The sequence below is a fragment of the Anomaloglossus baeobatrachus genome, chromosome 1 (genome assembly GCF_048569485.1).
Source record: "Anomaloglossus baeobatrachus isolate aAnoBae1 chromosome 1, aAnoBae1.hap1, whole genome shotgun sequence".
Classification (NCBI taxonomy): Eukaryota; Metazoa; Chordata; class Amphibia; order Anura; family Aromobatidae; genus Anomaloglossus; species Anomaloglossus baeobatrachus.
The window spans coordinates 595,128,031-595,272,209 of NC_134353.1; positions in this window are offsets into that span (position 1 = coordinate 595,128,031).

Here is a 144,179-nt window from a genome sequence, read left to right on the forward strand (position 1 = left end):
CCATGCTGGAGTTCCCTGTAAATATTTCAAAAGACTGACCTGCACATCCTACAAGTGTGTATAGGTGCCAGCTGAAAAAACCTAGCAAATACAAAATGGATACAGCCGCACACTAAATGCCATCAATGTATAAGGAAACTCTGGTACTGCATTACTGCTATATGAAAAAATGAGATGCAGTACCAGAGTTCCCTTATACATTGATGGCATTTAGTGTGCGGCTGTATCCATTTTGTATTTGCTAGGTTTTTTCAGCTGGCACCTATACACACTTGTAGGATGTGCAGGTCAGTCTTTTGAAATATTTGCAGTGAGTTTTTTTCTGACTGAGCACTCCGCCCTATAAACCAGGCTGTGTTCACAATCCTTATACCAGGAGTCCTAGCTGCCCAGACATGGAGGTTAGTCCAGATAGTGGCATTTCAAGTTAGATTTTTAGTCTAGCTGCCCAGGCATGGATGTATTTAACCTAGATAGTGGCATTTTAGTTAGGGACCCGGAATATTGAGATTTACCTTGCCGTTTGGTTTCCGGGCTTACATGCATTGGCCAATTCATAAACTAAAAATCTCATTTTTTCATATAGCAGTAATGCAGTACCAGAGTTGCCTTATACATTGATGGCATTTAGTGTGCGGCTGTATCCATTTTGTATTTGCTAGGTTTTTTCAGCTGGCACCTATACACACTTGTAGGATGTGCAGGTCAGTCTTTTGAAATATTTGCAGTGAGTTTTTTTCTGACTGAGCACTCCGCCCTATAAACCAGGCTGTATTCACAATCATTATACCAGGAGTCCTAGCTGCCCAGACATGGAGGTTAGTCCAGATAGTGGCATTTCAAGTTAGATTTTTAGTCTAGCTGCCCAGGCATGGATGTTTTTAACCTAGATAGTGGCATTTTAGTTAGTGACCCGGAATATTGAGATTTACCTTGCCGTTTGGTTTCTGGGCTTACATGCATTGGCCAATTCATAAACTAAAAATCTCATTTTTTCATATAGCAGTAATGCAGTACCAGAGTTCCCTTATACATTGATGGCATTTAGTGTGCGGCTGTATCCATTTTGTATATGCTGGAGTTCCCGGCCCACATGTTTTGCAGCTTTCTTTCAGCCACAAAGCATGCAAGGATTGCCTGCCAATCAGGGTAATGCCATAGCCATGTTGGCTACTGTCATTACTGTGATTGGCCAGCAGCATAGCGTCATTGGGTCCATATAAGGCCCGGTGACATCATGCTTGCCCACTGTACCTGAAAATAGTGTAGGGAGAGGCTCTGCTGGGGAAGGGACAGTGTATTATAGCGTGACAATGTATAACAGTAAACAAATGTATAACAGTAATCCAACAGTTGTTTTCAGGGCCAATTGACAGCTATTCTATTCTATACTAATACCGCTCTTAACCTTCAATTAGTGTAGGTTGAGCTTATTGAGTAGGGATAGTGTATTAGAGGACTGTCAGGGACTCTAGCCATACAGACCTTGATGCTGATGCTGTTGCTATGTAAATAATTTATTCTTTAATACTACTGCTTTAGCTGCATTAACTGTAAGGCAAGCTTTTGGAGTAGGGGTAGTGTATTAGAGACCTGTAGGCAGGGATTCTAGCATTACAGACTTTGACAATAAAGGTGCTGTTACACAAAAAAAAATCTATTCTCTAATAATACCACTCTTAAGGGGGCTTTAAACGCTGCGACATCGCTAACGATATATCGTCAGGGTCACGGTGTTTGTGACGCACATCCGGCTTTGTTAGCAACATCGCAGTGTGTGAAAGCTAGGAGCGACGATCAACGATCGCAAGAACGTCACAAATCGTTGATCGTTGACACGTTCCTTTTCATAATATCGTTGCTGCTGCAGGTACGATGTTGTTCGTCGTTCCTGTGGCACCACACATTGCTACGTGTGACACCGCAGGAACGACGAACATCTCCTACCTGCGTCCACCGGAAAAGAAGGACGGAAGGAGGTGGGCAGGATCTTCCGCCCGCTCATCTCCGCCCCTCCACTTCTATTGGATGACTGCCGTGTGACGTTGCTGTGACTCCGCATGAATTACCCCCTTAGAAAGGAGCCGGTTCTCCGGCCAGAGCGACGTCGCAGGGAAGGTAAGTCCGTGTAACGGGTGTAAGCAATGTTGTGCGCCACGGGCAGCGATTTGCCCATGTCAAATAACCGACAGGGGCGGGTACGCTCGCTAGCGATCTCCCTACCGAGATCACAGTGTGTAAAGTGCCCTTTAGAGTAGGGCAAGCTGCTATAGTAGAGAAAGTGTATTAGAGGCCTATATGCATCGATTCTAGCCTTACAAACCTTGCTGCTGCTAAGTAAAAAAATCTATTCTGTAATAATACTGTTCTTAGCTGCATGTAGTGTAGGACAAGCTGCTGGGGAAGGAATAGTGTATTAGAGGCATGTAGGATGGGATTCTAGCCTTACACACCATGCTGCTGCAACCTAAAATCAAAAGTCCTTTTTAGGACTACATTTGTGTTATTCCATATTAATACAGCTAATAGCTGAATTCAGTGTAGGAATAGCTGCTGGAGCAGGGGTAGTTTTGGATAAATATACTGCTGCTGCAAAATTGCTGCGTTGACTACTTGCAGGTGTAAGGTGGTGATGGCACAATGGCAAATATATTGGTGGCTGGGGACTGAGGACTGCAGGATGGCCACCACCATCAGTTTGCGAAAAGTGTCAGAGTTACAAGCCTAAAAGACAACATTTCCAGGACAAGCAGTCAGGAGATGCAAACATGTAGCACCCTATGTACTTTCTCCATCTCCACATGGTCCAAATGCAAAGCAGCGAGCATTTGAGTAAACACAGAAGTGGGACAGATATGCTGATTATGGCATCACCGATGCCCACAATCTTGGTTGATTCCTCAAAGTTTTGTCAGTTGAGTGAGGGCTGCCTGATAGCCCTCTAAAATGTATACATTTGCCGCATGATGACCCTGTTTATGTGGTAGAGGTGGGGAGAACAAGAAAAATAATTGACCATGAACCGTATATCCTTTTTTTTGGAAGGGACTGGGTGCATGGGAAAACAAAGGTAATAAAGGAACACCTAACCCTTGCCCTGGGAACTTGCCATGTGTAGTTGCTGTGGGGAACAGTTGTCCACCTTCTCTTTGTCATGCGTCTGGATTTGGACCCTTAAGTCTGTACTCTATAGTTGGCTTTTCTGTCTCTATTTTCTTTAGTTGTTTAATTTCTGTTATACATGCTTTGTTTTTATTAGGGTAACAGGTGTATTAATTTATTTGTTTGCCTGCCCAATCATCTTTTTGTTTCAGATTTAAGTATGTTCCTCCTGCTGGTATTCCTGCTGATCATATTCTCATTTTAAAGTCCAGCCATATTGCTGTTAGTTTCTGCCAATCAGTAGAATACCAGCTAGGAAATTTCTCTCTGCTACTTTTGCTCTCCACTCTGCACCTATCTTTTTTTTATAAACTGTTTATTTATTAGTAAGACTTTTCCATTTAAACATAAAACTGCAAAGTTGTACAGACAATACTTGTGGGCTTTGGGGAGACAAAGGGAAAAAAGGGGAAGTGCCATGAATATCATCAGGGATGATGCGGTTCCTGGGAGTGTTTCTGGGCTCCCTCTGGCGGCTAGTGCTGGTAGTGAGTCTAATTCTACATCTGTCGCTCAGACAGGTGTGGAAGATGATTGCTGTTCCAGGAAAGCCAATGAAGTCCAGCCTGGGGGAATATAGGAAGGGAGTTTCTGTCTAACCTTTACCGGTGATAATTGTTTCTGCTCCAAGAAAAGATGTTTTGAAGTTTGTACTCCTGCCTTTAGGCTTTTTTGCCTTTCCATGTAGGATGGGTTTTTGCTTTTTTCTGCTCCTTTTTTGCATTCTCCAGGAATGATTTCTACAGCAGTTTTTTTCGTTCCTTTGCATCTGTTTTGTTCCTATGTTATCCAGAGTCTGCAGCTATGCCTGATAAGTATTTTGTTTTTTCTTCCTGAGATTAATTTATTCTCATTCATTTTTCTGTCTTTTTGTTTGCAATTAATGGGAATTGTGTAATCTCAGTGATTTTTTTTTCCTTGTGAGGGTTTGTTCTCTTAGTCTGTTCTTGGTTTAGGCTGAATTGTACTTATGGGTATTTCTGCTTAACCTACGAAGTCTATTCCTAATTCAATGTTTGAGAAAATTCTCTTTTGTTTCTTGCATGGGAATAAGCGTTCTTTCTGCACTTCTTTTTGAGGACGATTTATTCTCATATATATCTAGCCAATGGGTTGATCTAAATTATCAAGAAAAACAGCAAATTTGAAGTGCCAGATTCTCCAAATACAAAATTAAAATTTAACCTTTACTAAATTCATTAAAATTGGTCCTCAACCAATAAAAACAAACAAACAAAACATATAAGGTTTGGCCCCTCCTAAAAAGGAGATTTGTGCAGGCCAACAGATTTAGCTAATACCGCTATGATGATTGGGAATTATCTCACCAAATAACTAAGTGCCACTTACATCAAAGTCCACAAATAAATAATTGGATTTATCTCACCAAATACTTTTAAATTCAAAGTGGTTCAGACCATCTCATGGCGGAACCTTATAGACAGAAAGATATGCCTCCCAACGCGTTTTGTTCTGAAAAAACTCTTCAGGGGAGCTTATGAATCCATTCCGGGTCTCATAACATCATGAGCCCATTATATCCAACAGACATGCAATAGACATAGACTCATCGCAGAGTCATATAAGCGGTGAATCCAAATCAGGTCACATACACCATGGACCCATGGTGTATGGGACCTGATTTGGATTCACCGCTTATATGACTCTGCGATGAGTCTATGTCTATTGCATGTCTGTTGCATATAACGGGCTCATGATGTTATGAGACCCGGAATGGATTCATAAGTAGAGTTGAGCGCGGTTCGTGGTTCGTGGTTCTCCAGTTCGCGGCTCGAGTGATTTTGGGGCATGTTCTAGATCGAACTAGAACTCGAGCTTTTTGCAAAAGCTCGGTAGTTCTAGAAACGTTCGAGAACGGTTCTAGCAGCCAAAAAACAGCTAAATCATAGCTTGGTTTCTGCTGTAATAGTGTAAGTCACTCTGTGAATCAAACTATTATCACATTTCAGTGTATAGTGTGCGTGAACAGCGCCTTCAGATCACTGCTGTTTCTATAATGGCGATCGCCATTTTTTTTTTTTTTTTTTCTTGTCTTCCTTCCCTAAGCGCGCGCGTCTTGTGGGGCGGGCCAGCATGTCAGCCAATCCCAGACACACACACAGCTAAGTGGACTTTGAGCCAGAGAAGCAACGGCATGTGTGATAGGATCTGCATGTCACATGTCCCTGCATTATAAAACCGGACATTTTCTTCACGGACGCCATTATCTGCCTTCTGCGTCTTTGGTGTCAGACATCACTGTCGCAGCTCCGTCTTCCTGAGTCCTATAGCCGATACAGCTGTATGCGCTGCATACACAGCGTTAGACAGCTTAGGGAGAGCACTTTATAGCAGTCCTTTTAAGGGCTCCAACCGGCAGGGTCAGAGAGCCATAGGTGACAGGTCCTGCAAACAGCAACAGCGTCTGTGTAGCCCAGGTCAGGGATTTCCTACCTGCATTTCACCATTAGGAGGGAATAGAAAGGCAGGCTTCCATTCCTCTACCCAGAGCACCACAATCCTGCCACTGTACCCTCTTGTCCTCTGCACACTCCAACTGATAACTAAGCCATTATACTAGCAAACACTCAGTGTACCTAGTGGCATCCTATACGTGGCTATTGGACTTTGCTATAGTCCCACTAGTGCAAAGACATTTGCAGAGCGCGTCTGCCTGCATTGCACACTACAACTCATTCTAACCAAGCCATTATACTAGCAAACACTCAGTGTACCTAGTGGCATCCTATACGTGGCTATTGGACTTTGCTATAGTCCCACTAGTGCAAAGACATTTGCAGAGCGCGTCTGCCTGCATTGCACACTACAACTCATTCTAACCAAGCCATTATACTAGCAAACACTCAGTGTACCTAGTGGCATCCTATACGTGGCTATTGGACTTTGCTATAGTCCCACTAGTGCAAAGACATTTGCAGAGCGCGTCTGCCTGCATTGCACACTCCAACTCATTAAAACCAAGCCATTATACTAGCAAACACTCAGTGTACCTAGTGGCATCCTATACGTGGCTATTGGACTTTGCTATAGTCCCACTAGTGCAAAGACATTTGCATAGCGCGTCTGCCGGCATTGCACACTCAAACTCATTTTAACTAAGCCATTATACTAGCAAACACTCAGTGTACCTAGTGGCATCCTATACGTGGCTATTGGACTTTGCTATAGTCCCACTAGTGCAAAGACATTAGCAGAGCACATCTGCCTGCATTGCACACTACAACTCATTCTAACCAAGCCATTATACTAGCAAACACTCAGTGTACCTAGTGGCATCCTATACGTGGCTATTGGACTTTGCTATAGTCCCACTAGTGCAAAGACATTTGCATAGCGCGTCTGCCTGCATTGCACACTCAAACTCATTTTAACTAAGCCATTATACTAGCAAACACTCAGTGTACCTAGTGGCATCCTATACGTGGCTATTGGACTTTGCTATAGTCCCACTAGTGCAAAGACATTAGCAGAGCACATCTGCCTGCATTGCACACTACAACTCATTCTAACCAAGCCATTATACTAGCAAACACTCAGTGTACCTAGTGGCATCCTATACGTGGCTATTGGACTTTGCTATAGTCCCACTAGTGCAAAGACATTTGCAGAGCGCGTCTGCCTGCATTGCACACTCCAACTCATTAAAACCAAGCCATTATACTAGCAAACACTCAGTGTACCTAGTGGCATCCTATACGTGGCTATTGGACTTTGCTATAGTCCCACTAGTGCAAAGACATTTGCATAGCGCGTCTGCCTGCATTGCACACTCAAACTCATTTTAACTAAGCCATTATACTAGCAAACACTCAGTGTACCTAGTGGCATCCTATACGTGGCTATTGGACTTTGCTATAGTCCCACTAGTGCAAAGATATTAGCAGAGCACATCTGCCTGCATTGCACACTCCAACTTTTTTAAACTAAGCAATTTTACTAGCAAACACTCAGTGTACCTAGTGGCATCCTAAACGTGGCTATTGGACTTTGCTATAGTCCCACTAGTGCAAAGACATTTGCAGAGCACGTCTGCCTGCATTGCACACTACAACTCATTGTTACTAAGCCATTATACTAGCAAACACTCAGTGTACCTAGTTGTATCCTAAACGTGGCTATTGTACTTTTGTCTATTCACAGTATTGGAACGATATTTGCAGCACGTCTGCCTGCATTGCACACTCTAACTTTTTTAAACTCAGCCATTTATAGTAGCAAACACTCAGTGTACCTAGTTGTATCCTAAACGTGGCTATTGTACTTTTGTCTATTCACAGTATTGGAACGATATTTGCAGCACGTCTGCCTGCATTGCACACTCTAACTTTTTTAAACTCAGCCATTATACTAGCAAACACTCAGTGTACCTAGTTGTATCCTAAACGTGGCTATTGTACTTTTGTCAATTCACAGTATTGGAACGTTATTTGCAGCACGTCTGCCTGCATTGCACACTCAAACTTTTTTAAACTCAGCCATTTATAGTAGCAAACACTCAGTGTACCTAGTTGTATCCTAAACGTGGCTATTGTACTTTTGTCAATTCACAGTATTGGAACGTTATTTGCAGCACGTCTGCCTGCATTGCACACTCAAACTTTTTTAAACTCAGCCATTTATAGTAGCAAACACTCAGTGTACCTAGTTGTATCCTAAACGTGGCTATTGTACTTTTGTCTATTCACAGTATTGGAACGTTATTTGCAGCACGTCTGCCTGCATTGCACACTCTAACTTTTTTAAACTCAGCCATTATACTAGCAAACACTCAGTGTACCTAGTTGTATCCTAAACGTGGCTATTTTACTTTTGTCTATTCACAGTATTGGAACGATATTTGCAGCACGTCTGCCTGCATTGCACACTCTAACTTTTTTAAACTCAGCCATTATACTAGCAAACACTCACTGTACCTAGTTGTATCCTAAACGTGGCTATTGTACTTTTGTCAATTCACAGTATTGGAACGTTATTTGCAGCACGTCTGCCTGCATTGCACACTCAAACTTTTTTAAACTCAGCCATTTATAGTAGCAAACACTCAGTGTACCTAGTTGTATCCTAAACGTGGCTATTGTACTTTTGTCAATTCACAGTATTGGAACGTTATTTGCAGCACGTCTGCCTGCATTGCACACTCAAACTTTTTTAAACTCAGCCATTATACTAGCAAACACTCACTGTACCTAGTTGTATCCTAAACGTGGCTATTGTACTTTTGTCTATTCACACTACTGCAAATCTATGTGCAGCACCTCTGCATGACAACCTCGTGCTCTGTTTTTAATAAGCTATAATGATAGCACAAAATACTGCCATTTTGTGGCATCATAGAACTGGCTGTTGTATTCCATTAGTGCCCCACTGGTGACAAGCTATTTCTAGCACCTCTACATCACACCCTCATGCACATTTAGCTACGCTAATGTTATAGCAAACTCATGGAATTCATTGCTGCATTTCATAATTCGGAGGGATAGAAAGTCAGGCTTCCTTTAGCTTTTCCTTCTGTTCATAGACAGCATCTCCAAGACAAATTTCCCCTCCACGTCTAAGTGTGGAGAGGCAGCTAGTGCGCATGCGTGTGCCGATGTACCCCAGCTGCAGCATAATTACAGTGTTTCGCCTAGTGAGTATGCTCAGCCTGACTGTGCCATTCCTGACGCTAAGTCTTCATTTCGGGATACAGCGCATGCTCCCACACTAAGTGTGAAAAGCCTCTTTGCACAGGTGCTTGCATTCTGTGCCGGGTCTAAGTCCTGTTTTGTGCCTAGACACCATGCTAAAGCTGATAGTCTTTTTTCAGAGACTGTATTTCATGCTACTGAGCATGCTCAGGCACTTCCTGCATCAGAGACTAGGTCCGGTAATGAACTCTTTGGCCCTGGCCCTGATGTGGGGGTCCCATATAGACCACAGGGCATCAGGTGTCCTCCCAAATGGCTTGCAGAGGCCCACACCTATGACTTGTCACCGCATTATTGATGGTCAGACGATGACTGGTGAGGTGTTTGGGTCATGGCAGCCATGAGGTCATCATTGAAGTTGCGTTTCCAAATAGGACGCTAGTTATGCCACTCATGACGTGTCACTCTGCTTTTGTCTCCAGGAGGTGCATTGTGGTTCACCCTGGTTTGGGGCGGACCCAGGTTATAAAAGGGGCTGGAGCCAACAAGGAGGTGCGCAGTCTTCTATTATGCTCCGAAAGAGCACACCTCCATGTGTTGAACCCATTGCGGCTTTAGGCCAGAGGTAGGCAGGGATAGGGTGGTGGATGCAGGCCACCACCACAGTTGGTAACGCAGAACGGTTAAGACCAGCTCCTGTCCTAACAGTCCTGCTTGTGCAGCCCAGTGGCATTAACAGGCCTGCTGCTGCTGATGCGCCTGCTGTCCACAGGTGTGGCCCCTACGCACACGGTCAGCGTACTCAATGGCCCCTGTGTTGTTAACAGGGAGTTCCTGGGCTGGGTGGGCATGTGGACCCTGTGACGCTAACAGGGCTCACAGTCTCCAGATCCGAATGGCGTCTAACTCGGTTCAGGCTACTATTAGTTTCATAGACACACAGCTCTGTATCCTCCACCAAACCTTCAAGTTGCCAACCTCTCCTTTTCCAACTGGGAGCACGGTGGACACTGACTGCTGAAGGTGATATATACCTTTCTCTTTCTTTTCTTATTAATTTTTGTTATATAGCGGTCACAGATTATATACCACTTTATCCAAATCTGCCAGTCCCACTGTAACAGATGTTGTTTCTTCAGCAAATGTTACAGTTGTTTAACCACCAAATCCACGGACCAAAATTTTTTTCCCCTTTCCAACACACCTGTTCCCCTTTCCAACAGCATCTGTCCTTTTTCAACTCATTTTGGGATATGACCAAAAGTGCAACTGTGCAGGGACACCGTACTCAACGCCATCTCAGCACAGCAGCCATCCCTCGGTCCCTCCGATGTGGACAAGTAAAAGACCATTTCCTCCTATCCATGACAAAGTGTTGAGATTCACTCTGTGCAGCACTGGTGTTTAGTGGAAAAGTAGATCTAAGATTGCGTACCACATTCTGCAGATACTCCTGTATACGTGCGTCTATTTCTATGGCAGGAATTAGTTCGCCAAATTTTGTCTTGTACCGGGGATCTAACAGTGTGGCAACCCAGTATTCAGGATTACTTCAAATTCATACAATCCGAGGGTCATGTAGGTAGTGCAGCAAGAAGGCGCTCATGTGTCTTGTGCATCCAGGAGGACCAAGTCCTTGGTGTGTTGGTGGCAGAGAGGTGAGAATCGTGCATCCTTCCTCTGCCCTCTACCCACAACCTCGCACAACCGAAATGTGAGCAAGCTCTCACTCATCTGCTGAGTCTTCCATGCCCATCGCCAGTTCGTCCTCCATTTCTTCATGGGCTCCTGCACTTTCATCAACACTTTTTGCTGATACTATGCGCCCTTGTTAATCCCTCTCCCTCACCATGACTGCCGCATAGGTGCCGCTGACCATCTGGACCTCGTAGATCTTGTTATCCCTTCCGCATATGACTCCTCCTGTACTTCCTCCCCTTCCTCTTGTCCCAACACCTGACTCCGAATAATAATTACAGTGTGCTCCATCATGTAGATGACCAGAATTGTCACGCTGAGAATGACATTGCCAGTGCTAAACATCTTCGTCGACATTTCAAAACTGTGTAGCAGGGTGCATAGGTCCTTGATCTGACACCACTCCAGCAGCGTGATCTGCACCACCTCTGGATCAACTTATCCCAGGCTATATGTCTTACCGTATTTCAGCAGGGCTCTGCGGTGCTGCCACACACGCTGCAACATGTGCAGATTCCAATTCCTGCGTGTCGGAACATCGCATTTCCGGCGTTTAACTGCCAGACCCTAAGACTTCCGGAGTGATGAAAGTTGTTGAGCTGCTGTGTGCGCACGATGGAAGTGAGCACATAGCGAGCGTGCCCGCTGCACAAGGCCATGTAGGCCGTGATGGTGTTTTAAAAATTGCTGGAGAATTCGGATCAACACGTGAGCCATAAAAGGCACGTGTGTCACATTGCCCTGAGGATGGCCCGCAGCCAGGTTTGCATCATTGCCGCACACGGCTGTTAAGTCACCAACGGAGTCCGCTCCGTCAATTTGTACTCCGGTCGCCAGGTGACAACGTGTTCCTTTCATGAATAGTGCTGATGATGGGAGAGTAGTCGATGCCAGCGGCGCAGGTGGACGCAGGTTATGCTCACCCACTGGGCTGCATTACCTTGACAGATGCAGAATCTCTGGCTGAATGTAGCTGGTGGGTATCTCACAGATGAAATACCATCATTCAGCTACAACCAATGGGAAGACACCACACCCTTTTTTATGCCCATCCTGTCTGCAGACCACTGCCAGACATAGCTATGAACCTCTGGTTAATTTTACCCCCAGTTCAGTTTTATGATTTTGTGTGCTTGTTACCTGACTACTTTTCCTGCTTGCTGTTTATGTACCTTGTTGGCCGATACGCATTTCACCTCTGCTTGTTTTCTGATTAAGTCCTGGCCGTCCCATTCTGTTCCTGTTCCTCAATTAATGTTTTGACCCTGCCTGACTACTATTCTCTGTAATAGCGGTGTGACTCACATTTCCCATACATTTCAAAGTAAAACTTTGACCGCCTGATGGCATTGAGCTCTGCTGCCAGCATAGTAAGGAGGTGTGTGGTAGTCCTTGTGCGCAGTTGCAAGGAAGGGTGGCCTGACCACACAGGGTTTGCGCAAAGGTAGAGGACCCACACGAGGTTGAAGAGGCAGAAGCAGTGTATTAACTTCTACATACAGAACAAGGATTGAAACAACTCGTGGGGACGGCAAGACTTGTACAGCAGACCCTTCTCCATCTCTCACCATAGTTTGCCAGTGCCCAGTCAGTGACATGTAATGACCCTGTCTATGCTTACTGGTCCAAGTATCTGTGTTGAAATGCACCCTGTCGCACACAGATTTTCTCAAGGAAGTGGTGATGTTGTGTGCGACATGCCGGTGTAGCGCGGGCATGCTTTTCTTGGAGAAGCAGTGGTGATTGGGCATCTGGTACTGGGGCACAGCGACAGACATAAGGTCTGTAAAATCCTGTGTGTCCACTACGCGTAAAGGCAGCATTTCGGTAGCCAACAGCTTACAGAGGGATAGAGTCAACCACTTAGCTTTGTCATGGGTCGCAGTAAGTGGCCTTTTATTTGACCACATCTGAGGGACAGAGATCTGGCTGCTGTCTGTAGACGGTGTTGAGTAGGGTGTCCCTGGAAAAATGCAGGTTTGTGAGAAAAGTGCAGGCGGAGACATGATGTTGGCTTCATCTTGCCTTCAGATCTGTTCATCTTGTATCATTTTTAAAAAACACAGCAAGCAAGGGTTACTCCAAGCGGAGTCTCCCTTTTTTTCCAAAAATTGGGCCCCACACAGACACCTTATCAGTGGCAGCACTTGTGCCCTAGTTGCAAACAGGATGTTTTGATTTGCATCAAGCACATTCCAAATCCACAAGCATTTACTCTCCCCAGGATGACACAGGGGTAGTAAATTCCTTCTGGATCCATGACTTGTTCATTTTGATGAACGTCAGTCTGTCCACATTGTCACTGGACAGACGCGTGCGCTTATCTGTCAGCACACACCCAGCAGCACTGAAGACACGTTCAGAGACAACGCTGGCAGCTGGACACGACAAAATCTTCGAGGCGTAACTGGAGAGCTCTTGACATTTTTCTAGATTTGAAGCACAAAAGGAGCAAGGCTCCATTTGCAAAGTCATTGCATCGATGTTCATTTGGAGATACTCCTGTATCATCCTCTCCATCCGTTGACTATGTGTCAGACTTGTTGTCTCTGGTGGCCTTGCAAAGGAGGGTCTAAAAAAATTATGAAAAGATTCCATAAAATTGCTGTTACCAGCACCAGATACGGTCCTACTGGTACGGGTAGACTGTTGAAGATGACGAGGCCGTCCCATGTTTGTCAAGTTACAACTGGGAGAATCACTCCCTTCACCTGCACGGTTGTTTGGTGGAAAAGCCGAGCTAAGATCGAGTAACAGCTTCTGCTGATACTCCTGCATACGTGCGTCCCTTTCTATGGGTGGAATTATGTCACAAAATTTGGACTTGTCCCGGGGATCTAATAGTGTGGCAAGCCAGTAGTCATCATCACTTCTAATTTTGACAATACGAGGGTCATGTTGGAGGTAGTGCAACAAGAAGGCACTCATGTGTCTTGCGCAGCCATGCGCACCAAGTCCACGCTGTGTTTGTGGCATAGAGGTGCTAACCGTTCTTTCTTCCTCTGTCATCTCCCCCCAACCTCTTTCAACTGAAATTTGACCAAGGTCCCCCTCATCTGCTGAGTCTTCCATGTCCATGGACAGTTCGTCCTCCATATCTTCATGTCCTCCTGCACCTTCCTCAACATCTCACCTGCTACCATGCGCCCTTGTTGATCCCTGTCCCCCATGGTCCCATGCCTGCCGCGTTGGTGATGATGAACGTCTGGACCTTGGTGATGTTGTTGTGTCTTGCGCATATGAATCCTCCTGTAGTTCCTCCCCTTCCTGTTGTCCCACCCCCTGACTACGAATAGTGTTTAGCGTGTGCTCCAGCATGTAAATGACTGTAATCGTCATGCTGATAATGGCATTGTCAGCGCTAAACATATTCGTCGCCATGTCGAAACTGTGCAGAAGGGTGCATAGGTCCTTGATCTGAGATCACTCCATCAGGGTGATCTGCCCCACTTCTGCATCTCGTTGGCCCAGGCTATACATCATGACGTATTGCACCAGGGCTCGCCGGTGCTGCCACAGTCGCTGTAACATGTGGAGAGTTGAATTCCAGCGTGTCGCCACATCGCATTTCAGGCGATGAACCGGCAGGCCGAAAGACTTCTGGAGCGATGCAAGTCGCTCAGGTGCGGCGGTTGAACGGCGGAAGTGAGCACTGCAGACAGTTTCCGTGCCCTGGTCAGAAGGCCATCTAGGCCGGGATAGTGTGTTAAAAATTGCTGGACAACAAGGTTAAACACGTGAGCCATACAAGGCACGTGTGTCACCTTGCCCAGGCGAAGGGCCGCACCCAGGTTTGCAGCATTGTCGCACACGGCCTTACCAGGCTGCAGGTTGAGTGGAGACAACCATTTATCAAAATCAGTCTCCAGAGCTGCCCACAACTCAGTCGCTGTGTGACTCCTATTTCAAAGACATGTCAAGCTAAAGACCGCCTGATGCCGTTGCGCTCTGCTACCAGCATAGTAATGAGGGGTGCGTGATTCCTTCTGCGCAGTGAGAACGCTGGTGGCCTGACCAGGCAGGCTTGGGGCGGAGGTGGAGGACCCAGATGAGGTGGAGGATGCAGAAGCAGTGGCGGAACTTGGACAGACAGAGGATTGACACACAAGTCGTGGGGACGGCAAGACTTGTGCAGCAGACCCTTCACCATCTATCACCATAGTTACCCAGTGGCCAGTCAGCGACATGTAACGTCCCTGTCCATGCTTACTGGTCCAAGTATCGGTGGTGAAATGCACCCGTTCACACACAGAGTTTCTCAAGGAAGCGGTGATGTTGTGTGCGACATGCTGGTGTAGCGCGGGCACACCTTTCTTAGAGAAGTAGTGGCGACTAGGCATCTGGTACTGGGGCACAGCGACAGACATAAGGTCTCTAAAATCCTGTGTGTCCACTAGGCGGAAAGGCAGCATTTCTGTAGTCAACAGCTTACAGAGGGATAGAGTCAACCTCTTCGCTTTGTCATGGGTCGCAGGAAGTGGCCTTTTATTTGACCACATCTGAGGGACAGAGATCTGGCTGCTGTGTGTAGACGGTGTTGAGTCGGGTGTCCCTGGAAAAATGCAGCTTTGTGAGGAAAGTGCAGGCGGAGACATGATGTTGCCTTCATCCAAAGTTGGTGCTATCGATGTCTGAGAGAGCTGTACACACTCACTTGTTTCCCCTTCCAAACCAACTGACGACCTACCAAGCAAACTGCCTGTTGCGGTTACAGTGGTGGAAGTTGTGGGTGGAAAAACAGGTGTGACAGCTGTCCCCACAGTCCTAGAAGATGACGAGCGCGCGGATGCACTGGAAGGGGCAGGCGGTGGATGGTTCGCTCCGCTAGGCCGCATTGCAGCACGGTGAGCTTCCCATCGGGCCATATGATATTTATTCATGTGACGATTCATGGAAGAAGTTGTCAAACTGCTGAGGTTTTGACCTCTACTAAGAGAACCATGACAAATTTTACAGATCACATAATTTGGGCGATCTTTTTCTATGTCAAAAAAGGACCTGGCTAGGCAAGGCTTAGAGGCCATGCGACCTGTTGATCCACCCCGAATAATGCTCAGAGGCAGAGTGGTGGCTGAGGATGCAGTTGTAGACGTGCTACCAGTGCTCCGACTGTGTCCAGGAAGGCGCCAGGTTACTTCGACGTCGGTTGCATCCTCCTCCACCGCCTCTGTTGACCTCCTCGAGTGTCTGACTGTGGGTTGACAGTAGGTGTGATCTAGAACTTAATCATCAATTGTTGTGTTTGCACTCCCCTACCCCTCAGACCGAGTTTCTTCTTGCCCTGACCGAATATTTAAGTTGTCATCCCAATCGGGTATCTGCGTCTCATCTTCATCAGTATGTTCCTCATTGCCTATAACCACAGTTGTTGGAAAGGCAGCATTTTGGTAGCCAACAGTTTGCATATGATGAAAGTCAACCTCCAAGCCATTTCATGCCCTTCTAAAAGCATGTAAAACACAGCGAGGGGACTCCAACCACAGTCTCCCTCGTTGCCACTAACTGGGCCACACACACCCCACTTGACTGGCATCGGTTGACCCCCCCTTTTGACAAAGAAAAAGATGCTTTGCATGAAGCACTCTCAAAAATACGCGTGCCTTTCCCGTCCCCTGGCTGACCCAGGGGAAGAAAAGTCCTCTGAGAGCCATGACTTGTTCATCTTGGTTCTTTTAGAGACACAGCGAGGGGACTCCAACCACAGTCTCCCTCGTTGCCACTAACTGGGCCACACACACCCCACTTGACTGGCATCGGTTGACCCCCCCTTTTGACAAAGAAAAAGATGCTTTTCATGAAGCACTCTCAAAAATACGCGTGCCTTTCCCGTCCCCTGGCTGACCCAGGGGAAGAAAAGTCCTCTGAGAGCCATGACTTGTTCATCTTGGTTCTTTTAGAGACACAGCGAGGGGACTCCAACCACAGTCTCCCTCGTTGCCACTAACTGGGCCACACACACCCCACTTGACTGGCATCGGTTGAGCCCCCTTTTGAAAAAGAAAAAGATGCTTTGCATGAAGCACTCTCAAAAATACGCGTGCCTTTCCCGTCCCCTGGCTGACCCAGGGGAAGAAAAGTCCTCTGAGAGCCATGACTTGTTCATCTTGGTTCTTTTAGAGACACAGCGAGGGGACTCCAACCACAGTCTCCCTCGTTGCCACTAACTGGGCCACACACACCCCACTTGACTGGCATCGGTTGAGCCCCCTTTTGAAAAAGAAAAAGATGCTTTGCATGAAGCACTCTCAAAAATACGCGTGCCTTTCCCGTCCCCTGGCTGACCCAGGGGAAGAAAAGTCCTCTGAGAGCCATGACTTGTTCATCTTGGTTCTTTTAGAGACACAGCGAGGGGACTCCAACCACAGTCTCCCTCGTTGCCACTAACTGGGCCACACACACCCCACTTGACTGGCATCGGTTGAGCCCCCCTTTTGACAAAGAAAAAGATGCTTTGCATGAAGCACTCTCAAAAATACGCGTGCCTTTCGCCTCCCCTGGCTGACCCAGGGGAAGAAAAGTCCTCTGAGAGCCAGGTCCACATTGTCAGTGGACAGACACGTGTGCTTATCTGCCAGCAGACCCCCAGCAGCACTGAAGACAGGTTCCGAGAGAACGCTGGCTGCAGGACACGACAAGATCCTCAAGGCGTACGTGGCGAGCTCAGGCAATTTATCCAGATTGGAAGCCTAAAATGAGCAGGGCTCAAGTTGCACAATAATGGAATCGATGTTTCTTTGCATATACTCATATATCTGTGTGTCTCCCTCTTTTTCCTTGTCCAGCTGTTTTGTTTTCACATGAGTATATGTCCTTGTCACTTTCCCATGTGTTTGTGTTATGTTGTGAGTTGTTTGTCACCTTTTGGACACCTTTCAGGGTGTTTTCTAGGTGTTTTACTGTGTTTGTGATTGCCTGCCATTGTTTCCTATGGGCTCGAGTTCGGTTCGTCGAACGTTCGACGAGCCGAACTCGAGCCAGACCCCCCGTTCGGCGAACCGCCTCGAGCCGAACCGGGACCGGTTCGCTCATCTCTATTCATAAGCTCCCCTGAAGAGTTTTTTCAGAACAAAACGCGTTGGGAGGCATATCTTTCTGTCTATAAGGTTCCGCCATGAGATGGTCTGAACCACTTTGAATCTAAAAGTATTTGGTGAGATAAATCCAATTATTTATTTGTGGACTTTGATGTAAGTGGCACTTAGTTATTTGGTGAGATAAGTCCCAATCATCATAGCGGTATTAGCTGAATCTGTTGGCCTGCACATATCTCCTTGTTAGGAAGGGCCAAACCTTATATGTATTGTTTGTTTGGTTTTATTGGTTGAGGACCAATTTTAATGAATTTAGTAAAGGTTACATTTTAATTTTGTATTTGGAGAATCTGGCACTTCAAATTTTCTGTTTTTCTCGATTTATTCCCAGCAAGAAAGGTGTTTTTACTCCCAGTCTGATTAGGAGTTTGTATTTGCACAAGAGGTCCTGATATAGTGGGAGGAAGATCGTGTGATCTTTAAGGCATTTTTGATTATCAGGTGTTGGTATTTTTGCAGGGTTTTCACTGGCTGCAACCAGTAATCTTTTCTATCCTTTTTGTATCAAGCTAGCAGGGCCTCACTTTGCTTAACCCAATATTACCATCTGTGTGCTGTCTTATTCCTTACATTACCGTTTTTATATGTTGGGGGCTTTACTATCCTTTTTAGGCTGCTCTGAGGCAAGTCAGGATTCCTCATTCCATCTTTGAAGCTAGTTAGTGCTCCAGCGCTGAAAAGGCGTCTAGGTTGGTTAGGAACACTCTACCGCTATTTCTAGTTGTGTTGTGCAGTTAGTGGATTGCAGCCAGCTAAGCTTCCAACTACTCTTGAGCATTATTTTCTACCTCTTATGGGATTTTTGCAAGATCATTTGCAGTGGTCTCCTGACCATAACAGGGAAGGGAAGAGCAGGAGAGGATAACTAACATGTGATACATGCAAAACACCTGTGCGGAGCATTCAAAAGCGTGGATATTTTTTGTTCTAACAGCTAGTTACGACTGTCCATAAAAACATCCCCGGACGACCATGTTCATTGACATTTTTCCAGCTGATTGTTAATGCAGGTAGTAAGGTATTCCATCCATTTTGTTTCTTGTATCCTCAACTCCAAGTCCTGGAGAGTGGGAGGGAAGGATTTTTTCCAAAATGAGTCTATCAAACATTTCGCCGAAGTCAATATGTGGAGGAGCAGCCTGACTGAATCTTTTGAGGTCCCCAAAGGCAGAACATTGAGAAGGTAGTTAAACGGGTCCAAGGCGACCCCATACCCCAAAACTCCATGGATCAATCTCTCCACCTATCTCCAAAAGGGAACCAGGAGCTCGCAGTCCCAGAAGATATGAGTGGGAGATCCCTTATCCTTTCACATCTCCAACATTGGTCCGATGTGTTAGGAAAAAGCCTAATGAGGACCTTCAGGGTATGGTACCAATGCATTAAAATTTCATACTGATTTTCCTTTCATGTAGTGGATATAGAAGTCTTTGCAGCTCAATCCCAGATGATCTGCCACATTGATTTCAGTATCACGCTTCCCAGATATGTCTCCCACTTTGTCATATACGAATGTAGTATTTCTATGTGTGACGTAAGTATGTCATATAAACGAGAGATTAGCCCCTTTGTCAAAGCGCCCTGCTCCACTCTGTACCTATCTTATGTTTGTTGTCAGTAAGTAGGCATAGCAATCTTTAGCAATATTCACCTTCTCTATTATTTTGTATTTGTTGTTTGTCTAATCAGTCAAGGCTCACTTCCTACTTCAGCATACCTTCCTTTTTGTAGGTAATTTGCACTCTGCTCTGCCCTCCCATTCCCTAGAAGGAATGTGAAGTGCTGAATGGTCAATCAGGTAGCCGAGGCCCAAGTTGCCATCATTTATTCTGGGGTCAGGGCTATTCTAATTCCAGCAGGAACCACTAGGGACTGCAGGGTTGGGATCTCTAGTCTGTAAGGGAACCAGCAGGGTCATTTGAAGTTTATAGTGTGCTACCTTTACTCCCTTTGTGAGTTGTTGTAAGAACATAAGAATCCTTTTACCTACCCCACTGCCTCTTCCTGCCAGTTATGGTACTACTGATCCCGCCACCTCTACATTGATGTCCTCACTCAGCATGGCAGCTTGCCAGGTTGAGTAAGTGGCTTCATCGTCCACCACCTCGTCCTCCACTTCATACTCTAGTCCTCCTCCTGACTTGTTGACTTAAAACATCACTTGTTGACAACTGTGTTTCATTAACATCAACCGCTTGAGACACCAATTGCGGTTCTCTTCTTATCGTAGCTACTGAATTTTTTGGGCATTACTACTCACAATCTCCTCATGTCCCTCTTGAAGCATGTAGGGTAAGAGGCTGGAATCAATCAATAGCAATGTAAATACTTGCTCCTCGGAGTGTCCGAGTGTTTGATCACTTGTCTCCTGGGACTGGGCCATGGTAGGAGGAAGAAGGATCAGGTTGAGGATCATGTGGTCCAGGCTCTTGGCTAGTGATAACAAGAAATCCATGAAAGAAAAACAACATGGATTTCAGGAGGATCCTAAATAATAAAAGATCACTCAGGACATAAGGGCAACTCAAAAGACATGAGAAAAACTGTAGAAGAGAGAGTTCTACTGCTCAAAAACATATATTTTATTTATTGTAACACAAACAGATAATAAATACGTGAATATAAATAAAAAAAATAAGAAGGAAAGGGCACAAATGAGGGGTACATAGATGGAAAGGCAGTAATATAGCCTCAAGATGTGAAGAACAGGTCCTGTTGCATCAATGATATAATAACCAGCATAAAAATATATTTATAAAACTTTTTCAATTGATGAAACTGACACATATGAAAATACTGCTCCATTGAAGTTCAAAGGGTTAAAGTGCTATGTGCCAACATCAACAGCTTTAACTCATATTGCTATGCATAGATCAATGCTGAGACTGGACCGTGTGGAAACAGGATTGTGCTGGGAAACAGATTGGAACCATTATCTGCTATCCAATCAACCACCTGTTCGCACTGTTCTTGCTTCAAGAGTGTTGTCCCTGCCTTCCTGAGAAGTGGGACAAGAAGCTAGGTCTCATGGATGACAATGTTAGGTGAGCTCCTGCCTGCAACTGTATGGTTTTGTTTTTGAAAATGAAATATGTAGCCCTGAAATCACTGAAAAATTATCAATGAGGGCATTATGTGTGATAATAATAATAATAATAATAATAATAATAATAATTAATAATAATAATGCTGCATGATGACTCTGTGGCTATGATGGAGAAGGAGGAGGACAAGAAAAATGAAAAAAAATGAACCGAATACTCTTTTTGCGGTAGGAAGAGGTGCATGGGAATACACCAAAAAAATAAGAACATTTGAACAGAGTTGGATGCCTGAAGGTCTTTGCTGTGCCACTTGTACTTTGAATTGTTGCCTCTGGGACTCCTTGTTGTTGACCAAAGAAGTCCCTCTCTTTTAAATGTAAATTTTTTCTGAGGTCCTACTCTTCGTGTCTTCCAGGGTGTATTGAAGTTCCTCCTTATAATTTTTGGCGGCTCTTGCACATAGTGCATACGCTTTATCACTCGAGGAGTCCCCCTCCTTCCAAATGGGGTAAAAATGTTTTCTGAGGCCCTACTCTATGTGTATTCAAGTTGTATTTCCATCCCTCCTTTCAGTTTTTGAAAGGCCTTTCACTTAGTGCATAGGCTTCACCAGTCTAGGAGTCCCACTGCTTACAAATGAGAAACAAATTTGAGGAATCTCATGCACATGGTTCCTTTTTTCTCTGACTGAAATAGAAAAATGCTGCATTTTTGAAAGAAGGGGTACTGTATGTCAATGGTTTCAGCATTTCTGTAGCATTTTTTCACCATTGAAAGCAATGAGAGTGCAAAAACACAGCAAAAACGCTACGTGTGAACATAAGCTAATGGGAGGCGGGTTTTTTTCTCTAGTTTAATTTGCCTTATATACAAGTCATTATCCAGGAAATAATGTTTACTTAACAATTTTTCCTGTTAAATCCATGTTATCTTTGGTTTGAAATGTTTTGTCATGTCATAAAAGTGGCCTAATACTCTAAAACTATTGGTCCATGCAGTGACCTGGGAGTCAGAGATGTGTCCAAGCATCTCCCCCATACTGTTCTTATTGCCAGAAACACGTCGATTTTAACTCACTGTGGATATGACCATTTTAAATGAACTGAAATAAATTTGGATTTCATATTCACCGGATGGCTGTGCTGCACTCCTCCTCTCCCTTTCATGCTGTTCATATTCCATTGAAGCTGTGTTTCCATCCATTTCAGTGATTTTCAGGCTTCCTCAGACCTCCCATGAGGGTCTGCCAAAAAAATGCACACATTTCCCATTGACTTCCATTATACTCGTTACTGGAGATGAGGACTTGAGCATTACAAATTGCTCGACTCGAGTACCGAGAACCTGAGCTTTTTAGTGCTGGCACATCACTACTTGTAATAAGCTAGAAAGAGTAAATATATGAGATGCATGCCCCCATAAAAGCCATACAGATATTAATAAATACTGATCCTTGCTCATGATGGAACTTTCCTTAGCTAGCTCCTGTGCAACACAAATTGGAGTGTGGGGCGGTGACAATGTCTTCATCATGAACCCAGGTCAGTATTTTTTTTAGATTATGTTATTGTGCTATTTAAATTTTTTGCTTGTAAACACTTTAACAACAAAAATATGTTTTGGCACTAATATAGCCTGCTTTTCTGGGGTTGCTTTTACTACACTTCTTTTTCATGTTCTCTATTAAAGGGATTCTGTCAGCAAGTTTCTGCAATGTAATCTGAAGACAGCATGTTGCAGGAGTTAAAACAGAGAATTCAGCCTTGCCTGTCTTATCCCAGTCTGCTTTTGTTTATCTGCTATGTTAGCTTAAGCCTCTTATCTTAATCATTAGTGGGTCTCAGCAGTGCATGAGCCCTAGTCCAACTCTGCCCCTTCTGTGATTAGCAGCTTCTCTGTATGGAATTGTACACTAAAAGCCTGGTGTGGGTGGGGACAGCTTTCCCAGCACTGCTACATACAAAATTGAAAATCTTTCACTGTGTCAGAACAGCTGCACAAAGTAATCTATGTGATACACCATTGGATTCAGGGCCTCTTTGCCTACATCATGTTGCTCTTAGATGAGGTAGTAAAAACCTGTTGATAACCTTTAACGGGAACATGTCATCTGATTAATGCTGATCAAACCATGGGCAACCTAAATCAGAGTCAAGCTGAACAATTGCAGTGAGGTATGTCCAGTCTGCTTGGATGACGTGTCCTATGTCATCCACACAGAGGTCACCATTACACTCCTGCACATGCGCACTTTGATCTACTCTGCTGAAGGCAGCGCAAAGTACTTTAATGCGCAGGCGCAAGAAAACATCAAAGACCACCAAAGCATGCACACTACAATACTTTAATCTGCTCTCAGCCGGACAGATAAAAGTGCGCATGCCAGGAGCGCAATGGGGACTGAGAGAGAGGACGGCGATCGTACAAGATGGAGACGGCACCAGACCGATGCCCATCGGACTGAACCGCCCCGTAGGTGAGTATAACAAAGTCTTTTTTATGTTCTACAGAGTGTCCAGGGCACTTATATACAGTATTTTAGAATTCTGTATATAAGAGTTTACTGGTGGTGGCCGCAGCCTCCTGATGACAGGTTCCCTTTAATGACAGGTCACTGCTTTTTCCTCTGTTTGAAATCTTTTCAAACAAAGCATGTGTGTTACTGAAAAAGTAGTGACTGTAATTTAAAAATCGGAGGCTAGCCCAGGGGTCAGAGAATCACAACCAGGGGAAGAAGAGTCAGTGTACAGTCCAACCCCTGTACAACAGAGAGTAAATAGCAGAACACTTTAAATGGGGATTAGAGAGGTTGTCCACTACTCGGACAACCCCTTCTCAATCACCATATTTCCCTCTTATAAAATAATAACACCTATACACACCTCTGGCGTAGGTGTTGGGGCCGACTCTCCTCTTGTTTGCGTGACATAACAATGTCACTGTATCGTTGCAGCCAATTAGTGGACGTTTTGCTCTCCCTTAATTTGGATGAATCAAATATCCAACTGGATACAGAGATCGTGTGAGATAACAATGTAATGGAAGAATCGGCAGATCACTGGAGTGGCACCTGCTGTGGAGATTAGTATAGTGATAATAAATGGGAAAAAGGAAAGTGAAGATTCAGCTCACCGGATCCTGTTACTCGAGTGTTGGGCATTGAGGCATCACTTTGAGATGCCCAGATCAGGTAGAAAAAACAGGTGATTCCTCCAGTGATGAAAATTTAAAACTTCACATTTATTGTACAAAATGAGATTGAAAGACCATGATAGACCACAAGATATCGCACTGTATCTAGATGCCTTATTCATGGAGATGAGTATAGGTGTTGTTATATTATAAGGGTGTAACATGGTTATTGAGAATGGGGTGTCTGAGAAGTGGACAACCCTTTTAAAGAACAAAAATAAAGCAGGTTCCTTCACCAAAGGAATTAATTGAATCAACAGCGCCAATACAGCAATATATTTACTGTACATTAGAAAACCTAGTCTAAAGAACATTAAAAGTATTGTCACCTTTGTAACCATCTATTGTTATTGCTCCACAGCTTCTAAAAAAGTTATGCAATTTTGCAACTAGTGTTTAATAAAATTGATCTATCACAGTTTTCAGTTTCTATGCAGGATTATGTATCTATGATTACAGACTGCAAACAGTTCCCAAATTGTTTAAAGGGGTTGTTCACTACTAGGACAATCCCTTCCGATTCCACTTCTTTCCCCTGGTTAAAATAAAAGGCCTTGTACTAACCTCCTGTTCTAGTGCTATTCCAGCTCTATCAGTAATCTCACTTCGGGGCTATCATGACATTGTGATGTTATGCAAGCCCCCCCATCCAATTACCACCTTCTCTCATCACGCCTTCGGAACAAATAAGCAATCAACAGGAAGTCAGTGGCAGCCACAGCGCCACTTTCTGTTGCATAAAAAAGTTGTCTGACCATAAACTCCGTCATTTTTTTTTAAGTTAATCTGTGCTATATTGTCATCTAAAACACCAATACATTTTTTGTGTTTATAACTTTTGTTCCTCTTGAATTATCACTTTATTTATCTGAAGCTCAAACAAACTTGACATCTTCCTGTGCTTGATTGCCGAACTTCACAGACAGAGCTGGCACCGCTCGACCTCACTGTCCAGCCCCGCCCTCTGCACGCTCATTGGCTGTCAGTATTCTGCCCAGCACTGACCTTTCTTCACTCCAGCATTGGAAATAACAGAGCATCTCATCTGTGACAGCGCAATCATCTCACAACACATCCACAATGGTGACAGATTGAGTTATTACATGTTCCTCAGCCCTTATAGACAAATGAATACTGTGTAATGAAGACTATATATAGCAGCTAATGTGAGTCTATAGTAGATATACAATATGTGTGTATGGTGTGTATATAGATGTATATGTATGTGTGTGTGTGTATATATATATATATATATATATATATATATATTCATACATACATACATAAATACATACACACCCAAGAAAAGCCGGGTTTTGCAGCCCATTTTGTATGCTGAAAATGTTTCTCCTAGGCTTATACTCGAGTGAGGGTCCCACAAAAAATTATTCTCAGCTGCCCTCCATTCCCACCGTGTCCTCCTACCTGCTTCTTGTGGACCGCAGGCACAAAGACACCTCAGTGATCACGGCTGGTGCAGGGGCCGCCGCTGTTGTCATCAGCACTTAACTACAGTTGAATGATTTGTGGCGCCGCAAAGTATTAAACTGAAGTAAAGCGCTGATGACAGCATGAAGGGTCTATTTGCCTGCCATCCACAAGAAGAAGCTAAGAGGAGACCGCGGTAACAGAGGACAGGTGAGAATAATTTTTGTGTGTGTGAACAACAGCATAATCGGGGACAAGAAGGGGCCTGGAATGAGGACAATACTAAAGGATGGGCACATTACTACAGGAGACAATATGAGCACATTACTACAGGGAACAATATGGACACATTACTACAGGGGTCAATAGGGGCACATTACTACAGGGCACAATATGGGCACATTACTACAGAACACATTACTACAAAGAACAATATGGGCACATTACTAAAGGTGACAAGATGGACACATTACAAAAGAGGACAATATGGGCACATTACTAAAGGGGACAATATGGGAACATTACTAAAGGGGGGCAAGATGGGCACATTACTACAGAGGACAATATGGGAACATTACTACAAAGGCCAATATGGGCACATTACTACAGAGGACAATATGGGCACATATAATGTAGTAATGTTCCCATCCTTCTCCCTATCCTATAGTAATGTACCCACCCTTGTGCCCATCCTGTAATAATGTGCCAATCCTGTAGTATTGTGCCCATCTTTCTGCTCATTCTATAGCAATATCCCTTATCTGGTCTCCTGGTAGCAATGCTACTTCCTATAGAATTGTCCCCTATTATGCCATTCTTCACACACACAAAAAAAAACAATTCTTCTCACCTGTCCTCCATTCCCTCAGTGTCCTGTTTTCTGCTTCTTGCAGCCCCCTTAATGAATGCTGGTGGTGCAGGGGGCTACCCGTGACAGAGTTTTAGATCAGATGACTCGCTATACAGCTACTCAAATGATCAGCTGCTGGCCTCTGATTGGCCGGCGGCTGATCATTGGAGTAGCTGTATAGAGAGCTTGCATCTGTGCAGTGCCCAGAAATCTGTCATTTAAAATAAAGCACTGACTGTGTGGGCCCCCAACACAAGCAGTAATCATCAAGGGGCTGCAGGCCTGCACACCTCAAGAAGCATCAGGGACTGCATGACGCCTGTAAGCCGCGTTTTTGAGACCACTGCACTACGGAATGTGTGGGAGGGGGCAGGGGAAGAGGAGGGCAAGGACTCTGATGCACTGTACCTGCCCCATTAAACAGCAAGGCGGCAACATGATGTCGGCTGTGATGCCTGTCAACAAATGCGGGCATAAGCTCCTGCCCCTGTCGACGTGACATCACAGGAAGTAGAAAAATCCTGACAGGAGTTGTTACATGACCGCTTTGAGCCTGGGGAGAGGGGCTGGCAGCAGGGCAGGTAGGTAGTTGCTATCTACCTACATGCCCCTATGTAGTCCAATAGTGAAATAAAAAATAAGCAAAATAAGCCAGATAACCCCTTTATCTCATTTCACCTGAAGGAAGAGAGAGAGAATCCAGCAGTGATTAGACGTGGGGCTCGCGTGACGTTACAATACAAAACCGGAGGTGACTACAGGGCCTTTTATTTTAACTTGGGGAACAAGTGGAATCCCTTTATTCCTGCAGTCACTATGCCTCTGGGTTTATAGCTAACATATACTGTATTTGTGGGATAAATAATCTTCCTGTTTATATAAGAATTTATTTTAAATAGGAAAAACCTCATGGTGAACACATCTTATAATGTATAGAAAGATATACCAGCCTCCAAAAGAATGAAATAGATGTCTTTTATATTCATCTGAAAATTAACATAATTTTAAAGCTAAAAATTAAAATTTCCAAAAACAAGACAACTGGCAGGATGATACACCTCCAAGCCTGAATATGTAGATTACATCAGGGTTGGTAAGAAAGGGATACAATACACATAATGTCTTAATGTTTCTTGGAAATAGATGAGTATATTATATGAAGATACAAAAGGGAAATGTTTTCAGCTAACTGGAAGGAAATCAACAGCTCATGTCCAACGTGACATCAACTCCATTCTACTGCTGCACACAATTCTAAAACAAGCCGAGTCATAAGACAGCAGGCAGATGTCGAAACAGCTGTCTAAGTAGAAATCAAATTGCCAGATGGCAGAAACATCATCACAATGCACACAGCTCTGCACGTGTCGGGGCTAAAGTAAACCAATGGAGACACAGAAATGGAATCCGGCCAGAGGGCTTCATTGGCCTATGAATTGTTGACCTAACAACAGAAATACATATGTGGGAAGTGCTATAAAGTCACTATATTTCTTTCAAGACTATATATGATGCTATAAATCACATAATTCCTTAAAAAAACATATATTTCACTACTTGAATGTGTATTACAGATGTCCCGACAGTTTTCATTAAAAATATAGCATTTCCCATAATATTAAAATGATGGCCATGCCGTTCCTCTGAAATTCCTATTGAAAATGTATGGAACAAAATGTAAACCTGCGTTTTACCTGTTGGGAGTATGTCTCTGCTTAACATTGTGCAAACAGTGCTGCCGCTGTACGGATACCTCCTTTGACAAGGCAAATGGTAAACGCCCAATTTCAATTTATTCATAAATTTCTATGAGAAATAACAGTGGGACAGCATATCATAAGATGTTCTGTAATGGTTATTTCGTAGGGAATACAATTATCTTCTAAATCAGACACGAGGTAGAAATGACTGTTCCTTTTTAAAGGGAACCTGTCAGGTCCAATATGCACCCAGAATCATGAGCAGTTCTGGGTGTATATTGCTAATCCCTGCCTAACCGTCCCTGTATACACTAGCATACATAAAGAGTTCTTTAGAAAAGTATTTCTAAAGATCTTTTACCATATGCTAATGAGCAAGGGCACTGGTCCCATGAGCATTAATTCCCTGGACAGTTGCCCCCATTAGCATGTTAGTACACCCCTGTGGGCATGCTATCATGCTAATGAATACACAGTGTCACAGGATGATGTCACTCACCTCTCCGTCACATTCGCATCTGACGGGGTATTTCGGCTCAGTGCGCATGACCCCGGAGTTTGGGTCATGCGCACTACTTCAGTTTGAAGCCAGGAACAGTACACCCGGCTTCATAGTGTGCATGACCCAAACTCCAGGCTCATGTGCACTTAGCCAAAATTCCCCCATCAGACTCGATGGCGGCGGAGAGGTGAATGACATCATCCTGTGACGCTGCATATTAATTAGCATGTTAGCACGCCCACGGAGGCGTACTAAAATGCTAATGGGGACTACTGTCTAGAACTAACGCCCAGGGGACTAGTCCCCTTGCTCATTACCATATAGGAAAAGATCTTTAGAAATACTTTCCTAAAAATCGCTTTATCTATGATAGTGTATAGAGAGACGGTTAGGCAGGGATTAGCAATATGCACCCAGAACTGCTCGTGGTTTTGGGTGCATATTGCACCTGACAGGTTCACTTTAACTTCTCCTTCTCTATACCATGCTGTTCACAGATCGGATCTGTTCATATACTTGATGTTCCTAGCAATGTTGTTCATTGTTACATGGTTAAACATTTGACTTTGGGACATATGACAGTGCTGAGACATTGGCTAGATTGGGCCTTATATTATATATCACAAAGTAATGCTTTAAAGTAATATTTAAGGCCTTATAGTGTGCTATATATGAGGTTGGAACCCTGCTCATACACGCGTTCTAGGGTGTAAATGCAAGTAGTCAATAACAATAAAATACAATTGTACTGGAAAAAAATAAATAGCATACAACATGTGAATTATGCAGTCTTCATGTTAAAAAATTGTCAAAATGATAAATCCCGTTATTCTACCTAAGAAGCAGGCTTGTCGTGCTTTCTGAATTAAATCAAATCTGCTAAAAATATCTGTGAAATTCTGCTTGTAATAAAGGGCTTTAGTTTAAATAAAGAAACCAACGTAACAGGATTGTAACGCAGCAAATGGAAATAGCAGACACGGCTGACTGAGTGTTTATTGAATTCTAGCCCAGTTTTCTGTTGTTATTTCCAAATCTCATAAAATGTGTTTAGTTATAAATTGAACAGTGAATTTCCTGAAAATGTTTTTTTGTTCAATACTAATATTTACAATAATTATGTTGGGTTTTTTTATTAATCTTTTTAGATTTTTACACATTCTCCCTGCAAGTATCATTGTACGTGATGTTGTGGTGTGTGACTGTGTTCATGTGAAAACCATCACAGCATGACTCCATTTAATGGCCGGGCTAGTTCATTTTTACCTCCTCTACCGCAAACCACAATTGTTCTACAATAGCTGTTTAAAGGGATGACTGTGGTATCTTTTACATCATGAAAAATGTACTTTTATTACAATCGGGTATTTGCATTTTTCATAGCTATTGTACCTGTCTTTGTGGAGAGCTCGGCGTTCCTATAAGTCACTTACTAATGAAGATACAGATTGTTTCAGCAAAGTCATCTAAATAGGAGGCGATGATGTTTCCTCTTATTCTGGATGCGGGCCGTTATGCCAAATATGTACCGTCATCAAAAAAGTAGGAGAAAGGAACAGAAGAAAAATCTAAATTGTGCAGCTTAGAGAAAGCACTCAGATGGAATTCAGTCAAAACAAGCCCTTATGTAAACACCCATATTATAGACAGAGAAATCAACAGTTCCATAGTAAATCTCTCTATATATGAGGAAAATGAATTTCAATATTATTGACGAATTACCTTGAGGCATTGCTTCTATTAGAGAACCTAGCTCCATGGTACAGAACCTTGTGGTGCCACATGTCACCATACAAATGAAGGATGGTATGGACACCGGGTCGTGGGGACTCCGCCCACTTTCACCAGAGAGGGTCCGTTTGTAAGCCTTCTCACTAGGCCCGTTTCTCTAACTAACCCACTGGACATGTTATTTCTTCCCTATCTTATCTTACCATTGTTCCTTCCCAACCGCTAGGTGGTGCCGGCCGCTACACAGTCCTGGCTTTTCAACATTGGAGACCTGACTTAACTAGCAGCAGTGTTATTGTACCAAATACTTTTAACAGCCTACTCGGTACCTACAATGCACACAAATGACAAATAGCATAAAACAGTAGGGGATGTGGGGATGCGACCACCTTCTACATGCATCCCCACTTACATGTGGTCATCCCCAATCACAGCCACCTTATAAGACATTAAATCAGATAAAATGGCAATAAATATTTTCAAAGTTCGCATTTCTTATGGCCCAGAGTCCACTTCACTCATCCGGGTAATGGTAAAACTTTTAAAACAAGTTGCCCACAGGCAAAAGTCCTTTTCCCTGCCATCAACAGTATCATCCATGCGCCTGCCCTTTCTTAGCAGGGTGCATGACAGTCCCAGACCCATTTCTCAGCATTCAATAGTTCCTTCCTTTTCCAACCCTCTCTGCGGATGCAAAATTCCTGATGTACAACACTTCCCCGGAGAACCAGATGCAGGTAGAGTTCCATGGGGCATAATCCTTTGGAGCAAGGGCATAGTCTTTGGAACAAAGCAGCAATACCATTGGGTCAAGGGTGAAGTCCATGGGACCAGGGCACTGTCAATGGTGCAGGTGTGAGCGGGTTTGTCACCTGCCCAAAAATTCACCATTCCAGCAGAGAGGAGCACAATATGTGTGGCCCCCTGAGGCTTCAGTCGCCACAGGGTATTGCATCTCATTTAAGGTGCGGTACTCATCCTGGGTGAGGAAGAGGTTAATCACTGGTGTTCACTTACACAACACACACACAGCTCAGGTGCTTTTCCACTGGAACTGGGCTAGAGGTGGTCGCCATAGCAACGAGACTTCCCCAGCACTAGTGAGTTATCAGGAAGGTGGGGGCAGCATGAGGGAAGTGAAAGAACACACAGACTTTTACCTCAGAATAGTCTGGGACACAGAAGAACACAGCCACTGAGGAGAGTGCTTCAGAGCTTTCTCAGTTAGGACCGGCCCAACTGGAAGAAGCAGGGGATGACTGGTGGAGCTGGTGATACAAAGGAGCAACACGGTAGCTTAGTGGTGAGCCTAACAGCCCCTTCGGGACTGGCACAATCAGGGTGCACAGCTTTAGGGTGGCGTAAACTCCACATTGAAACAGAATCTGCAGGGAAGAGGGATTTCATGTCCCATTGCCCACCACAGAGGTCCTGGGGCACAGCAGCATATAGAGTCAGGAGTAAAGACCACTGCTGGGCCCACATTTGATTTGCGCTGCCTGCGGACGGGACGGGAACTAAACCCAGGGACACTGGGGCTCCCAAGCAGCTTCACGCCACAGGGATCCACACTACAGAGCACAAGTAAGTAAGGTATCACAGCTTCACAACACCAATGAAAGCCTCTGAATCATCCGGGATCAGCTGGGGCCCATCACGGCAGAAACTGGAACTCCATGGGTTGCGACTTAGCAGTGAGTAAAAGACCTTGAACCTCATCCACTGTGTCAGCCCGCGCTCCGGTGCCACCGGCCACTACCACCCCCCCATCATCCTCCCTGGGGGCCTAGCTCTACCTGTGGGGAGCTGAACCATCCGAGCTGCGTTACCATCCCACCCAGAGGACAGCACCCGCAGAGGCGGCTAAACCGTGGCCGCACACCATAGGTGGTGTCATGAGACAATTACTCCCAACATCCTCAACCTCTTCATCCTCATCATCCCACCATCCTTTATCCCTAAGTGGACACCTCGGGGTCACAAAACCGGGCATGACCACCCATGACATCCCCTAACCCTCACCGATCTGGTGACGAGTATTCCCAAGACCCCGTGGGGTGCTTCACATGCACAAAACAGGGAGGGGGAAAACATACTCTAAACTTTGGCTGCTCTGGGTCAACTACAGAGACTGGGTCTCCTGACCCGCTGCCTCATGGAAAACAGAACAGTCCCTTGTATTTCTCATGCAACTGGCATAACTGAGGGAGTATTTAGGATGGCAATTAACTATATCAAGTAACTAACAGCTGACCTCAGACCCAGACCTTCGACTCAGCCACATTCACATAAACAGCTGAGTCTGCCCTCTGTCAACGATCACCGATGACAGAGAAGCCATCTGGGGTTGCAAGGCTGCTCCAGGGAAACTGGCCCTGGTCTTTCCATTAGGGTAAGCAATGCTGGAAGGCCATCACTGGATCACATGTCCTCAGGCTGCAGCACCTCCAAAAGGCTCCCACCGCCAGCACGTGAACATGGCCACTGCATACCACTCCTAGGGTCTGTTCTCCTTCACGAAATGGATACAGTCTCCCCAGATGGTCATCTGCTGTCAAGAAGAACAAGCAGGAACAAAAGAGTTGAGTGTGTGTTTCCACAAAGGAAAAGTTTAGAAGAGAAACCTGGTCAGGTGACAGTTGTGTAGCAGTTACCTGACAAAGAAGGGGACTAGTGGGTGCCTAGACCTGTAAGAAGGCAGTAGTGTGAGCAGGCTTACAGCTGATCCATGACCTGAGCTGAAAAGAAAAGATCCCATGACACCAGAACAAGGAGAAGACTGGGATGAAGACTGAATAACCCAACAAGAAGATCTGAGTGAGCTGAGCCGTTGCTTTCTGTCCAGGCGTAGAGTACTAAGGTTGGACTGGGGCTACCCTTCACTGAACATAGGCAGTTGGAGTGCTATTTGAGGAAAGTCACCCAGTAAAATTGGACTTGTGGCCTAGCAGGTTGTGCCATAACCCCATACATGTATAAGTGACAAAATGTAAGCAATATTGCATTAATAACTTGTATATCTAGTTTGCCACATTTGTTATCATGAAGTAATCTGTTTCAGTAATTATTACCTGTGCCATTTCCTGATTGCATACTCCAGACACCATTTCTCTGTTGATTTAAAATAAATACCTGTTGTTTAAGTTACCACTGATTCATCCTTTTCTGCGCTGTTGCATCATCAATAAACTGTTGACAGCACTTCAAGGAGAATTGAAAACTTAGTTAAGACATTGATGCAAACACATAAGGATAAATGTACAGTATACATATCAAAATTGATATTTATTTCACCTGTAAATTTACATAGGTAAAATCCACAGTTTCTTATAGTACCATGCATTTGCTTGACTAATTTTAGCATGTAAAAAAACAATATAGCACCTGCCTTATCTCTAGGGTTTCCCCCGTTTGGACATATTGTGAAGGCTGCAGCTGATCAGTAGCTACTAACTAGTTGCAGCAATCTCATGATACTGCCTTGCCTGATGTCAATGCAAGAACACCATAGGGGTCACAGTACCAAGTGAGGAATGGTGACGGTCTGGTAGGTGAGTATACTATTCACTTTTAAAGAAGGGGACAATCCCTTTAAGGATACCAAAGATATACAAACACATTTGCTTGGAATTTATTTTAGCTTACTTTGATACCAAAAGTGAAATTTTATGAAGATTTGAAAATATTTATTGACAAAGCACAACCACAAGGAACATTGATCAATGCAATCAATAAAAGTTAGCAGCTTTTCATTATTACTTGGCTTGCTGAAATAATTATATTGCTAGTGAAATTGATTAAAAAAATGAAGTATCAGTTGTGGCTGGAGGGCTGTAATTCCATCAAGCTGAAGTGTAGACAATTATATGTTTAGCAGTATAAAGTCCTTGATTGACGGCCTTATCACATCTGTGTAGTTTGTTTTTTTGGCCCTGCTCTGACAGTTTACTGATAAAACCATGATAATTTATAGGTCATTGATGTTTTCTTCAGTTTAGGGACTAGTTAAAAAAATTCAGTTAGCACAAACAACAAAACTGTCTTAGTAAAATTAATGAAAATATATCTGAAGATTTTTTTAGAGAATATTATTTTACCATCAATATTTTCAGTATCAGTACAGCGACAGTTGTATGTCCAGAGAGCGTTTATATGTGGCCAGTCATCTACATTATGAACGCTAATAACAAAATGTTTTGAGGCCCCATAAAAAAATCTGTGGAGATTTGTATAAGAAAATATTGAAATAGCAGAACTTCTGTAAGTATTGTAAAAAATTAATAACAGGCAGGTCCGTGATACTGTTATGAAGACGTTTAAAGCCATATTTGGTTACAAAAAGAATTCCAAAACTTTAAACATATCAAAGAGCACTGTGCAAGCGATCATATTGAAATGGAAGGAATATCATACCACTACAAATCTACCAAGACCCGGCCGTCCCTCAAAACTTTCTTCTCAAACAAGGAGAAGACTGTTCAGAGATGCAGCAAGGAGGCCCATGATCACTCTGGATGAGCTGCAGAGATCTACAGCTGAGGTGGGAGAGTCTGTCCATAGGACAACAATCAGTCATACACTGCACAAATCTGGCCTTTATGCTGCAAACGCAGCAAAAGGTGGCGCTACAAAGTATTAACTTAAAGGGGATGAATAATATTGCACACCCCACTTTTCAGTTTTTTATTTTTTTAAAAAGTTTAAAATAAGAAATAAATTTTGTTCAACTTCACAATTGTGTCCCACTTGTTGTAGATTCTTCACCATAACATTAACATTTTTATCTTTATGTTTGAAGCCTCAAATGTGGGAAAAGGTTGAAAAATTCAAGGTGGCCGAATACTTTCGCAAGGCACTGTAAACCAGAGGAATGGAAGCTCTTCTTTGATTTGTCCAAAATAAGCCTAAAAGCCATTTTGCTGCATAATGGCAATGCGCTACCTTCAATTTCAGTTGGTTATGTAGTCCACATGAAAGAAACCTATGACAACATGAAACAACTGTTGAGATGTTTGAACTATGACCAACATTTGTGGCCTCTCTGTGGTGCCCGAATGTTATTGCCCTCTTACTTGGCCTACACTTTTTATACACAAAGTACTGCTGGTTTCTGTGTGAATGGGTTATTCATGCAAGAGAATATCACTACAATAAAAGAGACTGGCCTCACCGACATTCACTTCAGCCAGGGAATAAAAATGTCCTGCAACCAGCACTTGTTAGCCCACATAAGGATTTGTTAGAACCATTGCATATCAAGTTGGGCCTAATGAAGAGCAATCTCCTCAATGTATATAAGGATCTTTGCTGTAACACGTCCTCAAAGATTCATTTCTTACATTTGCTTCTCTTTTTTCACCAAACTTTACAGCAATGAGCAATGAGCATGGTGAGAGATTTCACTGAGATATTGTGGCCATGGAGAAAAGATATCAAGAAAAAGAGAATCCGTCAATGCTTGTAGATTACTCAGACAATTGTGTGTGTGTGTGTGTGTGTGTGTGTGTGTGTGTGTGTGTGTGTGTGTATATATATATATATATATATAGCTGAGTGGAGGATACCGGGCACCGCTGATCCCTGTATGGCTGACAAAGCTGTGCTTTCAGGCAGGTGGAGACCTGGGTGCGTGTCCCAAAGCAAAGGCGATACAAGATCCACAATGAAGAGATGAAAGGTCGCACTCCAAAGGTCGAATAAAATATTTTTCTTTTTATTCCACGATCACATCAGGGGTACAGGTAGTGAGGGAGGATGAGGGTGTGCCACGTCGGACGACGGCAGCCGTTTCGCAAGTAACCTTGCTTCTACGGGTCCAGTGCATGCAAAGGTGCTGCATCCACCCTTAAATAACAGGTGAATTGGGTGCAGCATCCTTGCGTGAATGAAGTGCAAATTAAAAACATATACCAGCTGCACATATATCAAATTCACATAGAAACTTATTACATATCAATTCCAAAATGGATTATAAATAATCGTAACATACATGGGTATAGTTAGAGTAAAAAATTAAATATAGTGTTCATTATAGTTTAACCAAAGACATCTCAAAAAACACTATAAAAAACAGGCTTATAGGAAAAAAACAGCATTATAGGAACACTGACAAATCATTTTTGTCGTTCAGGCCAAGGGGACCGAGAGCATTTAAGTCTATAATCAATCTTGATTCCTTTCTAAGTAAAGAACGGTGCATATCACCTCCAGTGGGACAGGGATTAATTTTTATTACGCCTGCAAATTTTAAAAGGCGTGGATTACCACTATCCCGGAGGTTATAGACTTAAAATGCTCCCTAAATCGAACATATAAAGGCCGAATTGTTTTACCTATATAATATTTTTGACAAAAAATAACATATACCAGATAATTAGACTTACATGTGATAAGATCTTTTATTTTGAATAGCTCAGTACCAATTTTTAAAGTGTCTCCTGTACAATGATATTCACAAAAGGGGCAGCCGCCGCACATATGGTTTCCTTTGATTTTATTTCGGTCTAACCACGTACCTAGTTTGGGTGTAGTAATACGATTATTTATCAGAACATCTCCTATGTTTTTGCATCGCCTATATGAAATCAAAGGACCCTCGTTTGTCATTTCACAGAGATCCTTGTCTTTATTAATTAAATGCCAGTGTTTTTTGATGCTTGATTTTATTGCATCATACATAGAATTAAATTTAAAATTAAAAACGCATCTATTTGAACTTTCGATTTTTGTTTTTTTCGAAATGGCATTTACATTTTTATTCTTATTTCCACTTTTATTTTTGTATTCTTTATTCTTATTTTTATCATTTGGATCATAATTTAAGGATTTTTCGAAGGCAGAATTGATAACTGATATGGGATATCCTCGTTCTAATAGACGTTTTTTCAAGTCTGATGCTTGATGCAGAAAGGTTTCAGAATTATTGTGTACTCTTTTTAGCCGCAAAAATTGTCCATATGGAAGGGCTCTCTTTGTATGGGAGGGGTGCGCACTATTAAAATGCAGCAGAGTGTTCACTGCAGTTGGTTTTCTATATACTTGTCTGTCAATAATACCATCCGATATACTGAGTGTGACATCTAAAAAATCCAATTTTTGGTCCCCAAAAATATGTGTAAAGTACATGTTGTAGGAATTATCATTATTTAGATATGACACAAAATTTTCAAAATCCTGCGCAGAACCGTCCCATACAAAGAAGCCATCATCCATGTATCTGGCATATTTTTTTATATGTTTCAGATATGGATTTTTAGGACTGTAGATAAAGTCTTCCTCAAATGCTGCCAAAAAGAGATTTGCAAAAGTACATGCGGCGGGGGTACCCATCGCGGTACCCCCGCATTGCAAGTACCACTGATCGTCAAATTTAAATGCATTATGATGCAAAATAAAGCTTAAGGCTTCTGTGATGAAGTCTACTAAGATTGGATTCTGGTCAAAATTCAGCAAGACTCTCTTAATGGTCTGTACACCCTGATCCTGTGGGATACGGGTGTACAGACTCTCAATATCCAAAGCGGCAAGAGAGAAACCTTTCTGCCATTGAAAATTATCAAGCATTTTAATTAGATCTCCCGTATCTTTTAAGAATGAGGGGATGCGGGTCAATAGTGGTTTAAGTAGCCATTCTAGGTAGTGAGATAAGGGCTCTGTCACTGAACCTATTCCTGCCACAATAGGGCGGCCAGGGGGGGAGACACTGTTCTTATGAATCTTTGGCAGATAATACCAATGAGGTTTTTTCGGAAAAAGAGGGAGTAATTTTTCAGCAGTTTTTTTAGAAATAGTACCTAAACTGACATATTTATGTAAAAGGATTCTAAGTTTTTTAACAAAAGACCCAGTGGGATCATTAGATAATTTCTGATATACTCTTATATCCTGAAGTTGCCTATTGGCTTCTTGCAAATAGGCTTCTTTTGTTAATAGAACAGTGGCGCCCCCCTTGTCCGCTCTGCGGATAATAATATCTTTTTGTGACTGCAGGATTTTTAGTGCCGCGGTTTCCCCCCGAGTGAGGTTCTGAGGAGGAGAGGGGTATTTTAGAGCTTGTATATCTTTTATTACCAGTTCCTGAAATAAGTCTATGCTGTTCCCAGGGGTTAGTGGGGGGCAAAAGGTAGATTATATCCCTTTATTAAAAAATGAAGAACTAGATGTAGGATTTATTTGGGTACTTACAATACCTGAAGAACCGGGTTCAATGTGACTGGGGTCCGCTATACTTAAAAGAACAGACGCATCTTTTTCAATAGCAGTATATTCATTATTTGTACCAAAAAAGCCAAGTGGACCTATTTCACATTGTAAATCGGTTACTTCAGAAGTGGGCAAGCTTTTCTTATGACTATAAAAAATTTTTAAATGCAGTTTTCTACAGCCCTTAAATAAATCAATATGAAAATCAGTCAAGTCAAATGATTCTGGTATACAATAGTTTAAGCCCTTTTCCAACACAGATAGCATATCAGGTGTTAAAACCAACGAAGTAAGATTATATACTTTACGCAAACAAGGCATGATGTTATTCGCTGAACAGGAAAGATTATTTTTTTCTGTACTTATTACAGGGAATGTCTCTGACACTACAATCTCACGTTCAAGGCATGGAGATGTTAATCCCTCCAGGAGACGCTCTTGCGCTTCCCTGGTGTCGGTTTTATTCCTGTGTCTCCTTCTGCCTCCTCTCCTTGTAGATCTTCTAAAGGGAGATTATCAGATGTAGAAGCTCGTGAGGTCGCAGGTGTTTTTAATTTCTTTGCGGGTGCTAAATCCTCAGCCCCGCTCGAGTCAGAGTCTGTAGTCCAGGCATTTTTCTTGGCGGTTTTAGGTGTATGTTTTTTCTGGTATCTCTGAAAAAACCTTTTATTCCCAGGTGTAGAATACCTCTTCCAGGAAAAAATCTGGTTGTTTTCGTAGTCTAACTTATCTCTGATAAATTTTTCTTTTTTATTTTCTTTAATCAAAGTTTGGTATGGTAAAAGTTTTTTGTCTAATCTTGATAAGAAAGTGTTCCATGCTTCTTTTGAGATGCGACTTTCCATTTCTTGTCTCAGTTTTAATAATTCATTAGTAATTTTTAGATGTTCCTCTTGGTTTTTTTTGAGTACAATGTCTAGAAAGCGCAATGAGCATTCTTGCTGTATATTGTCCCATTCTTTTTTAAAAGATAAATCATCTTGGTAAAAAGATATATTTTTTGAGATGGTATCCTCCACTCAGCTTTATGGAATCTGGACTTCTTCTAACACCATGAGTGCACGCTTTTTCTACTCCCATTTTTGGCTTTTGTTAAAAAATGGCAGACACATCTATGGATACAATGGAAAATGGTATACTTGCAGGGAGGGAGGACGCTGCCACGTTTTTTACCAGCTGTAATGATAAAGTGAACATAGAAATCATGGGCACTAAGAATTTAGAGCTTAAAATTTTCAATCTGGCCGAAAAGGAGACCAGCTTGTTTTGGACAATACAGTCACTTAAATCTTATCAAGAAAGTGGACGAGTCCCTAGAGGTCTACTCATCTCAAAAAATATATCTTTTTACCAAGATGATTTATCTTTTAAAAAAGAATGGGACAATATACAGCAAGAATGCTCATTGCGCTTTCTGGACATTGTACTCAAAAAAAACCAAGAGGAACATCTAAAAATTACTAATGAATTATTAAAACTGAGACAAGAAATGGAAAGTCGCATCTCAAAAGAAGCATGGAACACTTTCTTATCAAGATTAGACAAAAAACTTTTACCATACCAAACTTTGATTAAAGAAAATAAAAAAGAAAAATTTATCAGAGATAAGTTAGACTACGAAAACAACCAGATTTTTTCCTGGAAGAGGTATTCTACACCTGGGAATAAAAGGTTTTTTCAGAGATACCAGAAAAAACATACACCTAAAACCGCCAAGAAAAATGCCTGGACTACAGACTCTGACTCGAGCGGGGCTGAGGATTTAGCACCCGCAAAGAAATTAAAAACACCTGCGACCTCACGAGCTTCTACATCTGATAATCTCCCTTTAGAAGATCTACAAGGAGAGGAGGCAGAAGGAGACACAGGAATAAAACCGACACCAGGGAAGCGCAAGAGCGTCTCCTGGAGGGATTAACATCTCCATGCCTTGAACGTGAGATTGTAGTGTCAGAGACATTCCCTGTAATAAGTACAGAAAAAAATAATCTTTCCTGTTCAGCGAATAACATCATGCCTTGTTTGCGTAAAGTATATAATCTTACTTCGTTGGTTTTAACACCTGATATGCTATCTGTGTTGGAAAAGGGCTTAGGGTACCTTCACACTTAGCGATGCAGCAGCGATCCGACCAGCGATCTGACCTGGTCAGGATCGCTGCTGCATCGCTACATGGTCGCTGGTGAGCTGTCAAACAGGCAGATCTCACCAGCGACCAGTGAACAGCCCCCAGCCAGCAGCGACGTGCAAGCGACGCTGCGCTTGCACGGAGCCGCCGTCTGGAAGCTGCGGAGACTGGTAACTAAGGTAAACATCGGGAATGGTTACCCGATGTTTACATTAGTTACCAGTGTGAGCAGGGAGCAGGGAGCCGCGCACACTGAGCGCTGGCTCCTTGCTCTCCTAGCTACAGTACACATCGGGTTAATTAACCCGATGTGTAATGCAGCTACATGTGCAGAGAGCAGGGAGCCGCGCACACTGCTTAGCGCTGGCTCCTTGCTCTCCTAGCTGCTGTACACATCGTGTTAATTAACCCGATGTGTACAGCAGCTACATGTGCAGAGAGCCGGAGCCGGCAGCACAGGCAGCGTGAGAGCTGCAGAGGCTGGTAACTAAGGTAAATATCGGGTAACCACCTTGGTTACCCGATGTTTATCTTGGATACAGCTTACCTCAGCTGTCAGACGCCGGCTCCTGCTCCCTGCTTGCTTCATTTGTCGCTCTCTTGCTGTCACACACAGCGATCTGTGTGTCACAGCAGGAGAGCGGCTTTGAAGAAAACGAACCAGGGCTGTGTGTAACGAGCAGCGATCTCGCAGCAGGGGCCAGATCGCTGCTCAGTGTCACACACAGCGAGATCGCTAATGAGGTCACTGCTGCGTCACAAAAAGCGTGACTCAGCAGCGATCTCGGCAGCGAGCTCGCTGTGTGTGAAGCACCCCTTAAACTATTGTATACCAGAATCATTTGACTTGACTGATTTTCATATTGATTTATTTAAGGGCTGTAGAAAACTGCATTTAAAAAAATTTTATAGTCATAAGAAAAGCTTGCCCACTTCTGAAGTAACCGATTTACAATGTGAAATAGGTCCACTTGGCTTTTTTGGTACAAATAATGAATATACTGCTATTGAAAAAGATGCGTCTGTTCTTTTAAGTATAGCGGACCCCAGTCACATTGAACCCGGTTCTTCAGGTATTGTAAGTACCCAAATAAATCCTACATCTAGTTCTTCATTTTTTAATAAAGGGATAAAATCTACCTTTTGCCCCCCACTAACCCCTGGGAACAGCATAGACTTATTTCAGGAACTGGTAATAAAAGATATACAAGCTCTAAAATACCCCTCTCCTCCTCAGAACCTCACTCGGGGGGAAACCGCGGCACTAAAAATCCTGCAGTCACAAAAAGATATTATTATCCGCAGAGCGGACAAGGGGGGCGCCACTGTTCTATTAACAAAAGAAGCCTATTTGCAAGAAGCCAATAGGCAACTTCAGGATATAAGAGTATATCAGAAATTATGTAATGATCCCACTGGGTCTTTTGTTAAAAAACTTAGAAGCCTTTTACATAAATATGTCAGTTTAGGTACTATTTCTAAAAAAACTGCTGAAAAATTACTCCCTCTTTTTCCGAAAAAACCTCATTGGTATTATCTGCCAAAGATTCATAAGAACAGTGTCTCCCCCCCTGGCCGCCCTATTGTGGCAGGAATAGGTTCAGTGACAGAGCCCTTATCTCACTACCTAGAATGGCTACTTAAACCACTATTGACCCGCATCCCCTCATTCTTAAAAGATACGGGAGATCTAATTAAAATGCTTGATAATTTTCAATGGCAGAAAGGTTTCTCTCTTGCCGCTTTGGATATTGAGAGTCTGTACACCCGTATCCCACAGGATCAGGGTGTACAGACCATTAAGAGAGTCTTGCTGAATTTTGACCAGAATCCAATCTTAGTAGACTTCATCACAGAAGCCTTAAGCTTTATTTTGCATCATAATGCATTTAAATTTGACGATCAGTGGTACTTGCAATGCGGGGGTACCGCGATGGGTACCCCCGCCGCATGTACTTTTGCAAATCTCTTTTTGGCAGCATTTGAGGAAGACTTTATCTACAGTCCTAAAAATCCATATCTGAAACATATAAAAAAATATGCCAGATACATGGATGATGGCTTCTTTGTATGGGACGGTTCTGCGCAGGATTTTGAAAATTTTGTGTCATATCTAAATAATGATAATTCCTACAACATGTACTTTACACATATTTTTGGGGACCAAAAATTGGATTTTTTAGATGTCACACTCAGTATATCGGATGGTATTATTGACAGACAAGTATATAGAAAACCAACTGCAGTGAACACTCTGCTGCATTTTAATAGTGCGCACCCCTCCCATACAAAGAGAGCCCTTCCATATGGACAATTTTTGCGGCTAAAAAGAGTACACAATAATTCTGAAACCTTTCTGCATCAAGCATCAGACTTGAAAAAACGTCTATTAGAACGAGGATATCCCATATCAGTTATCAATTCTGCCTTCGAAAAATCCTTAAATTATGATCCAAATGATAAAAATAAGAATAAAGAATACAAAAATAAAAGTGGAAATAAGAATAAAAATGTAAATGCCATTTCGAAAAAAACAAAAATCGAAAGTTCAAATAGATGCGTTTTTAATTTTAAATTTAATTCTATGTATGATGCAATAAAATCAAGCATCAAAAAACACTGGCATTTAATTAATAAAGACAAGGATCTCTGTGAAATGACAAACGAGGGTCCTTTGATTTCATATAGGCGATGCAAAAACATAGGAGATGTTCTGATAAATAATCGTATTACTACACCCAAACTAGGTACGTGGTTAGACCGAAATAAAATCAAAGGAAACCATAGGTGCGGCGGCTGCCCCTTTTGTGAATATCATTGTACAGGAGACACTTTAAAAATTGGTACTGAGCTATTCAAAATAAAAGATCTTATCACATGTAAGTCTAATTATCTGGTATATGTTATTTTTTGTCAAAAATATTATATAGGTAAAACAATTCGGCCTTTATATGTTCGATTTAGGGAGCATTTTAAGTCTATAACCTCCGGGATAGTGGTAATCCACGCCTTTTAAAATTTGCAGGCGTAATAAAAATTAATCCCTGTCCCACTGGAGGTGATATGCACCGTTCTTTACTTAGAAAGGAATCAAGATTGATTATAGACTTAAATGCTCTCGGTCCCCTTGGCCTGAACGACAAAAATGATTTGTCAGTGTTCCTATAATGCTGTTTTTTTCCTATAAGCCTGTTTTTTATAGTGTTTTTTGAGATGTCTTTGGTTAAACTATAATGAACACTATATTTAATTTTTTACTCTAACTATACCCATGTATGTTACGATTATTTATAATCCATTTTGGAATTGATATGTAATAAGTTTCTATGTGAATTTGATATATGTGCAGCTGGTATATGTTTTTAATTTGCACTTCATTCACGCAAGGATGCTGCACCCAATTCACCTGTTATTTAAGGGTGGATGCAGCACCTTTGCATGCACTGGACCCGTAGAAGCAAGGTTACTTGCGAAACGGCTGCCGTCGTCCGACGTGGCACACCCTCATCCTCCCTCACTACCTGTACCCCGATGTGATCGTGGAATAAAAAGAAAAATATTTTATTCGACCTTTGGAGTGCGACCTTTCATCTCTTCATTGTGGATATATATATATATATATATATATATATATATATATATTGTATTGTCTTATATTGTCTGTAAATGTCCCCTCTTAATTGTAAAGAGCTGCGGAATATGCTGGCGCTGAAGAAATAAAAATAATAATTATTATTATTATATTATTATATCATTCTCTTGCCGAAATGTCCACTCTCTTTTCATCTTCATCATCTTGGTAGATGGCAGCCGATTTTTATCCAGACTGTCTCAGTATATTTGACTGTTCATGTTTCCTTCAATTATATGAAATTTGCAGATGCCAAATGCTGAAAAACATACCATAATGTTCCCATCTCAAAACTTCACTGTTGGTATGGTGATAACGGACTCCAAACATGGTGCGTATTATGGCATCCAAAGAGTTTAATTTTTAACTCATTTGACCAGACCATATTCTCCCAGTGTTTCACAGGCTTGTCTAAATGTTGTTGAGCAGACTTTAAACATGGTTGAACATGCTTTTTGTTCAGCTAGAGAGTCTTGCACGGTGAGTGTACATACAGGCCATAAAGAATGAGTGCATTAACATTACTTATTGTTTCTTTGAAACAATTGTACCTGCTGATTCCAGATCTTTCTATAACTCTACACAGGTTGTCTTTGGCTCTTGGATAACTTTTCTGATAATTCTTTTCACCACTCTGAAATCTTAAGGGGAGCATCTTGTCATGAACAAATTATGGCCCATCAGTGCTCACTGGAACCTTCAGTAGTTTAGAATTTCTTCTGTAACCATTGCTATCAGTATGTTTTGCAACAATAGGGCTGCAAAGAGATGGAGACAGTTCACTGGTATTACCTATCACAAGATGTTTCTTGTGTGACACCTTGGTAATAAGACAATTTTTTATAGGCCATCAATTGAACCAACTGATATCTCGTATCTTTCACTAAGTGGCAGATATGTTTTCTAATTACTGATAGATGTGAGTTGGTGTCATGACTTTTTATTGTTTTTTGCACCTCTGCATATGTTCAATACTTTTTCCCTGTACCAATTCTCGTTAAACAAGTCTTAATTTATGGACATGTATGGTTTGATTCCTTTGCCTATGTAAATTGTATGCATTGTTACCGACATCGAGTGAAAATTTAAAGTCAATAACACCTTTAGAAATATATTTACTCAGAAAATCGTGTACGTGTTCAATACTTATTTCACTCGCTACTGTATATACTGTGTATGTATATATATATATATATATATATATATATATATATATATATATGAGAAATGTCAATATTTGGCTTAATATGAAATGTACTTTTGGGAAAAAAGTTGTTACAGTTTATATGAACAGTAATTAGATTCATTACATGTCAATTTGGCAAAATCCACACCACACTGGATATTACTTGTAAAAAAAAAATAAAAAAAAATATTTTATTCAATATGAAAACAGTAACAAAGATCTGGAAAATCATTACCAACTATTCCTCTGTACTTCAAAGCCCATTAATTATTATTTTTTAATAAATAAACTGTGCAAAAATCATTATCTGATCTTTAACCTAAAGTATATTATGATATGCTGTAGGGGACAGTCCTAGCTATTGATCAGTTAGGAAGCCCTACATATAATTTGTCTCGATCCCTTTTTCCAGCGGTACATGGTGCAAGGCTAATGTATATTGTTCTGTCTTAGAATCATTACATTTAGATACTGTAGACATAAAGGTCCCACAGTGGCGACATATGGAAAGCCTATGGTTTTGTAATACAGATCTGTAGACCCTCTCTGGAAAATCTTGTGGTGTCTATATGCATGGCAAATGTGTATATAGGCCCTTAGATAAGTAGCATTCAATTAAATATTAGCTCATATTAAGGCCGGGGGCCACACGGGGCACTAGTGCGATCCTTGCATGACACTCGGCTCACGCTGGCAGCACAGCAGGAGCCGAGTGTCATGCGAGTGTCCTTGCAACTCAGGTCTGACTGTGCGAGCGCACCACAGCTGCGGGGGGGCGGGCCGGCTCTGAGGAGGGGAAGGAGGCATTTCTCTCCCTCTCTCCTCCGTAGCCGGCTATTGCGATTCTCGCCCTGCACTCGTGGTACACCGGTGTACCGCTAGTGCAGTGCGATTTTTCTCTCGCCCCATAGACTTGAATGGGTGCGAGAGAAAGAGTCTCGCAGTACAGTCGCAGCATGCTGCGATTGTTTTCTCGGTACGATTAGGGCTGAGAAAATAATTGCTCATGTGCGCTGACACACAGGCTAGAATTGGTCCGAGTGGAATTCGATGTTTTATCGCACTCCACTCACACCGTTTTTCTCGCCGTGTGGCTTAGGTCTAATAGCATGCCACATTGTCACAAACATCGTCTCACAAGAGACTTGTCATGTCCCACAACTTGGAAATTATACAGTATTTTAATGCCATTATATTGTTGTCATTGTGTTGCTAAATAAGGTTTGCACTTTTTAGAAGTTTGTCCCCCTTCTCTCCCTGTAGCTGCTCTGATGTCAGTAACCCTTTCCTTCTTCCTCATTCTGTGCATGTCTGCCATTTTAGAAATTCATGTCTTTGTATCCGTGGTTTAGAATAATCCTTTTTACCGACCATACTGTGCATAAATCCAAGAATTCAGCTGGAAAATAAACTACTTTTTCTGGAATCTTCATACATGCCTCTGCAGTCGAGTCAAGCTATCTGACAAAGTCTCTATTTCAGAGTAGTGGTATAAGAGACAGCCTTAGAAACGGTGTCTCAAGCACCCTACCCTTGCAGCTTAGTTATGGAGTCAGAATAGGGGCCATTTAAAAAGTTTGTCTTGAAAGACATATACGGCATATATAACACAAGGATATAAAATATTCATTCAGCCTTCAAGGTTAAAGTTTGTCAAACAGATGTTTAAAATCTCAATAGACTTCGTCCAAACATGAATTACTAGATAATTGGCTTAGGGCCTTCCAAACCAATTCTATGCAATAAATGAACTGAAAAATGCATTTACATTGTTTATGTAATGTGATTGTATGTATGTATGACACAATATAATAAGGTGAAGTAGAAGATAGATTAAACATCTTCAGCATCTTACACTATCCATTAAAGATTGTATTCCTAACATTCAAGATAGCCATAAGTTCTTGATTTTCCTATTTTCCATTGTGTTTAATCATACTTGCCTATTATTCAGGGTGATTATCTGGGAGGATGGGAGTAGTAGTGTAGCGCCCCTGAACCCATCAGTGCACAACTAGGTACTGCATCCTGACAAAGATGCAGGGCCTACCCCCCAGGGACCTGGAAGACCAGTGCCAGTAACACCAAAACACATAAAAATCCCCAGTTTCCCTCTCCCAATCATGGGTGACTGACTAGTTTGGGACCCAATGGATGGCCACCTAAGGGTGGAGCTGATCCAGTCCACTAGCCGACAACCAGGGGGGAAGAGCAAGACAGTAGGAGAGTCTGTAGTGACAGTTGAAGGAGACGGACATGTGTTGAGATAGGTTGTGTAGCAGTGACCTAGTTGGTGAAGGAGAGTGGTTGCCAGGGAGGGTACGAAAAGGTACCAGTGGAACCATAGCACCGACGGGGTACAGGGCTCTAGGTCAGGCGAACGCTTCACGCTGCCTGACAAATATCTGCACGGTGAGGGGACCATCCAGGACCTCACTGTCCCAAGAATCCGGGGGCACCAGCGTAACGAGAGAGCCAGGGACCGGAACGTAACACCGACCCTACAGGGTTCACACCGTCCGCCGTACGGACCAGAGACTGACAACAAACAGTAAGGGACCTTCCAGATGCTTCAAGCTACGGTGTTCCACCAAACTAGTGAGAGGTGGAAGGGAAAGAAGCCACCAGGTTACCACACCGGCACAGGGACTAAAGGGACCAGGGGTCGAAACCAGCAGTCTTCAGTGAACCAACATTACAACGGCTGTAAGTAAACACCAGTTGCACTGCATCCCCATCGTGTGGTCTCCCTTCTTTCCACGCCGAACACCTTCATCAACCCCCTGGGGCCCCGGCCCTACTTGCGGAGGGTCCAACATCCAAGCTGCCATCACCACCAGCCCCAGTGGCAATAAACTGTGCAGCGGCAGTTCCAAAACTATAACCACAACCCGCAAGTGGCATCACGACATAAACTCTATAATCTCCCCTATATATAACCCCTTTTAAAGTGACCCCCCAGGGTCACGGAACCGGGCAACGGCCATCACACACCCGTGACACAGCATCCCCGTACATATACGGCCCAAAACCGAGTACCCTATAGCCCTGGGGCAAGTCAGTAGCACACAGGTTTGCTGCCCCATTCCAGGGGAGCCATTTTTGGCCAACAGCCCTAACAAGCCACCTCATGCCTCTAACACCTATAATGAGCATTCACACAGTGAGGTCTTCCACACTCTTGTAGACATTCAGAGAGGCATATCCACATTTCATTATTGAGGTTTTAACAAGAAGAATTGAAATTGTAAATACGTGTATTTTTTTCAGATATCTGAGACAGATTAAGAACAACATGTTCAAAACGCGTCCTCTTTGTGGGCTAGTGTTGACCCTGTATGGACTTTTTAACAGAGATTTACAAATAAAGTTTGTATTTTTATATTAAGCATTTTTTTGTACTGGATTGCTGGAATTTCCTTGGACTCTCAGCCTTCAAGCCTTGCCGGCTTTTTCTTCCGTGCACGGTCCAAAACCTAATGGTCTCCGTGGAGCAGGTGAGCTGGATAAACCTTTTTTCCTTGTTTAGTGTATTTTTTTCTATATTTCTGTGACATTGGAATTTCAAAGTCTTTAGCAACAATACAAATGAGAATGTATGAAATAGTTTCAAAAACAAATCTTCTCAACTTTTAATTACAATAAGGTAATTAGTTAATCAGGTTAGGTAACGAGAACTGGGAGTCAATAGCATGACGGCAGATCGGAAGACCTTCTTCTTGACATGACGTACCACATGACTGCTTTGAGCTGGGAGAGATCACCACAGAGCAGAACACGTAGGTAGTATGCAAGTGCTTAGCCCCATACGAAAAAAAAAAAGTCCTATATAACCCCAATTTTCATTTTTACCTCCTCTTCTTTAAAGAGCCATCTATATATTTTTTCAGTGTCATAAGCATTATTTTTGCACAATAAGTTAAAGTTTGGAATGACACCATCTATTTTTACCATGCAATACATTAAAATAGGAAACAAATTTTCCAAGCAGGTTGAAATGCTAAAAAAAATATAATTTCGCAATTTATTTATTTTTTTGCTGTTTGATAGTAAAAATAATGATTCATTAAGTCAGCATGATTACAGCAATACCGAACTTGCTTTTCTATATATATATACTAGCTAAAAAAAAAAAAACCAAGGAGAAAAATTGTAGGAAAAATACCCTGACTATAAATAAATAAGTTGCAAGTGCTTAATAACAGGGTACTTAGTATATACATTTTTGCAAAAAGGTAAGAAGCTGTCTCACCTCGTCACGGTGTACCCATCTGAGACAGTCCCTAACCTACTAAAGTTAAAAACATATTCTGTACCTGACTTATGTCATGTCCAAACTTCAATATGAATGGTAAAGTGGTCAGCTGGGTCCAAGATTAAATACACAGCAAAAAGTGAGACGCAGGTAATTGTTCAGCCTCAGTATCAGGAGGGCTGCACCCCCAACTTGCATAAAAGCAAGATAACAGACAAAAAACACAAAAAAACTGAGCTGTAACAAATGTTCAATAAACATGCAACATTACAAGCATGTGAATTGCAGCCTCAAGACTAGAAAAAAACCAAGGAGAAAAATTGTAGGAAAAATACCCTGACTATAAATAAATAAGTTGCAAGTGCTTAATAACAGGGTACTTAGTATATACATTTTTGCAAAAAGGTAAGAAGCTGTCTCACCTCGTCACGGTGTACCCATCTGAGACAGTCCCTAACCTACTAAAGTTAAAAACATATTCTGTACCTGACTTGTGTCATGTCCAAACTTCAATATGAATGGTAAAGTGGTCAGCTGGGTCCCAGATTAAATACACAGCAAAAAGTGAGACGCAGGTAATTGTTCAGCCTCAGTATCAGGAGGGCTGCACCCCCAACTTGCATAAAAGCAAGATAACAGACAAAAAACACAAAAAAACTGAGCTGTAACAAATGTTCAATAAACATGCAACATTACAAGCATGTGAATTGCAGCCTCAAGACTAGAAAAAAACCAAGGAGAAAAATTGTAGGAAAAATACCCTGACTATAAATAAATAAGTTGCAAGTGCTTAATAACAGGGTACTTAGTATATACATTTTTGCAAAAAGGTAAGAAGCTGTCTCACCTCGTCACGGTGTACCCATCTGAGACAGTCCCTAACCTACTAAAGTTAAAAACATATTCTGTACCTGACTTGTGTCATGTCCAAACTTCAATATGAATGGTAAAGTGGTCAGCTGGGTCCCAGATTAAATACACAGCAAAAAGTGAGACGCAGGTAATTGTTCGGCCTCAGTATCAGGAGGGCTGCACCCCCAACTTGCATAAAAGCAAGATAACAGACAAAAAACACAAAAAAACTGAGCTGTAACAAATGTTCAATAAACATGCAACATTACAAGCATGTGAATTGCAGCCTCAAGACTAGAAAAAAACCAAGGAGAAAAATTGTAGGAAAAATACCCTGACTATAAATAAATAAGTTGCAAGTGCTTAATAACAGGGTACTTAGTATATACATTTTTGCAAAAAGGTAAGAAGCTGTCTCACCTCGTCAAGGTGTACCCATCTGAGACAGTCCCTAACCTACTGAAGTTAAAAACATTATCAATACCTGACTTGTGTCATGTCAAACTCCAATATGAATGGTGGCAAGTGGTCAGCTGTGTCCCAGATTAAATACACAGTTTTTTTGTGTTTTTTGTCTGTTATCTTGCTTTTATGCAAGTTGGGGGTGCAGCCCTCCTGATACTGAGGCTGAACAATTACCTGCGTCTCACTTTTTGCTGTGTATTTAATCTGGGACCCAGCTGACCACTTTACCATTCATATTGAAGTTTGGACATGACACAAGTCAGGTACAGAATATGTTTTTAACTTTAGTAGGTTAGGGACTGTCTCAGATGGGTACACCGTGACGAGGTGAGACAGCTTCTTACCTTTTTGCAAAAATGTATATACTAAGTACCCTGTTATTAAGCACTTGCAACTTATTTATTTATAGTCAGGGTATTTTTCCTACAATTTTTCTCCTTGGTTTTTTTCTAGTCTTGAGGCTGCAATTCACATGCTTGTAATGTTGCATGTTTATTGAACATTTGTTACAGCTCAGTTTTTTTGTGTTTTTTGTCTGTTATCTTGCTTTTATGCAAGTTGGGGGTGCAGCCCTCCTGATACTGAGGCTGAACAATTACCTGCGTCTCACTTTTTGCTGTGTATTTAATCTGGGACCCAGCTGACCACTTTACCATTCATATTGAAGTTTGGACATGACACAAGTCAGGTACAGAATATGTTTTTAACTTTAGTAGGTTAGGGACTGTCTCAGATGGGTACACCGTGACGAGGTGAGACAGCTTCTTACCTTTTTGCAAAAATGTATATACTAAGTACCCTGTTATTAAGCACTTGCAACTTATTTATTTATAGTCAGGGTATTTTTCCTACAATTTTTCTCCTTGGTTTTTTTCTAGTCTTGAGGCTGCAATTCACATGCTTGTAATGTTGCATGTTTATTGAACATTTGTTACAGCTCAGTTTTTTTGTGTTTTTTGTCTGTTATCTTGCTTTTATGCAAGTTGGGGGTGCAGCCCTCCTGATACTGAGGCTGAACAATTACCTGCGTCTCACTTTTTGCTGTGTATTTAATCTGGGACCCAGCTGACCACTTTACCATTCATATTGAAGTTTGGACATGACACAGGTCAGGTACAGAATATGTTTTTAACTTTAGTAGGTTAGGGACTGTCTCAGATGGGTACACCGTGACGAGGTGAGACAGCTTCTTACCTTTTTGCAAAAATGTATATACTAAGTACCCTGTTATTAAGCACTTGCAACTTATTTATTTATAGTCAGGGTATTTTTCCTACAATTTTTCTCCTTGGTTTTTTTCTAGTCTTGAGGCGGCAATTCACATGCTTGTAATGTTGCATGTTTATTGAACATTTGTTACAGCTCAGTTTTTTTGTGTTTTTTGTCTGTTATCTTGCTTTTATGCAAGTTGGGGGTGCAGCCCTCCTGATACTGAGGCTGAACAATTACCTGCGTCTCACTTTTTGCTGTGTATTTAATCTGGGACCCAGCTGACCACTTTACCATTCATATTGAAGTTTGGACATGACACAAGTCAGGTACAGAATATGTTTTTAACTTTAGTAGGTTAGGGACTGTCTCAGATGGGTACACCGTGACGAGGTGAGACAGCTTCTTACCTTTTTGCAAAAATGTATATACTAAGTACCCTGTTATTAAGCACTTGCAACTTATTTATTTATAGTCAGGGTATTTTTCCTACAATTTTTCTCCTTGGTTTTTTTCTAGTCTTGAGGCTGCAATTCACATGCTTGTAATGTTGCATGTTTATTGAACATTTGTTATAACCGACAGTGCTGTGTGTGCCGAGGAAATTATCCAGCCCTTTTTAATAGGGCTAGATTATTTATATATCTGTTTAAAAAATATTTTTAGTTTTCGCTTTATTTTTTTATTCCCCTCACAGGCTTAAATGTGTGATCAATTGATTAGTCATACAAAAGTATTCTGGTATATAGTGAAAATCACAGTCTTCTAGGATGTTCAACCTGTGGATGAACCTCACATGGGTACCAAAATTGCAGTGATTGGGGCTTGATGCAATAGTTACATGATCCCACCAAGGACAACATCTGCAAGGAGTTTGTATGTTCTCCCCGTGTTTGCATGGGTTTCCTCCGGGTACTCCAGTTTCCTCCCACACTCCAAAGACATACAGATAGGGACTCTAGATTGTGAGCCTCAATGGGGACAGCGTTCCTGATGTATTTGAAGTGCTGCGGAATATGTTAGCGCTATATAAAAATAAAGATTTATTTTATTTATCACATAACCGGGCGGAGGGTGGATGGGAGTGTGACGCCCTGGGCAAGCCAGGGGTCACAGGTCACAGCACCACCACACCCTACACCTCAGTTAGGAACACCAAGGCTAACCAAAATCCTTGTTGCCTTCCTCCAGGGGCTGATGTTCACACCAGGGGGTGGGCCAGGCGGTTGGCTCCACCCACCGAGGAGTTCACAGCCCTGGAGGCGGGAAGAACCAGAGAAATAGAGTTTGGAGGAGGAAGTGGAAGGAAGTTGAAGTCTAGCTGAGGGCTAGAGTGCAGTGGAGTTAAGAAAAGTGAGTGAAGTAGAAGGAAGTGGTAGAGGAGCTAAAGAGAAAAGCTGAAGTGACAGAAAAGTGAGAGTAGTAAAGCCTGAAGTTGGTCCGGGTGTGTGCCCCGGACAGTGACAGCAAGGTCAGCAGACGGCGGTGATAGTCTGCAGGGGGACTGCTTGGAGGTTGCTGGAAGGACCGCGGATGGGTAGTGACCCGGCGGTCTGGAGCAGTATACGAAGAACAGTCAGCACCAGGGCAGGGGCCTTTCGGATCCTGGCAAGGCTAGGAGTCGCCATAATTTGCCAAATCCGTCAGTGAAGGGGACGTCTGTCTCCTAACAACCAAGTCCCGATTGAAGGCAACAGTCCAACCGTAACGGAGAGACACCGCCACCGCCAAGGCACCAGTTTCTCAGGGCCAGTGTCTGCGGGCAAAGTAGGGCTCCTCCGGCCCATATCCAAGCCGGGGAGTGGGTTACCAGTGGGAACCCATCGCAACCATTATCAACATAGGTGCAGGACAGAGGGACCGTCACCGTCACCTACTGGGGAAAGCAAGTGCAGCCGTCCGTGGGAACCGTCTTTCCAGCCGCGTGTTTTACCGAGAACTGTGTCATCGTCTCAGGCTGAGTGAGTACCACAGTGCCGCAAGGCACAGAGCTGCCCCCGCGTCCCTGTACCCCACCAAGCCCTGCATCACCCACCTCATCACTGGGCCCCGGGACAACCAACCCCCTACCCACGGAGGGGAGGATTAACATCTGGCTGCTCCATACCACCACTCCCGGGATTCCCATACAGAGCAGCGGTGGTGTCAACGAATCACCACAACCGTGGGTGGCGTCACGGACAATAACCAATCCCCACACCCAAAAACCCCCCTTTCACTCACGGGCGAGGAGCGCCGCTCGAGTCCCCGGGATCCGGCCCATCGCTCGAGCCACCGAGCAGCAGCAGGCCGCAGCAGCCGCGGCAGCCGGACCCGAGCAGCAGTGGGAGAGCGCGGCGTTCCCTCCTCCGCCCGCGACAACTTGGCGTCACAAACAGGATCTTACCGCTCTGCCGTTGGGTAGAGGTTCGCCTTGTGACCGCCGGAGGTATCCGGCTGAAAAATTCCAGAAGTCGCCATCTTTGGCGCGAAAAGTTCCCGCTCGAGCGTCTTCTCGAGTAGCAGAGGCCCGAAGGCCAAAACCCCGCCCCAATAGAGGAGGGGCCGGAAAGAAGCTAAAGGGGACGCGATGGCGACTGGATGTATGTAGCGCGCGGCTGTACGAGCCAGGACGCTGGGACCTTGTGATTTGCCGGGCCTTGCAAAGAAATGTCTGTTCCGCCCAGCTACGCGAAGGCTACTGAGCCGGTGCCCGGGACAGCGGCATGGCTGAGGGCCCAAACAGCAGGGATCTGCCGACACTACCAGAGCCAGATCTGCAGGCTGATGGAGCAGTGGACCGCGGAGGTGGAGAATGTAGCTGCGGTTGCACGAGTATATGGAATGGAGGCCATGATGGAGGAGCTGGTGAGTGACCCACGCCCCTGTGTCCCCGAGAGACCGGCCGCTGCGGCTGAGGGACTCGGTCTGCCCCTGGCTCCCACGCCACCTCCGTCCTCCTTACCCGTACACTGTACTGCGCCTGGCCCGTCGGGCGTACACCCCTCCGTGACTGTGGCCAAGAGAGTAGCCAGCCTAGAGGCTACGGCAGCTGGTAGCCACCCGTCTGGTGCAGAGGCCGACGATAGTGATTCCGGGCCTGACACCGAGCCCGTGTCGGAGGAGGATGAAGGAGTCGTCGCTCTGCATGGCACGGAAGCCACGTATGTTCCCCGGAGTGGAAATAATGGGTATCGGGCGGCCCTTCCTCGCCGTGCTTGCTATGCCTTGGAGGGGCTGGAGCCCGTGTTCTTCCACCCAGAGTCGGGTGAGGAGGACGAAAGTGCACAGTAAAGGCAGCGGAGCACCGTTGTCCAGTCCCCGTTGGGACCACCACTGTGTGTGTTTGTTTGAAAGTTGAAAATGAAAATGATAAGCAAAAATAGAACCGAAGCTTCATCTGATTAACCGTGATTGAGAAAACCGGCCGTTGCCGGCACCGTTGTCCCCGTAGGGACCGTTTAAAAAGTTGCATGGAGGACTTTCCATGGACAAACCCGTGAACTTGCAGGGCAACCACAAACGTTAGTGGCTTGTAAATAAGTTGTTTTACCATTACCGTTTCCGCATTGCCGCCTCCGGAGAGGCAGGTTGGAGGGAGGGCCCTCAGCAGAGCAGGCTGGGGCCCAGCCACCACAGGAACCGGTGGCTACCCTCTGGAGGGGAAGGACAGATCCCGCTCGGGTAGCTTGTGCTGGACTTGGGTCAAGGGGTGCTGCCTGGGTTTTAGGGGCAGCATCAGGGCCAGGTTGCTTGGGTGGGAGAGAGCGGAGACCGTAACCGTAAACCATTTGCAACGTTTAAGAACTGAACCTCCCGATGTGGGATGATGTCATAAGTTGTATGTGTGTTATTCTCTTTTATATATTTTTCAGAAAATAAAACCGGTGTTGGACGGGCAGCCCGCGGACGGTCTGCATTTTGCTAAGGGGGACTGTGACGCCCTGGGCAAGCCAGGGGTCACAGGTCACAGCACCACCACACCCTACACCCCAGTTAGGAACACCAAGGCTAACCAAAATCCTTGTTGCCTTCCTCCAGGGGCTGATGTTCACACCAGGGGGTGGGCCAGGTGGTTGGCTCCGCCCACCGAGGAGTTCACAGCCCTGGAGGCGGGAAGAACCAGAGAGTTTGGAGGAGGAAGTGGAAGGAAGTTGAAGTCTAGCTGAGGGCTAGAGTGCAGTGGAGTTAAGAAAAGTGAGTGAAGTAGAAGGAAGTGGTAGAGGAGCTAAAGAGAAAAGCTGAAGTGACAGAAAAGTGAGAGTAGTAAAGCCTGAAGTTGGTCCGGGTGTGTGCCCCGGACAGTGACAGCAAGGTCAGCAGACAGCGGTGATAGTCTGCAGGGGGACTGCTCAGAGGTTGCTGGAAGGACCGCGGATGGGTAGTGACCCGGCTGTCTGGAGCAGTATACGAAGAACAGTCAGCACCAGGGCAGGGGCCTTTCGGATCCCGGCAAGGCTAGGAGTCGCCATAATTTGCCAAATCCGTCAGTGAAGGGGACGTCTGTCTCCTAACAACCAAGTCCCGATTGAAGGCAACAGTCCAACTGCAACGGAGAGACACCGCCACCGCCAAGGCACCAGTTTCTCAGGGCCAGTGTCTGCGGGCAAAGTAGGGCTCCTCCGGCCCATATCCAAGCCGGGGAGTGGGTTACCGGTGGGAACCCATCGCAACCATTATCAACATAGGTGCAGGACAGAGAGACCGTCACCGTCACCTACTGGGGAAAGCAAGTGCAGCCGTCCATGGGAACCGTCTTTCCAGCCGCATGTTTTACCGAGAACTGTGTCATCGTCTCAGGCTGAGTGAGTACCACAGTGCCGCAAGGCACAGAGCTGCCCCCGCGTCCCTGTACCCCACCAAGCCCTGCATCACCCACCTCATCACTGGGCCCCGGGACAACCAACCCCCTACCCACGGAGGGGAGGATTAACATCTGGCTGCTCCATACCACCACTCCCGGGATTCCCATACAGAGCAGCGGTGGTGTCAACGAATCACCACAACCGTGGGTGGCGTCACGGACAATAACCAATCCCCACACCCAAAAAACCCCCTTTCACTCACGGGCGAGGAGCGCCGCTCGAGTCCCCGGGATCCGGCCCATCGCTCGAGCCACCGAGCAGCGGCAGGCCACAGCAGCCGCGGCAGCCGGACCCGAGCAGCAGTGAGAGAGCGTGGCGTCCCCTCCTCCGCCCGCGACAGGAGCAGGTGTGTGCTCCAGGTAAATGCCGTCAATCACCACTGGAGAAGATGGAGGTAAGCAAAACTAGTGGGCAGAACAATGTATTAAGCCTGTTGGCCACTCCAAGGGGCACCAAGCCCCTTAATTAGCATATTTGACTTCAGTTTCTGCAGAACAGTGGCAGTAATTAGATTACTAAAATTGCATTTTTTATAGCGGCTATATCCCCATACAAGGTTTTATACTTAGTATGTATTGTCAGTTAAGGCTGACAAACTCCCTTTAAGCATGGGACAACAGGCAAATAGCCACAAAAACATTCTAGTAGAATATGGAATAAGCAAAAAAAGATGTTGCGAGGAATTGGCAAGGTATAATTAATCATATATTATTAGAGCCTTTTGCATGTTTTTTTGTTTTGTTTTGTTTTTTACAAAATTAATGGGTTAAATGACTTTACCAAATGAAACAAATGTTAGTGCTCAGAAATTATGATAAAGTTGAACTCAAATGTATTCTGAGAAAAGTTATGCAACTCCTATAAACCACAGAGCCATGTGCTTAGATTTGGGAGCACAATTTCAACATTATGCTCCTTTATAACATATATGGCAGCTTCATCACTTATATGCAATCACTGGTGAAACAAAATCTGTTGGATAATATAGAGAGGGATGTTCACAATGTTCAAGTTTACACGTCAGCATAATGATAAAATCTATGATGTTCTCAGATATTTTATTCCTGACATAATTATGAAGAAATCTAAGGGTTAAGTCAGTGTTCTCTTTCAAGGTACTAACAAATATATAATGACTGTAGGTTATACCCTCAAACTAGTTCTGTATGTGGATGAAGAGATCTCCAGACCCCAAAGCAAAATAAGGAGAGGGAAGGAGGTAAAATAATAAAATACATTAAATATACATGTTATAGGTCCTCCAAGGCCTCTGGGTCCGTTTTTAATTCGTCTAGTACTTCCTAGCAGCAATGATTGGCAAACTACCATTACATGAGTGTGGGAATACACTTTATTGATGCAAATGATTAGCATCTCCCTCACATAATCTCATGAAGCCAGTCACTAACATTAATATCAGAAGGGTGTGCCAGAAATTCTGAAGAACAGCGAGGTGGATAAGGGAGCTGTGGTAGTGGCGTCACAAAACGGCACATGATGGTGTGTACATGATGTATGTTCATATTTTTTACACTGTCCTTCCCCTATGTATATTGTGTTTTGGAGTCTGGAGAGATCTCAAAGCATAATAAATGTCTTTTTATAGCATTAAAGCCTTTTTGATTCAGAGCAAATTGAATCTTCCAGAAAATTGGGTCAATCTGAAATTAATCTTGAGGTACTTGCTTATCTCTATCAATGACTTATGGCTACTAATTAAGAGGTTATTTCATATACCACACCATTGTGTGACACACTTCCATTGGTCACTAATAGTGATGGGATGATACCTGGGATCGCGGGTCCAACTGGGTTAAAATAAAATCCGGTACCGGATATCTGGCCAGACACCCATCCTCATAAAAGTCTATGGGCACCTGAATCAGTAGATTAAAAATGGTGGTAGAAGGGATAGGGGGATTAGAGCAGGCATTTTTAACTTACCAGTCACTGCATGGCTTTAACCCTACTTCAGGGGCCGCTCATTAACCTCATACATATGCACTGCTTCTGCCGCGCACTGGCAGTCCCCGCGTCTTTGATTGGCTGCAGTCAGACACGACTCCACCCTGTGTGATAGCGTGTCTGACTGCTTTCAATCAGAGACTCTGTCTGTGTGTCTATATTGCTGCAAAAATAAATAAAGTTAATTAAATAAATAAATCAATAAATTGGTATAGGGTCCCCCCATATTATGATATCCAGCACAGATAACAAATACAGCTACAAGCTGCAGCTCCCAGCCGTGCACTTATCTTGGCTGTGTATCAATATAAGAGCAGCGCTTTTTTTTTTTTTTAATTATTTAAATAAATAATTTAAAAAAATGGCAAGCAGCCTAAAAATAACAGCCTGTAGCCGCCCAGGATTGCGACAAGACTGGAACTTTACCTGGTTCATCCCAATTGCCCTGGTGCTGTGGCAATCAGAGTAATAAAAGGTTAATAGCTCACTGAAATTTTTTTTATTTGAAATGAAACACAAAAAACACATTTCATACCTTTATTAACCCTCAAAACACCCAGTTGCGACGTAATCCACACAAGGTCCCACAACGATTCCGGCTCTACTACATTACAAAAGTCACAGCGTGTGAGCATAGAACATGACTGCCTGTGAGCTTCAGGCAGAGACTTAGCTGCAGTGATGAGTAGTGATATTATTTGCTGTTACAGCTGGAGACTCCCATGGTCGTCCACCTGTGACCGCAGGTAACCTGACCTCAAGTGACCTCATTGAACTGAGTGACCAACCGCACCAAAATGGCATCAAAACCGTTTTTGTGCATTTTTTGGCCAGAGATTCAGATTTGGCGGTGAAATTCTTAAACCTTATACCAGCACCCAATCTACACCTAATAGCAAAAATTCCCATCACTATTGCATAAAAATCGCATGGTGTTTTGACGCATTTTTTTCCAGAAGGTGTAGACTTGGTGCAGAAATATGGTGTAAAATTTCAGCACCAAAAACAAATCTGCATCTCTTGGCAAAAAAACGTGCTTTTCTGTCAAAAATTGAAGAGAAAAAATACTTTAATAGAAATAAATACACAGACACTTAGAGACTCCATGTTTATTACTCCCTCTCATCCCTCCACGATCCTGGTCTTCTGTCTTTTTTCTCCTTCAACTCATGCAGCTCTGCTACATCAGACAGCACTGTATGGGTGGAAGACACTGCTGCTCCCCGTGCAGTCTAATCACTCAGTGAAAGTAAGAAGAGGCTGCTGGCTGTAATCGGTGACATCACCGCTGCCACCGTTGCTAAAGTAATCAAACAGGCGGTTACTATAGCAACGGTGCTCCGATCATGTGATTCCCGGTGCCGCAATTCACCGGCTGTGGCAGCCACTCCTTGCATGTGGGCTGACTCTGTAAAGAGCGCCCACATGCAGGAACGGGGAAGCCGACCATGTGCCAGAGCATCTCCCCGGTACACAGAGATGCACAAACGAGCACCGCGTACCGGAGAGCTGCACTGACAGGATCTAGCATGACATCTAGCCATGTGACCACATGGCTTGCGCACCGGCGTACGCAAATTTATTCCTGGGGCTGTGGGAGAGGGAGCTGTTCTCGGACGAGTCCATGTTATCAATGGAGCGGGTTATATTTTGGACCCGCTTCATTGATGACATTTTTTTCATTTGGATGGGCTCGTCCGAGGATTTGGAAGCATTTTTTTGTTCAATTAACAGCAACCAATTGAATATCCACCTGACCTTTCACTATGACCCTGTTACAGTTGATTTCCTGGATGTTACTGTTAAGCGTGACTCCTTCAATCTTCTTCAAACGGATGTTTTCCGGAAACAAACAGCTGTAAACTCCTTTCTTCATGCACGTTCATCACATCCCGGTCATGTAATTAAGGGAATACCTACCGGACAATTTCTCCGGATTCTGCGCATATGTTCCAGTGATGCTGACTTTGAACTTCGGGCTGATGAGATGAGACAACGGTTAAAAATTGGGGATATAAGAAAGCATATGTTGATAGGGCCTACAATAGGGCCAAGGGTTCTAATCGCCAGACATTATTATATAACCCGAAGACACAGAGTATGACTGGTCCGATTCGTCTTGTCATGGATTACCACTCCCATTGGTTTAAAATGCAAAAAAGTATCGATAAATTCTGGCCTATCCTTATGACTGACCCAATTATCAAGCAATATGTTCTGCCTCATATGAGTATTACAGCTAGAAGAAGCCGTAACATTGGTGATGTTTTAGTTTCTAGCCACTATGTTCCAACTCCCTCAAGACCTTTCTCGCAGTTACCGGGACCCAGATGGGGATGCAAACCATGTGGGACGTGCGTGGCTTGCCCCAATGTTGAGACAGCTTATGATTTTACTGATTCTTCCGGAACTAAGACTTTCAAGATTACTCACAATATTACGTGTACAACAAAAGCTGTTACGTATTATGCCACGTGCCCATGTCCCCTTATATATGTGGGTCTCACCACAAGAGAACTTAAGACTAGGGTGCGTGAGCACGTTCGCGATATTAATGCAGCTAGAACCGCCACGGATGCCGGTGGTTTAAAAACTATACCCCGCCATTTTTTGGAATATCATCATGGGGATTCATCCTTGCTTAAGGTGAGAGGTATTGACCACATTATTTCTAGCATCCGTGGTGGTAATATTATGAGAAGGCTTGCACAGCAAGAATGCCGTTGGATTTGGAAATTGGACACCATACATCCGAATGGACTTAATGAAACGATTAGTTTCGCACCATATTTACACTCTAACCAGTGAAGTGTCTTTTTTAATGGTTATTAGGGAATCGTTTGGACCATTATCTCTTTTAATTCTGGTCTCCTCATTTTATGTGATTGTATTATTTGTTTAGTACATTTTATCCGGGAATGTTGGTATTGGGTTTTTTTGGTTTATTGTTCTAATATTATTGTTTATTTCCCTATTTTTAGTTTTCTATTTCTGGTGGGCTTTATCTGGAATCGCAGAATATTTTTGGATTGGAGTCAGATGTTATCTTCTGGAAGACAAAGGAAATATAATAAATATATGGCTGTAATATGTATTTTTGATATGCATATATATGCGTTCTGTTTCTTGATTTTTATAACTGCTGTGCTTGGAGGTTTTGTCTTCATCACATTATATAAAGTTTTTTATTATTTTTCTTTTTATTTTTTCACTTTATTTCACCTTTGCTATTTACCATTTATCTATTATGTCTCTTATAGTATTATTATGTATGTGTACTTGTATTGTGGTATTCTAGTTATACGTCCTCACTTATCTGTATTTATTCACATTCACTTTATAACCATAATTGATTATGGTATTTATATGTATATGTAGTTTCTATGGAATCTTAGCACTTCTGTATATTTGTGCTGTTTTTTTATTTATATTTATATTTCTTGGGCACACTTCAAAATTATACAGCATTCAGGCACAGATTTATAGCTAATCTTACTGTATATATATTTGTTTAGAAGCTCTCTCTTGACTTAATATCCGCACAGCCCCGGGATGTGCGCATGCGGAGATGGTGCTGGGGAGCGTCACGGCCTGGGGCGTCTCTATCTGGGATGTGTCGGGTCACGTGATCGGCCCGCGGTCATGTCAAATGTCACGTGTTGGCGGCCGTTCACGTCATCCTCCTCATCTGCGGATGACGTCCCCGGTCAGCTGGCGCTTTGCCTGGCGGCGTCCCGCGCATGCGCCCGATAAGAAGTCCCGGTTACACAATCCTGTAACTTGATTGGCCCTTCACTATTTTAAAAGGATCCATGCCAGCTGACCCTTCACACGCCCCCTAACGAAGGATTTCCGAAACACGTGTTGGCTCGGCTGGCTTCCACACTTTACTGGCTGATGGCGACAGGTATATTCCCCTTACCTATTTTGGGCTCTTAAATACTATCCATGGAGTTCCATCTAGAGGTTTATTGGATTATACATATGGGGTGATGCTTGCTGACATCTATCACCATGTTTTTCGTATGCACTTTAACATAGACCCTTTTTGATAGCAATATTGCCATATATACATAGTGTCTATTGTATGTGCCATACATAGTATACACATTAGTGATTTTCCTTGGCTTGTTGTTGCCCCATATGTTTATATAGTGCGCCATCTAGTGATTCTTTATATATATTGCACTCTATTTATTTTGATACTATTGATTACTAGTACAGTGTGTTAGCCTCCTCTTTTTATCATCTATTTTAAACCTTTTGTTTTATGATTCATATTAATAAAGAGTTTACTATTTTAATATTATTTATTGTTTTGTTGGCTATTTTTCTCGATCGGTTCCATGTGACCACTATGTAGCCAATGAGATAATACACACGTGACTGGTCACATGCTATTTTGATGTTATGGAAGGTCCTATCATCAGTGCTGGTTACCGGGAGGACGCAGCGATGATCGGAAGGAAAAGCGGCAGGAAACAGAGTGCAGGACGAGTCGCGGGGACCTGTAAGTGTAATGGCAATGTTTATTAACTGTATGTGTACATGTATAATGTGTTTTTATGTGTTTGTGTTTGCCTGCCATTGTTTTCAATGGGGTTCGAAATGGTTTGTCGAACGTTCGACGAACTTGTCCTCCGTTCGACGAACCGAATCAAACTCGAATTCTAGGGGGGTGGCTCATCTCTAGCCTTCAGTAATGTAGCAAAGACGGAATTGTTGTGGGACCTCATGTGGATTACGTTGGACCTAAGTGTTTTTTGGGTTAATAAAGGGGTGAAAAATGGTGGAGTTTTTTATATTTTATTTTAAATAAAGGATTTTTTCGGTGTTTGTGTTTATTTCTTTTCATTTACAGACTAGTAATGAAGGGGAGGTCTCATAAACACTTACCATAACTAATCTAGGGCTTAGTGGCAGCTGTGAGCTGAAATTAATCCCCTTTTACCCCGATTGCCAACACACCAGGGCAATCAGGTTGAACTGGGTAAGGTTCCTGTATTGTCATATCTAATGGATGCGACAATCCTGGGTGGCTGCAGGCTGCTATTTTTAAGCTGGTGGGTCCCAATAAGCATGGGTCTTCGCAGCCTGAGAATACCAGTGCCCAGCTGTTAGCTTTATTATGGCTGGGTATCAAAATTTGGGTGGACTGAACGGCCGTTTTTAAAATTATTTATTTAAATACATTTTTTTAAAAAAAAATCCACATGCGGTACCTCTTAGGCGGGCTTTGCACGTTGCGACATCGGTAACAATGTGTTACCGATGCTGCAGTGATAGTCCCGCCCCCATCGCACGTGCGATATCTAGTAAAAGCAGCCGTAGCGATTATTATCGCTACGGCAGCTTCACACGCACATACCTGCCGTGCGACGTCCCTCTGGTCGGCGAACTGCCTCCTTCCTTAGGGGGGCGGATCGTGCGGCGTCACAGCGACGTCACACGGCAGGCAGCCAATTGAAGCGGAGGCGCGGAGATGAGCAGGATGTAAACATCCCGCCCACCTCCTTCCTTCTCATTGCAGCCGGCGGCAGGTAAGGAGATGTTCCTCGCTCCTGCGGCTTCACACACAGTGATGTATGCTGCCGCAGGAGCGAGGAACAACATCGTACCTGTCGCACCATCGGCATTATGGAAATGTCGGAGGCTGCAGCGATGATACGATAATGACGCTTTTGCGCTCGTTCATCGTATCAAAAAGGTTTTACACGTTGCGATATCGACTGCAACGCCGGATGTGCGTCACTTTCGATTTGACCCCATCGACATCGCACGTGCAATGTCGCAACGTGCAAAGCCGCCCTTACTTTGATACACAGCCTCATAAGTGCACGGCTAGGGGCTGTAGCCTGTAGCTGTATGTATTATCTGTGCTGGGTATCATAACATGGGAGACCCTATGCCGATTGTTTTTTTGATTTATTTTTACAGCAATATAGACTTACAGACAGCGTCTCTGATTGAAAGCAGTCAGACACACTGTCACACAGGATGGGGGGACGTCTTACTGCAACCAATCAAAGATCCAGGGACTGTCGGTGGGCGGGGGAAGCAGTGCATATGTATGTGGTTAATGAGTGGCTCCAAAAGTAGTATGAGCGGCCAAGAAGCAGTGTACAGCTGAGCAAGAGACTCGATAAGTATAATGCTCCTGCTTTCCCCTTTTTTTTCTTTATTTTTCCTTTATTTTTTTAATTACATGAGCTACTGGACCCAGATCATTGCCTGGAGTTCCCTGAGAACTCCGGGCCTCGGGTCTGTGCTCAGGTACTTTTCAATGCGCATGGATCCGGACTTTTACAGTCTGGATCTGCCCATCAATAGTCACTAATCTTATACTAAGAATCTTCTTTCCTTTAGCTATACCAGTTGTCTTAGATTTTTTTCTCTTAAATTTACAGCGCTCAGCATAAATGAATATGTGAGGCCCTGGACCCCCAGGGGTCACAGTACACTAACATCACACACACACCCCTTCCCCTGGGTAGGTGACACCAGTCAATCAAATCCTTGTTGCCACCCTCCAGGCTTGATGTCTACACCTGGTGGGGCGGAGCCAGGTGGTTGACCCCACTCACCGAGGAGTTCACAGGCCTGGAGGTGGGAAAAGACAGTGGAGTTTGTGTTAGGCAGTGAAAGAGAGAGGAGTGAAAACTGTTGGTGTCTGGGTTGGAGCCCAGGCACGTTCAGCAAGGTTGGCAGACGGTGGTGGCTGTCTGCAGGACTTGGTGTAGGTCAGCGGAACCGTAGGACAGGGGTCGGGCGGTGGCCCGCTGGTACCGAACCGGGGAGCAGATTGAAGCCAAGCACCAAGGCAGGGTACTCAGACCCCGACTAGGCTAGGAGCCGCCGAAAAGGTCAAATTATCTGATTGCGGTCTGGACCTCAGGAGTTCATTCCCACCTAAGTCCCGTCAGAAGGCAACAGCCCAACCCATCAGGATAAGTGCCACCGCCAAGGGCCAGAGATCTAAGGGCCAGCGCCTGCGGGCAAACAGGCTCTCCTGACACGGACACGCCGGGGAGCGGACTACCCGTGGGAAGCCATAGGAGTCAAATGCACTTACACAGGTGCAGGAAAACGACAGCCACCATCAACCTGTCCGGGGAGAGTGAGAACACCGCAGCCGGCTGTGGGCCCCGTCCATCCAGCCATTTGGTTTACCAGAGACTCTGTCCTTCTGTGTCTGATTGAGTACAACAGTGCCATCCGGCACCGTGCTGCACCGCAACGTTGCACCCGCGCCCACGCTGCCTCCCCGCCTCGGCACCTGCACCTATACCTCCTCCCTACTCCCCAACCGGGGCCCCGGGACCAACAGCCCCTACCCAAGGAGGGGTCAATACCTCAGCTGCTCTCCGCCATCGCTCCCGGGATTCCCCGTCACCAGCAGCGGTGGTGCCCTCCATCACCACAACCCGTGGGTGGCGTCACGACCGACATTCCTAAATACCCACCAAAAACCTCCCCTTTTCACTCGTGGGCGAGGAGGCGCTGCTCGAGCCCCGGGTCCGGCCCCATGCTCGAGCCACCGAGGAGCAGAAGCATTGGACCCGAGCGCCAGCGATTCCAGATGAGCGGCGTTCCCCACCCCTCCGCCCGTGACAAATACACCCCCTTTGAAAACTAAGATTTTAACCAATATATCACTAAATACAAGAACATTTCCCAAATTTTGTCAAGCCTGAGTTTCATAGAAGACTTTTAAACCCATATCGTGAAAGTAAGGTTATATCTTTTACTACAAAATATTCAGTTTTAATCAAATTAGTTGATGCAAAAATGAATACACCCCACATCAAAAACTGCATCTAGTATTTTGTGTGACGTCTATGACTTAAGGATAGCAGCAAGTCTATTATGCATGGAATGAACAAGCTGGGGAGATATAGCAACGTCTATCTTTTTCCATTCTTCAAGAAAGACTTCTTTTATAGCCTGTATGCTTGATAGAGATTGATGCTCAACTTGTCTTTTTAGAATTCCTTAAAGAGTTTCGACTGGGTTTATATCAGGAGACATACTTGGCCACTGAGTCACTTTCTCCCAATTCTTCTTCAGAAATACAACAGTAGCCTAAAGGGTACTTTACACGCTGCGATATCGTTACCGAAATCGCTAGCGAGCATACCCGCCCCCGTCGGTTGTGCGTCACGGGCAAATCGCTGCCCGTGGCGCACAACATCGCTAACACCCATCACACGGACTTACCTTCCCTGCGACGTCGCTCTGGACGGCGATCCGCCTCCTTTCTAAGTGGGCGGTTCGTTCGGCGTCACAGCGACATCACACGGCAGCCGTCCAATAGCAGAGGAGGGACTGAGATGAGCGGCCGGAACATAACGCCCACCTCCTTCCTTCCTCATTATCGGTGGACATAGGTAAGGAGATGTTCGTCGCTCCTGCGGTGTCACACATAGCGATGTGTGATGCCGCAGGAATGGGGAACAACATCGCTACTTACCAGACAACGATTTTTGGTAAATGAACGACCTCTCATATACCAACGATTTTTGTCTCTTTTGCGATCGTTTAAGGTCGCTCCAGCCTGTCACACGCTGCGATGTCGATAACGACGCCGGATGTGCGTCACAAACACCGTGACCCCGACGATATATCGTTAGCGATTTTGCAGCGTGTAAATGGCCCTTTAGAATTGTGTTTTGGATCATTGTCATGTTAGAAAAATGCACGTCCACCAAGGTTGCAGAATAATGATAGCATCTCTTCTATCAATATAGAGCAGTACATCACTGAATTCATCAATAAAATGTAAACCCAAAAAAATTAGTTGGACTATAAGATGTTATGTAAACAAAGTATAACATCACATTCACATTGTGGCCATTTACTTGCTATAGGTTATACTGCATGCTCGTTTTGTTTTTTTTTCCTTGGGTTTTATCTGTGAAGTGGCCACAATGTTAATGAAACAGGTTAGTAGTGTAACGGGGTGCCGGGGGTGCCTCGGGGGTTGTAGTCGTGGCCCCTTTTTGTATCCGGCTAACCCCCGGCTCAGCCGTCACTATTGGGACAGGGGATTGTTTGGTGGGGCAGAGTGTGGATGAAGGGAGCACGCTGACAGACTCAGGAAAATTCCGCAGGCAGGCATCAGTTGAATCAAAAGGCATTTTATTGCACGTATCTTCACAACAGAGGCACAAATCTTGCAACGTCAATTCACAGCTCTTGCTGGGGAAAAACTGTTCCTGTCTTCTCTTCTCAGGGGGCCTTGCCCGGCTACTCTAGTTTTCTTCACCTAGGCTCCCGCTCCGGCTACCGCAGACTTGACCCACACAACTCTGTTTCACCGACTAGGACACTTTCTTTCTCCTTTCTTTTGCTATCTGCCACCATAGCTCCCACACTCTGCCCCCGTTGCTCCTTCTCCCCCATCCCGGAATCAACTGCCTCAAACTCAAACTTACTTTCCTACAGCACTCTCTCCCCCTCCCCCTAGACTGTCCGGCGCCTCCTCTTTCCTGTACTGTTCCTATGGGGACAGCCGCCCCCCTCTGACATCTAGGCAAAACCCATTAATAAAGCATAAAAACATTAACAACTTTAGCTACCCCGGCGGGGGCATCTTCAGGGGGAACTGCGCCTCTGTGTAAGGGGTCCGTCCACCCCTTACATTCCTCCCCTCTTTTTGCCTTAGCCTCCCGGCAAGGCTCGTATCTGTAATACAAAACTTAACCAGCAATCTCTTTATAAAACTTTAAAACCTTCATATAAAACACAAGTTCGGCGCCCGGAGTCCCTCCTGGGAGCTCCCGGTCTTTGTAGCTTATTTGCCCGGAGGCCCTCAACAGGCGCTCCCGGTCTTAGTCGGTCTTCTGCCCTGAGGCTCTCCCAGCACTCCCGGTCTTTGTAGGCAGGAAGCAACAGGCAATAAAGTCTCCATAACAGTCACGGAGGGAGTCTTTTGCGCAGTCCGGCATCAGGCTCCTTCCGGGCTCAGTAGCTTAAACGTTGCGGTAACTATAAATCTTCACCAGTTTTCTTCAACTCCGGCTCTCGGCACATGTATGTTCATCACCTCCAATCGCTAAGATTCACGCGGGGTGGTAAGCGCGCTGCCATTCAGCCCGCTGGGCCCTCACATAATCAGAGAGGGACTGGCCTGGCAAGCGACGCAGTCTCTGGAACGGTTCATAGTTGTCCTGTGCCTCTGATTCTTCTATCTCCGGTTTTGGCTTCTCGACCCCCGGCGGGGGTGACGCGGTAGCCGGACGGAACGGCTGGGGGCTACCAAAAACGACCATCGGGTGCGTCACCATACTCTGGCGAATCGCTAGCAACACCGGTGTCCCCTTTTCCATTTCGGCTACCGGTCCTGTGACTACTTCTGGCGACACCGCCAGCGTGTTTCTCGGCCGACAAGTTTCAGCCAGCACCGGTCTTTGCTGCATACGTCTCCGGTACTGACATTCCTCCCATTCAATCTCCTGTTGCCACTGCGCTGACTCCTGGGCAGTGGGTATCCGGGTCACCCCTACGGCAAATAGGCCCCAGCATCCCGCTTCTCTCCGGAACTTAACTTTTTCCCCCGGGTACAGAGTATGGAGACGTTGGGGCAAGCCCTCAATGTCCAGATTGACCCGGTTATAAAAGAAGTGGTCCCCGGTCTCTTCGTCTTCTATGAACCCATAGCCCTCGGCCTGATTAAATTTGACCACGGTGCCAATGCTACACTGCCGGTCGAATGTCTCACTAAGGGGTCCGGCCATCATCTCCCGGGCCACGGTCTCGGCCAGAAGCCTTTCTTGCACCGGGTCTATCTCAGGCGGCGGGGACGGTCGTCGGATTAGGGGTACCGGCTTTACTGGCTCCCAGAAAAATCCCCATTCATCTTCTTCAAGCTCCGGGACATGTTGCCCTCCCGGGGCCGGAACTTCTATGGGGGTTGGAGGTCCTACCTTGGCTGGCATATTCACCTCCGGACTCTGGAGGGTTGTTCCCAGTGCCTCGCTTCCCGGCTGCAGTTGCATCTTGTAAATGGCCCGGACTTCCGTGGATGTTTCACCGGTCACGGCATCCCACGAAGTGACCCACGTAACTTTCGCGGGCCGCTCCGGACCTCCTGGTACAGCCGGTAGCTTTATGGTAAGTGTCTCCTCGGCTACACTCTGCCTCGGGCGTCCTCTTCCCAGGCTGGTGGTCACCAGCGCGCCCGCTGCAGCTTGCTGCTTTGTCTGCGTCTCCATCTCACTTAGAGTCAGTTGCTGAGTTGGCGTCTCTTGCAGCTCTTCCTGTAATGGCGCCGGGGAAGGTGGAGATGCTGGGGAAGGTGGAGATGCTGGGGAAGGTGGAGGCGGGCCTTCTTTTCCCGCTCTTGTATACACTCCACCCCCAGTCTCGCTCACCAGGTCGACCCAGCATAGGCGACACTTCTTTTTTTCCGTAACGCCGCCCTCTTCACATGTCTTCAGCAGCATCTTGGGGCCAGTACCTCCCCTCTTTGGGCGGCGCACTCTGCACTTCTTTTTCTTCGCCGGCCAGCTCAGGGTTTTTCGTTTGGCGCCAATTTTCCGCACGCTTACTGTATTCGTGAAGACGGCGGCCATCTTAGCGCCATCTTGTGCCTGGTCCAACGCCTTAGGCACCACTTGGTCTTCACATTCAGGGATCGGGACCCCCCGCAGATAGTCCGCATCCTGCCGACTACGCCACATGTAACGGGGTGCCGGGGGTGCCTCGGGGGTTGTAGTCGTGGCCCCTTTTTGTATCCGGCTAACCCCCGGCTCAGCCGTCACTATTGGGACAGGGGATTGTTTGGTGGGGCAGAGTGTGGATGAAGGGAGCACGCTGACAGACTCAGGAAAATTCCGCAGGCAGGCATCAGTTGAATCAAAAGGCATTTTATTGCACGTATCTTCACAACAGAGGCACAAATCTTGCAACGTCAATTCACAGCTCTTGCTGGGGAAAAACTGTTCCTGTCTTCTCTTCTCAGGGGGCCTTGCCCGGCTACTCTAGTTTTCTTCACCTAGGCTCCCGCTCCGGCTACCGCAGACTTGACCCACACAACTCTGTTTCACCGACTAGGACACTTTCTTTCTCCTTTCTTTTGCTATCTGCCACCATAGCTCCCACACTCTGCCCCCGTTGCTCCTTCTCCCCCGTCCCGGAATCAACTGCCTCAAACTCAAACTTACTTTCCTACAGCACTCTCTCCCCCTCTCTCCTGTACTGTTCCTATGGGGACAGCCGCCCCCCCCTCTGACATCTAGGGAAAACCCATTAATAAAGCATAAAAACATTAACAACTTTAGCTACCCCGGCGGGGGCATCTTCAGGGGGAACTGCGCCTCTGTGTAAGGGGTCCATCCACCCCTTACAGTAGTACCATTCTGATGGGTACACTTTGTGAGGTGGTATGACTGTTATGCTTTTTTTTAATCAAATTAGAGTTAACTAAGTACTTTATTTTATTTACATGTACTGTTACTATTTACTTACTGTAGGGTATATGCTCATTTTGTTTTGTTTTTTTTGTTGAGCTCTGTCTGTGAAATCACCACAATATGAATGTAATCTAACACACTGCACGTAAACCAATTTATAATTCAGCTCATCTTTTTGGTTTTGCTGTAATTTAGTGTTCTGCATTCTGAGCCAAATATTTCATCTGTATAGCTTCCCATGGGTGGGAGTCTCAGAGTTTCTACCCTGCTTTGCCCTTTCCACATTGACGTCATTTGATACATGGCAGGGTTAGGAATAGTGACAGCTTACAGTGGAGGAATTAATTATTTGATCCCTTGCTGATTTTGTTTGGTTGAAGTTTGCCCACTGTTAATTTTAATTTGCGGCGGGAGTGCAGGGTGCTCCCGGGATCGGTGCTGAGAGCGCAGCCTGGATGTTAGACCCTCCGTGGGTAGGGGCGGTGTGTCCCGGGGCCCGGTGGGACGGGCGATGATGTCGGGGTGCAAGGTGCCATGCTGCAGTGCGATGTCGTGCCCGGATGGCACTGGTGTACTCACTATTAATTCACACTCAAAGTCACTGGTAAACCAAAGTTCGGGTATGGTCGGGTCCCGCAGCCGGCTGCTTGTGTCCCTTGTGAGGCTGATGGTGGCCCCTTTCCCTTGCACCTTTTGTTTTGACTTTTGGCTCCCCTGCCTGGGCAGTGGTAGCCCGCTCCCCAGCGTTTAGCTGCCGGAAGAGCCTCGGTTGCCCGCAGGCGCTGGCCCGTCGGATGTTTGGCCCTTGGCGGTGGCTCTCACCCGGTATCGGTGGGCTGTTGCATTCTTTCGGGACTTTGGGTGAGGATGAACCCGTGAGGTCCAGACTGCAATCAATGAATTTGCCTAAACTCAGTGGCTTCTAAGCTAGGACGGGGTCTGAGTACCCGGTTACTGGTGCTCCGATTAGCTGTTGACTCCCCGGTTCAGGTCCGGCGGGCTCCAATCCTGGCCCGGTCCCTACGGTTCCGCCGGTTGCTATACCGGTACTCCTGCAGGTGGCCACCACCATCTGCCTGCCTGACGTTCTGGGGATCCCAGGCTCTGACCCGGGTCCCTAACAGCTTCTCTCCTTCCTCCTACCACTCTCACTACTCAACTCTCTCCTCAACTGACAACTAACTAACTCCCTGTTTGTATTTCCTGCCTCAGGACAGTAGTCTCCTCGGTGGGCGTGCCTTTCCGCCTGACTCCGCCCACCTGGTGTGCCCTACTGGCCCTGAGGGAGGCATCAGGTCTCCCTTTCGGGTGACGGGTGTGTCTTCACAAGGAATGGGGGTGTGTGTGTTGTTGTTGTTGCTGTCACAATAGAATATCCAAAATAAAATTTAAAAAAAAAACATTGTATAAATTATATAAATTGATTTGCATTTTGCAGAGAGAAATAAATATTTTGTCCCTCTGGCAAACAAGACTTATTACTTGGTAGCAAAACTCTTGTTGGCAAGCACAGCAGTCAGACGTTTTTGTAGTTGATGATGAGGTTTGCGTACGTCAGGAGGAATTTTGGTCCACTCCTCTTTGCAGATCATTTTTAAATCGTTAAGATTTTGAGGCTGTCGCTTGGCAACTTGGAGCTTCAGCTCCCTCCATAAGTTTTAAATGGGATTAAGGTCTGTAGACTGGCTTGGCCACTCCATGACCTTAATGTGCGTCTTTTTGAACCACTCCTTTGTTGCCTTGGCTGTGTGTTTTGGGTCATTTTTATGCTGGAAGACCCAGCCACGACCCATTTATAATGTCCTGGCAGAGGGAAGGAGGTTGTCACTCAGGATTTTATAGTACATGGCTCCATCCATTGTTCCATTGATGCGGTGAAGTAGTCTTTTGCCCCCAAAACATAATGTTCTCACCTCCATGCTTTACAGTGGGGACAGTGTTCTTTGGGTCATAGGCAGCATTTCTCTTCCTCCAAACACGGCAAGTTGATTTAAGGCCAAATAGCTTAATTTTTGTCTCACCTGACCACAGCACCTTCTCCCAATCACTCTCAGAATCATCCAGGTGTTCATTGGCAGACTTCAGATGGGCTTGCAAATGTGCCTTCTTGAGCAATGGGACTTTGTGGGCACTGCAGGATTTTAAGCCATAAGGCGTAATATGTTACCATTTATTTTCTTGGTGACAGTGGTCCCAGCTGCCTTGAGATCACTAACAAGTTCCCCCCATGTAATTTTAGGCTGATCTCTCACCTTCCTCATGATCCTGGATACCCAACAAGGTGAAATTTTGCATGGAGCCCCAGATTGATGTCGATTGACACTCATTTTGTATTTCTTCCATTTTCTTACTATTGCACCAATAGTAGTCTCCTTCTCACACAGCATCTTACTCATGGTTTTGTAGCCCATTCCAGCCTTGTGCAGGTCTATGATTTTGTCCCTGACATCCTTAGAAAGCCCTTTGGTGTTGCCCATGTTGTATAGGTTAGAGTCTGACTAATTAATTGAGCCTGCGGACAGGAGTTTTTTATATAGGTGACAATTTAAGACAGCTGCCTTTAATGCAGGTAATGAGTTTATTAGGAGCATCTAAGTGGTCTGTAGGAGCCAGACCTCTTAATGATTGGTAGGGGATCAAATACTTATTTCTCTAGCAAAATGCAAATACATTTATATCATTTATACAATGTGATTTTCTGGATTTTATTTTGGATATTCTGTTTCTCACTGTTAAAATTAACCTACCCTTAAAATTATAGACTGTTCATGTCTTTGTTAGTGGGCACACTTAGAAAACAAGCTGTAGGTCTGTCCTGATGAGTACACCTTCTTATAGTGGGATGGCTTTTATGCTTTTTTTTAATCAAATTAGCATTAACTAAGTACTCTCATGCCTCAGGTTCGGACTCGATCCAGTGACCTTGTGTTACATGGTAATTTTATTTCCCTGCTGTGCCACAGCCTGGTCAGGCCCTGTCCATATGCTCATAGTCTTTTACCTTTGCATCTCTCCTTTTGGTTTGCGGTTATCAAGTGTTCTCACTTGTTCATTTTCTCTGTTCTATCATATCCTGGGTGGGGCTATTTATACTTTCTTGATACTAGCATTCTCTGCTGGCTATATTCTTATTTGTATTCTGCTAAGAAGTTACAGCCCTGCTGTTAGGGATTTGTGCCTAATAGACAGAGACCAGTTTGGTATTTGCTTTGTTTTTTCTTGGTTTATAGTTCATAGCAATCTCCCCTCTAGTTCCTCAGGAGGTACAAGTAACAACTCAATGCCTTTCAGGCAGACAGGTCCTAGTTGTGAGTTTCTACTGATGCTTCTTGGGATTATTCCAGCTTGTGCAGAAGCCATTATGGGCTGTGAAGCTAGGGATACTAGTCTGTACAGGAACCAGTAGGGTACAGATGTGGCTACATTGAGATAGGCTTTATTTCCCCTTTTAACCTTGTTGAAATGCTTATGTGCATAACAAGTACCCTATGTTATTTACATGTACTCAGGGCCAGATTATAGGCGGGGCAGGCGGGGCTCCAGCCCCGGGGCCCCCCCACAAGAGCTTCTGAGGGGGCCCCCACCACCATCAGTGTGGGCGCCATTTTATTAACGCTGCAGTGGTTCACGACCGCACTGTACCTTTAAAGAATTTCAATCCCAGCCATCACTGTGCTGCAGACACGCCCACTGCACGCTGTGTGGGCTGCGTCTGCTGGGATGACGTCACCGCGCGCCTGCTGCTTCTTCCTGCCGAAGAGGAGCTTGTGGGAGGACCGGAACAGAGGCTTAGTGCATCACGGTGAGTATGACATCATCCATCATGGTGCCGGCAGGAGGCTGTAGTGAGGAGGGAGCAGAACGCCGCTGATAACACCAGATGGGATTCCCTAGTGTCAGCAGCAGCTCTGCTTGGGATCAGTGTGAGTTATTGCTGGAGTGTGAACTGCAGCAGATCAGGTCGGGCTGTCAGTGCCGGGTCATCGGCTCCAGCCTTATCCCTCCCCTGCAATAACCCACACTGATCTCCAGCACAGACATCACTACACAGATCCTGCACTGATCACATCTGAGCCTGCAGCACACATTACACTATATGGCCCATATTACATATAGAATATGTGAGGTCCTGTAGGTCCAGGTGTGATCGGTGCAGGACATTGTATATCTGTGCACATGATATACCACATCCAGTGTACAGAGTAGTGTAATATACTGTGTACGCATATCAGATGGTATATAATAATGTGTATATTCTATAACATCTGGTGTCTGTATCACAGTAAACCCGGTCAAATGCCGGGGAGGCCCACTCGCGGTGGCAGGAGTGGCGTACCGCTAGTCAGGGGGGCCCGGTGCCCGCGCTGTCTCCCCCCGCCGAGGATCACGCTTTCAATTGTATCGGCATCGCAGCTGCCGATACAATTGAGAGCAATGATGAGATGGAGCTGCGCGCTCTCTCTCATGATTCTCCTCGCTGTGTCTGTCGGCGCTCTGACAGCCGTGCAGCAGAGCATGGTGACGTGATCACTGCGCGCCTGCTGAGAGGTCAGAGCAAGCGACAGCGGTGGACGCGCCGAGGAGACCAGAGGAGCAGGGGAATGAGGAGAAGTGAGTATATACAATCACTGTGGCCAGACGACCATGGGGGTGCATTAAATGATATGGCGGCTGTATACTACATGAGGGTGCCTAATGCTATCTGGCTCTCTGCACTGTGCTATATAGGGGCTGTATACTACATGAAGGTGCCTAATGCTATCTGGTCTGCATTGTGCTATATAGGGGCTGTGAACTACATGAGAGTGTCTAATGCTATCTGGCTCTGCACTGTGCTATATACGGGCTGTACACTATATGAGGATGCCTAATGCTATCTGGGTCTGCATTGTGCTATATACAGGCTATATACTACGTGAGGATGCATAATGCTGTCTGGCTCTGCACTGTGCTATATAGGGGCTGTATACTACGTGAGGATGCCTAATGCTATCCGGTGCTGCACTGTGCTATATACTGACCGTATACTACATGAGGATGCCTAATGCTATCTGGCTCTGCACTGTGCTATATAGGGGCTGTATACTACATGAAGATGCCTAATACTATCTGGCTCTGCACTGTGCTATATAGGGGCTGTGTACTATGTGAAGTTGCTTAATATTATTTGGTCTGCTCTGTGCTATATAGGGGCTGTGTACTATGTGAGGATGCCTAATGCTATCTGGCTCTGCACTGTGCTATATAGGGGCTGTGTACTACATGAGGGTGCCTAATGCTATATGGGTGTGCATTGTACTATATGGGTGGCTGCATAGTGCCATATGGGGGCTGCATAGTGCCATATGGGGGCTGCATAGTGCCATATGGGGGCTGCATAATGCCATATGGGGGCTGCATAATGCCATATGGGGGCTGCATAGTGCCATATGGGGGCTGCATAGTGCTACATGGGGGCTGCATAGTACTATATGGAGGACTATGGGAGCTTCATAACACTATATGGAGGAATATGGGGGCTGCATAATACTATACCCCCAGAGTTGTATGTCCTCTCCACCCCAGAGCTGTATACCCCCAGAGCTGCATGTCACCCCCTCACCTCAGAGCTGTTTGTCCCCCCACCTCAGAGCCACTGCCCCCTTCTACAGCTGTATGCCCCCCATTGCTATATACCCCTTTCCTCAGTAATATGTATGCCCCCCAGTAATGTGTATGTCCCCAGCCTCTCTTGTGATGTGTATATACATCAGTGTTAGTGTGCTCTATGTGCGGCCATGTCTGTTAGTGACTGCCACCAATCAGCGTGGCACAGACACATGCCCAGGAGGAGCTGGATGGAGACAAGCAGGGAAGTGAATGAGAATGTTGCTGGCTTCCCAATATTAAAAATATATATTAAAATATAAAAATGTGTCTGAGTGTGCATGTATGATGTGTATCTATGTATGTCAGTGTACATGTCTATATTTATGTCTGTTTATATGTGTTTTTGTGAATTTCTCTTTAAATAAGTATGTGTACGTATGCCTGTATGTGTATGTATCTGTGCATGTCTATATGTGGATGGGGCCCAGTGAGACTTTTTCGCCCAGGACCTACAAAAACCTGGAGCCGGCCTTGCGTGTACCAGTCATGTATTCTCCTGTACACTGTACAGGGGCGTACATTTGGGGGGCATGCGGCATATCTGCCCCTGCACAGCAATCAGGGGGGGCACCATTGGAAAGTGTGAGGCAGCAGTATAGTGGGAGAAAATTGTAAGTGGACAGTATTGGGAAAGAAAAGTGTGAGGGGCATAGTATAGAGACTGGGTAGTGGGGCTGGGATAAGCAGTACAGAGAAGGGGCAGCATGGTGGCCAGTGTGAGGGCACAGTATGGAGGGCACAGTATGCTGAGGAGAGGAATGTAAGACTGAGGTGCAGTATAGTGACTGGATAGTGAAGGAGACAGGCAGTATAGAGAAAGGGCAGCATGGTGGCCAGTGTGAGGACACAGTATGCTGAGGAGGGGGAATGTGAGACTGGGGTGCAGTATAGTGAAGGAGATAGGCAGTATAGATAAGGGGCAGCATGGTGGCCAGTGTGAGGGCACATTATGCTGAGGAGGAGGAATGTGAGACTGAGGTGCAGTATAGTGACTAGATAGTGAAGGAGGTAGGCAGTATAGAGAAGGAGCAGCATGGTGGCCAGTGTGAGGTCACAGTATGCTCAGAAGGGGGAATGTGAGACTGAGGTGCAGTATTTATATCTAAATGCTACAGTTCGTGCTCTACTGTTATGGCTAAAATGTTAACGTTATTGGGCCCCCACCAGATTTTCTGCCCAGGGGCCCCCACCAGCCTTAATCTGGCCCTGCATGTACTATTACTATTTACCTATTTAGTTGCTGCAGGCTATATGCTAATCAACAAAATGTAGTTCACTGATACAAGGAGCATTCATGCAGCCCTACATAAGGACAATGTCACTACCATGTTTCACTGTAGGTATCAAGTTCTTCAACACCAATCTCATCCAACCATGCCTTGATGGACCTTGCTCTGTGCACTGGGGCAAAGTCATGCTGGAAAAAAAGAGCCTTCCCCAGTCTGTCTCCACAAAGTTGGAAGGATACAAATTTTCCAAAATGTGCTGATGTGGTGAAGGATTAAGATTTCACTTCACAGGAACTGAGGGGCAAGGACCAGCACCTAAAAAAAAGCCCCATGGCATTATATATCTTACACCAACTTTTACAGTTGGCACAATGCAACCAGGTAGGTATTGTTCCCCTGACATCTACCAAATCCATGCTCATTAATCAAATTGCTAGATAGATAACAGTGATATATCTTTCTGCAGATGATGTTTTCACATCTCTAATGGCAGTGCGCTTTACAACACTCCATCTGAAGCTTTGCATTGTGGTTGGTGATATAAGACTTGCATGAAATAGAGGTTTGGTGAACAGAGTTGTGCAGATGTAAATGCTAGGAGTGGTTTTAACTTTGCATTTGTGGCGCCCTGGACTAGCCAGGTCGTCACAAATAACACACAAACACCCCCACCCCCATTAGACAGGGACACCAGCCAAACACAAAACCCTTGTTGCCTCCCTCCAGTGTCTGTTGTCCACACCAGGTGGGGCGGAGCCAAGTGGTTGGCCCCACCCACCGAGGAGTTCACAGGCCTGGGGGCGGGAAAAGTGACAGATAGAGTTTGGAGTTTGAAGTGAGAGGAGTGAGCACTTGGGTGTCTGGGTTGTCGCCCAGGCACTGACAGCAAGGTTGGCAGACAGTGGTGGCCATCTGCAGGAGTGGTGGAGCAACGCGGAACCGTAGGACCGGGGTCGGGTGTTGGCCCGCCGGTACCGACCGGGGAGCGAAGTGAAGCCAGCACACACAGGCAGGGCCATCGGACCCCGACCAAGCTTGGAGCCGCCGACAATAGTCAAATCCGAATGTGACCGGAACCCCAGGGGCTTCCTAACAGCAAAAGTCCCAATTGAAGGCAACCGCCCACACCGTGAGGGTATACAGCTACCGCCTAAGGCTAGAGACCCAAGGGCCAGCGCCTGCGGGCAAACGGGCTCCTCCGGTACCCATACACCGGGGAGCGGACTACCGTTGGGGATTCATAGTAGTCAAACGAGAACATCAAGGTGCAGGGAAAGACAGCAGCCATCACCTTGGGGAGATAAGGTATGCACACCAGTGACTATGGAAGGGGAATACATGGAATAGCAGAAACTGCTGTGTGAATACTGACATGAAAAATTCAATAGCTATTTGTAAGAATGAAATGTGAAAAATGGAACCTGCATTACTGCCATGAATATATGAATAAAGAGAAATTTAGCTACTGAATTGATCAATGCAGAAGAGCCCCAACACTACGCCAAAGTATTTCTCTACGTTGGGGTCCCTAGCTTGTGTGTGTCCTCTCATGCAGTTAAAAAACTTACCGTGTATGGGACGCTGAGACCCAGGCTATATATGCGTATAATGTGGATTGGCAATAGGTGTGTATGGGGAGGGTTCACAAACGAAAAACTACTAACATTAAGGAATAACGTTTGGAACTCCATTCTATGTCTGAACTGGGTGCAAAAAACCTAAAAAACATCACTATGGGGAGATAAGGTATGCACACCAGTGACTATGGAAGGGGAATACATGGAATAGCAGAAACTGCTGTGTGAATACTGACATGAAAAATTCAATAGCTATTTGTAAGAATGAAATGTGAAAAATGGAACCTGCATTACTGCCATGAATATATGAATAAAGAGAAATTTAGCTACTGAATTGATCAATGCAGAAGAGCCCCAACACTACGCCAAAGTATTTCTCTACGTTGGGGTCCCTAGCTTGTGTGTGTCCTCTCATGCAGTTAAAAAACTTACCGTGTATGGGACGCTGAGACCCAGGCTATATATGCGTATAATGTGGATTGGCAATAGGTGTGTATGGGGAGGGTTCACAAACGAAAAACTACTAACATTAAGGAATAACGTTTGGAACTCCATTCTATGTCTGAACTGGGTGCAAAAAACCTAAAAAACATCACTATGGGGAGATAAGGTATGCACACCAGTGACTATGGAAGGGGAATACATGGAATAGCAGAAACTGCTGTGTGAATACTGACATGAAAAATTCAATAGCTATTTGTAAGAATGAAATGTGAAAAATGGAACCTGCATTACTGCCATGAATATATGAATAAAGAGAAATTTAGCTACTGAATTGATCAATGCAGAAGAGCCCCAACACTACGCCAAAGTATTTCTCTACGTTGGGGTCCCTAGCTTGTGTGTGTCCTCTCATGCAGTTAAAAAACTTACCGTGTATGGGACGCTGAGACCCAGGCTATATATGCGTATAATGTGGATTGGCAATAGGTGTGTATGGGGAGGGTTCACAAACGAAAAACTACTAACATTAAGGAATAACGTTTGGAACTCCATTCTATGTCTGAACTGGGTGCAAAAAACCTAAAAAACATCACTATGGGGAGATAAGGTATGCACACCAGTGACTATGGAAGGGGAATACATGGAATAGCAGAAACTGCTGTGTGAATACTGACATGAAAAATTCAATAGCTATTTGTAAGAATGAAATGTGAAAAATGGAACCTGCATTACTGCCATGAATATATGAATAAAGAGAAATTTAGCTACTGAATTGATCAATGCAGAAGAGCCCCAACACTACGCCAAAGTATTTCTCTACGTTGGGGTCCCTAGCTTGTGTGTGTCCTCTCATGCAGTTAAAAAACTTACCGTGTATGGGACGCTGAGACCCAGGCTATATATGCGTATAATGTGGATTGGCAATAGGTGTGTATGGGGAGGGTTCACAAACGAAAAACTACTAACATTAAGGAATAACGTTTGGAACTCCATTCTATGTCTGAACTGGGTGCAAAAAACCTAAAAAACATCACTATGGGGAGATAAGGTATGCACACCAGTGACTATGGAAGGGGAATACATGGAATAGCAGAAACTGCTGTGTGAATACTGACATGAAAAATTCAATAGCTATTTGTAAGAATGAAATGTGAAAAATGGAACCTGCATTACTGCCATGAATATATGAATAAAGAGAAATTTAGCTACTGAATTGATCAATGCAGAAGAGCCCCAACACTACGCCAAAGTATTTCTCTACGTTGGGGTCCCTAGCTTGTGTGTGTCCTCTCATGCAGTTAAAAAACTTACCGTGTATGGGACGCTGAGACCCAGGCTATATATGCGTATAATGTGGATTGGCAATAGGTGTGTATGGGGAGGGTTCACAAACGAAAAACTACTAACATTAAGGAATAACGTTTGGAACTCCATTCTATGTCTGAACTGGGTGCAAAAAACCTAAAAAACATCACTATGGGGAGATAAGGTATGCACACCAGTGACTATGGAAGGGGAATACATGGAATAGCAGAAACTGCTGTGTGAATACTGACATGAAAAATTCAATAGCTATTTGTAAGAATGAAATGTGAAAAATGGAACCTGCATTACTGCCATGAATATATGAATAAAGAGAAATTTAGCTACTGAATTGATCAATGCAGAAGAGCCCCAACACTACGCCAAAGTATTTCTCTACGTTGGGGTCCCTAGCTTGTGTGTGTCCTCTCATGCAGTTAAAAAACTTACCGTGTATGGGACGCTGAGACCCAGGCTATATATGCGTATAATGTGGATTGGCAATAGGTGTGTATGGGGAGGGTTCACAAACGAAAAACTACTAACATTAAGGAATAACGTTTGGAACTCCATTCTATGTCTGAACTGGGTGCAAAAAACCTAAAAAAACATCACTATGGGGAGATAAGGTATGCACACCAGTGACTATGGAAGGGGAATACATGGAATAGCAGAAACTGCTGTGTGAATACTGACATGAAAAATTCAATAGCTATTTGTAAGAATGAAATGTGAAAAATGGAACCTGCATTACTGCCATGAATATATGAATAAAGAGAAATTTAGCTACTGAATTGATCAATGCAGAAGAGCCCCAACACTACGCCAAAGTATTTCTCTACGTTGGGGTCCCTAGCTTGTGTGTGTCCTCTCATGCAGTTAAAAAACTTACCGTGTATGGGACGCTGAGACCCAGGCTATATATGCGTATAATGTGGATTGGCAATAGGTGTGTATGGGGAGGGTTCACAAACGAAAAACTACTAACATTAAGGAATAACGTTTGGAACTCCATTCTATGTCTGAACTGGGTGCAAAAAACCTAAAAAACATCACTATGGGGAGATAAGGTATGCACACCAGTGACTATGGAAGGGGAATACATGGAATAGCAGAAACTGCTGTGTGAATACTGACATGAAAAATTCAATAGCTATTTGTAAGAATGAAATGTGAAAAATGGAACCTGCATTACTGCCATGAATATATGAATAAAGAGAAATTTAGCTACTGAATTGATCAATGCAGAAGAGCCCCAACACTACGCCAAAGTATTTCTCTACGTTGGGGTCCCTAGCTTGTGTGTGTCCTCTCATGCAGTTAAAAAACTTACCGTGTATGGGACGCTGAGACCCAGGCTATATATGCGTATAATGTGGATTGGCAATAGGTGTGTATGGGGAGGGTTCACAAACGAAAAACTACTAACATTAAGGAATAACGTTTGGAACTCCATTCTATGTCTGAACTGGGTGCAAAAAACCTAAAAAACATCACTATGGGGAGATAAGGTATGCACACCAGTGACTATGGAAGGGGAATACATGGAATAGCAGAAACTGCTGTGTGAATACTGACATGAAAAATTCAATAGCTATTTGTAAGAATGAAATGTGAAAAATGGAACCTGCATTACTGCCATGAATATATGAATAAAGAGAAATTTAGCTACTGAATTGATCAATGCAGAAGAGCCCCAACACTACGCCAAAGTATTTCTCTACGTTGGGGTCCCTAGCTTGTGTGTGTCCTCTCATGCAGTTAAAAAACTTACCGTGTATGGGACGCTGAGACCCAGGCTATATATGCGTATAATGTGGATTGGCAATAGGTGTGTATGGGGAGGGTTCACAAACGAAAAACTACTAACATTAAGGAATAACGTTTGGAACTCCATTCTATGTCTGAACTGGGTGCAAAAAACCTAAAAAACATCACTATGGGGAGATAAGGTATGCACACCAGTGACTATGGAAGGGGAATACATGGAATAGCAGAAACTGCTGTGTGAATACTGACATGAAAAATTCAATAGCTATTTGTAAGAATGAAATGTGAAAAATGGAACCTGCATTACTGCCATGAATATATGAATAAAGAGAAATTTAGCTACTGAATTGATCAATGCAGAAGAGCCCCAACACTACGCCAAAGTATTTCTCTACGTTGGGGTCCCTAGCTTGTGTGTGTCCTCTCATGCAGTTAAAAAACTTACCGTGTATGGGACGCTGAGACCCAGGCTATATATGCGTATAATGTGGATTGGCAATAGGTGTGTATGGGGAGGGTTCACAAACGAAAAACTACTAACATTAAGGAATAACGTTTGGAACTCCATTCTATGTCTGAACTGGGTGCAAAAAACCTAAAAAACATCACTATGGGGAGATAAGGTATGCACACCAGTGACTATGGAAGGGGAATACATGGAATAGCAGAAACTGCTGTGTGAATACTGACATGAAAAATTCAATAGCTATTTGTAAGAATGAAATGTGAAAAATGGAACCTGCATTACTGCCATGAATATATGAATAAAGAGAAATTTAGCTACTGAATTGATCAATGCAGAAGAGCCCCAACACTACGCCAAAGTATTTCTCTACGTTGGGGTCCCTAGCTTGTGTGTGTCCTCTCATGCAGTTAAAAAACTTACCGTGTATGGGACGCTGAGACCCAGGCTATATATGCGTATAATGTGGATTGGCAATAGGTGTGTATGGGGAGGGTTCACAAACGAAAAACTACTAACATTAAGGAATAACGTTTGGAACTCCATTCTATGTCTGAACTGGGTGCAAAAAACCTAAAAAACATCACTATGGGGAGATAAGGTATGCACACCAGTGACTATGGAAGGGGAATACATGGAATAGCAGAAACTGCTGTGTGAATACTGACATGAAAAATTCAATAGCTATTTGTAAGAATGAAATGTGAAAAATGGAACCTGCATTACTGCCATGAATATATGAATAAAGAGAAATTTAGCTACTGAATTGATCAATGCAGAAGAGCCCCAACACTACGCCAAAGTATTTCTCTACGTTGGGGTCCCTAGCTTGTGTGTGTCCTCTCATGCAGTTAAAAAACTTACCGTGTATGGGACGCTGAGACCCAGGCTATATATGCGTATAATGTGGATTGGCAATAGGTGTGTATGGGGAGGGTTCACAAACGAAAAACTACTAACATTAAGGAATAACGTTTGGAACTCCATTCTATGTCTGAACTGGGTGCAAAAAACCTAAGCAGTTTCTGCTATTCCATGTATTCCCCTTCCATAGTCACTGCATGAGAGGACACACACAAGCTAGGGACCCCAACGTAGAGAAATACTTTGGCGTAGTGTTGGGGCTCTTCTGCATTGATCAATTCAGTAGCTAAATTTCTCTTTATTCATATATTCATGGCAGTAATGCAGGTTCCATTTTTCACATTTCATTCTTACAAATAGCTATTGAATTTTTCATGTCAGTATTCACACAGCAGTTTCTGCTATTCCATGTATTCCCCTTCCATAGTCACTGGTGTGCATACCTTATCTCCCCATAGTGATGTTTTTTAGGTTTTTTGCACCCAGTTCAGACATAGAATGGAGTTCCAAACGTTATTCCTTAATGTTAGTAGTTTTTCGTTTGTGAACCCTCCCCATACACACCTATTGCCAATCCACATTATACGCATATATAGCCTGGGTCTCAGCGTCCCATACACGGTAAGTTTTTTAACTGCATGAGAGGACACACACAAGCTAGGGACCCCAACGTAGAGAAATACTTTGGCGTAGTGTTGGGGCTCTTCTGCATTGATCAATTCAGTAGCTAAATTTCTCTTTATTCATATATTCATGGCAGTAATGCAGGTTCCATTTTTCACATTTCATTCTTACAAATAGCTATTGAATTTTTCATGTCAGTATTCACACAGCAGTTTCTGCTATTCCATGTATTCCCCTTCCATAGTCACTGGTGTGCATACCTTATCTCCCCATAGTGATGTTTTTTAGGTTTTTTGCACCCAGTTCAGACATAGAATGGAGTTCCAAACGTTATTCCTTAATGTTAGTAGTTTTTCGTTTGTGAACCCTCCCCATACACACCTATTGCCAATCCACATTATACGCATATATAGCCTGGGTCTCAGCGTCCCATACACGGTAAGTTTTTTAACTGCATGAGAGGACACACACAAGCTAGGGACCCCAACGTAGAGAAATACTTTGGCGTAGTGTTGGGGCTCTTCTGCATTGATCAATTCAGTAGCTAAATTTCTCTTTATTCATATATTCATGGCAGTAATGCAGGTTCCATTTTTCACATTTCATTCTTACAAATAGCTATTGAATTTTTCATGTCAGTATTCACACAGCAGTTTCTGCTATTCCATGTATTCCCCTTCCATAGTCACTGGTGTGCATACCTTATCTCCCCATAGTGATGTTTTTTAGGTTTTTTGCACCCAGTTCAGACATAGAATGGAGTTCCAAACGTTATTCCTTAATGTTAGTAGTTTTTCGTTTGTGAACCCTCCCCATACACACCTATTGCCAATCCACATTATACGCATATATAGCCTGGGTCTCAGCGTCCCATACACGGTAAGTTTTTTAACTGCATGAGAGGACACACACAAGCTAGGGACCCCAACGTAGAGAAATACTTTGGCGTAGTGTTGGGGCTCTTCTGCATTGATCAATTCAGTAGCTAAATTTCTCTTTATTCATATATTCATGGCAGTAATGCAGGTTCCATTTTTCACATTTCATTCTTACAAATAGCTATTGAATTTTTCATGTCAGTATTCACACAGCAGTTTCTGCTATTCCATGTATTCCCCTTCCATAGTCACTGGTGTGCATACCTTATCTCCCCATAGTGATGTTTTTTAGGTTTTTTGCACCCAGTTCAGACATAGAATGGAGCAGCCATCACCTGTCCGGGGAGAGACACGGCAGCCCGCTGTGGGATCCGTCCATCCAGCCGTTTGGTTTACCGAGGACTTTGTACATTTCTTACTGAGTGAGTACACCCGTGCAATCCGGCACTGCGCCGCGCTGTCCCTGCAACCCTGCACCTCACCAACCCTGCCTCCCCGTCACATCATTGGGCCCCGGGACCACCGACCCCTACCCACGGAGGGGGAAAACAACATCCCAGCTGCTCCCTACCATCGCTCCCGGGATCCCCGTCACCAGGTGCCCATCTTCACCACGACCCGTGGGTGGCGTCACGGACTAAATCCCCCAAACCAACCACCCCTTTCACTCACGGGCGAGGAGCGCCGCTCGAGTCCCCGGATCCGGCCCATCGCTCGAGCCACCGAGCAGCAGCAGCCACAGCAGCGCAGGACCCGAGCGTTAGCGAGAGCGCAGCAGCGACGGCGTCCTCCCCACCCGCGACACATTTATTAAGTCAGCTGAGCATTGATGACTCTTAGGCCACAGGCACACGTTGAGTATTTGGTGAGTTTTTAACTCAGTATATGTAAGTCAAAACCAGGAGTGGAACAATCAGAGGAAAAGTATTATAGAACATTACCCAACTTCTGTATTTTTCACCCACACTTGGTTTTGGCTTACAAATACTGAGGTAAAAAACTCACTAAATACTCAACGTGTGCACATGGCTTTACGGACTATTCATCTCAGCACTCTTGACCTTGCTCTGGAGCTATACCTGGCCTGCCTGTTCATGGCTAAGTTATTGTGGTTAATAAACACATTCACTTTTCAATAATACATGCTGTCAGGGCCGGCGTCAGCACGCGGCATACCTGGGCAAATGCCGGGGCCCTGGAGAGCCGGGGGGGCCCACTCGGCCTCGTCAGTTCTGGTGCCCCTTGGCCGGGGCCCCCTCGCCTTAGTTCTGCTGCCCCCGGGCCGAGTTCCACAGTCCTCGGCAGGAATCTGCAGCGCCGTCCCTTTAAGGCGCACAGACTTCCTGGTTTGAACTTCATCTGTGGGCGGAGCTACCGACCGGCCTGCTCAGTCCCACAGATGAAGGAGTTGCAGTGCCAGCCAGCGACCCCCAGCACAGCTCTTCTCTCCGGCGCTGTGTGGGCCCCCTCTCCGGCGCTGTGTGGGCCCCCTCTCCGGCGCTGTGTGGGCCCCCTCTCCACCGCTGTGTGGGCCCCCTCTCCGGCGCTGTGTGGGCCCCCTCTCCGGCGCTGTGTGGGCCCCCTCTCCGGCGCTGTGTGGGCCCCCCTCTCCGGCGCTGTGTGGGCCCCCTCTCCGGCGCTGTGTGGGCCCCCTCTCCGGCGCTGTGTGGGCCCCCTCTCCGGCGCTGTGTGGGCCCCCTCTCCGGCGCTGTGTGGGCCCCCTCTCCGGCGCTGTGTGGGCCCCCTCTCCGGCGCTGTGCGGGCCCCCTCTCCGGCGCTGTGTGGGCCCCCTCTCCACCGTGACCTGAGAGGTATGTGCCCTCCCCGCCCCCGATTTATGGGCCCTGGGGAGCTGTATGGGCTTCTCCCCCCTTAGGTGTATGCCCTGCCCCCCGGTGCTGTATGTGCTGGCCCCTGGAGCTGTGTGTGTGGGTCCCACAGAGCTACGTGTGTGTCTGTATGTATGTAGCAGAGCTATGTGTGTATGTATGTAGCAGAGCTATGTGTGTATGTATGTAGCAGAGCTATGTCTGTATGTATGTAGCAGAGCTATATGTGTATGTATGTAGCAGATTCATGTATGTATGTAGCAGAGCTATGTGTGTATGTATGTAGCAGATTCATGTATGTATGTAGCAGAGCTATGTGTGTATGTATGTAGCAGATTCATGTATGTATGTAGCAGAGCTATGTATGTAGCAGAGCTATGTGTGTATGTATGTAGCAGAGCTATGTGTGTATGTATGTAGCAGAGCTATGTGTGTATGTATGTAGCAGATTCATGTATGTATGTAGCAGAGCTATGTGTATGTATGTAGCAGAGCTATGTATGTAGCAGAGCTATGTGTGTATGTATGCAGCAGAGCTATGTGTGTATGTATGTAGCAGAGCTATGTGTGTATGTATGTAGCAGAGCTATGTGTGTATGTATGTAGCAGATTCATGTATGTATGTAGCAGAGCTATGTATGTAGCAGAGCTATGTGTGTATGTATGTAGCATAGCTATGTGTGTATGTATGTAGCAGAGCTATGTGTGTATGCATGCAGCAGAGCTATGTGTGTATGTATGTAGCAGAGCTATGTGTGTATGTATGTAGCAGAGCTATGTCTGTATGTATGTAGCAGAGCTACGTGTGTATGTATGTAGCAGATTCATGTATGTATGTAGCAGAGCTATGTATGTAGCAGAGCTATGTGTGTATGTATGTAGCAGAGCTATGTGTGTATGTATGTAGCAGAGCTATGTGTGTATGTATGTAGCAGATTCATGTATGTAGCAGAGCTATGTGTATGTATGTATGTAGCAGAGCTATGTATGTAGCAGAGCTATGTGTGTATGTATGCAGCAGAGCTATGTGTGTATGTATGCAGCAGAGCTATGTGTGTATGTATGTAGCAGAGCTATGTGTGTATGTATGTAGCAGAGCTATGTATGTAGCAGAGCTATGTATGTAGCAGAGCTATGTGTATGTATGTAGCAGAGCTATGTGTGTATGTATGTAGTAGAGCTATGTGTGTATGTATGCAGCAGAGCTATGTGTGTATGTATGTAGCAGAGCTATGTGTGTATGTATGTAGCAGAGCTATGTGTGTATGTATGTGCCTTTTTTGCAACATAGAAGCGGTTATATACAGGTTACAGGTATGTGTGCTCTATTATGGTTCTGCTTTTAACTTTATCTAGGAGGCCGCATGGCACATGAAATACAGAATGTAGAGTAGGACCCCCCTATTGAGATTTGCCGTGACGTTGGCAGGGGTGGCTCAAAAAATTGATCAATTATTTGCTAAAAATCTCATTTTTTTATTGTAGTACAGTTGGAATAAATCTGTGAATTTTCACTTTTTATATGATGCATGCCAATTTCAGATCGTGCTGGCTCCCCTCTCTCTCTGTTTGGTCGTAGTTATGCTACAAATTCTGGTGGCCGGTCACCACCATGCCATGCACGCCTGATTTTGGTTTGCTATGTATTCCTCCTGTTGGTAGCTGTTCAGATTCAGTTACCTCACCCCTTTCCACAGGCAATGCTAATTAAGCACCATCTTGGATCTAGTCCGCCTTTATCAATGGTTGCTGTTTGGCACTGGGAGGATCAGTTCTGATATAGTCCTAGTATGGTGCAGAGCTTGCTCCACATGCTGGGACCTGGGCTGGTCTCTATCCACAAGTGCCTTTTTTGCAACATAGAAGCGGTTATATACAGGTTACAGGTATGTGTGCTCTATTATGGTTCTGCTTTTAACTTTATCTAGGAGGCCGCATGGCACATGAAATACAGAATGTAGAGTAGGACCCCCCTATTGAGATTTGCCGTGACGTTGGCAGGGGTGGCTCAAAAAATTGATCAATTATTTGCTAAAAATCTCATTTTTTTATTGTAGTACAGTTGGAATAAATCTGTGAATTTTCACTTTTTATATGATGCATGCCAATTTCAGATCGTGCTGGCTCCCCTCTCTCTCTGTTTGGTCATAGTTATGCTACAAATTCTGGTGGCCGGTCACCACCATGCCATGCACGCCTGATTTTGGTTTGCTATGTATTCCTCCTGTTGGTAGCTGTTCAGATTCAGTTACCTCACCCCTTTCCACAGGCAATGCTAATTAAGCACCATCTTGGATCTAGTCCGCCTTTATCAATGGTTGCTGTTTGGCACTGGGAGGATCAGTTCTGATATAGTCCTAGTATGGTGCAGAGCTTGCTCCACATGCTGGGACCTGGGCTGGTCTCTATCCACAAGTGCCTTTTTTGCAACATAGAAGCGGTTATATACAGGTTACAGGTATGTGTGCTCTATTATGGTTCTGCTTTTAACTTTATCTAGGAGGCCGCATGGCACATGAAATACAGAATGTAGAGTAGGACCCCCCTATTGAGATTTGCCGTGACGTTGGCAGGGGTGGCTCAAAAAATTGATCAATTATTTGCTAAAAATCTCATTTTTTTATTGTAGTACAGTTGGAATAAATCTGTGAATTTTCACTTTTTATATGATGCATGCCAATTTCAGATCGTGCTGGCTCCCCTCTCTCTCTGTTTGGTCGTAGTTATGCTACAAATTCTGGTGGCCGGTCACCACCATGCCATGCACGCCTGATTTTGGTTTGCTATGTATTCCTCCTGTTGGTAGCTGTTCAGATTCAGTTACCTCACCCCTTTCCACAGGCAATGCTAATTAAGCACCATCTTGGATCTAGTCCGCCTTTATCAATGGTTGCTGTTTGGCACTGGGAGGATCAGTTCTGATATAGTCCTAGTATGGTGCAGAGCTTGCTCCACATGCTGGGACCTGGGCTGGTCTCTATCCACAAGTGCCTTTTTTGCAACATAGAAGCGGCTATATACAGGTTACAGGTATGTGTGCTCTATTATGGTTCTGCTTTTAACTTTATCTAGGAGGCCGCATGGCACATGAAATACAGAATGTAGAGTAGGACCCCCCTATTGAGATTTGCCGTGACGTTGGCAGGGGTGGCTCAAAAAATTGATCAATTATTTGCTAAAAATCTCATTTTTTTATTGTAGTACAGTTGGAATAAATCTGTGAATTTTCACTTTTTATATGATGCATGCCAATTTCAGATCGTGCTGGCTCCCCTCTCTCTCTGTTTGGTCGTAGTTATGCTACAAATTCTGGTGGCCGGTCACCACCATGCCATGCACGCCTGATTTTGGTTTGCTATGTATTCCTCCTGTTGGTAGCTGTTCAGATTCAGTTACCTCACCCCTTTCCACAGGCAATGCTAATTAAGCACCATCTTGGATCTAGTCCGCCTTTATCAATGGTTACTGTTTGGCACTGGGAGGATCAGTTCTGATATAGTCCTAGTATGGTGCAGAGCTTGCTCCACATGCTGGGACCTGGGCTGGTCTCTATCCACAAGTGCCTTTTTTGCAACATAGAAGCGGTTATATACAGGTTACAGGTATGTGTGCTCTATTATGGTTCTGCTTTTAACTTTATCTAGGAGGCCGCATGGCACATGAAATACAGAATGTAGAGTAGGACCCCCCTATTGAGATTTGCCGTGACGTTGGCAGGGGTGGCTCAAAAAATTGATCAATTATTTGCTAAAAATCTCATTTTTTTATTGTAGTACAGTTGGAATAAATCTGTGAATTTTCACTTTTTATATGATGCATGCCAATTTCAGATCGTGCTGGCTCCCCTCTCTCTCTGTGTGTATGTATGTAGCAGAGCTGTGTATGTATGTAGCAGAGCTATGTGTGTATGTATGTAGCAGATTCATGTATGTATGTAGCAGAGCTATGTATGTAGCAGAGCTATGTGTGTGTGTATGTATGTAGCAGAGCTATGTGTGTATGTATGTAGCAGAGCTATGTGTGTATGTATGTAGCAGATTCATGTATGTATGTAGCAGAGCTATGTGTGTATGTATGCAGCAGAGCTATGTGTGTATGTATGTAGCAGGGCTATGTGTGTATGTATGTAGCAGAGCTATGTGTGTATGTATGTAGCAGAGCTATGTGTGTATGTATGTAGCAGAGCTATGTGTGTATGTATGTAGCAGAGCTATGTGTGTATGTATGTAGCAGAGCTATGTGTGTATGTATGTAGCAGAGCTATGTGTGTATGTATGTAGCAGAGCTATGTGTGTATGTATGTAGCAGAGCTATGTGTGTATGTATGTAGCAGAGCTATGTGTGTATGTATGTAGCAGATTCATGTATGTATGTAGCAGAGCTATATGTATGTATGTAGCAGAGCTATGTATGTAGCAGAGCTATGTATGTAGCAGAGCTATGTGTGTATGTATGTAGCAGAGCTATGTGTGTATGTATGTAGCAGAGCTATGTGTGTATGTATGTAGCAGAGCTATGTGTGTATGTATGTAGCAGAGCTATGTGTGTATGTATGTAGCAGAGCTATGTGTGTATGTATGTAGCAGAGCTATGTGTGTATGTATGTAGCAGAGCTATGTGTGTATGTATCCAGCAGAGCTGTGTATGTATGTAGCAGAGCTATGTGTGTATGTATCCAGCAGAGCTGTGTGTGTATGTAGCAGAGCTATGAGTGTATGTAGCAGAGCTATGTGTGTATGTATCCAGCAGAGCTGTGTATGTATGTAGCAGAGCTATGTGTGTATGTATGTAGCAGAGCTATGTGTGTATGTATGTAGCAGAGCTATGTGTGTATGTATGTAGCAGAGCTATGTGTGTATCTGTATGTATGTATCTAGCAGAGTTGTGTGTGTCTGTATGCATGTATGATGTGTATCTATGTATGTCAGTGTATATGACTGTATAGATATGTCAGTTCTATACGTATTTTTGTGAGTTTGTCTTTAAATATGTATATGTATGTGTACGTATGTGTGTGTCTGCGTGTGGATGGGGCCCACCGGGACTCTTCCGCCCAGGGCCCACAAAAACCTGGAGCTGGCCCTGCATGCTGTAGTTCCTAGAGATACATGTTGCTTTTCTTTATAATGAAATGACTACTGAAAGGTTATCGGGAACACGAAGTATGAACCTAATATTGAGCTTCCTGGCCAGAGAAAAAAATGCAAAATTTTAAGATTTTTTTTTTAAATATGGAAAAGTAAACAAAACAGTATCCAAATTTTGGGGAAAATATGAAAATTAAAAATATATTAAACAGTAGGACATTTTCTTTGTATTCTAAGACAACCTATTAATATGTATATTTAGCACATATGGATGTCAGAGAAGATAGTTTATCACATGGAAGCCTCTCTGTTAGCCAGGGTAAAAAGCTGCTAACAAAGGGCATTCTGAAAAGAATATTTTATATACTGTAATACATTGTGAACTACAGTATATGTCATAGCTGCCGATGATCCATGCTTCATAATCTATTTTTCATTATTCTCTCAACTGTTCGTGAAGTTCTGAATGTGCTGGTGTGCTCCTTTTCCAGTTCTGAACACTGCATTTCCATTTATTGACTAACATAACAATATGGTCACTAGAGGGCGTATCTGTATCTTCTGCAGCTTTTCCATTAGACAGAGCAATCCACATTAACCAACACTATCACATCAACTATAACGATGTTAATTGCTATTTAATGAATAATGAAGAAGAAAACTACATATGGTACTTTTCTATTTGTTTATTTCAATAGATACGATTATTTATATCATAACAGTCTATATACATGAATGGAATAATCAAAAATATTGCGAATCAGGGTTTTTCCAAAGGACCAAATTAGTGTTCAGAGGTAAATGTTTGCTGGAATCTTGGGAAAGTATTTGCAGTTGGTAGTGGTGAAACATGGTGACTTAGGTCATAAAATCAACTGCAATTTGTATAAAGCTTTCCCTTTGTATTTTTTCTAATAGTATTTTTTAACATGCAATGGACAGGTTAGGTATTCACGTTAGTGATAAACCTTTGTGGGGGTGAGGTGCTCTGGCCATTGGTACGTTTCCTCCAGTTACTTTATTATAGTTTTGTATCTATGATCTCTCTGCCCTTGGCACTTTGTACTGGTAATACTTGAAGTGACTGATAAATGCACTTTATACATATAAAAAAAAAAAACTACCTTCTCACCCCCTGGGGGTGGTTATTTGTCTTTCCTCATTCTCGGGTCCTCTACCAGAGGCCTGGGAGTTTGAGGGTTCTGCGCAAGATCTTAGTTGTTCCCAGCACTGCGCTTTTCTGGACAGAGAGCCCAGATGTTGCTCCTGGAATCTGTTATAGCCATTTTTCTAACTTAGGGGTCACTGCTCCAAGTGATCCTATCACCACTGGAATCACTGTTACCTTCACCTTACACATCTTCCCCAGTTGTTCTTTAAGACCCTAGTAATTCTCCAGCTTCTCATATTCCTTCTTTCTGATGTTACTGTCATTAGGCACTGCCACATCTATTATCATTGCTGTCTTCTGACCCTTGTCTACTATCACGATATCTGGTTGGTTAGCTACCACTTGCTTATCCGTCTGGATCTTGAAGTCCCACAGGATTTTAGCCCTTTCATTCTCCACCACTTTTTCTGGGGTCTCCCACCTGGACGTAGGGGGACTTAGCAGATATTACAGATATTCCTGTATACAATTCCCGCTACTTGGTTGTAGCGTTCGGTGTATGCTGTTCCTGCTTACATTTTGCATCCTGCCACTATATGTTGGACTGTTTCCATGGTTTCTTTACATAGTCTACACCTTGGGTCTTGTCTTGTGTGGTAGATCCCTGCTTCTATGGATCTGGTACATATATATATATATATATATATATATATATATATATATATATATATATATATATATATATATATATATATATATATATATATATATATATGAATATTATGTCCTTTGCTGGATATATAATAACAGTGTGTTCCAATATTTGTGTGGCTATTTTTTATGGAACTGTCCACGTAAAAAAATTTCTTGAAAAGTTCCTGTTCTAAGATTTGCTGACAACGCCTGATCTGTTTAGCTTACTTCTCATCTGCTGTACTTGAGACATTGCATTATCATTACCTAAGAAGGGTGGTTAATTAAAGGTAATCTGTTATATTAAACATACTGTATAGTGTGATATACAGTCATGGGCAAAAGTGTTGGAACCCTTGAAATTTTTCCAGGAAATGAAGTATTTTTCCAAGAAAATTATTGCAATTATATGTTTTGTCATACTCATGTTTATTTCCTTCGTATAAATTTAAATAACACAAAAAAAGGCAAATTGGACATAATTTAAAACAAACCCCCAAAAATGGTCTGGATGAAATTGTTGGCACCTTTCCAAAGTTGTGGGTGAACAACTTTGTTTCAAGCATGTGATGCTCGATCAAAGTCAACTGTGGCAGGTAACAGGTGTGGACAATATGAAAATCACACCTAAAATCAGATAAAAAGGGGAGAAGTTGACACTATCTTTGCATTGTGTGTCTGTTTGTGCCACACTAAAGGCCCAGTCACACACAACGACTTACCAGCGATCCCGAAAACGATGCGACCTGATAGGGGTCGCAGGTAAGTCGTTGTGTGTGACTGGGCCTTTACTCTTCTTTACAACTTTATCCTTGAACTCTTGGTTTGTATCTTCTTTTCATGATACTGTTTGATCCCTAATTATTTCAAACAAACCTCTGAGACATTCACATAACAGCTGTAGTTATACTGAGAATAAATTCCATAGATGTGGACTGAATTTACTAATAAGGTGACCCCTGGAGCTAATTTGTTACTCAGAATTGTATTTATTGGCATCAAACTACAGGGGTCTGAGTACAAATGAACATCACAATTTTCAGATTTATATTTTTAAAATTTTTAGAAAATCATGTGTAATTTCCTTTACACTTCAGAACTTCTTAGCATATTACATATCCCACTTGGTCCACTCCCATTTGGCCCTCCCGGAGAGCGTTACAACTTGTGGATGGTAGTTAAGACCCTATATGCTTAGACTGTTGTCAGCCTAACCTGCTGATATTAAAAGATTTAACAGACAGTTAATTGTGTACTGGAGCCCTTAACAGAATATTGTTGGGGGAGATAAGTATCTGTGTCACATCAAATAAAGCACAAGAACCAACAGAAGTACATGAAAAGAGTAACCATACCACTACCAGTACATGAATACAACACCATCAGAACCTGCAGCAATACATAAATAAAGAACCAGAACAGCAATTAATACATGAATAGAAAACCATAATTGTGATCAGCACATAAATACAGCACTAGAACCACAAGTGTGCAGTTTAGAAGACAAGGACACACCAAAATCCTATGACTTTATACTGCATCAGCCTTGCGTTGTGTGTGTTCACTGCTTTCTCTGGAGCTACAAACTTCAAAGAAGTATTTTTAGTGATTGATGAGAGTCTCAGGACCTGGACTCCCAATGATCTCAGAATTAAAGGTGCTAAAGCATAAACAAAATCTCTCAAATGTTTAGTCATTCTTTAACGTGCATTTGCTCTTGCTGATACTCATAGACTGATTATCGGCCAATCTAAAAAAGCTGTCTACCAACTGATGCATGAGGAAATCATTAGTCAGGTGAACTGAATTTTAAGGTTATTTGAATATCAATGTTCTCCAGAACAGATTGTCCTTTGTAAACATGTGCTGCCATAAACAATACTATTTTATACACGCGAAACAATCATGTTAACATTTTTTCTGCACACATCCCTATCTAAACAGCCTATTAAATGGCATTCAATTGTTTGTGGGTGATTAAAAGCTGAGATTTGCCAATGTAAATTAACTCTTAGATTCAGTTAGAAATTTTAGCTGATTGGAGTTGTTCTTAAGGGGTGCTTCACACACAGCGAGCTCGCTGCCGAGATCGCTGCTGAGTCACGCTTTTTGTGACGCAGCAGTGACCTCATTAGCGATCTCGCTGTGTGTGACACTGAGCAGCGATCTGGCCCCTGCTGCGAGATCGCTGCTCGTTACACACAGCCCTGGTTCGTTTTCTTCAAAGCCGCTCTCCTGCTGTGACACAGATCGCTGTGTGTGACAGCAAGAGAGCGACAAATGAAGCGAGCAGGGAGCAGGAGCCGGCGTCTGACAGCTGAGGTAAGCTGTATCCAAGATAAACATCGGGTAACCAAGGTGGTTACCCGATATTTACCTTAGTTACCAGCCTCTGCAGCTCTCACGCTGCCTGTGCTGCCGGCTCCGGCTCTCTGCACATGTAGCTGCTGTACACATCGGGTTAATTAACCCGATGTGTACAGCAGCTAGGAGAGCAAGGAGCCAGCGCTAAGCAGTGTGCGCGGCTCCCTGCTCTCTGCACATGTAGCTGCATTACACATCGGGTTAATTAACCCGATGTGTGCTGTAGCTAGGAGAGCAAGGAGCCAGCGCTCAGTGTGCGCGGCTCCCTGCTCCCTGCTCACACTGGTAACTAATGTAAACATCGGGTAACCATACCCGATGTTTACCTTAGTTACCAGTCTCCGCAGCTTCCAGACGGCGGCTCCGTGCAAGCGCAGCGTCGCTTGCACGTCGCTGCTGGCTGGGGGCTGTTCACTGGTCGCTGGTGAGATCTGCCTGTTTGACAGCTCACCAGCGACCATGTAGCGATGCAGCAGCGATCCTGACCAGGTCAGATCGCTGGTCGGATCGCTGCTGCATCGCTAAGTGTGAAGGTACCCTAACCCTTCATCTGGTCCTGACACCAGGGTGACTTTTGACAGCCACAGCTCCTTTCTGTAAACTTCACTCTTCTATAGAGTTCTGCAGCACTTCCGGACACAGTGCTCTTTAAAATAACAGTGTCATTATGTCTGCATAAAAATATTTGCACAGGCTGTGCCCAAAATAAGCCCTAAAGGCTGCTTTACATGCTGCAATGTATCTTACGATGTGTCGGCGGGGTCACGTCGTAAGTGACGCACATCCGGCATCGTAAGGTACATTGCAGTGTGTGACAGCTACGTGCAATTGCGATTGAACGTTAAAACATTCATCGCATACACATCGTACCTTTCTCTAGAATTGCACGTCAGGTTGTTCATCGTACCCGGGGTAGCACACATCGCAGTGTGTGACACCCAGGGAACGATGAACAGATCTTACCTGCGTCCTGCGGCTCCCGGCCCACAATGCGGAAGGAAGGAGGTAAGCGGGATGTTTATGTCCCGCTCAGCTCCGCCCCTCCGCTTCTATTGGCTGCCTGCTGCGTGACGTCGATGTGACGCCGAACGTCCCTCCCACTCCAGGAAGTGGACTTTGCCGCCCACATCAAGGTCATATGGAAGGTAAGTACGTGTGACGGGGGTTAATCGTTTGTGCGGCACGTTCAACAAATTGAACGTGCCGCACATACGATGCTGGCGTTGCAAATCGCACATATGCAAAATTGCAACGTGTAAAGCAGGCTTAAGCTATGCCTCTAAAAAAAATATTTGCCCCTGACTATGCACCCTGGCCTTTACATGATCTTCTACTATACTATAGAATATTGCCTTCACACAGTCCCTTTTACGTAATATGAGTGTCACATCGTCCTCCCTTATGCATTATGACCTCCACACAATACTCTTTATGCAGGGGCAAACATATCATTGGTGCAACCTGTGTAGCCGCACAGAGGCCAGAGAAGTAAAGGAGCCCATTAACACTTCCAAAGCAGAGGGAATCGTGCACTATAATGAGCAATTGGGTTACAAAGAGCCCATATACTGTTCTTGCACAGGGGCACTTTGCAGGTTGTGTCCGATTGTGGCTTTATATACTATGACCACCTCACCAGTCACCTTATGTACTCTCATCACCCCAATGTTGTTGTTATTATTATTATTATTTATTATTATAGCGCCATTTATTCCATGGCACTTTACATGTGTAAAGGAGTACACATATGTACAACGTACAATAGTTATGAACAATACAGGGCACAGACAGGAACAGGAGGAGAGAGGACCCTGCCCACGAGCGCTCACAATCTACATGGGATGGGTGAGGATACAGTAGGTGAGACCTTCCCTTATGAATTATAGTCACCACACTGTCCATCATTATGAACCATGGCATCCACACTGTCCCCAATTGTCCCTGCTCCATACTGTGCACTCTCTTCCCACTTGTCAACCAACACTGCCCCCGCTCAATTTTGTCATCCTACATGCTGCACCTTCTCCATCCTGTGCCGCCTCTTCCCACTGTTCTCCCCACGCTGCCATCTTTTCATACTGAACCCCCCATATGGCTCTGATTACCACCTGTTTGGCATAATTGGTTACTCACACATCTCACTATATCCTTGTTTTACACCAAATAAATGAGTTACCATATTTTCTGGATTATTAGACGCACTTTTTCACCAAAAAACCTGAGAGTAAAATGGGGGTGCATCTTATAACATGGATATGGCTTTCGTAGCGGCAGTGGTGGAGTGAGGTCAATGGAGTCAGGGTCGGCAATACTGAGGACTCGGAGGGGGTGTCACTGCAGTGGAGCAGCTTAAGAGTGTCACAAGACAGAGGTTCAGTGATGCGGCAGGCACCATTGATCTGCCGGTGGACTGCATACTCCATTGAATCGCCCACGGTTGACAAGGTTGACTTCAAGAAAATGGCCGCGGAGGCAGCGTTTGCACAGATTGATACAATGGACTTCAAGAAAATGGCCGTGGAGTCTTATCTGCGCATGCGCCGCATGTATTTTCTTGAAGTCAATCTCGTCAACTGCAGGCAATTCAATGGAGCCTTCAGTTCCCCGGCAGATCAATGGCGCCTGCCTGCCACTGCGGCACCCTCGAGCCAGCAGTATCAACGACCCTCCATCCACTGACCCTAATGAGCTGCTTCACCACCTCCCTGGTGAGATATTATAAGACGCACTAGGATTATAAGTCGGACCCTCATTTTAACATTTAAAATTATTTTTTCCTGTTTTCCTCCTCTAAATTTGGGGTGCGTCTTATAATCCAGTGCGCCTTATAAAACCAAAAATATAGTAGTTAATTTTGTCAACTGCAAATATGGACAGGACTAAATAAATAAATAAATAAATTAATCAATTAATTTAGAAGCAGTTATAACGGAAAATAAATTTTTATCATAGAAAGGCAACCATTGAATTTACATTACATAAAGCTATACTTTTAGTAGCTTGTAACAGTTCCAAAGTTAAAGTATTACTTTTTAGGAAAACAACAAATGTAGTATAAAAAAGTCAAAATGGATGTGGATTAATGCATCCCTGGATTTTTGTTAAAAATCCTGTCTGGTTCTCTTAGAAAAGAATTCACACATACATTAAACCAGCACTCTCGATTTACTTGCTCCAATAACTCTGCTATGACAAAAAAATGTGCAGAGGCCTTTGAATTAATAAGGCTGAGCTTACAGGCTATTATTTTACGTGTATTTTAGAAATTCTGACAACATTTTGCTATAATTGCAATGTGAAAATTGTCTAAAGTGGTCATTATCACCTAATCTTTGCTGTTACAACTGAAATTAAGCTAACATGACAACATTTGGGTGGTCAGAGAAACTAAATTGTAGAGATCTCAGTTTGTACCAGAATTTATTTCACACAAGAGCATTGGAATGAATGGCTTCTCAACGACAGACGGCAATTAATGTTGACACCTATTAGAAGGTATTTTGCATGAATTAAACAATGAATGGTGTCATGTTATATAAAATGCTGCCAGATATTCTCTCCCTGGAAGTATTGTAGTATTGCATAACAATATTGGTGCCTTTGGCTAGAAGGCAGACGGCGGTCTCCGTCTGCAGGAGCCGGAAGACGGCTCGGTGGAACCAAGGTGGACCGGGACAGGGTAGTGGCCCGCTGTTACCGACCCGGGGAACCGACTCGGAAACCGGAGCACACAGGGGGGTACTCAGACCCTGAAGCTGGGACCAGAAGTGACTGGAATCAGCTAATTAACCAATTGAGGCCAGGACTAGAGGTCCTGTCCCACCCAAAGTCCCTATTAGAAGGCTACAGCCCACCAAGTGGGATAAAAAGGCCACCGCCAAGGCTCAAAGATCCCACGGGCCAGCGTCTGCGGGCAAGGGCTCTTTAGGCTACAACTGGCTGGGAGCAGACTCCTGAAGTTGGAAGCACAGGTAGTCTACCGTTCTAAAAAGTGCAGGAGAAAGAGAGAGACCACCAGCCGGGTGGGGGACCAAAACACAGCCGGCTGCGGGCACCGACCACCATCACCTTGGTTTACCAGAGACTCGTGTGTTTTCTTCCATAGTGAGTACACCAGCACCCTGCGGTAGCCCATCCCCGTGCACCAACAAACACCCCCAATGGGTCCCGGGGCCACCATCCCTGCCCACGGAGGGGTTAACAACTTGCTGCACAAAATCTCCCCCGGGTGCCCCGTAACTGCATCGGTGGTGTCCAAACTCACCACATACCATGGGTGGCATCACGAACCTAGTACGGCCCAGCCCGTACATATACGTCCTACATCCACCAGCCCCCAACCCTATTCATTTGGAGTGTCCACGGGATCCCCCGGGACCCGAGCAGCGGCAGGCTACCGGCACGGGGGCAGCACACTAGTGTATACAGGGACAGTTAGGCAGGGATTAGCAATATGCACCCAGAACTGCTTGTGGTTCTGGGTGCATATTGGACCTGACAAGTTCCCTTTAACTCTTTTGGGCATTGAGTTCACTAGATCTTTACAAGCGCAATTGGGATCGTCTTCCTTTCTCCATGACAACATCATGGAACTTGTGGATGTTAAAGACCTTGTGCTCCTCCACCTTCTGTTTGATGATGCCCCACAGATGTGCAATAGGGGTTAGGGCTGCTTGGCCAGTCCAGCACCTTTACGCTAAGTTTCTTTACCAAGGCAGTGGTCACCTTGGAGGTGTGTTTGGGGTCATTATCAAGTTGGAATACTACACCGCTGCCAGTTTACGAAGGGAGGGGATCATGCTCTGCTTCAGTATGTCACAGTTCATGATGGCATTCATGGTTCCCTCAATGAACTGTAGCTCCACACAGCCGGCAGCTCTCATGCAATGCCAAACCATGACACTCCCACCACCATGCTTGTAGGCAAGACACACTTGTCTTTCTACTCTTCACCATGTTGCTACCACCCACACTTGACACCATCTGAACCAAATAAGTTTATCTTGGTCTCATCAGACCACAGAACATGGTTCTAATAATCTATGTCCTTAGTCTGCTTGTCTTTAGCAAACTGTTTGCGGGCTTTCTTGGCAATTTTCTTATAGCCTACACCAGAGGTCTCAAACACGCAGCCCAGGGGCTCCATGCGGCCCCTGTGGCTGCTTGTTGAGGCCCGCATACCCCGTGACGATCGTGGCCCGCAGACCCCGTGACAATCGCGGCTCTATGCTGAGGGTCGGCGCCAGCAGGACTTTACTGCATTTGAATCCATTTGCGGTGCAGCGCAGAGGAGCTGTCAGCTCTATTCCAGTTGCTTCTGCTGTCTGCCAATCAAATGCAAGGAGGTGACGTCATACAGCGACGTTACTTCCTTGCATCTGATTGGCAGACAGCAGCCATTGGTCCAGACACAGCTACTCTCCGCTGTACCGCAAATGAATTCAAATGCAGTAAAGTTCCTGCCGGCGCCGACCCTCAGCATAGAGCCGCGATCGTTACGGGCAGCAACAAGCAGGTAAGGTACGTGCTCAAAATCAGGACCCACTGCGTCCTGGACAGCAGCATAAATTTACATGCTGCAGCCTCTGCAAGCCGCACCACAGGTCCATTTTCACTGCTGGCCGTACACGCACAATGGGCATGGGGTTTTTAGAAATCCCATCCACTATGCTTGTACTGTACATAGCAGGGTTTTGGACGCAGCTGAAGCATGCTGCATCCAAAACTCTGCAAATACTGATCGTGGGCACACAGGGAACGGGGAAAGGTGAGGAGAATTTTTTTTTTGCCTATTACTAAAGGATGGGCAGAATACTACAGGGATTGCCACAATACTACAGGGATGGGCACAATACTGCAACGATGGGCACAATACTACAAGGATGAGCACAATACTACAGGGCACAATACTACAAGGATGAGCACAATACTACAGGGATGGCCAAAATACTACAAGGATGAACACAAAACTACAAGGATGGGCACAATACTACAAGGATGAGATTTATTTTGCCATTAAAACTGCTTTATTATATATAAACTTAACAAAAAAAGAGCACGTTTGTTATAATATACAAACAAAAAATGTGATGTTAAATGTTTTTTAAATGTTAAAAAAGTGATCCAAAGATGTATAGAAAAAAACATGGATTCATTAAAAATGTTCACTTTGTCCTGCAAATAATGCAGCCCCTCTCAAATTTTTTTTCTATATGTGACCCATACACCCAGCTGAGTTTGAGACCTCTGGCCTAGACCATCTTTACTTAGAACAACAACCCTTTTTTTTCAGATCCTCAGATAATTCTGTGCCATGTTGAACTTCCATATCTCATTGGGTAAAAATAAATTTAAAATGTATTCTCACATCATGGGGGAAAAGTTATCTCCTGCTTTCAATGAGTATTGGCCACTAGGTGGTGCTATTCTATTAGTGTCTTGAGGCTGAATGAATGATGTAGCATGTTCTACTCAACTTATGAATGAAAGTCTAAAACCGAGAGAAAACACTTGTATACCTTGTATACGTCTTGTTTCTTGTATATCTCCAACACATTCCACAGCGCTGTAAACTACCTGTAGTCTCTATCAGTATACCCTGACCTCATAGGCATCTTAATACAATTTCACTATCTGAGACACACACACGTTTTAAGGCCAATTTCTCAGAAATGCAATTACCTATCAGTAAGTTTTTAGAGAACATTCATCAATGAAAGCAATAATAACCATTGGTGCTAACCACAGAATAATAAGTTTTCTTATCTATTGAGGAAAAGAACATAACGAGAATATATAAAGCATATCAACCAAAATGATGAAGATATAATGCAAATAATGAAAATCATTCACTGTATGTCTCTAAATAAAGACAGCTGAATTATAAATGAGTAATAGATATTAGAATAATATCCTGTATTTATATAGGAAATCATGTTCTGTTTATACCATTTAATTATGAAGCTTATACTATTATTTTGCTCCTCGATTAAGATTGATATGTATACAGGTCAGAGAGATATCTACATGCTAATTAGATAAATCAATTATAGACATAGAATGTTTATAGATGGGGCCATTCCATAACTTAACCTAAGATTTGCATATGCCATGATTAAATAAGCAAATTAGTTCATTACATATGTATGTGTCACTATAAGGCACATATACATATTCACCAGGCATTTACATTCTTCAGATACAAGGAATTAAACAGCATTCATATGGAATAAAGTCTAATAACAACGAGCCACAGCACAATCATAGACTGAATAATGCCTTGGAGCTCTGGGTCCATTATTCTCCAAACTTCTTTCATTGCCAAAACACTATTGAAAACTAAACAAAGTGTAGTTTGTTCACATGAGGTGTCCATTGACAAAACAATTGTGTTAAAACCTTTGTTGAGGAACAACAAATATCTTGCAACAGAGGAATAAGTGAGATGCAAACAAGGACCGCACTTGTTCCCTGAGTGCACATTGCTATTTTTGAATAGAAAGGACAGGTCAGCTCACCTGCAGGATAAAGAAACCAACTACACCGAGACTTGTAGTGCTGCAGGATCCAGAACAAAGTGAAATTACAGAAACAAATCTTTTATTGCAACATTAAAATCCATGTAGAAAAAATCCTTCCATCACCATAGAAAAAAAGCATACGCATTTCAGACACAGTCCATTGTCATTGCCTTTCCACATTGTTATTATTTACATGGAGAATACGAGACTGACTGTAGTACATTGTGATGAAGAAAACTCAGCCGACACTCGGAGGTCTCGTGGTGCTTGTTTCTAGGAATGGCCTCTCAAGTATGCGGAACAAAGACAACTGGCACTCACTCTTTACAAAGCTGTGGTTGGAGTCTTATTTATATGAAAAAAAAATCATATACTGTGACACGCTTTGGCTCTATCTGGACTGTTTTTTAAATTTCATACAGATTTTACGATCACATTACAGCATGCTTATTTCATTTGAAAAAAAATGAGATCCATAGTTTTGTGAAGAGTGAATGCACTTTTTCCAAGATAACATCAGGCTGTTTGTTGCTCATATTATTGTGAGCAGCCTGTCTAGCCTAAATGAGTTGATATACACAGCACTTCTGGGGTGGTGGTCAAGTAGGGTCCAATACCGTCTCAAGTAGATGTAGAAACTTGGCACTCAAAATAAATGTGAATAGTGGTCTTTTATTTAGAAGAACTTGTAGGACCAGCACAAGCATAGACGTTTCGGTCAAAGACCTTCATCAGTGTGCGTATAGGGGGTCCTCAGTAGGTATAGCAACTTGGCAACTGGCATAGTCAGGTATGAAGCGGTGTCCGCTGTCTATGCCTCATTAGGCATTGCCACATAGACAGCAGTGGACACAGCGTCATACCTGACTATGCCAGTTACTAAGTTGCCATACCTTCTGAGGACCCGCTGCACGCACACTGATGAAGTTCTTTGACCGAAACGTCTGTGCTTGTGCTAGTCCTACAAGTTCTTCTCAATAAAAGACCACTATTCATATTTATCTTGAGTGCCAAGTTTCTACATCTGTCTAGTCTAAATGTCATACCATGGCCTGCAGTGCCTCCCATCTGGCACGTCTGGGACATAACTGGTCACCATTTACAAAGAAACCTGTGAGCAGCGGATCTTGATGATTTACATGCCCAAGTGCATTTAGTGTGGCAAAATAAACCTCAGACAACCATTAATAACATGATTGATAGCACACTAAGGTATGTATTTCTGTGCATGGAGCTCATACTCAATACTAAATAAATTGAGATGTTGCAAAAAATGTGTTTCCATTTTTTATCATTTGCGTAACATATCTATTCGTCCTGTGATTTTCCTAATTCATGACTTTTCCTTCTTGGTGTTGCAATTTCAACGTTGAGGATTGTAGATTATTGTAAATTATTTACCACTCTTATCAACGCACTGATAAATCTGGAAGAAATTTACAAACATAACGCTGCACTTATGCTGTCTGATTATATGGTAAATCGGACTGATCGACTACATGTAAGCCAATCACCGGTTGTTTGATAGCCTGTTTAGAGAGGACAACCCCACTTTCATTAACATCGAACAATTGTTAAGATGATAATTCTGCATACAAATAATACCATTGTTCGCTGCAGCACACGTCCTGTTTATATAGGGCAATATGATGATGAGAACAATTATTTTTAAGTAATCCTAAGGGTGCAATTACACTTGCCGATTATTGTGAAGAGGTGTTCTTAAGAATGTTCCTTTCCACATAAGCAGTTTAACAGACTACCAAACACCCAAACAAATGAGCAAAACACTTTTTTGTTGAGTGAAATGATTCTTAAGGGGGTGGATAAATAAAGATGGCTGAATACATTTCCATCTAAATCAATATCCATTTATTGCCCTAATCTAAACTAATTTCTAATATGGCTGCTTTAAAAATGTCATATCCTTCCCTCAATACACAATCTAGCTTCTATTGATTTGTTTCCCAGTACTTCATGACGCTTTGTTTTAGGGGTGCTTCACACACAGCGAGTTCGCTGCTGAGATCGCTGTTGAGTCACGGTTTTTGTGTTTGACAGCTAAGCAGCGATCATAACAGCGACATACAAAGGCGCTGTTGCGTCACAGAAAATGGTGACGTAACAGCGACGTTGTTGTCGCTGTCGCTATGTGTGAACCCAGCCTTAGAATCCCAGTGTATGCTGTGATACTGGAACAAAGCATCATCAGGGGGCAGAGGCTGCAGTCACTCTCACAACAATCTATAAATAGATAGGAATTCAGATGAAAATGTATTCAGCCTTTGGACCACCCCGTTAGGCTTGTTAAGAATCACTGTTCTTGACAGCATATCGTCCTGTGTGAGGGCTCATGCGCACATTGCGTACTTACATGCATTTATGCTGCGTATTGCACTGCAGCGTAAATGCATGTGTCCTGCGTTCCCTGCACAATCTATGAAGATTGTGCATGATACGTGTGCACGATGCTTTTATGAACGCAGCGATTTGGGTGCTAAAATTTTGATCCAAATTCATACGTTCATAACATGAGCATGTCAATTATTCCATGTGTGTCGCCCTGGGCAAGCCAGGGGACACAGGTCACAACACCACCACACCCCACACTCCAGGTAGGCACATCTATGCTAACCTACAAATCCTTGTTGCCTTCCTCCAGGAGTCTGATGATGCACACCAGGGGGTGGGCCAGGCGGTTGGCTCCGCCCACCAAGGAGGTCACAGCTCTGGAGGCAGGAAGTAACCAGGCAGATAAGCCCAGGCAGGGCAAGTGTGAGGAGCTAAAGTGAGAGAGTAAACAACAGCTAAGTGAAAGTGAAGGAAGTAAAGTGGAAAAAGGAAAGAAAGCCTGAAGGGTCCAGCTCTGTGTAGGGCCAGAACAGCAAGGTCAGCGACGGCGGGGACTGTCTGGAGGGGGACCGTTTGGAAGTTCCTGGAAGGACCCCGTTGGCTGTGTGCCCGGTGGTCTGGAGCAGTGTTCCGAAGGACAGTCAGCACCAGGGCAGGGGCCTCTCGGACCCCGGCAAGGCAAGGAGTCGCCAAATTTGCCGAATCCGTCAGTGACGGGGACGCAGATCCCCCAACAACCAAGTCCCGATTGACGGCAACAGCCCAACCATTACAGGGGAGACACCGCCACCGCCAGGGCACCAGTTTCCCCAGGGCCAGCGCCTGCGGGCAAAGTGTAGAGCTCCTCCGGCCCAGATTGCAGTCGGGGAGCGGGTAACAGGAGGGAATCCACCGCTACCATCAGACAACACAGGTGCAAGGAAGAGAGACGTCAACGTCACCTACCGGGAGTGCAGGTGCAGCCGTCTGTGGGACCGTCCTACCAGCCGTTGGTTTACCGTACAAACTGTGTCCGTGTCTCAGGCTGAGTGAGTACCACAGTGCCGCAAGGCACAGCGCTGTCCCCGCGTCCCTGCGCCCACCAGGCCCCGCACCTCCTTCTCCACCACCGGGCCCCGGGATCACCAACCCCTACCCACGGAGGGGCAACACAACACCTGGCTGCTCCGCACCACCATCCCCGGGATCCCCATATTGAGCAGCGGTGGTGAAATCACCACAACCGTGGGTGGCGTCACGAACTATAACAATTCCCCCACACCCAAGCACAACAACCCCCTTTTCACTCACGGGCGAGGAGTGTCGCTCGAGAAAACCCCGGTATCCGGCCCACAGCTCGAGCCACCACTGAGCAGCTGCCGGACCCGAGCAGAAGGGGTGAGCGTAGTGTGCCGACACCCTCCTCCCCGCCCGCGACAACTTGGCGTCACGAACAGGATCTTACCGCTCTGCCGTCTGGTAGAGGTGCGCCTTGTTACCGCCGGAGGTATCCGGCAGAAAAATTTCAGAAGCCGCCATCTTTGGCGCGAAAAGTTCCCGCTCGAGCGTCTTCTCGAGCAGTAGAGGCGCGAAGGCCAAAACCCCGCCCCGAGAGAGGAGGGGCCGGAAAGAGCTAAGGGGGACGAGATGGCGGCCGGCCGCATGTAGCTGCGGCTATACAAGCAGGGACGCCAGGACTCTGCAGCAATATTGGGTTCCTGGAAGGCACGCTTGCTAAGATGTACGACCCAACTCCCAACGAGGAAGCCCCCGCGCCCGGCACGGCGACGTGGTTGAGGGACCGGACCGTCTCGCTGAGTAACCGTCTGCAGGCTCATATGCAACTCCTCCTGGAGGAGTGGGAGACCGACATGGCGGACGTGGTGGCTGCTATGTGGAGACGCGAGGCAGAAGAGGATTTGGAGGAGCGGGTAAGCGACCCACGCCCCTGTATTCCTGAGGGATCGGCCGTTGGAGCTGAGGGGCCCGGCCGGCTTCCGCTCACCTTGCCTCTCTCCCCGCTACCCGCGATGGTTGCTGCCGCCCCGCCATTAGGCCCGCTACCAGCCCAACCGGTAGCGATACCCTGCCCAGCCGCTCCGGCGGACCAGCCGGCTGCAGACGTCCAAGACGGTCCTGAAGTACACCAGAGGGAACCGCTGGAACTGCGGCCCCTTAACAGCATGGTGCCAGAAGTCCCGGCAGTGACTGTGCCAGGCCCGGAGCCTGGAACCATGGCCTGGATGAAGGCCCGGGTGATTCAATTCCACCGGCGTCAGCAGGAACAGATCTTCCGGATGATGGAGCTGTGGACCAACGAGGTGGAGGAGCTGATTACAACTGCCCCGATGTGCGAAAGGGGAATAGATGTAGCAGAACCGACTGGTGACCCACGTCCGTATGTCCTATCTGGACCGGCCGCTGCGGCTGAGGGGCCCGGCCTAGTCTCGGTCTATGCATCGCCCTTGCCGTCACTTACAGGGCGCCTCAGTATAAGCTCGCCTACTATGCTGCTCCATGCTACTGCAGAAGGGGCTGAAGTGTTGGATGCTGGAGGCCAGGAGGCTGCGGCAGCTGGCGGCAACCCGCCTGACGCAGGAACAAGAGATGACGACTCCTGCCCCAGATCCGCGTCCATTGTTGCTGCTGAAGGAGCAAGTGAGCGTTCCCGCTATGTGGGGGACCCCGTGGTTTACCATACCTCGCGTACCGGTGGAAATGGGTACCGGGTACCCCTGTCACAGCGGGCATGTCAGTGCATGTTTGATGTGCTGGTGGCAGAGGGTGGGTCCGCCTCAGCAGAGGAACCGGAGTAGGGCAGCGGATGCCCGTTGCACCGTCCCCGTTGGGACCACCACTGAGTTGCTTGTTTGCTGTGTGTTGTTTGAAAAAGTTTGAAATGATAAGTGAAATTACCGAAGAAGTCACCTGATTTGTTTGTTGATTTGCAACCGGCAGGAGCCGGCACCGTTGTCCCCGTGGGGACCGTTTAAAAGGCATGGGAACTATCCATGGACAAGCCCGTGAACTTGCAGGGCACCACAAACGTTAAGTGGCTTGTAAATATGTTGGTTACCGTTACCGTTTCCGCAATGCCGTCTCCGGAGAGGCAGGTTGGAGGGAGGGCCCTGAGCAGAGCAGGCTGGGGCCCAGCCACCAAAGGAACCGGTGGCTACCCTCTGGAGGGGAAGGACAGATCCCGCTCGGGTAACTTGTGCTGGACTGTGGGTCAAGGGGTGCTGCCTGGGCTTTAGGGGCAGCATCAGGGCCAGGTTGCTTGGGTGGGAGAGAGCGGAAACCGTAACCGTAAACCGTTGCAACGTTTAAGAAATGTGCCTCCCGTCTTGGGAAGAGTTTGATTAAAAAAAAATGTATTCATGTTTTGCTTAACCCTGTTATCCCTTTTTTACAGAAAAATAAAACCGGTGTAGGACGGCAGCCCGCGGACGGTCTGCATTTTGCTAAGGGGGAATGTGTCGCCCTGGGCAAGCCAGGGGACACAGGTCACAACACCACCACACCCCACACTCCAGGTAGGCACATCTATGCTAACCTACAAATCCTTGTTGCCTTCCTCCAGGAGTCTGATGATGCACACCAGGGGGTGGGCCAGGCGGTTGGCTCCGCCCACCAAGGAGGTCACAGCTCTGGAGGCAGGAAGTAACCAGGCAGATAAGCCCAGGCAGGGCAAGTGTGAGGAGCTAAAGTGAGAGAGTAAACAACAGCTAAGTGAAAGTGAAGGAAGTAAAGTGGAAAAAGGAAAGAAAGCCTGAAGGGTCCAGCTCTGTGTAGGGCCAGAACAGCAAGGTCAGCGACGGCGGGGACTGTCTGGAGGGGGACCGTTTGGAAGTTCCTGGAAGGACCCCGTTGGCTGTGTGCCCGGTGGTCTGGAGCAGTGTTCCGAAGGACAGTCAGCACCAGGGCAGGGGCCTCTCGGACCCCGGCAAGGCTAGGAGTCGCCAAATTTGCCGAATCCGTCAGTGACGGGGACGCAGATCCCCCAACAACCAAGTCCCGATTGACGGCAACAGCCCAACCATTACAGGGGAGACACTGCCACCGCCAGGGCACCAGTTTCCCCAGGGCCAGCGCCTGCGGGCAAAGTGTAGAGCTCCTCCGGCCCAGATTGCAGTCGGGGAGCGGGTAACCGGAGGGAATCCACCGCTACCATCAGACAACACAGGTGCAAGGAAGAGAGACGTCACCGTCACCTACCGGGAGTGCAGGTGCAGCCGTCTGTGGGACCGTCCTACCAGCCGTTGGTTTACCGTACAAACTGTGTCCGTGTCTCAGGCTGAGTGAGTACCACAGTGCCGCAAGGCACAGCACTGTCCCCGCGTCCCTGCGCCCACCAGGCCCCGCACCTCCTTCTCCACCACCGGGCCCCGGGATCACCAACCCCTACCCACGGAGGGGCAACACAACACCTGGCTGCTCCGCACCACCATCCCCGGGATCCCCATATTGAGCAGCGGTGGTGAAATCACCACAACCGTGGGTGGCGTCACGAACTATAACAATTCCCCCACACCCAAGCACAACAACCCCCTTTTCACTCACGGGCGAGGAGTGTCGCTCGAGAAAACCCCGGGATCCGGCCCACAGCTCGAGCCACCACTGAGCAGCTGCCGGACCCGAGCAGAAGGGGTGAGCGTAGTGTGCCGACACCCTCCTCCCCGCCCGCGACACATGCGCTATGGATGCAGCTCCAACTCTGTCTATGGTGGGGGCAGCAGCCATAGCGCATGAAATCTGATTTTTGTCTACAAAAAAAACCTGCATCCATTATGCAGTGTTTCTGCAGCGATTTGAAGCGCACATGGGCTGCCAAATCGCTGCAGAATATTCAGCAGTTACGTGCGCATGAGCCTAAAAAGGATGGCCTGCTGAGAACAATAACAGTGTATGAGAACAGAGTGATCTAACGGTTGTTCTGTGCACATGGGATGTATAACAAGATTAATCAACAATTCAACAGGAAACGTGTAACTGATCAGCGGTTGTTTAACGGACAAAACCAAGTCTTAAAAATCATTTCCCCCATCAAATAAGTGTTTTGCTTGTTTGTCGGGTGAGAGGCAGCTTACTTAGACAGGCTGATTATCGGGAACAGAGCGTTCCTTGTAATTGGCCATAATAAATGCACCCATAGGGCTCATTAAGATGCCACCACACATCGATCTGATCCCAGACCGCAATGCACAGGTTGGCCATGGGTATTCTAACTCGAACTCAGCAGCCTCATATATGTCTATGAGGCTGTTGAGTTTGGGTTGGGAGATCCATAGCCAGTTTATACATTGCGAACTGTGATCAGATTGATGTGTGGGGGCATCTGAATGAACCCTTAAGGCTCCTTTACACACTGCAACATAGCTAGCGATATCGCTGTAACGTGACTGCTTTTGTGACGTAATAGCGACCTCCCCAGCGACATTGCAGTGTGTGACACGCATTAGCGACCTGGCACTCGCTGTGAGGTCGCTGATCTCTACAAATCATTCAGGATCATTTTTTGGTCCTTTGTTTCCCGCTGTGCAGTATGTGTCGGTGTGTTTGACACCATTACAACGACATCGTTAGCGACTTAGAACCCAACCCGTAGGCGTGCTATAGCGTTCCCTTTTCCGCCCCCTAACCTCCGATTGGTGGTCACTGTTGCATTATGATTGGGCGGCTTTCACTGAAAAGAAGGCAACTTTAGCGCTTCCGTCCTTTGTTTCAAAGCTACCTTGTTTGTTCCTGAGTGCTGGTTTGCGGATCATTAGAGAGTTCTCCAGTCTGCAATACTATAAAGCCTATATGGTAAGCATCATTTGATTGAAGCTGTATTGATGCTGTATAGATAAACCAGTGTGGAGTCGCCGCACAAAGAACTCTACAAAGATCCGCTAAGCAACAGAAGCTCAGGAACAAAGGATATACAAGCGAGACTTTTGCCAATCTTTCCAAGCTCGGGGTCGCCAATAAGAACGCACTAGCGATCACCAATTGGAGCTGACGGGGGCGTGTAAAAAGGACACCTAGGTGGCTTCAGCGCCAAACACCACGCCGCCCCTAACATAGGTGTGAGTCGTCAAATAGCTGCTGTGTGACACGTCCCCAATGACCAGCGAGGTCATTCTGCAGGTCCGTATCGCTGCTGCGTCGTTGGCCAGATCTGCCTGTTTGACAGTTCACCAGTGACTGTCCAGTGATCCCGCCCAGGTCGAGATCGCTGGTGGAATCGCTAGAAAGTCTCAGTATGTAAAGGGGCCTTAAACACTGCAACATCGCAAACGACATTGCTGTAACGTCACCGGTTTTGTGACGTTATAGCGACCTCCCCAGCGACATTGCACTGTGTGAAACACATCAGCGACCTGGCCCCTGCTGTGAAGTTGCTGATCGCTACAAATCGTTCAGGACCATTCTTTGGTCCTTTGTTTCCCGCTGTGCAGCATGATTGCTATAAAGTCTCAGTGTGTAAAGGGGACTTTACAGTGACTTCACTTTCAAAAAGCTGCTTTACAACGTCCCCAATGACTAGCTAGGTCGTTCTGCAGGTCCGGATCGCTGTTGCGTCGTTGGCCAGGTCTGCCTGTTTGACAGCTCACCAGAGACTTTGTAGCGATTCCGGCCAGGTTGAGATCGCTGGTGGGATCGCTAGAAAGTCTCAAGCTGGGTTCACACTAAGCGACAGCGACAACGACGTCGCTGTTACGTCACCATTTTCTGTGACGTAACAGCGACCTTGTAAGTCGCTGTTATGATCGCTGCTTAGCTGTCAAACACAGCGACGCAGCAGCGATCATAACGTCGCTGTGCTACATGTGCAGAGAGCAGGGAGCCGCGCTTAGCGCTGGCTCCTTGCTCTCCTAGGTACAGTACACATCGGGTTAATTAACCCGATGTGTACTGCAGCTACATGTCACAGTGCAGAGAGCAGGGAGCCGCGCACACTGCTAATGTGGCGCCCCTGACCTGGTCAGGCACCACTGAGTACTGCACCCATGCTGGGGACAGTACAACACAGGTAATCCAGAAGGCTGACCGGGGTGTGGTACACAGGCGCATAGTGATCAGGTCTCACACATGTACCTATGAGAGGACCCCTGGGGATCCCAGGAGGGGGAAAAGCCTTCACCTCCACTGGAATAGTGGAGGGGGCCAAAAGCCTCCATCTCCTCTCAAGGGGTGTGGTAAGAGAGTCTGGTTGCTAGGTGGCGTAGGCAAGAACAGGAGAGGAGGGGCAGTGAGCCAGGCAGTGCAGAGTCCAGGGAGCTCGAGTGAGGAGCAGATCCCGTGGGCTGCTGTAGTCTGACAGCGTCCGCGCAGTGGCTACCGACGGGGGAGAACGGTCAACTAGGAGTGCTACCCGAAATCCATCTTCAGCTAGAGAGAGAGCAACGGAGTGGGAAGTAAGGAGACTGCTAGAGAGTACCAGGCCCAAACGGGCGGCAGATCCCGAAGCGGAGATAGATCCAGCTTTCTTTTGCTAAACCTGCCGGTGTGGGGCTCTCAAAGCCCACGCCACAACACCACAAAAGCCGCAGCCACGTAGCCACAGTTAGGGCCCATAGGTCACAGGAGGCAAGCAGCTGGAGTGGCCTGGTCCAGGCGACAAGCAAACGGCAAACGAAGGGGAGAGAGGCTGCAGCATCTTCCCTGGGTGACCCCCATAGGGACTCAAAGTCGGGGTTACCCCAAACCACCAAGGGCTAAGGAAGGCGAGTTAGTAGTCACCCTCACAAGTCAGCCTGAAGGACACCTGGTTCCCACTTGGTTCATCCCAGCTACGCCCGGGTCACTCACCCTGCCATCAACTGTGAGTAAAAACCCTGAAAGACATCCTGCCTGTGTTGAGTCATTCTGCGCCTTGTAGTTCTACGCATCTACACAGGGCCCTGGGGCTTGCCTCACTCTCAGGAGGCTACTACAACTGGCTGCACCCACCATCAGCCCCAGGCATCCCTTAACCTGCAGTGGCGGTCCCCCACTGACCGCAAATCTGAGAGTGGCGTCACGACAAACTACAAAGAAGGTTTCCTACCTGTGACCAGACAGATCCAGCTGAGTGGAGTCCCTGAAGGTAATGCACCGACACAGCGTTTGCGGGGCTCCACATCTGGCGTCACGAACAGGATAAGGACTAGACCTGTTGAGACAGGTGACCATGTGCCTGGGCGGTCCGCTTGAAAAATTGGAAGCGCCGCCATATTGCCACCATGAAAAGCGCGCTGAAAAACAACAGCAGCCCGCGCTGGAAGAAGTTACCGCCCACGAAGAGGTGTGGCTACCCAGAGATCCCCTGCAGAGTTCTGACCTCGCTTGTGAAGAGAGCGGAAGCGTCCGGAGACGGCGGGAAGGAAAGGGAGCCACAAGCCTGCTGCTGCAGAGAGAAGAAATGGAGTCCAGACGTGGATACCCAGAACCAGGCTCTGCTGCCTGGTGGTGCCGGGAGCTTGCTATCTTCTGCGATCAGCTGGAGGCCAGGATTATGCGACAGCTCGGTGAGGGACGCACGGAGCTTCTGGAGATGGCTGCGGCGGTTCGGACCTACGAGGAGGGAGCCGCGCGACGCATGCCAGATCGAGCGGCGACGACTCAGATCCCGATGGTGCCACCGATGGGTGAGTCCAGAGTTGCCCCGGCCAGCGCAAGTGCTCCGACCCCTGCTGCTACGACCGCGGTCCCAGAAGAGGCGCCTGGCGCGGCGACGCTGAGCGAGGCCGCAGCCACGCTAGGTGCGGCCCGCCAAATCCAGGCCGCCGCAGCGACACCCCGCCTGGCCCGCAAAGGTCCGACTGCCACGGCGATACTCATCCGTGCCGCAGGTGTGACGCTGACCCAGGCTGCCACCCTGCTGAGCCCAGTCCGCCAAGACCCCACCGCAGCAGCGACGCTCGTCCGAGCCGCAAGTGAGATGCTGAACCAGGCCGCAGCCCCGCCAGGTGCGGCCCGTCAAGCCCCGATCACTGCAGCGACGCCCAGCTCCACCTGCACGGACCCCATTGAGGATGCGACGCCAATTCAGACCGCGGCTGCAATGCCCAGTCCGGCCCGCCAAGAACTGGCCGCAACAGCGACGCAGATCCAGGCCGCCGCCACGCCAGGCTCGGCCCGCACAGACCAGGCCGCCGCCATGCCAGGCGCGGCCCGCCAAGACCAGGCCGCCGCAGCGATGCCCTGCGCGGCCCGCCAAGAAAAGACTACATCACCATTTATCCCGGCCTGCAGGGCCAGAGCAGACACCGCTCCCCAGTCTAAGGAAGTCCCTACTAGGAAATCCCTGGTAGGTGAGGACCCCGCATACTGGCAGCTGAAGGCTGACCTGGAGGCCAAGTTCCCACAGGAGATGGTGGACCAGTACATGCTCCCTCCGCACACCCCTAAGGCAACCCCTGCGGCAACCACGCCGAAGAGTCCACCGCCTGGGCCAGCTGAGGAACACTCATCCCCAGCGCTGCCACGACCAGAGTGCAGCGAAGAACTAAGGGGGAGAGGAGGGCAAGAAGCTGAGGAGTTGCCCCCGGAGCCAGCAGCAGTGCTAGTCCCAGAGCCGGAGATGCTGCCATATTCCCGCTGGGACGAGGAAGACCTGACACCTCCTGCTGAAGAAGACCTGCCCAACCGCCCCACCTGGGAGCTTGTAAGCTGTACTTCACAGAATCCAGCCCGCAAGACACGGCGCCGAGGCGGTAGTACAAAGTATTCTCCAACATCACAATCTCCTGAGCAGAAAGACGAAGTCACCGCCAGAGACCTAGAGGAGAAACGGTTCCTGAGAAGGTTCAAACCCCAGATCAGAGGACCCCTGCGTCGAGGAATTGTCGAAGATTTCAGCCTCAAATCAGGATACGGCTTTATAGTATCACCTGGTGTGAAGGAAGGGATTTTCGTCAATCGAAGGGATGTGAGAGCCCATTTGCCCAGAGGACACCCTGGAAGAAATTTGAAGATAGGAGACTCAGTGGAGTTCACTATGCATCAGGGAGAAAGAGGCTGGTATGCCCTAGATGTTGCACCATGTCCTAGAAGTCCTTGCAGAAGCCCTGCAGTCACAACAGAAGATGAAGACAGAGACACTGAAGAAGAGGAAAGAAAGGATCAAGAAACAGACGATAAAAGCACAGGAAGTAACAGATGCCCCAGCCCTACAGGCCCAAGCCCTGGTAAGGAGGAAACAGGAGCAAAGTTCACATAAAGCAAGAAGAAAGCATGCAGCAAGTTAAAGTTTTGAAAAGTTTGAAGTTTTGCAACGTTTACGTTTAAGTATGTGCCCACATAAACTTGTGTGAGAAAACCATAAACCTTAAGGCTATGAACTGGCTATAGCCACAAACTCTCGCAGTGTAAATAGTTACACCAGAGGCACCACTACCAGAGTCAGCCTGTTTAGGGGCTTGGCTCGTCTGCAACCAGGAGGAGCCCGTCCGTATATAGGGCCTTGGCTCACCTGCGACCAGAGAGCATGCCTGTTTATGGGGCCTGGCTCTCCACCACAAAGAGGGTACCTGGTCAGCACCAACTGTGGGGGCCGCCTCTACATCCTGCCAGAAGTGGCTGAAGGCGCGACTCCACCAGGCCAGGTATACCCTGAAACTACCAGACCAGGAAAGCCGCCTCAACATCCTGCCAGAAGTGGCTGAAGGCGCGGCCAACGTGAGAGGGTCTGGGTGGTTAACGGACTTGTGGGTGGAGGGTGGTGATGTATGATAGCTGGTGGTCTTAAAATGTTTTACCATGTTTTAATGTTTTATGCATTTTAAAATGTTGTCTTGCAGCCCGAGGACGTGCTGGTGATAACTAAGGGGGAATGTGGCGCCCCTGACCTGGTCAGGCACCACTGAGTACTGCACCCATGCTGGGGACAGTACAACACAGGTAATCCAGAAGGCTGACCGGGGTGTGGTACACAGGCGCATAGTGATCAGGTCTCACACATGTACCTATGAGAGGACCCCTGGGGATCCCAGGAGGGGGAAAAGCCTTCACCTCCACTGGAATAGTGGAGGGGGCCAAAAGCCTCCATCTCCTCTCAAGGGGTGTGGTAAGAGAGTCTGGTTGCTAGGTGGCGTAGGCAAGAACAGGAGAGGAGGGGCAGTGAGCCAGGCAGTGCAGAGTCCAGGGAGCTCGAGTGAGGAGCAGATCCCGTGGGCTGCTGTAGTCTGACAGCGTCCGCGCAGTGGCTACCGACGGGGGAGAACGGTCAACTAGGAGTGCTACCCGAAATCCATCTTCAGCTAGAGAGAGAGCAACGGAGTGGGAAGTAAGGAGACTGCTAGAGAGTACCAGGCCCAAACGGGCGGCAGATCCCGAAGCGGAGATAGATCCAGCTTTCTTTTGCTAAACCTGCCGGTGTGGGGCTCTCAAAGCCCACGCCACAACACCACAAAAGCAGCAGCCACGTAGCCACAGTTAGGGCCCATAGGTCACAGGAGGCAAGCAGCTGGAGTGGCCTGGTCCAGGCGACAAGCAAACGGCAAACGAAGGGGAGAGAGGCTGCAGCATCTTCCCTGGGTGACCCCCATAGGGACTCAAAGTCGGGGTTACCCCAAACCACCAAGGGCTAAGGAAGGCGAGTTAGTAGTCACCCTCACAAGTCAGCCTGAAGGACACCTGGTTCCCACTTGGTTCATCCCAGCTACGCCCGGGTCACTCACCCTGCCATCAACTGTGAGTAAAAACCCTGAAAGACATCCTGCCTGTGTTGAGTCATTCTGCGCCTTGTAGTTCTACGCATCTACACAGGGCCCTGGGGCTTGCCTCACTCTCAGGAGGCTACTACAACTGGCTGCACCCACCATCAGCCCCAGGCATCCCTTAACCTGCAGTGGCGGTCCCCCACTGACCGCAAATCTGAGAGTGGCGTCACGACAAACTACAAAGAAGGTTTCCTACCTGTGACCAGACAGATCCAGCTGAGTGGAGTCCCTGAAGGTAATGCACCGACACAGCGTTTGCGGGGCTCCACACTTAGCGCTGGCTCCTTGCTCTCCTTGCTACAGTATACATCGGGTTAATTACCCGTTGTGTACTGCAGCCACATGTGCACAGAGCAGGAGCCGGCACTGGCAGCAAGGGCGGAGGCTGGTAACGAAGGTAAATATCGGGTAACCAGGGAAAGGTCTTTCCTTGGTTACCCGATGTTTACGCTGGTTACAGCTTACCGCAGCTGCCAGACGCCGGCTCCTGCTCCCTGCTCGCTTCATTTCGTCGCTCTCTCGTTGTCACACACAGCGATGTGTGTGTCACAGTGGGAGAGTGACGACCAAAAAATGAAGCTGGACATTCAGCAACGACCGGCGACCTCACAGCAGGGGCCAGGTCGTTGCTGGATGTCACACACAGCGACAGCGACGGGACGTCGCTGCAACGTCACAGAAAATGGTGACGTAGCAGCGACGTCGTTGTCGTTGTCGCTGTGTGTGACACCAGCTTCAGTGTGTAAAGGGGCCTTAACACTTGCTGTTCAATTACAAGCATTATGTAAAGCTATTAATTAATTCATACAAGCCTTCCAGGCCAAGTGTCTACAGTAAAGCTGGTGTCACACATAACGACAACGACAACGACGTCGCTGCTACGTCACCATATTCTGTGACGTAGCAGCGACCTCAACAGCGGCGTCGCTGTGTGTGACACATAACAACGATCAGATCCCTGCTGCGAAATCGTTGCTCGCTCCTGAATGTTCCAGGTCATTTTTTGATCGCTGCTATCCCGCTGCACCATGCTCATAAGCTGATAATCCTTGTGTTTGACACCGCAGCAGCGACGATCGCTACGCTACGTCTGAAACCACACAACGACCGTCGACGTCGCTATGATCGCTGCTCCGTCGCTGCTTTATATAACATGTTTGACAGCTTACTAACGATCATCTATGGTCGCTGCTACGTCACAGAATATCGTGACGTAGCAGCGACGTCGTTATCGTTGTCGTTATGTGTGACACCAGCCTAATTGTGGAAGGAACAATTAAACAACTTTCTTATAGGAAATAAAGTTTCCAGATAGATTGTAACAAAATAAAGATTTGCAGTAGATGAAAGGTGCATGGAAAAGAGATAAAGAAAAAATAAATAAAAGGACAAATGATTGGGGATGTAGCAGAGGTCAATTGTACAAATCCTCCACTATTGTTACACTGATTTAGATAACAACAGATAACTTTATATGTGTATAAGATGGGGTTGTTAATAATCACACGAATTGATAACAGCTTTTGTTTGCCATGTCAATGTTATTTTATTCAATGGTCATAGCTGCCATGGATCTCAGGAGGAGTGCATAGCTCAGGCTGGCCTTATTGTGTTTGCTATTAGCTATGTAAATCTTAATAGGGCTCCCTGATTGGGAAAAAGCAAAAGAAAAGCATGTCAGTGCTAGTAAACAAATGAGGAAAATGCAGCTGGAGTCTGTGACAAGAATAGGTCTGAGCAATGCTTAAAGTGCATGATTATGGGGAATGTAAATTCCTAGGAATGCTTGTTTCCTGATAATCGTGCACTGTAAACTGACTCCCAATCATCCAACGAACAAGTAATTACGCCTCTTTCACACATCAATTTTTTGCCATCAGGCACAATCCGGTTTGTGCGTGATGGAACGGATCCGTTGCAGATTGCGGCAAAACTGACGAGACGAATCCGGTAAAAAACGGTCTAGGCAAGCCAAGAAACAAAAAAACGGATCTGTCGCCTGATTCCGTCATTTGACGGATCCGTCGCCTTCTGTTTTTTCGCTGGTCCCAAAAAAACGTTCCTTTGGATGTTGCTTCCGGCGGCCGCACAGATAATTTTTGCCGGATCTGTCGTACGACGGATGAAACGTGAGGCCATGTGTCGCAATCCGGCGACGCTGTACAACTCTATGAGAAAAAATGGATCAGGCGACGGATCCGTTTTTTTCCCAATTTGCCGGATTGCGCCTGATGGCAAAAAACTGATGTGTGAAAGAGGCCTAATATGCTCGTTCAATGGGTGAAATGATCCTTTGGGTTGTCAAAAAGATCATCATTGTGACAATTTGTACACAGAAATATAATCGTTCTGTGAGCATCTGAACCACGTCTTTCAAAATACCACATATTGGCTTGTAGAAATGCAACTTCAGTGACCACATTTATTGATTTATTTTTATTTTTGCTGTTTTTTCCCCTTTTTTGTGCTAGGCGAAAATGTACTTTTTACTATTCAGGCCAAAAGCTATTTCACCTGACTGATGTATACGGGAGAGCTGCTGCCAGACACATCTGGTAGCAGATTATATTGCCTCCACAACATCATCTACAGGGGCAATATCAGAAGGCCTTCATACACATTAGACTATTAGACTATTGGCCGATCCAGTCTAATATATATGGTTTCATTAAAGATCCATTTACATTGCCCAATCCTGGCTATTAAGCAACCGCTGATTGGCTATATACAAGCAATCGATTGGCAATCATTTAAAGGCCTGTTCAGACTGTCTGAACCTGTAGAAATCATGTTTCAGAAGTCACCTCATTATCATCATTGGCAGAATTACAATCAACTCTATCACCTACATATAGCTAACATGAGATCGATGGTATATAATACATGATAGACACAGCTTACCCCTTCCCCCCTGCAAAATGGCCTCTGGTCACAGAGCATGTCTAGAAAACTACAACAGAAGTCAGTAAGTCAAACTATTGCTTCCTATGTCAACAAGGCTTTGGTAGTGCAAGTCTCGTGATGCTTTTAGCACAGCTCAGGCAAGAAGGCTGAAGTCGTAATAATTTAGAGAATAGAATAAAAAAAATCAGATGTGAAATATAATGAACAATATCCGGTTATACAGTGGAACTTCACTTAACGAGTAACCCACTTAATGAGAATTTCGCTTAACAAGCAAAGCTTTCTGTAAATTTGTAATTTGGTTTTGGAGAAAGCTTTGCTGTACGAGCAAAATCCTCACCGCACACACTTCCGGTTCCATACATCCACCGCGCTCTGACCCACACCTGCAGTCCACAGAAACACACAGAAACACACACGCACGCACACACATACAGTATTATGCTCACCTTACCTTCCGTTCCAACGCCGGCCTCATGGTTCTTGTAGTCCGCCGGTACATCGTGACGTCCTTACGGCGAACTACAAGACCCAGGAGGCCGGCGATGGAACGGAAGGTAAGGTGAGCATAATATGTGTACCTTCAGTTCCATCGCCGGTCTCTTGGGTTCTGTAGTTCACCGCTCCACTCCATGCTGTGCATCAGCAACCATAGCGACGAAGCAGGAACTTCCTTTGTCACCGCTACTCAAAGGCAGCGTGCCAGCCAATCAGAGGCAAGCATCTCCTGCCTTTGACGTCAGCGCTCTGGCAGCGGAAGTTCCTCCCTCGTCGTTATGGTAACCCGATACACAGCCCGTACTGGAGAACAGCAAGTCCCAGGAGACCAGTGATGGAACGGAAGGTAAGGTGATTATAATATGTGAGTGTGCGTGCGTGCGTGCGTGCGCTTGTGTGTGTTTGTGTGAGTTTGTGTGTGTTTGTACATGTTTGTGCATGTGTGAAATAGCACAATAGGGGACCAGGATGGGACATTTAACAAGTTGTGGAACGAATTGTCTGCACTGCAATGATTTCCTCTGGGATATCTTGCTTTGCTGAATGAGTAACTTGGTTAACAAGCACACTCCACTCCCAGAACGGATTGTTCTCGTTAACCATGGTTTCACTATAATTAGGAAAATAAACCACTTCAATAGTTGTTGGCTGTATACTTGTTTGGCGGACAGCTATTCTACTAACCTTCCGTACATAAAAACATCAAGGTTCCAATTCATCTAAGCTTTTATGCCAAAAAATTGGTATACAAAGCTTTGGAAAAATGTATTTTTTTTTGTGTAAATGTGGAGTTGCAAAAAAGTGCTGCTACTACTGGCATTTTCGCCCTACTCTGTCAAACATGGGTGGAGCTTGGGCAGGACTGGGGCATGATGACCCAGCTCGTCTAATTCATAACAAGTGGTGGCATACCCTATGTCAGAAAACCTACTCCAGTTCATAAGTGGAGTGAGATTTGTAGCAAGGCGTACAACCATTTGTCAGACACTCCTGACTCTAAGGGCGGCTTTGCACATTGCAACATCGCACGTGCGATGTCGGTGGGGTCAAATCAAAAGTGACGCACATCCGGCGTCACTTTCAACATCGTTGTGTGTAAATTCTAGATGATACGATTAACGAGCGCAAAAGCGTCATTATCGTATCATCGGTGCAGGCTCTGACTTTTTCATAATTACGCCGCTGTGACAGGTACGATGCTGTTCCTCGTTCCTGCGGCAGCACACATCGCTGTGTATGACGCCTCAGGAGCGAGGAACATCTCCTTACCTGCCGCCGGCGGTTCTACGGAAGGAAGGATGTGGGCGGGATGTTTACATCCTGCTCATCTCCGCCCCTCCGCCGCTATTGGCCGCCTGCCATGTGATGTCGCTATGACGCCGCACGACCCGCCCCCTTAGGAAGGAGGCGGGTCGCCGGCCAGAGCGACGGTTGCAGGGCAGGTGAGTGCATGTCAAGCTGGCGTAGTGATAATTTTCGCTACGCCAGCTATCACAAGATATCGTACCTGCGACGGGGGGCGGGGACTATCGTGTGTGACATCGCAGCATCGGCTTGCGATGTCGCAACGTGCAAAGCCCGCCTAAGAGGCATGCACGTCTTAATCAATCAAGAGTGTCTGACTTTATACAACCCCCCATCCAGACCAGCCTGAAAACTGACAGTTTTGATGAATCGGAGTCTATATTTGCCATCTGTCCTGGATTTTCTGGGACTTTCAGATCAAAAAGGAATGGGATTTATATAAATCCTGCCCAAAGTGGGTGTTCTCTGTGGGTGTTCTCTGTGGGTTGGGGCCATTAACAGGAAAGCCAGTGTAGAGATGGAAGCAGGACTTAAATTCCCAGAAATGTTGGCAACTATGGAAACCTTGGTTAGCTGAAAGTGTACGTGTTTTCAACAAGAAAAGGGGCCACCATAAAGTAAGCCACCACAAGACATCTCTGGTAGTATCTTGTCTCGCTAAAGATAAACAGATTAGATGTTGAAATTCTACATGCTTGATCTTTCTTTTTGCCTAGAAGCCATTGAGAGATAATTTTATAGTCATTAACATTTTTGAGCTCACCTGACATTGCTCTAATGTGTAAGGACAGCTAAGGCATCTTTACTAGTGATGAGCGAGTACTAAAAAGCTCGGGTGCTCGAAGCTCGGGCCGAGCCTCCCAAGATACTCGTGTACTCGGGCCGAGCAACGAGCCCAATGTTATCCTATGGGAGACCCGAGTATTTTTGTGAAATGACCCCCCGGCAGCATGGAGAAACCCTAAAAATGTCACAAAAGTCTCAGAAGAGTGCTCAAATGACATGGCAACAGCATGGGGAAGACCCCTTGAAGCATTTATCACTGAAAAGTCACAGCTGTGAACAATTTTGTCCGCGTTTTACGCCATTTTTACGGACTCACCAGAAAACCTTCCAAAATGACCCCAAAATGATTTTTCATGGCGGAAATGTTAAGGGCACATACCCAATAGTGAGATAGAGCTGATGTATGTTACTTTTTGAGATTAATACATGAAAGATTTTACGTGAAAACATTGTGTGGCACTCCGATGTCCCTGAGAAGAGACGTACATGAAGGCCTCTTGAGTCTAATGTGCCCATTTTGAGGAAGTGAGTCTTTGTAGTATTTTCCTTTGCCAGGGCAGTCCAAAATTGTGAGGTTCACCAATGCCCCTGCATACAGACGTGCATGAGGGCCTGTAAACCTGAAGTGCCCATTGGAAGGAAGTGGGTCTATTGTAGTATAGCCCTTAGGCAGGGCAGCCAAAAATTGGGAGGCTCCACGTTGTCCCTGGGTAGAGACGTGCATGAGGGCCTTTAAACCTGAAGTGCCCATTGTAAGGAAGTGGGTCTATTTCAGTATAGCCCTTTGCCAGGGCAGCCAAAAATTGGGAGGCTCCACATTGTCCCTGGATAGAGACGTGCATGATGGCCTTTAAACCTGAAGTGCCCATTGTAAGGAAGTGGGTCTATTTCAGTATAGCCCTTTGCCAGGGCAGCCAAAAATTGGGAGGCTCCACATTGTCCCTGGATAGAGACGTGCATGATGGCCTGTAAACCTGAAGTGCCCATTGTAAGGAAGTGGGTCTATTTCAGTATAGCCCTTTGCCAGGGCAGCCAAAAATTGGGAGGCTCCACATCGTCCCTGGATAGAGACGTGCATGATGGCCTTTAAACCTGAAGTGCCCATTGTAAGGAAGTGGGTCTATTTCAGTATAGCCCTTTGCCAGGGCAGCCAAAAATTGGGAGGCTCCACATTGTCCCTGGATAGAGACGTGCATGATGGCCTTTAAACCTGAAGTGCCCATTGTAAGGAAGTGGGTCTATTTCAGTATAGCCCTTTGCCAGGGCAGCCAAAAATTGGGAGGCTCCACATTGTCCCTGGATAGAGACGTGCATGATGGCCTGTAAACCTGAAGTGCCCATTGTAAGGAAGTGGGTCTATTTCAGTATAGCCCTTTGCCAGGGCAGCCAAAAATTGGGAGGCTCCACATTGTCCCTGGATAGAGACGTGCATGATGGCCTGTAAACCTGAAGTGCCCATTGTAAGGAAGTGGGTCTATTTCAGTATAGCCCTTTGCCAGGGCAGCCAAAAATTGGGAGGCTCCACATTGTCCCTGTATAGAGACGTGCATGATGGCCTTTAAACCTGAAGTGCCCATTGTAAGGAAGTGGGTCTATTTCAGTATAGCCCTTTGCCAGGGCAGCCAAAAATTGGGAGGCTCCACATTGTCCCTGGATAGAGACGTGCATGATGGCCTGTAAACCTGAAGTGCCCATTGTAAGGAAGTGGGTCTATTTCAGTATAGCCCTTTGCCAGGGCAGCCAAAAATTGGGAGGCTCCACATTGTCCCTGGATAGAGACGTGCATGATGGCCTTTAAACCTGAAGTGCCCATTGTAAGGAAGTGGGTCTATTTCAGTATAGCCCTTTGCCAGGGCAGCCAAAAATTGGGAGGCTCCACATTGTCCCTGGATAGAGACGTGCATGATGGCCTGTAAACCTGAAGTGCCCATTGTAAGGAAGTGGGTCTATTTCAGTATAGCCCTTTGCCAGGGCAGCCAAAAATTGGGAGGCTCCACATTGTCCCTGGATAGAGACGTGCATGATGGCCTGTAAACCTGAAGTGCCCATTGTAAGGAAGTGGGTCTATTTCTGTATAGCCCTTTGCCAGGGCAGCCAAAAATTGGGAGGCTCCACATTGTCCCTGGATAGAGACGTGCATGATGGCCTTTAAACCTGAAGTGCCCATTGTAAGGAAGTGGGTCTATTTCAGTATAGCCCTTTGCCAGGGCAGCCAAAAATTGGGAGGCTCCACGTTGTCCCTGGGTAGAGACGTGCATGATGGCCTGTAAACCTGAAGTGCCCATTGTAAGGAAGTGGGTCTATTTCAGTATAGCCCTTTGCCAGGGCAGCCAAAAATTGGGAGGCTCCACATTGTCCCTGGGTAGAGACGTGCATGAGGGCCTCAAAACATTAAGTGTCCATTTTAAGGAAGTGGGTGTATTATAGTATAGCCCTTAGGCAGGGCAGCCAAAAATTGGGAGGCTCCACGTTGTCCCTGGGTAGAGACGTGCATGAGGGCCTCAAAACATTAAGTGTCCATTTTAAGGAAGTGGGTGTATTATAGTATAGCCCTTAGGCAGGGCAGCCAAAAATTGGTAGGCTCCACGTTGTCCCTGGGTAGAGACGTGCATGAGGGCCTCAAAACCTTAAGTGTCCATTTTGAGGAAGTGGGTGTATTATAGTATAGCCCTTAGGCAGGGCAGCCAAAAATTGGGAGGCTCCACGTTGTCCCTGGGTAGAGACGTGCATGAGGGCCTCAAAACCTTAAGTGTCCATTTTAAGGAAGTGGGTGTATTATAGTATAGCCCTTAGGCAGGGCAGCCAAAAATTGGGAGGCTCCACGTTGTCCCTGGGTAGAAACGTGCATGAGGGCCTCAAAACATTGTTCCCATTGCAAAGGAGCGGGTCTCCTGTCGTTGTAATGTCCATTCTGCAAAGAATGGGCGAAAAAATTTACCACTGGGGGTATACCTGAAACAAAGGCCTAAGTATTGCAATTTGTAACGGTCGTCATCATGGTGGCGCATGAGGAGAAGGAGGAGGAGTCCAGCGATTATCCAAAGTCCAGAAGTGTGTACCCATGGGTGAGTGGAGGTACATGGCAAACTTTAAATTCCGCTCTCATTTGCTGGTGGTGTGGTGAAGTCTGGCCCAATCCAACCCTTGTTCATCTTGATCAGAGTCAGCCTGTCAGCATTTTCAGTTGACAGGCGGGTGCGTTTATCTGTAATGATTCCACCTGCGGCACTAAAAACACGCTCTGACAAAACGCTAGCAGCAGGGCAGGCCAGGACTTCCAAGGCGTAGAGAGCCAATTCATGCCACGTGTCCAGCTTGGATACCCAATAATTGTAAGGCACAGAGGAATGTCGGAGTACTGTTGTTCGATCTGCAAGGTACTCCTTCAGCATCTGGGCAAACTTAGGATTTCTTGTGGCACTACCCCGCACCTCAGGGGCTGTGGTACGTGAGGGGCTGAGAAAACTGTCCCACATCTTAAAGACTGTTCCCCTACCTCTGGCGGATTGGACTTGTGCCTCTCTCGGCTGTACGCCTCGGTTGTCCACTGATTCATGACCTATGCCGCTAGCGTTTTGTGAGGGGAATGCTTTGCCTACTTCCGTGAGTATGGCCTTCCGAAACTGCTGCATTTTGGTTGACCTCTCCTCCACGGGAATAAGAGACAAAAAGTTCTCCTTGTAGCGTGGGTCTAACAGTGTTACCAACCAGTAATGATTGTCGGCCAAGATGTTCTTAACGCGAGGGTCACGAGACAGGCAGCTTACCATAAAGTCAGCCATGTGCGCCAGACTCTTAACAGCCAGGACTTCAGTAGCCTGACCAACAAGATGACTGAACATGCTGTCCTCCTCCTCCTCCTCCTCCTCCTCATCTACCCTGTCCTCTGGCCAGCCACGCTGAACCGAGGATATGACTGGTGTGCATGTCATATCCTCAATTTGGCCGGAGAGTTGCTCCATGTCTTCATCCTCCTCCTCGTCATAGTCCTCCACTGCACGTTGTGATGAGACGAGGCTGGGCTGTGTGTTATCACCCACACCCACTACTGTTTCTTGCTGCAACTCATCGCGCTCCGCCTGCAATGCATCATGTTTGTTTTTCAGCAGAGACCGTTTTAGAAGGCAGAGTAGCGGTATGGTGACGCTAATAATGGCGTCATCACCACTCACCATCTTGGTGGAGTCCTCAAAGTTTTGGAGGATGGTACATAGGTCTGACATCCATCTCCACTCCTCAGGTGTTATGTGTGGAGTTTGACCCATTTCCCGACGGCTTATGTGATGCAGGTACTCAACAACTGCCCTCTTCTGCTCACATATCCTGACCAACATGTGCAGAGTTGAATTCCAACGCGTGGGGACATCACACACCAGTCTGTGAGCCGGAAGATGCAAACGGCGCTGAAAGCCGGCAAGGCCGGCTGAAGCAGTAGGTGACTTTCGAAAATGTGCAGACAGGCGGCGAACTTTTACCAGTAGATCAGACAGCTCTGGGTATGACTTTATAAACCGCTGAACCACGAGGTTGAGCACATGGGCCATGCATGGAACATGTGTCAGCTGGCCTCGCCTCAAAGCCGCCACCAGGTTCCGGCCATTGTCACACACGACCTTTCCTGGCTTTAGGTTCAGAGGTGTGAGCCAGTGATCTGCCTGCTGTTTCAGAGCTGTCCACAGCTCTTCTGCATTGTGGGGTTTGTCACCTATGCAGATTAGCTTCAGCACAGCCTGTTGCCGCTTCGCCGAGGCAGTGCTGCAGTGCTTCCAGCTTGTGACTGGTGTGGAGGGCACAGTGGATGAGGATGCGCAGGAGGAGGAGGAGGCTGAAGAGCATGACATTCCGGAGCTGTAGAGTGTGGGTGAAACACTGACTGAGGTAGGGCCTGCAAACCTTGGTGTGGGAAGGACGTGTTCCGTCCCTCGCTCAGACTGGGTCCCAGCTTCCACAATATTAACCCAGTGTGCCGTCAACGAGATGTAGCGGCCTTGCCCACAAGCACTTGTCCACGTGTCTGTGGTTAGGTGGACCTTGGGTGAAACAGCGTTGTTCAGGGCACGTGTGATGTTTTGTGACACGTGGTTATGCAACGCGGGGACGGCACACCGGGAGAAATAGTGGCGGCTGGGGACCGAGTAACGTGGGACAGCTGCCGCCATCAGGTCACGGAATGCTTCAGTCTCCACCAGCCTAAAAGGCAACATTTCCAGCGCAAGCAGTCGCGAAATGTTAGCATTTAGAACTGTGGCATGTGGGGTGTTGGCAGTGTATTTGCGCCTGCGTTCAAAGGTTTGCTGAATGGATAACTGAACGCTGCGCTGGGACAAGGACGTGCTTGATGATGGTGTTCTTTCTGCGTAGGCAACTGCAGGTGCAGGAGTGGAGGAGGCTTGTTCGCAGGCAGCATGGACAGAGGTTTGGCTAGCATGCACAACCAGCGAAGACGTAGCAGTGACATCAGCAAGCACTGCTCCTCGACTCTGTTGTACTTCCCACAAAGTCGGGTGCTTGGCTGACATGTGCCTGATCATGCTGTTGGTGGTCAGGCTGCTAGTTTTGGTACCCCTGCTGATGCTGGCACGGCAGGTGTTGCAAATGGACTTTTTTGAATCATCTGGATCCAACTTAAAAAACTGCCAGACTCGGGAAGACCTAACATTTGTACAGGCACCTTGTGTCGTCGTGTTGTTCCGGGGAACGGTTGCCTGACTTCTGCCTGGGGCCACCACCCTGCTTCTTACTGCCTGTTGTGATGCTACGCCTCCCTCCCCCTGTGCACTGCTGTCCTCGCTCTGCATATCCTCCTGCCAGGTTGGGTCAGTTACTGGATCATCCACCACGTCGCTTCCTCTTCCGCACCCTGCTCCTCCTCCTGACTTGCTGACAATTGTGTCTCATCATCGTCCACCACTTGTTGAGACACGTTGCCAACTTCGTGAGAACGTGGCTGCTCAAATATTTGGCCATCTGTACAGACGATCTCCTCATGACCCACTTCAATATGAGCTGGCGAGAGGCCAGAATGTGTGAATGGAAACGTGAACAGCTCTTCCGAGTGTCCAAGTGTGGGATCATTAATGTCCGAGGAGGACGTGTACTCAGCCTGGTGGTAGGAAGGAGGATCAGGTTCAGAAATGTGCGGTGCAGTATCACGGCTACTGACACTTGACCGTGTGGAAGACAGAGTGTTTGTGGTGGTGCCAATCTGACTGGAAGCATTATCTGCTATCCAACTAACAACCTGTTGACACTGGTCTTGGTTCAAGAGCGGTGTACTGCTGCGGTCCCCAAGAATTTGGGACAGGACGTGCGAGCGACTAGATGTGGCCCTTTGTTGTGGCGAAATTAGAGCTTGCCCACGACCTCGGCCTCTGCCTGCACCACCATCACGTCCACTTCCTTGTTCCTTGCCAATGCCCTTGCGCATTTTGCAATGCTGTGCACTGCTGACGTGTATATTCACTACTTGTGCGTTATATCAAAGTGTGTGGAAATTGCACACAAGTGCACCTGTACGCTGCCACCAACAGGCACACACGTGCGGTTTTAAAAACCAAGCACGGACGCAATAATAACCTAACAGGTTTTTTTGGGGAGCGACAAGTACAGACAAGTCAGACACTATCTGGACTGTTTTACACTGTGTACACCAGCCCCAGATATGATGAAGGCTGGTATACGGTCACCACTACCCTGCCTGCCTGCCTGCCTGTATACTGGTACAATAGTCCTGACAAGGACTCTTTTGGTCACTAGCCTGTATTCAGACCTGGCTATACCCTGCCTGTATATAGCAACAATAGTCCTGAGAAGGACTCTGCTACTGTACTCCGACCTGGCTATACCCTGCCTGCCTGTATACAACTAGAATAGTCCTGAGAAGGACTTTTGGTCACACTGTTTGCAGCCCTGCAACTGAAAAAGCTATAAAGGGCCGCAAAGCTTTCCCTGAATCAGCGACACTCTCCCTACACTAATAAAGTGAAAAAGACCATGCATCACCTCTTGTAGGTGCTCAGGAGAAAATAAGACTAGCATTGGAGGTTAACTCCGGCACACTACCACTTCCCATATGCCCAACTGTATTCCTCCTTTTTTTGGGCATATGGGAAGTGGTAGTGTGCCGGAGTTAACCTCCAATGCTACTCTCCCTACACTGACTGTCTGAATAGCTGTGAGCAGAGCACAGCGTGCCGGCCGATATAAAGGCTCGGTCACGCTGTGCAGGCCGGCCAATCACTGCAATTCCACAACTAACAGGGCTGTGGCATTGCAGTGGTCTGCCAGCCAATCCCTGCATGAGGGCTGGCTCTCAAAAGAGCGCCAACATGCAGAAATGAAGACCACGAGTACAGCACGAGTATCGCGAGATTACTCGGTCCCCGCCGAGCAGCCCGAGTACAGCGATACTCGTGCGAGTACCGAGTAGTGACAAGCATGCTCGCTCATCACTAATCTTTACTGGTTAGTTCATACCATAAATAGGCAAAATTAAGTTCTATTGTTTTGCATTATTACCATAATTTCCATTATTTGGTTAAAAAGACTCATGTTCACAGGATTTCAGAAGTATGAAGTTCTTTGTAATTGTTTGAAAAATAAACAACAACTGTTGTCTTATATGCCTTATTATGCTACAGCAGACCTTTGCAAAGTTCATTCTGTGGTCTACATGTGGCCCTTTTGCTGTTCTGGTGCGGCCTGCAGACCAGTACAGCCAGAGAGCTGGATATTGCGTTGACCTGCACCACGCGGCTGCCCCTTGCTGGCATCTCACATTCACCAGTATTTGCATCCTCTGGATGTAGATACCGGTGAACAAAGTGATGGAAAATCAGCTCTATATCCCATCATTGAGCCTATGCATCTGAGAGCGGAAAAGGCGCAAATATGTCCCTACATCACACCAGCTGTGCCTCAGTACGCAGCACAGTATACTGGAAAAACACGGCAATAGAGTCAGGTGAGTAGCTTTATGTTTTTTAATTGACAGTACATTGTGAGAAAGGTTAAGGATGTAATACTGAGCAGGAGGACTGTGTGGCAAAATAATTCTGTACAACGCGGCTATGTAGGAGGAAATCATACTGTTTGAGGGGCTGTGTGGGGATATCATACTGCATGGGGGGCTGTGTGGGGACATCGTTCTGCTGTGCTGCGATATTAGAAAATGTAATTGGGAAATCATACTGTAAAAGGGAACATCATACTTTGTGGGGGCTGTATACTGACAACATTCTGCATGGGAAGCTGTGTGGAGATATAATATTCATAGTATCATAGCATCATAGTTTTTAAGGTTGAAGGGAGACTCTAAGGCTGGCTTTGCACGTTGCGACATCGCAAGCCGATGCTGCGATGTCGCACGCGATAGTCTCCACCCCCGTCACAGGTACGATATCTTGTGATAGCTGGCGTAGCGAAAATTATCGCTATGGCAGCTTCACATGCACTCACCTGCCCTGCAACCGTCGCTCTGGCCGGCGACCCGCCTCCTTCCTAAGGGGGCGTGTCGTGTGGCGTCATAGCGACGTCACACGGCAGGCGGCCAATAGCGTCAGAGGGGCGGAGATGAGCAGGATGTAAACATCCCGCCCACATCCTTCCTTCCGTAGAGCCGCCGGCGGCAGGTAAGGTGATGTTCCTCGCTCCTGCGGCGTAACACACAGCGATGTGTGCTGCCACAGGAACGAGGAACAGCATCGTACCTGTCGCGGCAGCATAATTATGGAAAAGTCGGAGCCTGCACCGATGATACGATAACGACGCTTTTGCGCTCGTTAATCGTATCATCTAGAATTTACACACAACGATGTCGAAAGTGCCGCCGGATGTGCGACACTTTCCTTTTGACCCCACCGACATCGCACGTGCGATGTTGCAACGTGCAAAGCCGCCCTTAGTCCATCTAGTTCAACCCGTAGCCTAACATGTTGATCCAGAAGAAGGCGAAAAAAACCCAATGTGGAAAACAAGTTCCAATGGGGAAAAAAATTCCTTCGTGACTCCACATCCGGCAATCAGACTAGTTCCCTGGATCAATACCCTGTCATAAAATCTAATATACATAACTGGTAATATTAAATTTTTTAAGAAAGGCGTCCAGGCTCTGCTTAAATGTTAGTAGTGAATCACTCATTACAACATCATGCGGCAGAGAGTTCCATAGTCTCACTGCTCGTACAGTAAAGAATCCTCGTCTGTGATCAGGGCCGGCGTCAGCACCCGGCAAACCCGGGCAAATGCCGGGGCCCTGGAGAGCCGGGGGGGCCCACTCGGCCTCGTCAGTTCTCCTGTCCCTTGGCCGGGGCCCACTCGCCTTTACAGTTCTGCGGTCCCCGGCCGAGTTCCGGGGACCGCAGTCCTCGGCTGCAATCTGCGGCGCCGTCACTTTAAGGCGCGCAGACATCCTCGTTTGAATTTCATCTGTGGGCGGAGCTACCGCCTTCTCAGTCCCACAGATGAAGGAGGCGAGCTTCTGTCCGGCGCTGTGTGGGCCCCCTCTCCACCGTGACCTAATCGGGTAAGTGCCCTCCCCGCCTCCCCATTATAGGCCCCGGTGAGCTGCTTCTACCCCCTGGATGTATGCCCTGGCCCCTGCCAATGCCCCCACCCGCCGATTCCGCGGGTGTGGGCCCCGCCGAGCCGCGGGTGCTGGCCCCGCCGAGCCGCGGGTGTGGGCCCTGCCGAGCCGCGGGTGCTGCCAGTGCCGCGGGTGCTGTACCCGCCGAGCCGCGGGTGTGGGCCCTGCCGAGCCGCGGGTGCTGTACCCACCGAGCCGCGGGTGCTGGCCCTGCCGAGCCGCGGGTGTGGGCCCTGCCGAGCCGCGGGTGCTGCCAGTGCCGCTGGTGCTGTCCCCGCCAAGCCGCGGGTGTGGGCCCCACAGAGCAGCAGAGTTGTGTGCATTTGTCTGAATGTAGCAGAGTTGTATGTGTTTGTCTGAATGTAGCAGAGTTGTATGTGTTTGTCTGAATGTAGCAGAGTTGTATGTGTTTGTCTGAATGTAGCAGAGTTGTATGTGTTTGTCTGAATGTAGCAGAGTTGTATGTGTTTGTCTGTATGTAGCAGAGTTGTATGTGTTTGTCTGTATGTAGCAGAGTTGTGTGTGTTTGTCTGTATGTAGCAGAGTTGTATGTGTTTGTCTGTATGTAGCAGAGTTGTATGTGTTTGTCTGTATGTAGCAGAGTTGTGTGTGTTTGTCTGTATGTAGCAGAGTTGTATGTGTTTGTCTGTATGTAGCAGAGTTGTATGTGTTTGTCTGTATGTAGCAGAGTTGTATGTGTTTGTCTGAATGTAGCAGAGTTGTATGTGTTTGTCTGAATGTAGCAGAGTTGTATGTGTTTGTCTGTATGTAGCAGAGCTGTATGTGTTTGTATGTAGCAGAGTTGTATGTGTTTGTCTGTATGTAGCAGAGTTGTGTGTTTGTCTGTATGTAGCAGAGTTGTATGTGTTTGTCTGTATGTAGCAGAGTTGTGTTTGTCTGAATGTAGCAGAGTTGTGTGCATTTGTCTGAATGTAGCAGAGTTGTATGTGTTTGTCTGAATGTAGCAGAGTTGTGTGCATTTGTCTGAATGTAGCAGAGTTGTGTGTTTGTCTGTATGTAGCAGAGTTTGTGTGTGTGTTTGTCTGTATGTAGCAGAGCTGTATGTGTTTGTATGTAGCAGAGTTGTATGTGTTTGTCTGTATGTAGCAGAGTTGTGTGTGTGTGTGTGTCTGTCTGTATGCAGCAGACTTGTGTGTGTGTGTGTGTGTGTCTGTAAGTGTATATGACTGTATATATTTGTCTGTTTATATGTATTTTTGTGAGTTTGTCTTTAAATATGTATATGTTCGTATCGGTGTCTGTGTGTGGATGGGGCCCACTGGGACTCTTCCGCCCGGGGCCCACAAAAACCTGGAGCCGGCCCTGTCTGTGATTATGATTAAACCTTCTTTCCTCAAGGCGTAGCGGATGCCCCCGTGTTCCAGTCACAGGCCTAGGTGTATAAAGATATTTAGAAAGGTCTCTGTACTGTCCCCTCATATATTTATACATTGTTATTAAATCCCCCCTAAGCCTTCGTTTTTCCAAACTAAATAACCCCAAGTTTAATAACCTGTCTTGGTATTGCAGCCCACCCATTCCTCTAATAATCTTGGTGGCTCTTCTCTGCACCCTCTCCAGTTCAGCTATGTCCTTCTTATATATCGGTGACCAGAATTGTACACAGTATTCTAAGTGCGGTCGCACTAGTGACTTGTACAGAGGTAGAACTATATTTTTTTCATGAACACTTATACCTCTTTTAATACATCCCATTATTTTATTACCCCTGGCAGCAGCTGCCTGACACTGTCCACTAAAGTGAAGTTTACCATCCACCCATACACCCAAGCAGTGGCGTAACTAGAGTGTGATGGGCCCCGGTGCGAAAGTTGGACCTGGGCCCCCCTCCGGACGTTGGTCAGATGAATGGGCACCTGTAGCGTTTTAAATCCTGTCCTGTCTCTAATGCATAATTAAAAAAATATAAATAATTTAAAAAAAATTCTACTCATCTTGCCTCTGCTCCCACATCACCAAGTGTCCTCTGTAGCGAGCGCGGAGTGGCCTGCAGCTGACATCGGAGTGCGTGCTATAGAGCATGACAGTACTACCATGCTCTGCCCCCAGTCACGGTATGGACGTCAGCTGCCAGCCACTGTTTGCCCGGCAGCGTGTATCGCAGTGCAGGGACCTAGCGGGTCTATGTGCTGTGATGCATTTTAGCCCTCAGACGCTCATCCAGCTGAAGTAGGAGCTGGGGTCGGCTGGTCCCCTGTACCTTTGGGCCTGGTAACAATCTCTGCGTCTGTGATTGTTAGGCCCCTGCCTGCTCTCCTCACCCCAACCACCAACTATTGGCTGCTGAAGTCAGCTCACGTATTGTAAAGATAAAGCACCCTCCCAGGACATACTGCATCAAATCTACTTTAGGCCATGTGCTCACATTGCGTTTTTATGTGCAGAAAATCTGCACATAAAAACGCATGTTTGGAACAAAAAAAAGCAACTGAAAAAAATGAGCATTTTTTATTGCGTTTGCGTGTTTTTTCACCTACTTCTTTTTGAGCGTTTTTTAGTCATGGCAATCATGGGGGTTCAAGCGCTGTACCCCCGCGGTCGCCAGGTCCTGGCTCTCGCTGCCAGGAGCAGTACCCGTGCCGCTCTCGGCAGTTTAACCCTCTAAATGCTGCAATCAATGTGATTGCTACATTCAGAAGGCAGGGAGAGGAATCGCTTACCCCTCTCTGGCGATCGGGTCCCTGTAGTGCAATCACAGGGATCCAATTGCTGTTATGGCAACCCTGGGTCATCACCATGATGACCCCGGTTTCCTGAAGTATGGATCGCCTCACAAACCAGGGCACCTCCGTCACCAGAGTTCCCTGCAACAAGGTCCCGTGGTAAAGATCATGAGGCCTAGATGCAGGAAACCCTGGTGACATCACAAGGTGAACTGAGTTCATGGCGGCGGATCTGCAGGACTCCCCGGTGATCCGCAGGCATGAACTCGATTCACCTTGTGATATCACCGGACTTCCCAGAAGCAATATCCTGCAGTAAAGACTGAGATAAGGAAATGGCTGCAGGGAGCCCCAGTGACGTCAAAAAAGAAGATAACACACAAATATTCAACGTGGGCATTACACATGTGTTTTTTCCTGCATTTTTCACTGACTCCATTGAAGTCAATTGGTTAAAAAGCAGGAAAAAAATGCAGAAACAACTGACACACTGCTTCTATTTTCAGCAACAAAAACTGCAAAAAACAGCGTGGGCACAGCAAGTCACGATTCTCAGACTTTGCTGAGATGATTTTTCCTTGCTTTTATAGATTAAAAAAGCAAGGAAAAACGCATGAAAAAAGCCACATGTGCACAAGGTCATCTGTGTATGTAGCAGAGCAGTGCACAGTAATTTAGCTGGATTTAGATACAGGACCTGGCTGTGCGGCTTTCATCAAACTGCTGCAAACACTCCCTCCCCTCTGCTCACATTGTGCCTGATTCTGTGGGCTGGCCCCCATCACCTGATCAGCCTCATCCCCCCCCCCCAAATCCCAAAGTGTCCAAAGCAGCATACATTATTACATTAAGATAACATAGAACGTAAAGAAGGTCAGATGCACTTTCCTGCCACAGCTCACCCCTCTCCACATGATCGCACATCAGTAAATAAATAATCAGACGCTGTCGGTGACTGCACAGAGCGATGGAAGGGAGGCAGAATATATACAGCCTGCGCTGCTGCCCTCACCTGTTATATCTCCTGCAGAGGCCGGCAGCACAGTGTATAGTACTCACGTGCAGAGACTGGAGGGGGCAGAGCTCACGCTGCCCGGCCGCTGCTACTGAAAATGCAGGAACCGCTCTCACTGACAGGAGCGGCTGCTGATCTGCAGCGCGGGCCCCTAACCTGCGGGCCCGGTCGCAATCGCGACCCCTGCGACCGCGGTAGTTACGCCCCTGCACCCAAGTCTTTTTCTGTGTCTGTTTTACCCAGTGTTCTATAATTAAGTACATAATCATAAATGTTATTTCCTCTACCCAAGTGCATGACCTTACATTTATCTACATTAAACCTCAATTGCCACTTCTCAGCCCAATCCTCCAATTTACATAAATCTCCCTGTAATATAAAATTATCCTCCTCTGTATTGATTACCCTGCAGAGTTTAGTATCATCTGCAAATATTGAAATTCTACTCCGCATGCCCCCAACAAGGTCATTTATAAATATGTTGAAAAGAAGCGGGCCCAATACTGACTCCTGTGGTACCCCACTATGAACTGAGACCCAGTCCGAGTACGTACCATTAATAACCACCCTTTGTTTCCTATCACTGAGCCAGTTTTTAACCCAGTTACACATATTTTCCCCTATCCCCATTATTCTCATTTTATGTACCAACCTTTTGTGTGGCACCGTATCAAAAGCTTTTGAAAAGTCCATATACACAACATCCACTGCATTTCCCTGGTCCAGGCTTGAACTTACCTCTTCATAGAAGCTGATCAAATTAGTTTGACAGGATCGATCCCTCATAAACCCATGTTGATACTCTGTCATAAGGTTATTTTTCTTGAGATACTCCAGTATAGCATCTCTCAAGAAACCCTCAAGGATTTTACCAACCGTAGAGGTTAAACTTACCGGCCTATAATTTCCCGGCTCAGTTTTTGTCCCCTTTTTGAATATTGGCACCACATTTGCTATGCGCCAGTCCTGCGGTACCGACCCTGTTATTAAGGAATCTGAGAAGATTAAAAATAATGGTCTATCTATCACAGAACTCAATATTGTGCAAGAGGTCTGCATAGGGACATAATACAGTGCAAAGGGACTGTGTCAAGACATAATATTGTGCAAAGGAACAGTGTGTGGACATAATACTATGCAAGGGGGCTGTATGGAGGCATAATACTGTTATATTCTGATGTATATAACACAATGGAGCACTGAATTCATTTGAATAAAATAAATAATTGTATTAAACTATAACATGTACATAAGAACATACAACAAGGGAGTTAAATTAGGAAATTCCAAGGCAAGAAACCCCCAAGAAATCCTGGACATACGTCAAAACATCCAATATAAAAAAAACACTATGTCTGTTATTAGCACTCACTGAGCATGAGGATAAATATACCAGAGTGTGAGTTATCATAAATAACCTACGGCTAATCAATGAATGTAATAAGGGTGAAAAACTCCTCGAAATTAGGTCAGTTAAGGGGTAAATAATAAATAGGTAAGAAAATGGACACATTGATATTCAAGGTGAACATATAATCAAAAAATTATACTAGTAGGGAAAAAACTCATAAGGAAATGAGTAATGTGAATTAGTTACAACATCATTAACTAAGTGATTAGTAACCAGCAATGGAATAATGCATTATATGGCGGCTGTTGCAAGAAATCCCTGTCCTATGTAAGACATTGCAGACATACCCAACATTAGTGAGTCACTGTATGATGAAACAGGGTGTCTAATCAACTGATGCCAGGTCCCGGGGGTCACATTCTGCTTGGGTGGCTGTATTGAGATATAATACAATGTAAGAGGAGTGTGTGGGGAAATAATACTGTGCAAGGGGGCTCTGTGGGAACATCAGACTGCGTGGGGGGCTGTGTACAGACATAATTCTGTATGGGGAGCAGTGTGGGGATATAATGCAGTGCAAGGGGTTGTGTGGGGACATAATACAGTGCAAAGAGATTATGTGGGGCCATAATACTGTGCAAAGGAGTTGCGCGTGGACATAATATTGTGCAAGGGGGTTGTATGGGGACATAATTCTGTACAAGGGGGCTGTGTGGGGACATAATACTGTGCAAGGGTGCTGTGTAAGGACATAATACAATGCAAGGGGTTGCATAGAGACAATACTGTGTAAGGGGGCTGTGTGGAGACATATAGTGTGAAAAGTGGCTGTATAGTTAAATCATTCTGCGTGGAGCACTGTGTGGGGACATAACAACATTGTGCAAGGGAGTGCATAGAGATATATTAATATGTAAGGGGACTATGTGGAGACATAATAGTGTGCAAAGTGGCTGCATGGTTAAATAATTTTGCGTGGGGGGGTTGTGTGGTGACATTATGTGTGGGGGCTGTGTGAGACAAACCATGTAAAGGGGCTAAGTGGGGACTTAATACTGTGAAAATGGGCTGTGTGAAGCGCTGTGCGGCTCTGTGTATTGACATACTATGTGAGGGTACATCATACTGTTTGAGGGGTTGTGTGGGTATGTTATACTGTGTATGGGCACTAAAGGGGCATCATATGATGTTGAGAGCAGGAAATCAAGGTACCGCAGCTGAATATCAGGAGCAATATGATTTTCACTTTTTTTATTCACTTTGTAAAACGCAGTAAATTATATGGTTTTGAATAGTTGCAACAGGTAAGAATAAATGTTACAATAAGCCCTATTGCCACATATATTAGCAGTAAAAACTAGTCAACAGACTTTATTCTGCTCAATATTAAAGGGGTTATCCACTACTTGGACATCCCCTATTTATTCTCCTTGTTTGCCCTCGTAAAAAAAAAAATAAGCCTATACTCACGATGCGGCCAGCGATGTCTAAAGGCACATTGCCAGAGCCCATTATTATGACACGCAAGCCCCGCAACCAGTCAGTGCCGGCTTCCTTCTTACTGCCTTCGAACGTTTGAGCAGGAAGTCAGCGCAGCACTCACATCCTGCTCAAACGTCCGAAGGCCTAGAGATAAACACCAGGCACTGACTGGTCATGGGGCTCGCATGTGTACCGCCCCGCGGGCTCGGCTGCGACCGCCGAGCCGCTCGGATCCGTGCTCGTACTGCGGGTGGTGACTTGAGCCCCTCACGGACCCGGGGGTCACGTCGCTCTGCAAGGGAGTTGGCGCTACACTCGGGGATTTGCGTGATGAGTCCCACGGCCGGGGCCGCGGTGGTTTGGTTTGGGATGATAGTTCGTGACGCCACCCACGGGTTGTGGTGATTGTAGACAGTACCGCTGCGGTGAAGGTATGAGGGCTCCCGGGAATGGTGTAATGATGCAGCTAGGTGTTGACCCCTCCGTGGGTAGGGGGTGTTGGTCCCGGGGCCTGGTAGGCGAGGGCCGGGTGCAGGGTGAAGTGTTGCGGTGCAGTGCGGTGTGGTGCCTGATGACACTGGTGTACTCACTCTGACACAAGACACTGGAGTCTCTGGTAAACCAAATGGAGTGATGAACGGGGCCCACAGCCGGCTGCAGCTTCTCCCAGAATAGGTTGGTGGTTTCCGCCTTTCTCCTGCACATCTGTATGTAAATGTTTGACTTCTATGCCTTGACACCGGTAGTCCGCTCCCCGTAGGAGCCCGTTTGCCCACAGACGCTGGCCCTTTGGGTCTCTATGCCTTGGTGGTGGCTTTACCCTGTATGGTTGGGCTGTTGTCTTCTAACAGGACTTGTGTGGGATAGGTCCTTAACTCCAGTCCACAATCAGTTGATTCGACTCAGCCCTGTCAGTTCAGGGCTTTGTATTGGGTCTGAGTACCCTTCCTGGTGCTCCGGTATCCAGTTGGCTCCCCGGTTCGGTTCCAGCGGGCCACTACCCTGTCCCGTTCCCTTATGGTTCCACCGGTCGTCTTCCCGGTCTCCTGCAGGCGGCCACCACCGTCTGCCTCCTTGCCAATGGTGACTGGGCTCCGACCCAGCCACCTGGTAGTCTCTTGGCAGCCTGGACACAGGACTGCTTGTGAACTTGACTGCTCTACACTTGTACTAGAACTAGACTCCTCTAGACTCTGAGATTACCAAAGAAGACCATACAAAGAGCCATAAAATGTAATTTTTATTAGTTTAAAAATAAAAACAAGGTATAGACAAAAGTGATTGAAAGAAACACCAACATAAGCAGCAGGGGAGAAATGAGTGAAATAAATATGCCAGTACAACGCTATATACAGCACTGCTTGTACTATCAAAAAAGTTTTTAGTAATAATAAAGCGATTGTATGCATAAGCAGGCGAGGTCATAAATAATAGAGGGTACAGATAGCAATCAGGGTTATACCATCAAATTAGATCCATAGCGATCAGAGTAATACCCTCAAATTAGATCCATAGCAATTACCTAATGGCATCTCCTCCTGCTGGTGCTGGCGTCCGTCCCTACACGTGTTTCAGCATAAAGCCTTCATCAGGGGGCGTGGCGTCAGACCAGCAGAGGTTACGTTATATGCGCAGAACAGCCAATGGGCTGTTAGATGACATCACTAACCGGGATTGATTGGCAGCGCATGCGTCCAGCCAGGGAACCCGCGCGAACACACAGAGCCGCATCATCCAAAGAGCAGGGACGTGACGCGAGCAGGCTCCGACCATGTGACCAAGCACATGATCGGAGCCCGGTCACGCGACGCCGCCCCTCTAGGATGCTGATGCGGCGGCCAGTGACCGCCGGAGACCCAGTCAGACGCATGCGCATAATCCCAAGTGGAAAAATCCTGGCTATGCGCAAACACATATTAGAAAGATACAATAAGGAAGTAAGGATGAGAAAATCTAATAAGGAAATATGTATAGACATCAGTGCAAGTAGTCCATGGAAAGAATATAGACATAAAATCATGTGTAAATATGAGAATATATGCAGCTATATATAGTAAATATGTGAATAAAGTGCATAGTGCAATGAATAAAGGGGAATAAATTACCCAATGGATACAAATATTGAAAAATGAAATCTAGTGAATAAAATGTATATAAAAAGATCCATAAATATATTACAATGTGTGTAAAGTACATATACATACACATTTACACATATATGTATACACTAAATTATAACTAGAAAAACATTCAATATATATATATATATATATATATATATATTCTAAATAGCTAAAAAGTGATATTAATAATATATAAATTACAGAAAAATCATGCTACCAAAAGTGCAAGTGTGCGTACCAAAAATATATATATATATTTGTAGCTAAAAAGTGATATTAATAATATATTAATTACAGAAAAATTCATGCTGCCAAAATTACAAGTGTGCATACCAAGAATAGCGTTTACCCATAAAAAACTCTACTGAGATAATGTATATATATGTGAAATAGTGAGACATATAGCTATAGATATAAACAACTACACCCAAAAATACAATTGTCAGAATACGAATAATATATCACTGACAAAATTTTTTTTTAAAATAAAGCAAACTTTATAAAAAGCCCATTGGCTGTTCTGCGCATATAACGTAACCTCTGCTGGTCTGACGCCACGCCCCCTGATGAAGGCTTTTATGCTGAAACACGTGTAGGGACGGACGCCAGCACCAGCAGGAGGAGATGCCATTAGGTAATTGCTATGGATCTAATTTGAGGGTATTACTCTGATCGCTATGGATCTAATTTGATGGTATAACCCTGATTGCTATCTGTACCCTCTATTATTTATGACCTCGCCTGCTTATGCATACAATCGCTTTATTATTACTAAAAACTTTTTTGATAGTACAAGCAGTGCTGTATATAGCGTTGTACTGGCATATTTATTTCACTCATTTCTCCCCTGCTGCTTATGTTGGTGTTTCTTTCAATCACTTTTGTCTATACCTTGTTTTTATTTTTAAACTAATAAAAATTACATTTTATGGCTCTTTGTATGGTCTTCTTTGGTAATCTCAGTTTTGTTTATACATACAGCCTGGGCATCTATGCCCATAATATTACATGCATGGAACTTTTTGATAATTTGGTATTTACCTTTTATTATTCTCTATAACACTATTTGGGTTATTCTGTTCCAGTGTATTTGGCACCCTTAGTCATTTTTTCCTCTAGACTCTGCTAGACTGTGTGTTCTCCTGCCTCCAGGCCTGTGAACTCCTCGGTGGGCGGAGCCAACCCCCTGGCTCCGCCCCCCTGGTGTGGACATCAAACCTGGAGGGTGGTGACAAGGTTTTTAGTTTGACTGATGTCACCTAACCGGGAGGGGGTGTGGTGTTGTGTGTGACTACCTGGGACGACCCGACTAGTCCGGGGCGTCACGCATGTCATAACAATGTCATGTGTGCTCCAGTCACGCGGCTTTAGACATCACTGGAACCGCAGTCGCACTGAAGGGACGAACAAGGAGAAAGAGAAGGAGTTGTCCACTTAAGTGATAAAAATTTATAGAAAACAATAATAATGAGCAGAATTAAGTTTGGTGGTTGGTTCAGTCTTCTACAACAGTCACGCTTTGGTAATATTAACTGCTGTTTTACAGGATATTAATGGCTTAGTGTGAAGCAGAACAGATAACTCGGCATAAATGACCACTGTAATGTTTGACATTCCTTTTTTTAATCTAGTAATCACACAAGAATTTGGCCATATGGGAGGCAGAAACTTCTTGGAAAGTCTTCATGCAATTAGAACATTGTTTTGCTTTTTTCATATATGAGGGAAGGACGGTATCCACTAATGATAAGCTGTGGACAAGGCCTCACAGCTGGCTGCACATAGGGTGTCGGGCAGATTTCTTAGACTATTCAGTGGGATAAAAGTGCA